Source organism: Seriola dumerili, unplaced genomic scaffold (assembly GCF_002260705.1).
Source record: "Seriola dumerili isolate Sdu_G_001 unplaced genomic scaffold, Sdu_1.0 BDQW01000002.1, whole genome shotgun sequence".
Lineage (NCBI taxonomy): Eukaryota > Metazoa > Chordata > Actinopteri > Carangiformes > Carangidae > Seriola > Seriola dumerili.
Window position 1 is genome coordinate 777,843 of NW_019174257.1, and position 111,717 is coordinate 889,559.

Sequence of the window (111,717 nt, forward strand, 5' to 3'; positions counted from 1 at the left end):
TCAACTGTACCTGTTACAAAATCACATCACCTCATTCTTACTTGAGCATTACCATCAGTTTGTGTTGTTATTTTCTATAAAATAAATGGAGTATCCGTGGTACTTCAAATAAACACATGTGAAGACTTTTTATTACTTTTTTTTGCAAATTAACAGGTGGTGCCAAAGCCAAACGAAGGGCAGCTACAACAAATTATCATTGTAATCTCCACAATAATACTGGTTGTCACCCTGGCCCATATCATTTTCTGTTATAGACTAACCTCGGCCCCCCATCTCAGAAAGGAAAGTTGATGTGGCCCCCACTGAAAAAAGTTTGGGGACCGCTGCTTTAGGTGGTCCTCACATCTTCAAAGTTCTGTTTAGGGGTTAAGATTTTTAGGATTTATAGAAATTAGGTCGATGCTAAGTTTAGGGTAAGTTCTGGGGTTAAAAAAGTGCAAAAAAATGGTTTGTACCTCCAAGTCTATTGGTTGATACTTTAATTGGGTTTTCAGTTTCCAAGCCCAATGGAATGGAAAGAAAACAAAGAATCTTGCACACTGTACATCCCTGTCCATGATCTCCCCTTAAAGTACACAGTGTGTACACACTTAATAAAAGTCTCCATTACTTGCACTCACTTTATGAAGTGAGTGCAAGTAATGGACAGTGTGCAGGATTGTTTGAGTTGTTTTAAAGTCAAGAGTTTACACCTGTCACTAATACTTCTGCAAAAATAATCCAGAACATAAATAGAAGTTTTTGTATGGATTAAACAAATGAGATACAACATGTTAATTAAAGACCTTTACAGGTGGTGGAAGGTTGCTTTCACCTTTGGACAGAGCCAAGCTAACTGTTTCCAATCCTTATGCTAATTTGCTACTGAGTCAAACGTCATATTTGCATATGATTGTATATGTAAGAACGGTATTGATCTTCTCATCAAGTCTCTCTGCAAGAAAGCAAATAAACATATAGTGTTTCCCAAAATGTCAGCATATTCCTCCAAGTACAATTTGCTCACAGCACTTCTGTACTTGCAGGACTAAAGACAGCTAAACTTAGGATGAGGGCTAAAGATTGCACTCAGTCAATGAGAGAAAGTATATTATATGTTTATATGTCTTTATATGTACAGTATGTTTTAATATTTTTGCCTACTTGCTTATTTGCTGTGCATGAATACGTCGTTCTAAACATGATTCACATATAGTGGATTGAGCCACTCATCACAGCCACAGTGGATATTGACCAGATCACATCACTCAGCTCAGCGTCACTCCCTTCAAAACCATATTAGCCAACAATATAATATAGTATGACTCAGTGAGTAATGACTAGTTGTAATAGCACATGACACCATGATCAGACATCATTACATATAATTCCTGTTAATGTCTGTTAATCAGATACAGTAGAGCTCATTAGATGTAATGAGACACTCCCTCCACATCAGCACATTAACCTGGAGGTTGTTCAGTCTGGCTACTTTCCTTCTGCTCACTATAGCACACATGATGTTTTGATTTAAAGCCTATGTGTGCCTGTAGGTGCTGTTATAATATCATTATTGGTAATGACCCAACCACTAGAGGCCTGAAATATCTGTAATACGATAACCAACACACACATACTTATAACCTTTTTCCTCAGCCGTTGATTAAAATTCATCCTGTTTCTATTTTTAATCACCTAAATGGATGGGCAAACCTTAAGAAAACAACAATAGACAGCGATCAACAATAGAAACACACTCATTCTATTTACTGGGTTTTTCAAAATCAGCAGTAGGCCAGTCAGTCAGTCAGGAAGCTGCTGAATGGAGCAGAACAATAGGAGCAAAGAGGCCACACCTGGCCCAGACACCTGGTGAGCTGCACAGCAGCAGCACATACACGCCACAATTGGACATTTGCGTGTGATTGTCCTTGTCACCAACAAGCACAGGAAACACAGTATTTCCCTTTCTAGTAATAGAGGAGCGAATGATTAGGGGTGAGAAAGCAGCCAAATAATCATTAATGTAACTATGCACTGAAGTACTGAAAAGTTATATAAATGTTATGTAATATAAATAGGGGTAGGGCAAGTTAGGGCTGCAACTAAATGTATAACAATACAAAAAAAGCCTTTTACAGTTTCCAAAAGTCCAATTGGATGTCTTCAAATATCTTGCTTTGTCCGATCAGCAGTTCAAAACCCAAAACTATTCAGTTTGGAGTGATATGAAACAGAGAAAAGCAGCAAATCTTTACATTGGAGAAGTTAAAACCAGACAATATTTGATGTTTACTTAAAAAATTACAAAAAACATTTACCAATTATCAAAATGGTTGCCAATCAATCCTATGTCCATCAACTAAACGATTAATCAACTAATCAAAATGGTTCTAGTTGATTTTGATGTATCTACTGTATAAATTCATCAGGAGAGACTGAGTATGATGGCAACAGCAGGTCTCCATAGCCATTTGTTGACAGAAAATATTTACAGCTATACATTGAGACACTCCTCTGTTCCTCTAATCCACTTCACATTGACAACTCCTCCCCTTCTGCAGTAGTTTTTGTCTAGATATAGCTATTTTTATAACCTGTGTTGCTACATTTCATTTCATCCACTCTTGGATTACTGTTTTAGTAAAATACTAAAATAGTACCACGGACACACTCAAAGGGTCAGATTTGGTGCTTGTTCCTGTTGCAGTATTGTACTGTACTGGATTCTATTTCAATTAATCAATCAGTTAATGAAGTAGTTTATCATTCAAACAATTTCTAGACTGAGCTCAGGTCATGCGAGTATGTGTGTGTTGGTGGTATTGTCATATGTGTGCTGTCCATGGTGCTGAAATTTCCCATACATCCTCTTTTGCACAGAGAAACTAAGGGCGAAACCCTGAAGAGACTGTGACTGTTTAAGGACCTGTAAAGTTGTGTACACTTGTGGAAATATGACAAAACTGAATACAGTTTGGGGGAAATAAACAGCTTATAAAAAATATTTCTTTGTTTGTTGACCAAATGGAACAGTTTTCCTACCTTTTTTTATTTAACTCCTACATGACTCCTTTGATGAGTGTGTGTGTATATTTCACAGCTTACCTGCTTCATTTTCGCCATGAAGCAGAAAAGGATATGGCCATTCAATGATTTTCTTGGCGTACTTCCTGACCACGTTGTCCTCGCCAAGGATGAAGAGGGACCTGTTGACGGTGAAGCAGTTCTCCCTGACCGGGATGGGGTTGTACAAGGCCATGGTGCGGGCACGCTGCGCTTTGGTCTGCTTGAAGGCTGGGGAGATACCACCTGTGGACACAGCCGCCCCATCGCGGTTCCGGTTGCGCTCGGACCCTCCATCCCCTGAGCTCAACAAACCCGGGACGTCGTCTCCAAACCGGGCCATTCTGTCAAAAGCAAACCACACGGGAGGGGAGACAGGGTGAGATGGGGGAGGAAAAGGAGGTTATATTCTCCTAGAAAGCAGGTTGCGGTGCCGCGCTCGGTGTGACCGCAGCGGAGTGGCGAGATCCGGAACAGTTTCAGTCCATCGCCACTTCTATATTAGCAAAAACACCGCTTTCAATGTCCTCAAACTTCACAATCCGATCAAAACATTTACAGATTTTTGTCCAGACGGTTCAGAGGGGAGCTCTGTCAAAGCAGCACGTTGATCTCCCTTACCAAGTGCGCTCTGCGTAAAAAAAGGAAACAAATCCAAAAAGTAATTCTATTGCGCCTCATTTAACGAATCCGTCGTCTTAGAGGAAGCGGTGAAAACTGATTCATTTTGCAGCGTTTTATCCATCCAAACACTACGAAGAGAGAATAGAAAAGCTGCAACAGGTCAGGTCGTCAGCCATCCTCAGTCCCCTGAGCGAAAACGAGAGCAGGTTGATTCATGGATTTTTAAATAAACTAGCAACAGTCCACTGACTAATTCAGTGCACATCACTCCTGTCTCCTCTCTCCTCTTCTCTGTTGACCACCTACCACAAGAGCACTATCCTACTGCGTGTGTAAGAGCACGACGGGGTTGAAAAAAGGAAAACAACTTTGGCATTTTCCACAACATTTTCCCCTCCGAAACAACGCGAACAAAACCACGCGTCACACAGAGGAAAAGGCAACCCTCAATCCATCTTGTCTGCAGTGGGATAGTGAAGGATGCATCTCCCCTTCTCCCCCGCACTGTATGAGCAGGAGGACAGAAGACAACAGTGTCTCCTATAATGCGACAAGATCAATACACCTCTCCTAACCTCTGTCCAACCCTACCCATGCAGTTTAAGATACGCAGATCTGGTTAACAAACCGTGTGAACAGAAAACAAGGGAAAATGAAAAAGCAGAGCCATGCATGGAATCAATAAAGTCACAATGTAATGGAAACAAACAATGGAAATTATGTAAACCAACTATATTTAACATTAGACAGCCTGTAAATCTGTTATTCCAACTATTAATACGCAATGAGTTTGTGCTTTTTTGCGTAAAATTCTTGCAAACTCAGGTTTATGTGGCTGCTAAACTGGCAACAATTTGATGATGGGCCACGCTGTAATATTCTGCTTTGACTTGTGTTGTTCACCTTGCATGGTCACGCCTCAGGGCGAGCAAACTGAATGCTGGTCACGTATTAGATCGAGAGGGGAGTAAACACCTGTTGTGAAACACCGGGCGCCAGCAAGACACTCAGGAGGACGGCAGTAAGCATCTCTGGCTAATTACAGGGTTCAGAACCTACTATTGCAAGGCATGATAGTGAGGGGGAGTCATGCTGCTGTGCACCGACTGGAAGTGATCATATCTACTCTCATGAGGATGTGGGGTTTTTACAATGAAGAAGTCGCGGGTGGGGGGCAGGGACCGATGCATGCTATCAGATATGAGAAACATGACTATACAGGAAGCAATAATAATTATGGTGATGTTATTTTCTTACTGTAAACAGTTCTCAAACAATTGATTCTACAAACAAATATCATCTTCTATTCAAAGCCTATATTTTATTTCTCTGTGTCATGCACCTCCGCTGTTGTTAAGTAAACTATTAAAAACACAGAGGTTATAGATCCACTTGTCACATACTTGCTGCACACATACTATAAACACTGTATGTATGACCCTGCATACAGTCAAATGCAGCACATACATAGACACACACATACTCAGGCACACAGTCTGTTCTGTTCAGTTTTCATCTTGAATCTAATGTGGAAATTTGTTTAGTTGTTTAATCTTAAATAAATTAAAATGTTAACGAGGGACGTATTGTAAATATATACTGTACATCTGTTGCATTACTTCTCCCTATATGTAACAATGTTTATCGTGTTTAAATTTTAAATAATCAATGAGTCACACCTTTGCACTGGATGACATTAGCACATACACTGTCCAGCTGTAAATACTCACTAGAAGACTAAATGTATATTCATGCAAATGTTTTAAATGAGGCAAAGGACCTCTACACAAAAAGCCACCAACCTAAAAGATATGAGGCAAAATGCAAAGAATTCCCAAAGAACAGCAAGCTGAGAGAGTCTCTGTAAAGTAAAATTCACCAGCTACTATCATATAATTCTTTAAACTGAGATAGTAAAGTGATATTCAAGGAAACCGAAGACAAAAGAAGAACCACAGGAGAGAATTAACTACGATGCTGACACTGATGGGTATTCAGTGATGGTGGTATGACGAAGGCAGTGATCAATGGTGTGTGGCCTCTTACTCATTAGTGCTTCAACACATTATGGGCATTAAAAATAGAACACATAACAGACAGAAATCTGACGTCTTCTCATTATACATGGTGAGAAGAGACGTACAAATTTTCAGTCTCCTCCAGTTAAAAGGGAAAAAAACTGCTGTAGAAAAGTCACGTTTCACTTGCTTAGTGTTATTTCAGTCTCAGCTACTCTATGTGTGATAGAAATGTTACTTTTTCCTCTGCGCAGAAGTAAGCAAGTGATACCATTACATTATTTTCTGCCAGGACGAGAGCGTGCAGCAGCAGTCGCAGCTTTCTTGGCTGAGAGGTGAGGGGTGAATTATGGTAATTAGGTGTTAGCAACAGGGATGATAAGGGTGGAAGGATGGTGGTTCTTTCCAGTAAAAAAGCAGAGAGCGAACAGTTAAGAGTCCCATTGTTGTAGACAATGCTTTGAGTCAGTAGTTTTTTCTATGATAAAAAAAAAACAACACATTTTTGAATTAAAGTACTAGTGATATTGCTGAAGGACTGTTAATCCAATATGAGTGTGTTTGTGTAAGGAATCTTACGTAATCACTCCTGCTTTGAATAGAGCACAGTCAAACCAAAAAAAAGTTTACACCACTGGCCCTGAGGTTAGTTGGTACCACTTTCTAATAAGGCACCTTAAGATCTTATGAGTTGTAACTAATGACTTTAGTTGTTTTGTATGAATGTTCATATGGATGTTTAGTTCTGACAGGTCTGCTATCCAAAAAGAAATAAAACATCTTTTTCAAGGAGGTGAAAAAGTCTAAAGAAACCCTGAAATATCCTATTGCAAAAGCCAAAAATCCTATAAATCCTTTGGACCAGTTGCTGTTTTAAAAACAGCAGATTATGTATAGCCAAATTCCAATGAAAAATAAAGTTATAGGTGGTTAACATTGCTGAAGAACTGGCATCTTATTTGACATCTTAGACTTGGTGCAAATGTTGGAAAATGTTCTCTTAGCTGTAAGAGATGTATAGCTTGCGGAAATCTAGCCAAGGAACGTAGGGTTACCAAGGTTACCTGCTGTCATGACAGCAGGTTGACAGTCCCTGCTCTGGTAATAGGACTTAGTGCCACAGGACTGATGTGGGAACATAGATTTCAATTCAAAAATAGAATGTGTTAATGGAAATACCTGACAGGTCTGTATCTGAAACCTGGTCATTATCATCCTCTTTGCTTAACAGTCTACTTACCCTGAGGAAAAAAATACCCACATGTGAGTAAATTGCATGTGTTTACTTTACAGTTTTGGTTGTTATGTATGAAGATTTGAACAGTTTTAATCCTCAGCTGCCAACATACTTCCACCAAGCTCCTGGGTTGAATCCACATGGCTTTCTCACAGCTCATTCCACTTTTCTGTGAGAGCTTCAACTACTTTCATGCTATAGAGCTGTGTTTCAACCATTTCTGTCCACATAAACCTGGAAATAAATGACAACAAACCAATGGTTACGAAGCCTACACCTATTCCTCAAAAACTACACTAAATGTCAGATTACAAAGTTTATATAAAACATTGTAGCTCAGTATTACATGGTCTGATAAAAATATCAGTTTGAGAAACTACTATTTTATGACAACTTCAGTTTCATGACATGACGCGACAATTCAGCAAGAATGACAAGACCATACACAGAAGTGCAAGACACATAACAGATTATAAATATAACTCTAATAATACTCAATAAATATAACAGAATTAATACTAAATGATGGACTTCAGGTATCCATTCGTCAATCATTGACTAAATAACACGAAGTGTTATTAGAATAGTGTAAGTGCTGGCAGCTACTGTAGTGAGTAAAATAGAGAAGACACATTATTTGCACAGTGCTGTGAGACAGGCAGGCAAGCAGACGGAGAGAGACGTCAGATAAGGAATCTGTGTGTCTGTCTGAGATAGACATGTCAACACATTTTCATCAGTGCTGAGAACATGCTTGTTGACCCCCATGGGAGGGGCTTTAATTGTGCAGGTATATAAGAGCAGATCAAAACACACTGAAGCGGTGCGATCCTAACAAGTCAACAGATCAACAAGTTCCATAATTGTTTAAGAATGTTTATTTTATCACTTTCATTTCTTTTATCCCATTATCCCTCCATTATAGGGGAGATCACACACTGACACACTGTATTTGCATGTATTTTTTTTTCTGTCATTCCAGTTCTAGTCTACATTCAACCTAGTTTGGGAGGTTTGAACACGTAGAGGGATCCTGGGTAGTGTAGTGTATTCAATGCTTCGCAATCCATAAGTATGATGGCTTTTATTATGCACAACCATCATATTTACGGAATTGTTTTAAACTTCGGATTTGAGGAGATAAAGTTTGCTTGAAAGTTTTTGTGACTCTAACCTAACCATCACTGCCACAATTGTTTCTATAGCAACAAGGCATCCTCGAAGAAATGATGTTGTCAAGCTTGCACATACTGCCAAAAAAGGCCGGCAGCAAATTGGTCTTATACATATTTGCTTCAACAACTGTCCTTAAAAACACACAAGAGTACAACCTCAGAACAACTTCACGGGAATCAGGTTACAGGAAAACACCAGGTTTACTAAATCTTTTGTGACTCATTCCAGAAAACAGGCTGGAGGCTCCATTTGAATGTCATCTGAGGTTCAATGCCTCAGACAAATAATGGGGATAGCCTGTTGATTGTAAATCTGCTGGATTTACTCACTTAACCTCATATAGTTTGCAATGAATGGTTTTGCATTTCCACCTCTCAGGGGAAGGTGCAAGTCCAGCAGGTGTGGTGAAAAGGGAAGGTTGCGGTGGGTTCAATGAACATCAAATTCAACTTCAATTTGAGGATTAATGACCACAGAGCCATAACTCCCTGTCTGCTCTTTGTTTTGTGTTCTAACACAGTCAGATATTGTGTTCATTTATTATGAGCTACTGCTCTCTCCCTCTCAGTGCAGGTCTCTGAAGAATACTGGTTGATTAAATTTTTTCTTCCCCACCACAGGCTTCTCTCATACCTGTGTAAATTTGAACCTGCTCTTCAGAGGCAAAGATTTCAACACACAAAACACAGAACAGAATAAGCAGCTATGTACACGTATATTTTTCTCCCGTTATTTGCATGATGTTCACCATGACACATATGAAATAACAGGAGGGATAGAACCTGCTAATCAAACTGCTAAACTTTGTGTTGGTGCCTGGCCACACAATGTACCAAAAATGAGCTGCAAAAAGGTGTGAAAATTCTGACCTGAAACTGTACTCAAAAACATAATTTCTATTAATTCAATGCAGTTGGAAAGATACCATCATGTTTGGACTGAAATAAAGTCTGTTTTGTATAATATTTCATAGATAAGACTGGTGGAGAAAACAGAACTGCACCAGCACAAAAACAATCTGTTCACACAGTCTGTTGGCACAGCTGATGTATGTAACTAATTGATATGGATGAAAACATAAACATACTGGCAAATGTAATGACACAATTTTTGAAATTGAGGGACTACTTTACTTGTATCCGATGGAAATGTGCATGGTGCACGGTTGGAGACGTGGATGAACATGTGTTTGAAGCCACTGCTACAACTGTTTTGAGACAATGATATACAATTTTGAAATAATGAACTTCGACAGACTTTCACTACAAAAAATTTACTATTTTGGGTATTATTCACCTATAACATCTACTTAACGCACAGTCAGTATGTGACAAAATTCATGCTCTCGTTAACTATCTGGTATATTGGGTGATGCTCAAACCTACAAAAAAAACATATTAAACCTATCAAGTTCCCCAAAAATAACCGCTGTGCTGGGTCAGTGTGCCATCGGCCTGAGCCCAGATTTCTGCATGACACAGAAAAGCTCAGGGCAAACACAGAAGGACAGACAGACGACAAAGCCAGACCTATTGATGTGGCGAGATGAAGGGGCCGGGAGATTGGACTATATTTAGCTTCATTGAGATGGTAATGGTTGGAACATGAGAGGACTTTTGAGTGCGTTTGTGTGTGTTTGTGTGTGTCTGGATGCGTGTTAGTGATGAGCTGTACAAGCTCAACCACCATTTGAATTTCAGGTCTTTACATTGAGAAAGTGTTTTTGATCATAGAAACAGGACTAATTACAAGTGGGTTTGGCAGAATCAATAGTCATCTCTCTGTAATAACAGCATGGAAATAGCAGCACTGTTGATTTCTTTCCTGGCCTTGATCAGCACTCGAAGGAAATTTGATGAAACACATTTACCCTGCGGCACGATTTCTCTGTCTATATCTCTTTCTCTCTCTCTCTCATCCTCTATCTCTCCAGCTGTCTTACTCTCTCTCTCTCTCTCTCTCTCTCTCTCTCTCTATACCAACCCAGATTTCTGCTTTCCACTGTTGTCTTCCTCCCACTTGTTTCCTAGCAACTGAACTGACATGCCCCCTATTCTCAGCCCTGTGAATCTGTCGCTGTAACCCCAGATTTCACGGAATAACCTATATAAATCATCGTTCCCCAAGGGGAGCTGAGTTATGGTCGTTGTCTCCAGGCAAACGACTCTGTCCAAAAGCATGTTGTTAACCTGGTTTCCACCATATTGCAAGTTTAGAGTGGTCAAAGCAACAGTTGGGCAGTGAAAGATCTGCTGCAGTCATCAACCAGATAACAAAACAAACATAAACACTGACATTTACACAGTTGACTGAGATGCCCAATTAACCTAAGAAACTTGATTTAAAAAAAAAAAAAAAAAGAGCTAAGGATTTCGTGACATTAGGTGGAGATGATTGTTTTCAGTAAATTTCCACAGCAAGCACTTATTGACTTGAAGAGGATTAACCTCACACTGATCTGATGTGTGTGAGAAATTCATTCACACAGGCTTTACACAGATTTTTGAAACCCATGAAAGTTAAGCAGAAGATGATAAACACTTCAATACACTCTTTGGCAGCACACTGCACATGTTAAGGTGGGTATATTAGTATTCAATAAAATCTAATAATTAGATTAATCTAATGATCTAATAATTGTGGAGTGGAAAAAGCATTTCGATCATGACACAATTAAACTCTCCAAACAAAACTCAACTAATGATAGTTTCTAAAAACCCAATTTATGATTTTAATCATTCAAATTACAATTTATATGGTCATATATGAGAGTTTGGCTTTTAGTAAATTCTCAACTCATCATAAATTAAAATATAAACCTGTTTTACTACTGTTTACAAATAATCCTAATGTAAAACAACCATCTAATGTTGTCTAATGTTTGTCCTGTCTGGAGAAAAAGCTGATTTTTAAGTGAGTTTTTTTTTTCTTTTACACTTGAATCAAAGCTTGTGCCATCAGGTACTACCAGTTCCTTGAAGCTAAGTGAGACATTAGGTGATATATCACACCACTGATGATGAAACACTGGAAAACATTCTGTCTTAAAAAGGAAAAATTAATTCATGAAAGCATAATAAAACAGTTAATGGAGGAATCAATTGTGCATTGAAAACTGAATGTTATGGCAGTTTTGTCAAGCTGTTTTAAAGTATTTGTCAAGAAAGAGTCTCCATCATGGTGCAGGTGGATAATATTTTGTCTGATGTCTAATATTTAATAATGTGCGAAGATTAGCTTCATATGTCCATATAACAACATTACTGTCACACTGTGCTATTATTCTAAAATGTGCCTCATTTGTGGGCAATAATATCCTGGGAGATTATCTCCATCTAGTGGAAAATAGAGGTACTATATTATTTAATGGGAGATAAAATCAATCAATTTCAATGTGTTTAGATAATTTCTCAGAAACTCCAGAATTGACTAATTTACACCTATAGGCCTATATCAATAGAGTAATGCTTCATTTAAGTCAAACAAATAAAGACTTAGTATAGGGATTCATCTAACAACTGATGCTGTTGCAGACATGTATTGTCTCCCCAACTGAAATAAAAGAAAACTTTCTGATCACCTATTTTCCTTTAATCTTTCAACATCATGGCATCTTTTCACATCAAAGTTTTGCATGGTTGTAGAAATGTGGAAGCATTTTACTTTATTCAGCCACATTAGACAGTGCAAGCCTTTTCAGTCAAATGAATTCATGTAAAGGCCCAGAAGAAGAAAAACCATAAAATATAACTTGCTTGTACATTGGAAATAACACATTTAGGGGCTTTGGATAACTCTATATATACAGAACATGAATGTCCTGGGTTTGAGACATTTCTTCAAAAACATGGTGCAAAACCAAAAGGAAAAAAAGCATTAAATCCAGACCATGGAAATCGATCATAATATATAATGAAAATAAAGCAGGTGGTGGGCTAATCAAAAAAAGCCATGAATAAGGTATTCTGCAGTGACTGCTTGGTGCCGCAGCCATTTACTTTTAAAATTAAACCATCCATTAGTCCATATATCTACCTGGCTCAAAATTACAGTGAATGAGAAGAGTGTTAATAATCAAACTGGCAGCCCAACAGATCAATATTGTCAACAGACGGCTGTAAATTTACTCCAGTGGTGTGCAAGGGCTGGCTAGTCATAAGTAGATGGCTGGTAGGCTGGTGGATGGCAGGGTACCCCTGAGGCCTGAGAATGCCAGGTGGTATGCAGTGTGCATGAAAAAGAAAGGGAAAGGAAAGAAAGTGAACGTAGAGAAGATGTGAGAGTCGGGTGAAAAGGTTTGGAACCTCTGGATTTACCCCAAATTCCCCATCCTGACCGTTTCACATCTATGATCAAATTAATATGAATATTAATGAATATGAGGTAACTCAGTAACTGTTCATATTTTCCTCTCGTCCTTAGTGAAAGGCTGGATCTGTGTTCAGCCCTGGCATAGAGCCATGGGTAATAAGCCCCAAAACACATAAGAACAACAAAAGCTTACCACAAAGGCCCAGACCAGGTTCTCAGTGAAATAATTTTGTGTGTATTTGTGACTTTATTCAGATTACTAAGGCTGCCCCAGCAGCTGCAGATTGGATATGCTTGATTTTTTGCCCTACGGCAGTATTTCCCACGTCATTACCTAATGGATTACTTAAGTGGCAGCTGCTCTGATCTGGAAAGCATACTGTGAAGACAAGCTCAACTGAAGCTGCAGTGAAAAGTGTGGATTATGAATGCCCTCTGGTGGGCTCAACAACGCTAATTTAACTCACACAGGATCAAATCATACTTTGGCTTCAGATTAAAAAGACAGAAAAATGATTCATCAGTTCTCTGTGTATTTGCAGTCTCAGCCTACACTTCTTTTTGTCAGTGTTTCAACATGCAAGGGGGAATCCGGTGTCAGGTGGACTTAGCCAAATTAAACCAAGAGCTTTAAAACTATGAGAGGTGTCACTTTCTGGCTCTGATTGTGCCTCTGCATGAATAATTCTCAAGAAAATCTATTCTAATTATTCCTCTTCTCCATGAATACCATCAGCTGGATTTTGATGTCTCTTTGAACATATTTACCCATTAATTTCAAATGACATCTCAACCACAGACAAATCATTTCTTCACGGGCTAAGCGCCATATACTTGTCTCATGAATGCATGCATGAGCCTGTTTGTGCAGTAAGCAGTTCTCAGCAGCTCCACTAGAGGTCACAGACATGGCGCTGAAGTCTCAGTTTGCTGCTATGTTGGAAATTGATGAGGACTCACTTTGCTTACCCAGCACCCTTCTCCCCATTTGTCAGGACTGCTCCCTCCTGGAGCAACATAAGTCTCACAGCTGCAACAATTGCACTCCCTCTGTTTTTTGGGGGAAATGGATGTGATAAATGTCTCCCACACACACTTCAGGCGTGTCTCTGGCTTGTTTCCCTGCATATCAGCCTCAAACAACTATCCAACCCATTGCTGAATTGTAATCTCAAAATAGGTGCCAAAAAAGGCAATTTAGGTATAGCCAAGTCTCCCTGCTAAGCCAATTACGCTTGAAAGCATCAGTGGCTGAAAGAAATCCTGTTTCACTACAAAGGTATTATTTGCTCCAATAAGCTAACGGTATTGAACTCTCAGAGCACAGCACAATCATCTTTGATATTTAAATCTGAAGCTTTGAATAAACGGATGGAGAGTGAATTCGAGGTCTATGACAGGGCGGACATTCATCGTCCTCAGGGTGTCAGGTCTTTAATGTCCAAATAAGCACATGACAGCTATAATTTCAGCATGTATACACACAAGACATACACACACAGCTATAAAAGTACATGAACTATTAAAGCTTTGCTCTCAAATGGCGAAATCAGCCAGAAAACAGCTCAAAGGTATAATAGGAAGAAGTATGGAGAGCTGTTATTACATTTCAGTGGATATATTAACACTAAATCCTGCCATAAAAGTAATATTCATAATGGCTTTGCCAAAGCAACACTTAAATCTTACAATTTTTTTTTTAACATAGAAATTAATGTTTCTGGAATAGATCATTTGACTGGATTTCTCATTTACAAACTGACATTTTTCAACATGACAATAAACAGGGACATTCAAGACCCAAGTCACCTCCTTCCTCATGTTAGCTGAAAGCCTGTTCCTGTTTTAAAAAGGGTGGGTTAAATGTGTCACTTCTCTAGCCAAACATCATTACAGTAGAGTGTTTTATTTATCTGTGTGCAAGCACATACGCTGGTGGAACAGGTTGACAGGTCATATTGCTTCCTGTGCTGAATGGTTTCATATCACAGGGCAGTGTGGGAGGTCAACATAAAGTGTTGCTTTTTTCTCAGCAGAACCTGTACAGCAAATAAGCTGCTCAGAAGAGCATTGTAAATGTATCCCTTCTTCAAACAAGCTTCTTTGTGAGACAAAATGCAAGTACATCAGCGAAGATCATTATTGAACAATTTATATAATTTGTTTACCTATGTGGTTTACTGAACCTGGCCAGAGCTCATTTTTACTCCTTTGGCAGCTTTCCGTTTTATTTTCCAGAAGCACAGACGACACAACTAGACCTTTTAACACACATATCCTTCAAGAATGAAAACATAAACTGATAACTCCATTGGAAATTTCCATCCAGCACAGAGCCTGACACCTTATTTTAAGATATTGCTCGTAGCAAGTGAGTTGTCAGCATCAATGGTCTTTAATTATTAAACACATAATAAATGTTGCTCTGTGCAAGTGCCTGCAAACCATATACATTTGGGCTCAGAGCTGCACATCATGTGGGGTGTGTGTGTGTGTGTGTGTATGTGTGTGTGTGTGTGTGTGTATGTGTGTGTGTGTGTGTGTGTATGTGTGTGTGTGTGTGTGTGTATGTGTGTGTGTGTGTGTGTGTATGTGTGTGTGTGTGTGTGTGTATGTGTGTGTGTGTGTGTGTGTATGTGTGTGTGTGTGTGTGTGTGTGTGCGCGCGCGCCCATCTGAATGCGAATGTGCAATAGTAAATGAGAGGGCATGCTGCCGTCATGTGTTGTTGCATGGGAGAACCAGAGGCCATATTTTCCCTCGGGAGACGCAGCTGGTGTCAGTAAAGCAGGGCATGAGCCCAGAGATGCATGGTAGCATCATCTAAGGCTGTAATAGTGAAAGAATGGGGAAGATGGGAATGAGGACACTTAGATAATATTCTGTGGTGAGAGACAATACAGGCTGTCTGATGATGTTACTCTCTGAACTAACATCACTTTAGAATTTAATCATGGAGGTTTGCCATGAAATTTGGCACAGGCATTAACGTTCTCCCCAGGATAAAATTTAATAACTTTGATTATCTTTTATCATGTTACCTCGCTAAATTAAAATGGTGAACATGGTAAATATCGTACCTGCTGAACATCAGTATGTTAATATTGTTATTGCAAGCCTGTAGCATGGTGATTTTAACAATTAGCTTCAAGCACTGCTGTGTTTGAGTACAGCCCCACCTCACAGAGCTGCTAGCATGGCTGTACACCTCTAATCTTGTTTTCTGTATTATTTTCTAGTTTCCGCCTTCATGGTGACAATAGAGATTGACAGGAGCTTGGGGAAAGAGATAACATGCAACAAAGGTCTCTAGTCATTTTTAAAGTAATTTCATCACTCTTTCCAGTGTCTTTCATCATCACAAGCAAAAAGGACTATGCAAGAATAACTATGCAATAATCAGAGCAATAAAATATTAATTTAATTAATTAAGGGCTTTATAAAAACTGTCACAAATAAGAGAGCAACGGGAGGGCAAACAGACAGAATCAATCAAAAAAGTTAATACCACTTCACTCTGTAGCTGTCTCTATCCTCTTTGTTGCACTTCTAAATGCTTTCCCATCCCCTCACTACCTTCATTTTACATCCCAGAGCAACATTTAGTCAAACTTGGGAACCATCATCTACTGACAGATCACACATCTCAGAAACTCATGATCTCTCTCCATCTCTGTGATGGTCATCAACAGTGTCAGTTTGCAACATTTTGCCATCCAAACACAGGAAGATGGAGAGAGAGAGAGAAAGAGAGAGAGAGAGAGAGAGAGGGAGAGGGAGACAGAGAGAGAGCAAAGAAGAACCAAAACATGGAGGGTGAGTGAGAGAATGAATACAGCATTATTGAATTTATCACTTAATGAGAAGCTCTCCAACCTAAGCACAGCAAATACAAATACATCCTTGTCATAAAACAAATATGCCGACTTGAATTAAATGAAAACATTATCATAGAGAGTGTGAGTGAACAAACATTTCTACAATTTTCCTTCATGCACAGTGTCTCTAAATAGTGCCGCCCTTCGCCATTCGGCATATTGTTTGACAGACACATGGTTTTGTGGTGTGGAAAATGGCTTTTCAGCATGTCATCATTAATAATTCACTTATGACAAACAGCTCTGACATTTACTCTGCACTGGGTGTCTCTGTCTGACACTGACAGAGAGACAATAATGAAGGAGAAGGAGATTGATACAGGGAGAGACACATACTCCCTCAGCTGAGTACTGATGAAATTAGAAGGGTCAGGCCTAATAAAATGTCAAAGCTTCGGTAGTAAAACATTGATGGAAGAAGCTGTGATGACCTTTACAGAAATTGTACATTGACCTTGAATTGAGCTTAAGTGAGTTACAGTAGCTCTAAGAACAATGAGAGTAAAACAGAACTGAATATGGTATAATATTAACCCAATGCTGTCGAGCCCCTAAAGAACATGTAGTGAAATTGGTATGAATGAGCAAAGAGGTTTCCATGACATTTAGATTCCATGCTTTGCTGTCCAATTATGCCTCTGTTTGAAACATCAATCACACGCTCCCTTGGTTTTCGAGAGAAAAGGGAATGAGAATGTGTGAATGAGCTGCTAGCTACCCGACTAAGTGACAGACTTTGTAAATCCCTTCCCCTTCCCTCCTGAATTTCCGTCTGACTTGCAGCTCAACATGCTGAAAACAAGCCGATGTAGGTCCTCTGAGGGCAGCAGAGTGCAGAGCTAATGGTTTGTTGGCAGACAAACAGTGAGAGAAGAAGGTAGATTGCAACCAGAGGTGGTTTCACTGTTTCCCTGACTAGATTAATGCTTCTCATAGAACACTTGAATTTTATCAAAGATACAGAAAAATATAAAAGCAACAAATTGTATGGATCAAACTGTGCAGATATTTTTTCTTTGAAAATAATAACACCTCAGCCAGGGGAAGTTGACACGAAATTATAGCTTTTGTATAAAGCTGTGTCGTGCTGCGTCTGTACTGGATAAAAACTTTTCTCATGAAAAAATAAAGAAACAAAGAAAAAAACAGGACAGATAACAGGTTGATTTTTATTTTTCTTGGATCACTTACACTGCTTACCTGAAACAGGTAATATTAAACCGTATTCTGCACGGTACAGACATAGCCAAATCAATGTTCATCCCGAACAAGCAAGTATCTTAGCAGGTTTATAATATTATAGGGGCAATATCTATCTAATGAGACAAACATGAATCTACAGCTAGACTAGTAGCTCTCTGAGGCTGTACTTTGAGGTAAATGCTAATTCAGCAAGATTCATCCTCTGATGACCACAAATATATGTGCATACAATTCAGTGTCAGTCCATCTAATAGTGTACAGTGGACCATGTACCAAGTGGTACTGACGGAAATACTGACCAACAGACAAACATTTGCATCCCTAGAGCAATGCCCCTAGCATGGCTAAAAACAAGTAATTTGGTTATGGCCTTGCTGCACTCAGAATGCTTCATGCTGATTTCAAAGCAAAAAAACTTGTACCCAAATGCAAAGAATCTCCTTGTTCTTTGTATTGATGGATAAATAATTTAAGCTTATACTTGGTGTGTGAAGAATCAAAACACTGACAGTACAGTAAACTGGCAATTTTCCAACAGCAGCTGTGAGCAATGAACTCGAGTGGATGCTTTATGGATAACCAGAGGCACAGCCAGTGTGTCCCAATCAGGTAGTGATCAGAAGAAATGAGGATCACACACAGTGTGTCCAAGTCTGTAGACATCCCTGCCGAGAATAGAACCAACACGAACGGGATGCACAACCCTGCACAGATAACCACTGATAACACAAAGCACGTACACAGATACACACACACACACACACACACACACACACACACACACACACACACACACACACACACACACACACACACACAAAGTGGATACAGCAATGATGTTGTGGTGGTGTCCTAATCTTTCGTCTATAACCACTGAGGCCTGCAGTATTTCCAGAATACATCAACTGTAAAGTATTACATGAATTGTTGATTTGACATCCCTCAGTTTGTCTTCAGTGAGCACATTTCTATAAACGTGCATGTGTGTGTTGCCTGCATGGCAGCCAAGGAACCATGACAACACACCAATATGTCAGGTCAAGAAATAAATTTCAGTGAAATTGAATGTGAAATTTCTCTGAAATTCAAAAGTTAGTGCAGTGTAGTGAGTCTGGAGACAAACATGAGCATATGAATGATTCAACTGTGGTGTCATATTTTCTCTCAAAACCTAAACACAGCTCTTACGTGAAGAAGACAAATCTGAGCACAGAAACAACAAAGTAGTTCCTGCTTTAACTGGCAGAAATCAGTTGTTCTTGTTTCTATATTGAAAAGATTCATATTGAAAATGGTTTAATGATGGTCCTGCAGGTGGTTACACCTCACATCAAGGACTCAGACTACTGCCAAATTACAGTTAAAGAAACTAAAAACAGACTGCATTTTCCCCCTTTAGACTCACTTTCTGCATCATCAATATCATTAGGATATACAGTCTGAGTTTACAGACTTTGTACTTTTCCCAGTGCTTTTAGAACAACTTTTAAACAAGAGCTTGAACAAACCTTTGTTTGTAAGGGGAGAAAAAAAAAGCCATTTACTCTTTTCTGAAATCTCATTTAATAATGACATGAAGATCCTTTAGTAATTACTGTCCAATTCAATTGGCTAGAGACTGAAGAGCTGCTCATCACTGCACTCAGCCACTTCAGTCTCCTCCCTTTACTGTAAATGTGTGCTGGCAGAGCTGAGGAGTGTGTGAAAGCCCTCAGACAGAAGAAGAAGACAGATGACAAACACAAATGGAAATCAAAGCAAATCAAGGAACTAATTCAAGACTCCACATTAGGCCTACTCCCAGTACACACACAAAATGTCACAAAATGGCAATTAGTTGTTCCCAGAATTCATTGTGAATCAACCTGTGGTAAACTCTCATTCAAAGCTGGAAACTGGCCTTGAGCTTATGTGGAGGTAATCTTGCCACTTTTTCAGAAATCTGCTCTGGCTCAATTTCCAGCTTCATCTTAATGACTCATGGATTAGCATATGCTGCCACTAGTTTAACAACTTTAACTGCCTTGAATCTCTGGGTGGCAACATTTCTAATTACCCACTACTACCACACAGCTACTAGCTCGTCTTTTACTGGGTCTCTCTTTACTTCAATGAGACCATTCTGAAACTTCTGACTTCTGTGCTGCAACACCTAACATGATGCGACGAGTTGAAGACCCTGCTCTGATGCCAAGGATCTGTCTCGAGCAGTGGCTGAAAGTAACAACAGTACACATTCTGGAGGACAAAAGTAGATTTTTAAGATACTTGATGAGTTATTGAGTGTTGAGACCAACTTGATATTTCTACTTCACTATATTTCATTGAGAAATATTGTACTTTTTACTCCACTACATTTATCTGAAACCTATAGTGTCTTACTTTTAAAGAAACTAGTAACTAGTTTCTTTAAAACTCCTATGAGTTTAAAATATGATTAAGTGTGTAATCCTTGGCAATTGTATTCAATGTACAACTATCCCATGTAACAAAAGGCAATAAAAAGTTGATGACAAAAAAAAAAAAAGATTGGTTTAAAAATACAATGCATTTTTAAGGATTAAACTAATTGTCCGCATTTTTTTGGTTTGTGACCCTATACAAAAAAGTGTTTAGTTGCCCCCCTTGTAAAATTTCAGATGTGTAAGAATTATTAGTAGTTCCCCATTAACAGTGATTTTCCCTCTAAACTTCCCTTCTTCGAGGCACAAAGACATAAAATTATTCAATATTTTACAAGAAAGTCAAGGCTGTATGGGAAAATATTGTAAAACCCTTAGCACTTAATTTAAAAATCTAGTGCAGATAGTGTCAAAAGACACCAAATATTGTACGTCAGGAAAAAGAAGTGAAATGTGTATAAAACTATGCACAAACTCTCTTAAACATTTCCAACTGAATCTGTGCAACCCGGTGCAACCATAAAAATCATGGTGTCTGGGTTTGAACATTTCACACATTGTATGGCATCATTCTCTCTTCTTTTTATGCCATGTTTTCTCTAAGAAATGGAAACACAAACACAAAAACACACACAGCACCAAGGTCAAACACAGACCAAAACATTTTAGTGCTCTCCTCTATTTGTGACCAACATCCAAACCTGTTGCTACTCCTGTTCCTGCTGAAATGTCAGATTGATTCAGTCTGATTACTGTCATTAGCGCCATGTTAATGCCAACTACTAAGTACTGTTATTTCATCAAGCACTTCCGAAAGGATGTCTTTATCCAGACCGCCATGTGTCAAGTGCAAAAAATGTGCACACGCACGCGCGCACACACACACACGCGCGCACACGCGCGCACACACACACACACACACACACACACACACACACACACACACACACACACACACGTATCTGCAAATACACTGACAAACATATAGAATACTAACCACCCCCTGCTAAAAGCAGAACAGGATGCCAGAATTAGAGACTTAATTGATTCATTTACAAAGCAGTGTTTGCTGTTTCAACATGTCTTTCAAGTAGAGCTCTGTATGTGACATGCAAATCTTTCAGAAGATCCCCAATGAAAGCACATAAAAAACTAGACTAAAGACAAAGTCAGAGCCTCATAGAGGCTGCATTGCTCATTACCATCCACAATACAAAAGGTTCAGATGGAAAAAAGAACACACTGATGATTTTGTGTGGGGCCTATAAATGCACAGTCTGACCTCAGAATGGCACCAAAAAACTAAAACTAAAACCTCTAGGGTGCATGAATACACTCATCAAATGAATGGCAGTCAAACAACAGTACTATATTGGATTATACAGTATCTTATGTGCAAGTAGAAATTTCAGTGTGGGGCACAGGGTAACTAAAGTCGAGAGTTCATCCTCTGTGAAACACGGATATCCAAAGCAAATTTCACATGCAACACTGATTACTTGGACCAAATGGGTGAGCTAAAGTGATGTTATGTAGTGGCTAAATTGGACATCTGTTTGGAGTATGAAAGCATTTTTCATGGAAATATGTGAAATTTGGCTGAATGATGACACAAGAGTAAATTCAATTTCTAATATATCAAAAATATTCATGACAATCTGGCCATTGCTTTTCAATATATCTCTTTATGAAAAAAGAAGTATGCTAATTTTGACCTGATGGTGGGTCAGTGGATCATTGCAGTTTTACGAATAGTTCTCTGGGGACGACAAATATCCAACTCAAATTTCATGGAAATCTGACTCGAAGATATTGCAATATGTTGCTAGACCAACAAGACCAACTAGGACAAATTGAGTGATTGACCCAATGATATACCCAAGCTTGGGCTCTGCTGACAGCTGGGGATAAACTCACATGAGCTTTCTTTTCCACATAATATTGCTCCCGCTTTGTATGAATTCAAACAAATTTCCTTTGAAAAACAAAAGCAGGTGCACACTTTGGCTGAGGTGCAACATCTCATTTTCCATCCTCCTGTCAGGTGGCTGTGGATTTGCCACTAAGTGGCCCTGAGAGGTGGATGTTCATGCCTGACTCCCTTTGGTCATTGTTCTCTCGGCAGCAGTAGTGTAGATCTGTCATGTAGTATTATAATAATTATATTAGGCAGGGTAGAGAATAATTATCTAGACCATGACAGAGCATCTCAAAAGGCCAGGTGATCAAGTAATAGACCACATCCAGTACTGTCACGTGAAGGTCCCATATTTTACACTTTTCTGGTTTTATGTGAACTTTTGATCTCCATAAGAAAATACATTTGTGGGTTTAAATACCAAAAATCATCTCAATATAGTTTTACATCTCCTCTCTCTGCTTCTCTCTGGAGCTCTAGCAAGAACAGGGTGTTTTGAGCCTGTCTCTGAGCCTGTCTTCTGGTTGTTTTCTGAGTGATGCATGGCCAGGTCAACCACAGGTAACAGATTGTAGCCTATTACTGTAGTTTGGTAAAACTCAGCAGTAAATACAAACAGCAATGGTCAGTCAGCAATGAAATTAGCCGAACAGACTAAAATGCTCTGGTATTTCAGAAAAAGTCAACTTTAGCCACTTTAGCCCGGTCTCTAATTTTACTGTCCTTGCATGTTTTATTGGCTTTGTGACAGCCAATGATTGTACAGTTTTTCTTCAACATTTGTATGTCTTGTAGCTAGCTATCTCAGCGATGGAATGACAGCTTAGTGTCGTGATGTTAATAAAGTAAAAATAAATAAATAAATAAAAAAGAGGTTGGACGGTGGGTCTGGGTGACCATGCTGGGGGCATGGCTGAGGGCAGTGACTGTGTAATCCTGATAACTTGTTTTAAGGCAGTTTCTGGATATGGGCTGTGTGAATTTCTCTGTGGGTCGAGCGCTTTGATACTTGCAAATTATATAACACCAAGATCTGCTCTATAATCAAAACATTTTTACAATATGGAACTTTTAAAAACAAAGAATCTAACTTTGTGTACCACATAGGCTTAGTCCTACCCACAGCGGCCTGGGTACGGCCCACATGCCATCCCCTCTCTCTCTCCCTGCCTTTCCTGTCTCTCTCGCTGTAGCTATCCGAATAAACGCAAAAAATGCCCGAACAAATAACTTTGCCGACGCCCTTCGATGGACACAGGACATTTTAGAGCTGAGCTGCCTAACATCTGCCTGACTTTTTTCTCTGATACTTAAATCCTTCAACTGGTTAAAATATATAGTTGAAAACGACCAAGGTGTAAAAAGTGTAAGTGACTTAAAACTAGAAAAAAGTCAATTTTGAGCTTCTGGCAGGCAACCACAACGCCAACGCATGCACACAGGGGATATGATGTCAATGACAGGCGACCAAATGACACGGAGCATTACCATGATTAAAATCACATATTTCTATAGGTTTGAGAATTGCTGGAAACATTTTGGATAATGTACACAACTCTAGGTCTAGAGGTCTACTCATTTTTAGGCATTTTAATGTGGAAAGGATACATATTTTAACTTTAAATATCAAATAAAAAGCAGGAAAAGTTCTCATTCAAATTACTTTTATTTTTAATCTATATTTTTTGTCTCTTCCCGATTGTACATCATTTATCTCATCACCACCTCGCATCTACCCTCCCACTCTCTCTCTCTCTGCCATCACACTCACACAGTCTCTGTCTCTTTAGCCATAGACATAGCTCAGCATGGGATGTGGCATCCTGTACCTGTGGTGAGGAAAGGGGTGTGGGCACAGAGGGTGCCCACACCACTAGAGGTGAAGCCCCAGCTTCAGCAGGGAAACAGAGGGGGGCGTCACTGCTATAATCAGCTAGAATTTTCACAGCGCCGCAGGGCAGGAAACCAGTAAAAACACACACACAGACACGTGGTATGAGCATGTGCATGAGTATATTGTAAACACACACACAAACACACACTCTCTCATAAATAAAATATATACTAGTACTATACTGGTATACTGGTACTGCTTTGAACTTTCACCTTTGTCTACCAAAATTTAATCAGTTCATCTTGAGTCCAAGAGAATGTTTGTGCCAAATTTGAAGGGATTCAAAAGGGAGGAGTTCTGAGATATTGCATTCACAAGGCCAAAACCGTGTTATGTGAGATCCCTGTGACCTTGACCTTTGACCACCAAAATATAATCAGTTCATCCTTGAATCCAAATGGACATTTGTGTCAAATTTGAAGAAATTCCCTCAAGGCATTACTGAGATATTTCATTCACGAGAAAGCAATGGACAGACGGACGGGCAACCCGAAAACCTATTGCCTCCAGCCCTGGCTGTCGCCGATGCAGAGGCATAAAAAAGGCTTTTGTGTCAGACTATTTCTTGTCTGGAAGCAGTAACTTCCTGGAATCTTGCTCACAGCCAAGATATAGTTTATACACTTTGGTTTTTGTACAGATCTAAGACACAAAATATGACATGTTAATTAGTGAGTTTTAAAGGTGCTGGCAAGCAGATTTTGTTATTGTTATACAGAGCCAGGCAACTTTTCCCAATTTCTAATCTTCATGCTAAGCTAACTGCCTGCTGGCTGTATCATCCCATCTAATGAGTCTTTCCAACAGAAAGCAAATAAGCGTATTTCCCAAAATACCAAACTATGCTTTCAAGCCTGAAATCATACCCACTACACACTGATGTGAACATACACAAACACATGCACTGAATATTTCTGATGAGCTTTACAAGTCTAATTCCTGTCAACACATACTGCATATCTTTGATGTTTGACATTACTAATGAGAAAACGTGTGAAAATTTTTTTTGTATTTCTTGCATCTCCTTTTCTTATTGTACCCTAAAGAGAGAAATCTGAAGGCAGGTGTTAACACTAGTTTTCAATCTACTTTTACTGAGAATTAATCTATACTTTTAACTGAATACTGAAGAAAATCTACCATATCACAATATATATACACTACAGTAGATTAGAAGCACGAGTCAGGGTCCTGTATTTATTTAACATTCATACTCACTCCCACTCCTTGCGTCGTGCCTGTGGTGTGCTGTGTATCTTATGAGCTTGGTGGGCTTTGACAATGTCCCTCTGCTCAATCAGGCCACCCCTTCGTCTCTTGATCACATTGGGACTGACCGCCAAATCTCCATCCACCCCCAGCATTCCTCCTCCGACTTCGAAAGTCGAGGCCACATCAAGAGAGAGGCCCAGACGGTTTGGGTGCAGAGGGGGAGCATGGCCAGACATGTGTGGGAGGTAGAGCGTATCGTAGCTGGTTGACAGGCTTTGGGGCTCCAGGAGAGAGTGGGACTCAGAATATATGCTGGACCCTCTGGCCAGTCCTGCACGATGCTTCTGCCAGCTCTCACAGTCCACTGGGGATGGGTGGAGGATGTGGTGCCTGGGAGTGCTGCTACCACACATAGCCCCCATGCCCAGAGGCAGACCCCCCACTGGACACTCTGGCCCTTGTGGGGCTCTAGGTAGCCCCAAAGCATTGTGGTCCCCTGTCAGAGACTGAGAGCTGACCGAACAGGAGCCCAGTTCCAGCATGGTGGGAAGGCTACCTGGGATCTCAGCATAGTGCTGCAAGAAGGAAAGGGAGCAGAGAGGAAATGGAAAAAAAGGGGGGAAAAGTGAGACACATAATATTAATGTGAAAACATTAATTTACATCAAATATTCACAAATCAGTTCATTTTCCTGGAACCTTTATTCAGTGTGATTGGGAGTTTCACTTTAACAGAGGCTGTACAGACTAAGGATATAAACAAATATGAATACATAATTGGGATATGGACAGATAATGTGCTCAGCATTTGACTCAACAGTACACAGATAATTGATGAGCTTAAGTTGAGGACTGTCTCAAAAGAGCATACAAAAGAGCTTTTCAGATTTTCAGTAATTTTTACTTTGGACACTTCAGTCCAACTTTACTTTAATATCAATTATAAATAATGCTTTCTTTTTTGATTAATTTAGGTACATTGTTAAAATATTTAGTTGCAAATTTTGTATAGTATATTTTGTGGGCAGCTACATTGTAACATACACATATAAGGGGTGTAATGGCAGAAAAGGAAGTAGAAAACAATATCCAGTAGCAGCCCCCTGCTGAGTTCTAATAGCAATCTGTTTACAGACTCAAATACAGATATTTTTGTGAAATTTAAAGACACAGATACACACCAACATCCAAGCAGAGACTAAATGGGTGTTGGATTATAGTTACATCAGTCAAAAGCCCGAAGAGACCCAGCTTCTCTGTAACTTCTGTTATTCAGTTTACCCTCTGAGACAAATGGCCAACGGCCCAATTATGGCATTCACTCACCAAAGTCAGTTTAAAATATTTCCAGCCTTCTGAGCATCCTAACTGATCTGTTAAGCCGTAACACAGCCCTCAAAACAAATAATCATAAAATACTGCCAATAATGTGCTTAATGGTGCAATTAGGAAGAGGGGAAAACGTCAGGAGAGTAATTTTATCAACCCAGATTTTCCTTTATCTGGTAGGAACACTGAAGACTAGTTTGGTTTGGATATGTGCTGAGGAAGACATCTGCAAAATACATCTTATTATATGCTCTGAAGCCTCTCTGTTTCTGCTGCTCCTGCCCTAGCTCTCACCATTTCAGTTAGCCAAAGTCTTACAGTCCATCCTAGGTGAAAAGTCTAACTTGTGCAGTGACGATATTGAGAAGTAAAAGAAGATGTTTGGTTTTACAGATCTGATAAGATGAAAGGAGGAAAAGCTATTTTGCTGTCTTACAATCCATCAGATTGCTTAAGCACCCTGAGAGCCAGTTATTAGACAGCTGTCAATAAGTGGACACACTGCTATGAATGAGGCACAAATGGTCAGAAACACACTAGAGCTGATGATGGTATCACTGCACCTCCTGGATTTCGAGAGGTCTCCACTGACACCTCCAGATATCAAACTTTTTGAGCAAATTTAATGAACACACTCCTTGATTTGCTGAAATGTTGGGTCTATTGAAGAGGATGAAGCCCCGGGAATGACTAGAATCCTCCCGATGAGAGGAAGCAGCAGAATAAAAGCTGATATGATAAAATGTTCTTTTTGGACTTTGTTTTAATAGGACACCAAAAAAATCTACAGAAATTTGATTTACTGAATTCATGAGGCAGAGAGTGACATATTTATTTAGAATAAAACAAATTAACAAATGTGGCAAAAATAAATAGATTAATCCTAAAACAATAATCTTTTCCTATGACTGGCTCAACTCATTAGAGCTAATGGAAGTGAGCCAACTAAAATGCAGCTGTGATTGTTGAATTATGAAGTTGAAATGTGATTTACCAAATTCCACATTAAAGCCTCCCCTGTACTTCATTGGTTTGGCAACTTTACTGTTTTATGACCACTCTTTTCATCGTCTAACTTTAAGCAAAAAGCTCCAATGTACTGTATGTTAGCAGCTCAGCACCAAACAGCAAACAGTCCAAGTTAGCAGCTAGCTGGTGAACTTATAGGCAGCTAAGGGGCCAAATATTTCTCTCTGGAGTTGGTTGAGACAAAAAACAGAGTGAATAGTGGACTTACATTTGTAAGGTGACCAAGAACAAAACTCCAATGCCTGCTAATGTTGTCAGTTGCCCTGTTAACTGCTTCATTCACCACAAAAACATCACAGTGTGGCCATCTTTTTTCAATCGAAAGTAGCTAACGCCTACTTGAAAAGTCGCTACATATCGCTAGATGACGCAATACGCCAATTAGCAAATTCGTGACGTCATCGCGTGGTATTTGCATTTAACCTAGAGTCAGCCGTTAACAACCCATGAATTATAGGTTTCTCTCTCACTCTCTGTGCTTACATGTACAGTATTTTAATACCGCCGAGTTTCCAATAAAGCTGTTCTCATTTATATGTTTTTCTGTTTCTGTTGTGAGACAATGCAACATGTCACTGAAACGCGGCCCATTAAGTTACTCACCTCAAAGCCACATCCAAGCTGCTGCTCTGCTCTGCTAAAATCCTGAATTTATAACCGCGACGTCGTCTGACAAAATCACTATGGACATAAGTTAAAAATAACGGCTGTGCTGTGGTTTCGGCTATATTTACTTGTACAATGATCAATAACAAAGAAAGTTAGGCGCAACAGAATAGTTTCTTACTCTTTTGATTTTGTGGTTAGGTAAAACTCTAGATTTGTTCTTGGTTCTTGTAACCTGACAAGACACAGTGCACAGCTGTCTGAATGAGCTGCTCCGCCTCTCTAAACAAACTAAAGTGCCTTTAGCCCGTGGCACAGTGCTGCCGCCTCTCCAAGTTTTGTCCAAAAAGTGGCAAGATGGCAATATTTGTAGTAAGGCGTTTTTGGGTAGTTTTTCTTTTTTTTTTGTTGTTTTGTTTTTAAAGTTGGCAACACTGAGCAACAATTTCAAAAGGCAACAAAATGTGTACTATTTACAGATTGATGTGCTGCCCCCAAGTGGCCAAAAAATAAATTAATACAAGTTTAACTGGACAAAATTCAAAATGGAAAAAAAAAAAGATTTATTTACAAAAATAATATATTTGCTGTTACATTTTCTGGTTGCTTTACAATGCAGTCAAACTTTATAATTAGAAGTGCAATATTCCATAAAATCTTCATCATCTGTCATGCCAGTGAAGCTTTCAGTTCCAAATCTCATTCTGCAGGGAAATAGCATACTTCGAGGCTTTTTCCAAGCTATTTTTTAGTGCTAATTTCATATGCTCATATGCATAATAACTAGAGACACACAAAAAATGAGACAGTCTGACATTGTTTACAACAACAGAAAGTTAACATGTTCACTGCTTAGATCGCTGCCACACTGCTGCAAGAAGACCATTTCTGACTACTCTACCTCTCTGACATTTTCATTATAATACATGTAACTCAGAGGAATTGATGAAGAAACAAATTAATTCAGGTAGTTGAAGAAAAACATTGTTGGCCACTGATAATTATTGATGTTTCTACAGTTTCTGAATGATATGGTACCCATTACCTCTGACACATTAAATGTCTTAGTCTCTGGGGGGTTAATGATCTATAATGACAACGCTGCAGTGTTGGAACCCTGAGAGCAATGGGACCATAGGTAAAGTGGCTTTAATTGTGGCTTCTTAATGAATATAAGCTGAGCTTCAAACAGAGACAGAAAACACCCAGTGCTGCCAAGTCCTGTCTTCTTCCTTCTCTCTCCTAGCTTTACTGAGTGCTCCAAAATGATGTGCATCGAGTGAGACCCATTCGGAGAAGGCCAGTGAAATATATGGACATGAATATATCTGTATTTGTCCATACAACTGTGCATTGTGTGGTTCCTGGCAGGAGAAGCTCTGTCTGAGAAATGGCAGGAGAATATGAATTGGTCTGGTGCCCACTCAATCCATTTTGAAAATTATGTTTTCAAACTGCCTGCATAGGAATGCCAACACAATTAGTTGATATACTGTGATATTTGAGTTCATACAGTTGGATCAAGACATAGCTATACATAAAGGAAAATACAACAAAGACAACTCACCCAGAAATATGCCATATTTTTGATCAATAGAATTGAAGTAGGCTGGTACAAACATTTAAACACCAAAACCTATTTGCCAGTCTTGAAAGGTAGAAGAAGTGCATGTTAGAAAGATATGGATAGTAAAGGGTTAAAGGACAATTTAGCCTCTTCCAGAGGATGAAAACTACTAAAATGGACACAGACAATGATGTTGGCAAGACAATATATATCAATAAACACAGATTTTATATCACCATAAGAACAAGGTTATTTTTTAAGTCACTCCAGTTCTTGTCAGCAAACAATGAGTGCACTTTGTTCATCCATGGCGCATTTATGTAAAGGCCATTTAGACTGTGTTTATCTATGCATACATAACCCACAGTATATTCACTATTTAGGCTGCACTTAAGTTCCTTGTTTATGGTCATCTGCAAGTGAAATCGATACAGTGAGATTTTAAAAATGTGATGTCTTTTCTCTTCACATTCAATATTCAGTTTGGGTCACAGTTTAAAGGAAAAGTTCAACATTTTAGGAAATTTGCTTAATCATTTTCTTACCAAAAGTTACATCAGAAGACTGATACCATTCTCATATCTGTATCGTGAATGTGACACCACAGCCAACCACAAAGCTCTAAAAGTCACCCACACTGCAGTGCACAGACTAAAACATCAAATTGCGGCGGTTTTGCCTCCTCACAATTATCAAAACCATACTGCTAAGAAGTGGTTGGATTAAAATTCTCGCAATTAGCTTAGAGATGTTGGTTGTAGATTAGGGTTTTGTCACTGAGCTTTCAGGCTTCCATTATGTCATATCACAAACATCTGATGTGTAGCTCACAGCTGTGTGGTGACTTCTCATTATAGAGTGAGATGAATCAAGCCAAAAGAATCTTGAGAAGAGTCTTGATGAAAACCGAGTCACTATAGTAGAGGGGCCAAACTGTTCTTATGCTCTTTGTTGGACAGCCAGGTGTCTGCAAGGTTACTAATAAGGAGTGAAGAAGAGGCTCAGACAGGCGAGGAACCCTCTCACACCTGCTGCCCCCATCGGCCCACACAACTGCCTGATTGCACATTATCTTTCACCACATCCTCCCCTCAGCGTGGATGTCAACCCAGTGAGTGGCCAAGCATGTGTCAGGAAGTGTTATGTCACCTGAACCTACTCTAATGGGCAATGAGTTTGAAAAGGAAATCAGCTGTAAAAATTTCAGCAAGCTGAAAATAACCATCTTGTTTGTGGTGAGGTGCAGTAGATTGATAAGACATTTTCAGGACAGCTTTACGAGTGTAAAGAGGGAATCAAGGAAATAAATTTCATGCATTGGAATCACAAAGATCTGGCCTGATAATAGCTAGATTGATCAAATAGGAGTCTTTTTTTCTGGTTACCAATAATATTTCCTATTCTAAATATGCTTCTTCATCATACAGACGTTATGGAAGAATATGCCAATATGATGGCAGGTTAAAACAGATATTACAAAGAAAGGTTCTCATGGACTACATGAGAAACTTCTCTGCGATGCATCTAGAGTCAGAATAGGAACATACGGCAAGACCAAGAGTTATTGGAGAGTTATTATCACGATGCAATGGGAACAGACAGCACTGATAAAATATTCAATATTCTCTACACACATATGACTCAACTATGTCAAAGTTCATCATTTTTGGCACCACTGTGTGCTTTGGGTTGTGTTATAGTTTTGTTTGCCTTGTACAAACAGAATAACAAAGGAATTGGTCCTTTGTTATTGAATAGACAGTTCAATCCAGAATAAGGAACACTGACACTTATAAATACTGTCATAGTCTGGGACATACAGTATATAAAAGTGTTGATATCCTCTCAGTGAGAGGTCTAATTTTCTGGAGCTCAGCTAGCCTCTAACTATGAGCAGTGACTCTCTGAAATACAGCGACTGCATATTACTGTTCTGTCTGTTACACAGTGCACTGGGCAGTGCCAACATCTGATATATTAAATTTACAACTTTCTGTTACTCACTGTGGAGCATTTGAGTGGTCAAACGGAGGCAGCAAATATGCAAATTTAGCGTGTGATAGATAAGATGTGCTGTACATTACACTTTTGTGGATATAGCATCAAAGATCAGGAAAGAGAGAAAAAAGTAAACAAGGGAATGGGGAAAAAATGTCCACGTAAGAAGAAAAAAGCATCATGATAAAATCCTTATATTCTACACAGGCCACACTGGAATATATTAAATCAAACTAAATCACATTTAGTTCCTCTTCTCTTTCAAAATGTATGCTGCTAATTCACACTTTATGTTTACCCATTGAGTATTTAGAAAAGGGCATCCCCCACTGAGACAATAGTAAGTGATGAAGGACACAAAGATAATAACTAAATCAGCAAATCATTTCCACTGCACCTTGCCACAGTCAATTCCACGCACAGCCATGTCCCTCTGCTCCTATTGTTATCTCTATATTACAACTACATCCTCTCTATCTGGAATATATTTAATGATTTTTTTTTTTTTTGTGACAAAACCTAAACAATCTCTGAGCAGTTGTTCTGTAGACACATACTATGCATGTTTGGCTCATCCTGCATGTACACTGTGAAAGTTTCTTTCTCATTCTCTCTTTTTGACAGAATTTTATCTGAAATGTTCATATACACAGAACCGTATATTTCATATTTTTATTTCATGCTTCCTTTTCTTCTTTTTAAATTAGTGTCATTATGTTTGTTCTCTATCATTTTGTGTACCCTGCATACACGCTACACACATATTTCCATACTTTTCATTTGCGTATCCATACTTAATAATTATTACTCCCAGTGTACTATATTGTGCTGTATTTGCCTTTTATTTAATGCATTGATTCACTTTAATGTTATTTTAATTCCACAATTCTTTGCTGTATCCTACTACATTGATATTTTATGCTGCAACAATAACAGTGTATGTCCTAGATTTTGCTTTGTATTGGATGTGTATAACCGAGTGCTCAATTGGACCTAATATAGATTATCAAACAATACAGTATAATTTAAAATTCATGGTATTTATGTGTTTGTCAACTTCGGAGAGAGTCATTCTCACTTTAGCAGAAAAACCAACGCTCTTGACTCTTAAACAACTTGTCATGTTTCTGCTTTGTGCTCATTTTCTTCAATAATTCATGAGACAGTCTGACATTTTTTCTTTAACTGCATCCAGGTATGACATGTAGGCTTCACTTCTCAAAGCGATCCTACTGCTGTGATGACCTTCCAGGAAAGACTATTACACATCCACTGACACATCAGATCAGTAATGATCAACGATACTAATGGGAACACCACACTGCTGTGGTCCAATCATTGGAAATGAAGCAGCCTCATGGGGAAGGGCCGGATGGTGAGGAACTGTCATATGACACATTCCATCAGCCCTGTGATGTAATTGGACAATTGCAATTGTAATAAAACAAAATGACAAAAGTGTTTATTTTTGCACCCTGTACTAAGCAGGGGAAAAATACTGCCATAAAAAAAAGCATCATTCATTCTAAGAGTTTTGTTGTTTAGGTCCTGGACTCTGTGTCAGAATATTGGACTATTTTTCAAATAAGAAATTTTCCAGTACTTTGAGGGAGCAAGGAGGTGAAAATGCACTGTACAGATGTCCCACATGTGAAATATTTTATAAAATGTAAACGATGTTTAGATGTTTGGTGAGCAGAGAGGCCAAGAAAGATATTTGACTTAAATCGTCTTTGTCAGTGCAACCACTATGAGAAAACCCAGTGCTCTAAGACTTGTAAAATGACCTAGTATATTTTGGTTGCTGTACAGCAACGCAGCACCATTGAACTGCACAATGATTTGAACTTGATGGCTTCCTGTGCCATTAGAAATGAATCATATTTTACAGTTTGCAGCTGACAGTGTGACATTAAGTAGTAGTTTGTTTCTCCAAACCAGACTCTGTGTGTGTATGTTTGTCCAAGAGCTGGAAAGAGGCCTAAGAGCTTATGTTGCAGTGTGAGACATGGCACATATACTGTATTTACCTGTCACTAAAATGACAAGACAAAAGATTCTGTACGCTGTCCAGATGCAAATATGTGTACCACCACACTATAATATTTATACACTAGACCTTGTGTTTACATGCCTTCCACCATTATACAAAATAAAGCAGATCTAGCACTGGTCTGAATTGGCTCTTTCAAAGGTTTGCATGACAAGCATACTGATATATGCTATAGGCCTATATGAAAACATGCTTCACTGCACATTTTAATAATTTTTGTTGCCTTTATGTTTTTTGGTTTGACAGGCAGTCTCACTTCTGTGCAGGGTAAATTGAATAATATATTGATATAAATTACAGATAACTCAATTTAATATGGTTCTACCTCAAAAGTAATTGAATTCTGAGGAAAAGTATTCAATCATTTAAAAAAATGCTTTTAGAACTAAATGTATATACAATTACATTATAGCATTCCATCCATATATATATATATACTGTATATATGTATGTATATAAGTGTGTGTGTGTGTGTGTGTGTGTGTGTGTGTGTGTGTGTGTGTGTGTGTGTGTGTGATATTAGGAAGAATCTCTTGCACATAAACATTATTGCTGTGCATTCAGTTTACAAAAAGGAACAAATAGCAGAACAGTTGTTTTAGCTGCTCTGAGACAGTAATAAAAGAAATAACAGCACTGTCCACAGTGGGATGAACTGAAATCTCTGTAATGAAATGTTTACCTGTATATGAATTTATCACCTGAAACATACACCCCTCTCTGCTGAAACGGAGGCTTAACTTATCCTGATGTACAATATGAGCAGATGATCAATCCTGTCTGCTTAATGTCCATGATGGAGGAATCTGTTTTGCTTTGCCTTTGCCTAAAGTATGTCCGTAAACTATCTTGGAAGAATTCAATTGGTTGGCTGCTTAACTGGTACAAAAGGTTTCAGTATGATTTAGATACAGTACAGTATGTTGGACATAGATACGATACAGTATGTTGTCAGTGCTACTTTGGGATTGTCTAAAATTCGGGCACATTGTTTTGTCCTGGGTGACAAGCCACATTAATGGAGCACAGTTAAGATGAAGCAAACTACGAAAAGTATGCAGCAACGGGTATAAGTGGTTGGAGGAACTAACACTGAACAGGGAGGTTTGATCCCAGCTACAGCCATGTAGTCTGTCAAAGCAGTACAAAGGGCAAGGCCTGCTCACTTTTTCTAGATATTAGCAGCCATTGAATGGTGAAAAACAATTCCAGTGCATGAAATGTCTAATTTATACCATTTCTTTCTTTTTTTTTAACTTATTACACTGACTTTGTCCTTGGTGAATTGATGTTTTATCAGTCCAAGTTTCCAGTCTAAGGTTCCACTTCAACCAGTGATTACATCAGGCATTTTATACTGCAGCACCCTAAGATCATGAAGCATGATCAACTTTGTAAATGATGAATCACAATTAATCTGTATCTGACTGTAACTGTGGTAGGTGGTCCAGCAAACATACAGCCTGTTTTCCATAAGAATTAGTTCAAGAGGTAGAGTCAGGGTCGGCTTTGTGCTGAACAGAGGCACTAATTTATACACCATGAAAAGCAATTTACACCCTTTCCAAGGAGAGTGGTGTTATTCAATCAGGACAATCAGTGCACTTGACAAGAGAAAATTAACAAAAGACAATAACAGGAAAATATAGCCAAACTAGACTGAGGGTGGTAAGTGACAAGTGTTAATGTGATGAAATAATTAACCAGACACTCCAGAGAAGCAGGATTGATCCAAGTAATGGTCCATTTGCCCTAATACAAAAAAAGATAATTTGATAAATTTTAGCACAAAGCTGAGCACACTACCCATTAACCCACTGAAGAATAACTGGGCATTGTGGGAAATTAAACGACTGCAATTTTAAAGCAGCATTTCAGGAAAAGGAGAGATGTAAAGTGATGAAGTCAGCTCGTAACAAAGAGTTTGCCTCCAGCATCTTGTCATCTAACACAAACAGTGATTGCTCAAACTGCCTCTTCCTTTATTGTCCAACTCTCAGGATTTGAGAAAACAGGCTGTTGTGCTTGTTCTGATGGATTAGCTATCTAAATACATCACAACAGGCCTCAAACTCAGTTCATTTTTCAAGAAGATAACAAAAAAAGAGGAAAAAATGATAGAGGTAAACAACCAAGTTCATAGATAGATGATACAAGCAAGTATTGACATTTTAGCATCTAAAACCCCATCAATAACTTGTCAGACATGCACTTTCTTTCCATTTACTGCAGTGAGTGTAGTCTTGATTTTCTCATCTTAATTAATTCCTTCCTTCTTAAGGTAAGACAACACTTGAAATTGTGTCATGATCTAGTATAGGCCCACTTAGTAATTAGAAAACCTAATTCAAGTCTCTCTCCATGTGGCCCTTATGCTGACACCTGCTCTGTCACTCACTCTCCAACACTCTGAATATGAAAATTTGAATCTTCTTGTGCCACTATGACTCTAATGACTCACTCTCCTAGTCCTCTCATCCTGTTGCAGTGCTCTGTCGTAGTCGTATACGTTGCTAATTTGGTCATGTTTTGGAGGCCAATTAAGTATGCAACAAGCCAAGGTGAGTGGAGTTGAAAAACAGCCTCCTCTCACCACCAAACATTTAGGGGAAAAAAACATGTATGTCTTAGACAGAGGGGAGTCTTATTTTAACTGCAAAAAAGTAACATAAATACGTTTAGAGCATCAAACATGCAGGCTGTTATATTTCAAGTCACACAAAGGCTTCAAAAACCTGCACTTGTCTATCGCACTGATCAGTATCTTGAATGAAGACTGAAGGAAGACTCCTCATTCTGGCTTTCTGCACCCTGCTCCTCTGGGTGGCACACAAACATAACCTCTGCCAAAAGGCTTCAGCTGTCGGATGGAAGATAAGCTCAATACAGACGGGAAACTGCAGTGGTTTTTTTTTAACTAACACCTGTTTGAAAACATACATTGCGTAGGATTCCTTACCTGAAAAGAGAGAGCTCCTTTCCATTTCGCTCACCTTTCCACAGAAAAAGAAAATGTGGCAGCAGACAAGACCACGTCTGCCGTACTATCCCCTGCCAGTTCTGAGAGAGAGAGAGAGAGAGAGAGAGAGAGAGAGATGACTGGACCAGGTTATTAACGAGGGGGAATCGGGGGATTTGGAGCAGTTCCTAGTTACACCACGTTTTATTGAAAAGACACACACACGCACGCACACAAAATACAATAAAAGACGCTGCTGTATGACATATTCGAGATCGTAGCCTAATTAAATCTCATGTAACTATTTGTTCAGTTCCACATGAATGAATATGAAGCCAGACAGTAGGCTATACAGGTAACCTACTTGTTGCCTTCTGCATGGTCAAACAAGCTGCCACAATTCAAAAGGCTGGATCTCTATCTTCGTGGTCATAACAGGCTGCGCTGCAGTTTATACATTTATGACTCACTTGTAACCGTGAGCACACACGCTATCATCAAACTATTTCGACCATTTTTACAATGTGCACTCCATTTGTTACCATAGGGACCAACAAAAGAGAGTCCTCACTCTACCAACAATAAAATCAGTCGAATGAAGAAAAAAAAAGCAATAGCCTATCTTGTGGGTTTTATATATAACTTTAATGAACTGGACTGGGTTAGTGGGCTAAGGTATTGTTTTGAATGAGTGGAGCTTTCAGGGTGATGCGATGCAGCACAGCTTGGGTGTGTGCGCCCATCAATAAGCGTGTCTCTGTGTGTGATACGTGCTCGGGCCCCTGGGTGTCAGTAAACGCACATAAACTGGATTGATAAAGCAACTTTGGCTTTGTCTGCTCTGACCAATAGGCCTATAGTTTGAACATTTAAAAAAAGAAGATACTCACAATAAACTAAATTCTTATTTCAGACCATGCAAAACCAGCTATTCTTGCAAATATATGCAGCACCTTCACCTTTTTTTTATGATAACCATAAAAATTGTTGTGAAAGTGATTATAACTATTCATTAATTAATAAAAAAATTGTATTGATTTGTATTGATTTGTAGTGATTTGTGTGTGTGTGTGTGTGTGTGTGTGTGTGCGCGCGCGCGCGCGTGTGTCTGCCTGCCTTCCTGCCTGCGCGGGGGGGTGCTGTCCCAACGTTTGACGTGATCCAACTCTCGCGATATCTCGGTCTCTCAGTTACCTACCCGTCTTGGATACTCCAGTTTCACCGCTGAGAAACATCAACATAGTAACCCGGGAAAGGCAACCTCAGAGGCGGGTAGCGACATTTCTCTCCAGGAATCTCACAGCTGACCTGGATATTTGATTTCCTGGACTATCGCCGAGACGACAATAATGGGTGCATGTCGCTACAAAAAGTTGCTAGCTTAGTTGGCACAACTGTGAGCTAACATTGGTTTGCTAACGTTAGCTGGCTAACGCTAACGTTAGCAAACAGACAGCTGAACGAAACTGAAGAAGTCCGGAGAAGTTAGGATTGTCTTATCATGAGGATGCCAGCATGAATGTGGACACCTAAACACCTCGGATCGTTTCCTTAAAGGTATTTGTTATGTCTCGTCAAAGCGGCGTTTAGCCAAGTTAACATAAACTCTCGAGTTGGCGGCTCCGACTACACCCTGGACCAAAGACATTTCGAAATAAGTCATCTTAAAGTCAGATTTTAAAGTAAGTTGGAGACGTGATCGTTGGGCGTACAATGATTGTACTATAAAACGAAACGTGGTTGTTAAAAAGTTGAGGTTGTTTAAATAATATTTAGGTCTTTGCAAGAGAGTAATATCCTGGTTGTTAGTTCAGACCCGAAAGTAGATTAACGATGGATTGTAGTGCGGGTAATTCCTGGTGTTTAAGTGGTAGCCTTTAACATGGGTCATTTCTCTTGGACAATGCGAGTTCGATAGCCATTAGTTGCTGTTTCATTTGGTAATGTCATAGATTAATCTATTCATTACTAACAGCGCCAACGACAGAATAGCTCTTGTACACATCCAAATGTACCACCAGTGTGAACCCACTTATTTCAGACTCTCGGTTTTTTACACAATAATATGAAAAATATGAAGTAACTGAATAAGAGCATAACTCCTCAGCGAACTATCCGGGGACAATACGGTAATGCCAGGTAGATAATAAGTTATAAAAAAACAACTTATTAAGATGAAGTGAAGTTGATTCCAGTTAAAATCAATACAACCCATGTAAAGTCAAAGATGGCCCATTATTTCTTCATCGCGCGACTCCTGGAGTGGTGCTAAGCAGCCGTTTGCACAGTGGTGACTTCAGTGGTCAGAAGCTATAATGCAACAGTGTATGCTCCTTCATTAGTGTTTTTGTAATGTGGCGTCTACCCATAAGTGGCAGCACAGAGCTTTGCTGCTGAGCAGCGCTGTAGCCGGTGGGCAAAGAAGAAATTATGCGCCATCTTGGATTTTATAAGGGCTGTATTTGCTGTAATGAAAATCACCCTCACTCCATCGGGAAAATGACGTTTTTCTCAATTAAAGCTCGCCCAACATAATCCTTTCTTCCCCTGATTTGTTTCTGACAGGCCCACCCCCATCCCGACGAGTTTGTAATTTCAATATACTTTTGTTAAAGAAATTTATGAAGACTAAATGCTTGAATTGGGTGGCTTCACTGTGACAACAACACAGGACTGGTATAGAGTACCACAGTCCTGATAAAGCCTGCAGCTTGTAGGCTCTTTGGTTGTGAATCGTCTGTGAACGAAGGCTAACATCGACAGAAAATTTGTCTTACAAACGTAATTTACTAACACTGAGTTAGCCTTGAACAGAGAAGTGTCTCATGTAATGCTGGCGTGTGCACTCTTCAGGTCAAGTCATAACGTCAGCTGATTTCGATAGTCAAGATGACAACCTGACAACGTTAGTTCCTTGTATAAATATACCAACATTACATATCGTTTAACGGCTCGTCATTTTATTTGTTTTTTCTTCTACCTTGGATTCAGATAACAGGAAAGACAAAAGCTATTGTCTACAATTTCATTCACACTGTTTGCATTGTTGATTAGAGCGTATAAACACGGTCACCGGTCTATGTCCATATGTTAATAGAGAGAGCTGTTACTAAGAAAATTCCGTTGATGCAGAAACAGTATTCTTCTTCCTGTTTGCTCTTAGTGACGTGGTCACCTCAAGGCTGTGTCATGTGATTGTTATGAGTAATAGGTTTGACTTCTGAAGAACTTATGAAGAACTGCTTATGACTGAAGGAGTGTTAAATAGATTATCGTTATATAGATCTGTGATTTAAGTAACTAATGAAGCAGCAAAATTGTCAACAAATTGATACCATATTTTCTCAGAAAGAGTGTTACGTAATCAGGACAAAATTATTAAACATCGTTTTGCAGTTGACTTGATGAGAGTAGTAACTATGTAGGACCAGACCCCTGTGCTCTAGCATTACAGGTGTTTTAAGTAAACATCACAAGGCTGACATGACACACTTCAGTTCTGCTTCACTCATGGAAATCTGCTGCTGCAGAACCTGTTTTAAATGGTAGGGTGACATTAATCTGCTGTCAGCAGACTGTCATAATAGAGACAGATGATATGCAAGGAATTAACTATCCGAAGTATTTTGTATTTTTTTTCATTTTAATACTTGTTTGGAAATACTTGATGCTTTTTGTTTCTGTTTGTTATTCCTTGTGTTTGGTTCACGTAACATTTTTTGTTTTATCTGACTGATTGCTGAGATGTCACTGCCTTTATCTGCAGATTGTGCATATGGTATAAAATATAATCGTACAAGAGTATATCCTTTTAATGACTTTTTGTGTTGATGTCATTCATAGGCCTTCACCATTGCTGTGTATTAATTTTTATTATTTGCCTGTCTAACCTTGGATACAGGTGAATGGGAGAGATGAGGAGCAGCAGGAGGACAGAGGTGTCTCTCAAAAGCTCTGCTCAGCAACTTACCGATCACAATATCGGCACAGGTAGTGTTTATTCTCCATTGGTATAATGTTCTCACTTTATTTGAAATTCATAATTTAAATTTGTCATATGTGTTGTTTACATAGCAAGATTTTCTCTCTCACATGTTATAATGATTTTTTTTACCATCTCCTCTTTGTCAGAGCTGACAACTGCATGGAAAAGTTTGGCTCAGTCCAAAGCTGCTGTAAGTGCACCTGGAGCAGTGTTTTGCTGAGTGACTCTGTTTGTCAGCCATTCAGAAAGAATTGCCATTTCATAGAGCAGATGAAATACAGTCTGGAATATCTAATACTGATGAAAATGACTCCCTTTCATGCTCACATAATCCAATGAGTCTGACATGTAATTTCTATATGTAGTTGCGGCATATAGAAAACCGTTTAGAGGCAGTTCCAGGGACAGGGGTTATCCTGGACTCAGTCATGGACCCCCACAAGGAGAAATCGTCCAGGGCGGTCCGCTGCAGGGGTGAGTTAATCCAAAATGTAAAGCTGCATTTTACAAAATGGCATTATATTAGTTAAAGTCTATGTTATATCGACTACTATTTTACTTTGTTCTCTCTGTCATCAGATGGGCAACAAGCTGATGACAATGGAGGGTCTTCAAAGCGCAGGGGGCGTAGTCAGCAGAGTCCAGAAAAGAGCAGCTCACGCAGCCCACTGAGAAACACTACCCAGGACAGCAACGTCCGCAGGAACAACAGTGTGGAGTTCAGGGAACCGCTGGCCTCATACAGGTACAAATACTGCACTAAAACTTATTTATGAAATATCCTTAGTCACCTCTCTGGGTAGATTGCTGTAGTTGGATAGACTGTCATACTAAGGACTGGATATCTGTGGTTGGGGTTTTGAGTACTAACCATATCACACTGGTAATATTCTCTTTTTCCAAATCTTCTATGAAAACAAAACAAAAGGCATAAAGCTTTTACTGAACATGCTAAAGCAATGCTACTAATATTACTATTTTAATATAATGAAAACAGTACCAGTCTAGTTACTCTGTATTGTGTGTGTGTGTGTGTGTGTGTGTGTGTCTGTGTGTGTGTGTGTGTGTGTGTGTGTGTGTGTGTGTTCTCTAGCGTGACAACTGTATAAGACAGTGTTTATTGCCCACCTGGCCTGTGACATTTTCATTGTGATTATTGCGTCAGCCCATTGTTTAAACATGATACACCAGAAAAGGTCTTTCACCTAAATAACAGTCAGTCCCCAATGCTCTTTGATCTTCAAGAGCTCTATTCAGATCCCATATGTTCTTGACATCTCCTCTGAATGACTTATTGCTAAACAGCTTACAGATACTTCAGTAGCTCAAGGCTCCATTGTTTGCAGGAATACTGCAAAACCTTAAAGTATTGACCCTAGTATTGTCACTCAGTGTAACAGGATTACTTTATTCAAATGTTACATTTACAGTAAATTATGTAAATTGCGAATGTAATCTCTAACAATATCAGTATTTGAATTTCAAAAGCACAAAAGTATTTGAAAGGACGTGTCTGAAGTTTTTGTTTATGTTTTACTTTTACCAGCAAATATACACAGATATCCATGATATTCAGATCACTTTTTGGATGTTATTGTACATCGAGAGCCACTGGTAATATTAATCTACCGTCTTGTTAGTCATTGAGGCCAGTGTAATATTTGTATTACTATAATTTAAAAATTCAACAATTTTATTTCATTAGTCATAAATTTTAAATGTTTTTCATCATTAAACTAAAGTGACATCTTGAGTGAATGTGGCACTCCCTCCTTCTGTACCCTTTGACCACCCATAAATGTGTTCACTCAGTAAATTAAGAGTAAATCTTGATCCTCTTCCTGATCCCATGTAATCTGGTTTGTGTCCAGAGAGGCTACCCCTCCACCACATCCATCCTCTCAGCTGGATGCCTACAGCCTGCAGTCAGTGCCAGGGTCTTCGTACCCATCGTCTCCACTTCCCTCAGATCCTCTGCTCAGCCAGCTGGTCTACCAGAGGGACACCAGGGACAAGCAGACAGACAGAGACCTGGACAGCACACACTCCTCGGCTCTGGAGGGCACAGAGGTCCGCTACCTCAATGACCAGCCAGCCCTGGACACCATGAGGACCATTGGAAATCAATCATATCTCACAGGTGTAAGAGCCAATTTAAGGGAGGGGGCCGAGGAGGAAAGAACTCCCAAAGCACAACCTGGTATGGACAGCCAAGATTCAAGCCCATGGCTAGCTCCAGCCCCAGGCTCCTTACGCCGCGGGGAGAGCACTCCTTCCACCAGCCCTGGCTCAGCCTCCCAGCGCTTGGAGAATCTAAGGCGACATCAGCCTGATGATAAACTGGAGAAGCTCAAAGAGCGTATTCGAAGGCAGAGACAACATCTGGAGGAGGCTGCAGAGAGAGAGAAGCTGATGGGTTTTCTGGAACAGCCTATTACGGCAGCTGTGGGGAGTAACAATGCTGGTACCAACAACATGCCCACAGCCAAAGTACGGAAAGTTGCAGCTGCGCCACCTGCTCCTATTTACAAAGGTATTTTGAGAATAAGATTTGTGCCACACTTTTATCTTTTTCACTTGTTTGAAAAAATTATATCTAAAACGATAGCTTAGTGTTTTGTGAATACAGATTAGAGCCATTTAGTAGTAAACAGGATGCTGAAGCTTGAATATTCAAACCTTTTACCCTCAGGTTTCAACAGTACTGAGACAAAGATCCGGACACCTGACGGGAAAGTTTGGAAAGAGGAGGAGTTTCATAACCTCAGCAGAGAAATATACAGAGACCTGTCACGTCAGTTTGCTGGTAAGCACAAAGCACAAATTTTTTCTTCTCATTACTATCATTCCTCATTTATAGAATTATCTGTTATGGTCAGGATGTCAAAGTTGTTTTTTTTTTTTTTAACCTGAACTTATAACAACAATTCTAAAAATTGCAATTCAGATTGTGGATTGTGATTGTGAGTTTTAAAAGTAGTGATATGATTTTTTTATGATTGCCCACCCTTAGGCACAGGGTTTTTTTCAACCAAGTGACAACTTTTATTTTGAATAATAACTGTTCGTCAGTTTGTGTTGCTTTGTGGCTCATTCTCTGCATGTGTTGTCTTTGTACAGAGAGCACCAGATCCAGGCATCAGCAGCAGAGGGAACAGAGAGCAGACAGGTCCAAAGAGAGGAGGCCTCCCAAACCAGTCAGGAAGGTCCACAGAGCTACCCCTGCCTCCGACCTAAATGCAAAACCAGGTATAATAATCCTCTTTTATGTGTGAAGGCCAATCCGCCCTCTGATCTATTTTTAATTAGTGACAGTAGGAAAGCTAAGCATGTGGAACAGTCTGACAGGTTTTTGTTGCGGGTCAGTGAATATGCTCCAAAAGCAAGAACCTCACGTGTTGAAGCATCTCTGTGAGCAGAACATTTTTCTCAACTGGCTTTGCTACAATAATGTTTGTGACCTTTTAATGAGTTAGTTGTATTTCTTATCTACCTTTTATTTATAGATGGATTATAGATTAGAAATTTGGTGGATACTTTACCCTGCACAAATGCTCTTACTGATTTAAGTTCAGTAATGATTTGGATCATCTCTTTGCTTTGTCTTTTGATGAATGTAAATACATTAAGTGTAAGACAGTTTCTTGCTGTTTCTTGTAATGATGGGTATGAGTACACAAGTACTCGTTGTTGATGTCATTATTCGAGTAGCACCTGCTCACGTGTTGTTTTTGGTTCATTAGTTCAACTCAGGTAGCATTACATGCATCATGGCAGCCGTGACTAGAGAAAGTGATGTTGGGAAATACTTTGATAAAAAAAAAAAAGACGACAATAACGTGCAGTTCAAGATATGTGGCGTTAAACTTGCATATCATGTTCTCCGACAGTCAAACAGTAGGCGTGGTCGGGGAGGTCCGTGTCCGTCTGGAAACACAAAGTTAACATTCCGCTTGTGTTTCCAGTCGGACAGGGATCTTCCGTATTTTGTACTCGTTTATAAGGTAATGAGAGTACTCGAATATTGAGATTGCCCATCCCTAGTTTCTTATCGCTGTTTCAACTTTGTTTACATGCAAGATAAACATCAAATAATCCAAATATAAATTCTTTAATTTTAATCCAATTTAGTTAATGTCATAAATGCCTCAAAGAGACAGCAAAGATTGCTGTTTGGGCTACGGTATTCAATGTGTTCTTTCCATGTACACATTGTTCCATACCAGGCCTATGTGTGTTCCAGTACATGAGTTAGAGCCATTGCTGGCTTGTGAGGCTGTGTTAAGACTCTAATCCCTGAAGAAATGTCCAGTATGTATGACATGCAGTTTGTGACAAGCACGTAGCATACAGACACCTACACAGAAGACTCTTTGCTACATACTGTGGTAATGTGGGTGTAGCATGTAAACACACACATGTAAACATGATAACTATTTGTCTTGACCTCCGTCTGTGTTGACCTGGACATAAAGAAAGCCATTTGTTTGGTATATAATGGTATTGGTATGTTGTGATAACCCCAATGAATGATTAAGACTCCTTACAAAAAATGTTGAAATATACAGTGCAAAAAAAGATGAAATCTGCATATCCTGAAACTGACAGCAAAATACCAAGTATTCTAGTTCTTTTTCACAGTGTCCCTGGTGTCTTCTTGTGTTCCTTCCAACTTATGTATTGCCTCTCAAGTTTGGCTGGTCTCTGTTTCATGCTGGCAAAGTACTATAAATAGCCTTCTGAAATCTGTGGCCAGGTTCAGTTGGCTCATCCACCCGGTACAAACAGCTGCTTGCTTAGTGGATGTACAGCTTCATTACCGGGAACTGCTCTTTGGTGTAATACAGCCAGAGTGAAAAGTGCTCTAGAGAGTAAAGTAAAGGCTAATTACTGTTTTCAAAATGGTACTTTCAAATGCTCTGAGCACCACAAATGTCATTCTACTTACGCTCATTGTAGTAGCATAAAGCAGAGATTAACAGGAAAGCTGTGTGAAATAAAAGCAAATATATCTGCCAGATTGTTATTAGGGGCAAGTAAGTAAAGTAAACAGAGTCTGAGACTTAGTTTTCATTTTATTAGGTTTGTGTTAAGTGACCATTTTAAATTAATCTTAATGAAGCTATGCAACTCATCTATCAAATACTTTTCTTGTATCTCTTCTGTTTCTGTTTATTTATGTACAAATGAGTATGCTCCAGTTGGGGTATGTCTGTCTACTTATCTGCAGTGTATGCTAGCACATGCACTGATAACATCAAAGGTGTTAAATTTATGTTTCTCTGCAGCGATTAGCCCTGCATCGTGGCGGGATGGCCAGAAGCTTGTAAAGATGGTACTGGGTCCAGTTCCCAAGCTGCCCCGGGAGGAGGACAGGCCCCATCCAGTTGACGGACTGAGCAGAACAGGTGGGACCTGGTGACCTAAGCTCTTAACCTTATAGGCATGCCATGACATCCCTGTCTATATTGCTATGTTAGCCCATTTCATTATACCAACAGCTGACTCGGCTTACCTATAACCCATTTATCTCTGCTGTAACCATTTGTCCAATCGTCTTCTTGCAGTAGAAAGAAAGTAAAAAGAACATAGACAGCAAAGGTGATTAGCTTTCTACTAACGTTTTAAGACCTGCTTGAAACATTTCAGCTTGACGTCAGAAATGTCCTTTCTGCATTATTTATGTCCAGTGGCGTGTAGGACAAGACTTAATCACTGAGGTGTAAATTAGGTTTTACTCTTGACTGCTTGATCTCCCCCCTCCCCCTTCTTTCAGACATCTTGTGTCCTCATTTTACACAAACCTGTTTTCTCATATTGCTATTGATCTTTAACATTAAACATACATTTCTGCACTGGGTGTAGGTATCTGTAATGGAGTTTATCTGTGTAATTGGAAGAAATAGTAAAATAAATTATCCCTAGTTTCATTTAGGGTTTTCACATGTCTGAGACTCACAGTTAGACTGACAACAGTGTCAGCCAAAGAAATATCAATAAATAAAGAGTCTATGGCTGCTGCTGTACTCACACATTCATAAATTTTATTTATACGCTCTCCCATATACACACACACACACACTATCACTATCAGTATCTACCTCTGTCTTTGCTAGCTGCATCTGTACTGGGCACCATTGACCGGAAGGAATAGAGATTGACTGGCTGTTCTGGTTGGATGCACAATCAGACATGGCCTAATTTCCAGAGGTTGGTCCCAGTGCAGGCGGCATGTACTCTGGGGGATGGCAGAGTGGGGCAGGGCAGTGCAATGAGCCTCGCTACAGCCATGTTCTAAAAAAAACACTGTCTGGATTAGAATGTAAAATCTAGATGGGAATTTTCTGTTTGGCCCAGATTAGAGTTGCCATGGCAAGCATGCCCCCCAAAGCTCTGTCTGGGTCTAGTGCTGTAGTTTTTAGTTAGTTTTTTTTAATTTGCTGCACTTACATGTTGGAGCATCCAGTGTTTTTTGAGCTGTGATGAACCGGTTTATTTCAGACATTGATCATAGACAAACAGCAGAGCAGTTCATTGAATTGAGTTAAAAATGTAAAAACTAGTCACTTAGTATTGAAGCTTTTTAGCAGCATGCTCTGTTATGTGTGTAGGTTCGTTTCCATTATCAAGTTGATTAACATTTACCAACTTTAACATTTTGCCTTTCTGTAAATGTCCACCAGCTTCCCGTCAACGCTCCAGTTCAGACCCACGCTCACAATCAAACCGACGATCTCGTCCTAACAGCACAGAAAGGCCTCACAGTGGTTCTAAAAGCCACTCCACAACCACATCTTCCCACTTGTCTGCAGCTCAGGACAAGGTGCCAGTGGGTGTAAGTGCAGACCTGTTGTCAGCAGACATTCAGGGGATTCTTGATGACCTTCAGCTGGAGTGTAAAGCAGCTGAGAGGGAGGAGAGGGCTCGACAAAGGTCCCGGGGTGGTATCAGTGGAAAGAGAGGAAGAGGGGGATCAGGGTCACGAACAAGGACGCCAGTGTCTGCTTGGGGAACTACTGTGACTACAGGTGCTTCCTCAAGAGGATGCCGCAGCGCCAGCCCCACTACACACAGACCAGAGGCTGCCAACATGGCTGACGCAGGGTGCAAAAAGCGACACTATGACGCAGATACCGTTCGCCAGTACATTGTGCGGCAACAAGAGGAGAGAAAAAGGCGTCAGGCAGAGGAGAAGAGGTCACTGAGGGAGGAGACGGAGAGGAGAAACCAGAGACTGCAGGAGCTCTACAAGAAGCAAAGAGAAGTTGCTAAAATAGTGGCCATTCCCAGCGAGGCACCTGTTGCCCCTGTGCAAAAGCGACTACAGGAGACCTACAACAAACTGCTGCTGGAGGAGACCCGGCTGGGCGAGGAGGCCACACAGATACACTCTGCTGCTGCTTCTAGTCAAATGGTATTGTATACACACGTGTAACATGGTCACCTTATTAATGCATGAAAGCTGTATCGGGTAGAATGATTAACTTATTGAAATTAGTTAATGAACTTGTCACATGTGTAAGAAAAAAAATTATATTTATTTTTTTTATGTATGTTAACATGTTCTTCCACAGAGACCAATGTACCAGCCTTCTGGAGAGTCAGACAAAGAGAACAAAAGACTAGATGCACCACAGAGCCCTTCGAGCAGTGATAGGTCTTTGAATGATCAGCCACCTCCTCCATTATCCAGGTACACACATGCACACACATACTCACAAAACTACCTACTTTACTCACTAACTCCAGAATAATGACCTCCCCTACACTCAGTTTATCTACACTGATAAAACACAAACAACTCTCTGCAAGTACTCACAGTCTTCTATCTCTTGGAAAAAATGTTTGTGTGGAATCACCTGACTGTATCAAATAGAGAAACTGTTTGTTCTCAGACCCCTTGCAATTGCCCCAGAAGCCTTTTTTCTCTGCATTTTAGGGGAGGTTTAAACGAAAACACTAACATTTAAAGTCACTGCTTTAATTTTAATGTGTGAACAGAACATCTTAAGTAACTTACTAGAAATAAAGACAATGGTGTACAATGATTTTACATGTGGAACACTAGAGCAGGATCATTGTTCTCTGTACCATTAACAGTTACATTAAGATGTTTTTCCAGGGGAATACAGACTCAAATGTCAAGGAAAAATGTTTTTTACAGTATACTTGCAAACATTATGTGTATGCAAAATGAAAGTTCTTTTGGTTGCATTCGTCAGTAGCAAATGAAATGAAAACACCTATCTTATTTTGATCATTGATTTGAAACAAGCTGTTTATATCATTTTCTCTGTCCTTTTAACTTCTCCATTCTTTATTTCTCTCACTGTTGCAGGAATGATCTGGATGTCGGAGTTGCATCTTTTCTTCAGCCTGACCGTCTGAGTCCCTCTGTTCGACCTACACCTGGCCCTAGCAGCAGTATGCTAGCTCCTTTTGGCGACCATCTTCTCTCTCAGCTTCTCAGGCTGGAGACAGCAGTGGCCGCTGGCAACATGAAGAACACCCAGCGGCCAGCTACAGCACCTGCCAACAGGTCACATTCCAAGATGTCCCGCATCGAGGCCCTCAAGGCCACAGCTGCATCCCTCTCCAGCCGTATAGAGAGTGAGGCACGGAAGCTTGCTGGGGAAGGGATGAACTATGGTACAGCAACTTCAATGGACGTGGATACTATTTTGGCTCCTCGGCCCTCTACGGCTAATCTTGACGATAGATGCTGGGCACAAACAGCTGCCATGGAAAATGATGATGTGGCATCAAGGGTCCAGAGGATTTTGACTAGCACTGGTCACAGTTCATATGATAGTAAAGCTCTTCCAGGAGCAGGCAACCTGCACACCCTCAGGGGACAGAAAGAAACGAGTGGTACACACACCAATTTGATCAATCTGCAAACAATTTCTAGTGAAGCAACAGGGCCCATTCTCAACAGTTATACACAAGAAAGGAGGAAATTAGTCAGTGGCTTGGAGAAGGTAGATATAATGGATAAAATGGCACAAGGGAGAGGCTATGACAGGGAGGGGAATCAGACAGATCTCCATGACTCAAGTGCCGGTTCTATCAGTGAGGGTCCCCTATTGAGTGAAGGGAGTTTTTCAGAGGATGAGGCAAGCCCTCCTCATCCCTCCTGCAATCGTGTACCAAGACCAGCAAATCGCCTGGAGGGAGCGGACTACTGTGCCAGTGAAAGAAGGGATTACCAGCGGCTGTCTGAGTTCCAGAGGGAGGCAGCAAGGTGCTCAGCCCTCAGCTCCCCATTTGCTCAGCATGGCAGCAGCAAAGCAGCCTGGGAAGAGCTGAATAAAGGAAGCCCTTTAAGCGTAATCAACATTTTCACTAAGAACCTTCACAGCCATGTTCAAGGTTAGTTTACATATGAGCACCTTTACCTTCGGAGGAAAATATGTCAGAGTCATGTAATACATGTGGGTGATGAGGCAAAATGTGTGTGTTGTCTGACAAAATCCTCAGTGTCAGTGGATTTCTGAGCAGCTGAGGAGGTCATTTTTCTTCTTCTTGTAATGTTAATTGTAGTTTGTGGCCAACACAGCAAAAAGTGAGAAAGTTGTAGTTACTTTGTAGCCCACTTATTCATAGATGCAAGGTTTGTTGTATTAAACTGTAGTGGCCATACTAACAAAAGGTACAAGATGCTGACTTTCAGTCTAGACAGTATCATAAATATTTATACTCTGTTTTGTTTCCTCCTTGTTTTGTAGTGAATGAGAGGAACTCTCCCTCTGCCCATTCTTGGCACTCTGGAAATGGCCCCGGAGACGCAGTCTATGAAGATGACTTTGTGTCATCACATAGCAGCAGAGCCACTGGCCAACTGAGGAGAGGCTCCAATTCACCCAGGTAAAAGAAAATAAAAATCACATGTTTTAGAGTGACCACTAGATGGCATCCATGTCACATAGATTGAAAGCTCATGTAACCCTTTAAGACAGCAGTCTTCCTTTGTTTTCACGAGCTTACATATTTTCCCTAGACGGCTTTTTAGAATTAAGATAATCAGTACAAACATGAGACGTACTGTATCTATGTGTTTATTTTTTGTGTTGTATGAAAGATCCTGAATTTGATCTAAAAATGATTTGATCATACCTCTCTCCCCTCTGTCAGTGTTACCAATCACTTTGAAGAGCTGATGAGGAGGTCTCCCTATGAGAAAAGTACAGGAGGCGTCAGTTCCCACCATTCATCCTTTCACTCATCTGTTCATTCACCACATCTTTCCTCTGGTTCACCGTCAGGCTCCTCACCCCTCTCTAAGCACTCTACAAGAAAAAGAGGTGAGAATCAATATTTTTGCATAACTGTTCTCATGAACGCGAAATCTCGTTAACACCTTGAGGGAATGTCTTCAGATTTGACACAAACATTTACTTGTACTCAAAAGGTCAAGGTCAAAATGGCCTCACAAAATACGGTTTTGACCTTGTGCACGTAATATCTCGGGAACTCCTCAAGGGATTCCCTTCAAATTTGGCATAAATGTCCATTTGGACTCAAGAATGAACTCATTACAATTTGGTGGTAAAAGGTCACGGTGACCTCACAAAACATGTATTTGGCCATAACTGACAAATTCATACGCTAATTATGATACAATTTAGCAGGATAAGACGATGAAGTGATGACATTTTATATCCATATGGTCAAAGGTCAACTTCACTGTGACATCATAATGTTCTGCAAAAACACTGCTGGCCATTATTCAATGCTGTAACTCAGGAAGGGGAGATTGTGACCATATTTCCTGCAACTTGGCTGATTGGTGGAGGCATACAACCACGAGGCAGTAATTCTAGTTTTAATTAAAAAGGAAATAAATGAAATTGTCGCTGTGTGGTCATATGCTGCGTTTTTGCAGTTACAAATCCCTCTGCTGCACAGTATAACAATATAACTCCATCCCTCTGCAGGCACAGCATCAGACCAGAGTGATGCCACCCTGGTGGAAGAGCATAGGAGCTCCTGCTCACCCCCCTCAGAGGCATTATCCTCTAATTCCAGGAAGAGAGGTTCAGACAAAAGCTCTGCCCACAGCCAGGCCAAGAGTGTCCACTCCAGTGACACTTTAGGAGAAACGTCAGTGCAATCTCACCAAAGGTAATGACCCTCGGGAGTCTACATCAAAGAAAGGGGTTGTTATTTTTGGATTAGTTGAGTGGTGTAAGAGTTGAAGACAAAAAAACATTTACAACTGCAAGGTTCCTCTGAGTGTTTTTCAGTAAAGAGCATGTCTAAGGTATCAAACTGAATCGTATGTACAGTGATATCAGATATGAATGGATGCTGAGTGGTGTTCCTTCAAATTTGAATAACCCACTCATCCACTTGTCTCTGGTTTTCAGTAACTTTCAGTGCGACACTTCTTTGTGGGAATAGATAGGTGGTGCTATTGGCTTACTTTGGCATATTTTTATGGTGGCCTGCATATGGTCAGCTTCAGCTGTATCTTTTAGGGTAATTTTATAGCATGATTGTATATCTTAATTTCCTGTTGCTTTTTAATGTATTATATTTTGCGATAAATTAAAATAAACTTCAGTTTTCCTTTGGATACACATTAATATGTTTAAAGTAACATTGAAATGAACTTTTAAAGAGACACTAAGCACACTGTTTCTTTCACACAGTATTTCCAATCTAAACTAAAATGGAATTTTAAAATCTATGTGCACTCAGGGATGAATGGGATCTTTTCAGCCTTTGGTCATCTCAGTCGTTGCTGTTCCAACCTCTCAAAAACTTCCACTGGGTATTTACTGTAATTACCCAAAGGTTAATTTATCTGGGCATGACCAATTGCTAAATTACACTAAGAGAGCCCAAGTTGAGGCTGCCAGTCTAAACAGTCTTGTGGCTTGCTGTTCTTTTGAGGGCCTGAGGGTTTAAGCAGCCGTGCAGTGCCCAGCAACAGGAGGAGGCTGCAATTCGACCCAAGACAGAAAACAGTGGTTATTTTGTTTTGGGGGCCCGCAGGGTGGTTGGTCGGGTCAGCCAGCTTCTCCGCAGCTTGGGCCTGCTGCCATAGGAAAGGAGAGCGCTTTTTTTTTTTTCTTTTAATCTCAGTGCCGAGTAGTAACATTTGAGCCCTCTAATGGTACTCTGAAGCTCAGGTGGCAGATTCCTGCCATTCTGTGGAGCCTCTGTCTGTTAAAGGCGAAACATTCAGACAGGATTGTGTCCGTATCAGCATTTACATAGCATCTTTTTGTTTTGCTTTGGTAGTGACTTAAAATGAGTTAAAGCAATAAGAAAAAAAATATTTCTTTAGGGACAGCACATGCATAACTATAGGTGTCAGCGAGTCCTTTAGGCTTCTGACGGATTGCATTCATATCTGTTTAAGATCATGGTAATATATTATTACTATTATTATCAATATTACAATTTTTAATTGAATGTGATCGTTATCATTGGGGAAGAAAGGTGCCACTGTCTGCTACTGTTAATGGAGAAGTAAGAGTGTATCATGATCTCGTTAGACATTGCCTTGGCCTCTGATCATCTCTGAGCAGCACAATATAGCCATTCATAGTCTGGGCCTCTCACAGCAGGGTTATGCTGCCTCATTCAGTCCAAGGGTTTGCAGGGCCATGGGGCCCCTCTTTCTTTATCATTTGCTCAACCTGCATCACTGTTTGAAATGGTCAATCCACTGTAGCGCTTGCAACTTGTCGTTGAGCTGTGCATGATTTAAAAACCTATTTTAAAACTGTGTCCTACAATTGGTGTATGTTACACCAGGTACCATTTACCATTTTTTACATATCAAATGTCAGCTTTTCACATTTCAGCTTTGTCAGTCAGTACTGTATAATGCTTTAATCTTAATATGCTTCTGTCTATCTATATCTATCTATGTGTTACATTTACCTCTGACATCTGTATAACCCCCCCAAACCCGTGAACTGAACCCCTTCAACCTCAATAATAAAAGCATACCCACTTTAAAAGAGATCTTATTTAGTTCAAACTTAAAACCACAGTGATAATCAACATTTCATTACTTTTTATTTGTATTTCTAGTTTGGGACTGGATGGTAAGAGGTCTTCAGCGGCCAGGCCCAAACACGCTTCTCCTTCATGTTCTTCAGACCCTGGTTCTCCTCCAGGAGCAGACTCTTCCAGTGAGCCTGTAAGAGGTGGCTCTCTGGGGGCAAATAACATGAACACAGGCACCACAGCTCGCAGTGGTAGAGTAGAGACCAGGACCACAGGTAAATAATACTCACATCAATATAATAACAGATATTATGTGACACAGAACAGTACTGTGAAAAAAGAATTGGAAGAGACTGTTAAATTAACACAAAAAAGATCTGCCTGGTTGCTCGGATGCTTATCTAACTTAACTAGGCATACTCTCTCTCCACCCTCCCCGTCTCCCAGGTGAACTACAGTATTCACCTGCTGTCCTGCAGCAGCGTATGGCAGCAGAGCTCCAGTACCTGGAGTCTGTTGAAGAGTCAGTCCGACAACTGGATGACATGGAGAGGGTGATGGGTGTGTCCATGGCTCAGCAGGAGAGCGCGTCATTGGCCCAAATGCTCAAGGTAAAGGTTTTTTGCTGACAATAGTAATAATGATGTACAATTTTTGTAGCAGTAGTAGTAGTAGGAACTTCACCTGGACAATAAAGATGCTCTGCTGTGTATTTAGTTGTGTAACTGCTAACAGTTGTAAATATTACTCTATTTACCTTAGTAATGGTGAAAACAACATATTAACCATCTAGACTAAATACATAATGTGAGACAACCAGGGCTATACTGTATTTCTCACTGGCAGAAATTTACTTTGAGACCCCACAGTATAGAAGCCTTTATATAATGAACCTCATCAATGTAAATATACTTCAGTAATTTTGTTTATTAGGAACTTGATCTAATTGTTGTTGCTGAATAACATTTACATGATAAACACTTTTAAGAGCTTTTTTGGCCTCTATAAATTTCAGTGACTTACTGCCTCACTGTAATGAGTCTGTATTGATGTACTTATCGAACTGCTTTGTGAACTTTGACACTGCAGGCCAAGCAGCAGCGCCATGAGCGTGACCTCTATGAACTGAAGATCAAGGCTGAAAGAGAAGCCCTGGAGACAAAGCTACAGCTGGAGGAAAACCGACAGAGAGTGGCCAGGGTACAACCACGCAGATCACACACACTTAACCAGCTACTTTACTCTCAGTAACAATGTGCAGTTTACGTGTATTTATAGATGACCTATGCAGTGTCTGTTTCCTCACCTTTTGATTTCCAAGCTATGGTTGCTTCTGTTTTTCTGTATGCATGATATGTGTCTATGGTTTTCTCCAGGCTCATATAGACCTGCAGGAAAGTTTGGCAGTGACTCAAAGAGAGACTTTGGAAGGCCTCCAGGAGGCAACTACTAAGATGATGAGTCAACAGGCTGAGGCAGCACGGTACACAGCCGACACTGCCCGACACATCAAGGAGGTTAGCAATCACTGCCTTCCATTCTGCCTGGAAAACAGCCTGTGTCTTCATTTTGTAACAAAAGCTGATTGATTGTTGAGTTACAGTAAAGAAATAACAATAAATGCAAAAAAGGAAAGCGTAATATCCAATGTAAGCCTCACCAAATCAAATACTTGATCTGTGTATAATCCCATCTGTCAGATGACAGACTTGGCGCGGTCGCAGATAGCAGGAGCTTTGGTTGTCCCCCCTGTTGCCACTGATTCTTCCATGTTGGACCAGCGGGAAGAACAGGAGAGCTCTTATACGAGGCAACAGCATGATCAGGCTGACTCTGACAGGTAAAGTAAAAACACATCTCTTTTGAAAGATCCCACTTTTTGAGCAATACATACTGTTTGTCCTTGTGAATGGTTTTTAACATCTCATTTTTGTTATGACCCATGTGTGTTATGATACACAGCTTGTATTCCTAAATTGATGACAAAGTGGCCTTCTATTATCACTCTATGTGTTTTAGCTTAAGTTAGTACTTGACCTAAATATATCAAGTGTCCTCTCCGTGCTCTCTTACAGCTTCCACAGTGAGGTGTCGAGCAGGAGGGCCAGGCCAGAGGAACCTCTGTCTTCGCTGAACAGCCTCAGTCACTCTGACTCTCTGTCCTTCAGAAGACCCAACCTCAGGTACCAGTCAGGCCTCTCATGTAGCTCCAATTTCATTGTTCAGATTTGGGGAAGAGAAAGCAAAAGAGACACTAAATCTGTCTTTTTCTTCTTTCTACAGTGGAGCAGACTCTAGCAGCCTCCACAGCCCGTCGCATGTCTCCTCAGACCAGAGAGATCGGACAGAAAAAGAGGGAGAAGAGGGGAAATGGAGGAAGGGGGGAGCTGAGGGGAGGACAGAGAGGGAAGCAGGCAACAGCTCCATAGAGGAGGAAGTTCCTACAGCAGCAAATGACTCCCTCTGCAGTGACAGCATCCCTTCTGTAGTGGATGAGAAAGGTACTGAATGGTCATCAAGGCCCTGAGTTTAAATAGTTGACATGTGCTTTCTTCGTGTATATACGCTCCAGTACTTGAATCGTATTTATTCAACAGTAAGTGCGCACTGAAACAGAGTTATCGCCACTAGAACTAGAGAAAATGTGAAAACCTTATTGTCGTCATTTAATCCGTACTAAAGCCCAAACTTACTCACCACATACTCTATATGGCACCTGAAAAAAACTTAAAATTACCTAGACAGTGAGTGTCATTGAAAACTTAGTCTTCACTGAGCTTATGTTAATTGTGGTCCCCCAGGAGACAGTACGTCAGTGGCGACAGAGTACTCTCTCAAGTTTGATGAGTCCATGACAGAGGACGAGATAGAGGAGCGATCATTCCGCTCTCTGCTGCCGTCTGAAGCACACCGCCGCGGAACTATGGAGAAAAAGTCCCGCAACCACGACGAATCAGAGGATGATGGTGCCAGTCACAACACAACATTGGTTTCAGGGTCACACAATATCTTTAAGGTGAGAAGGCAGTGTGGTCCTACAAACATTTAACAGCTGACAGTATGATTTATCCCCTGAAATGTGTGATTGTTATTTTTTTCCTTCTCACCCCCTTTAATCTATTTTTCCCTTTGACTTGTCCCTTGCGTTGCATCTAAACTTTTTCACCTTTGTTCTCCTGCAGTCTCAAGATGCAAACATGGCGTTCTCTGGTGGACAGGACAGCTTTTCCCAGTTCACCATGGACATGGTGCGTCAATACATGAAGGACGAGGAAGTAAGACTGCAGCATCAGAGCTCTCTCCTGCGTCTTCGGCAGAAGGCTCTCAAAGAGAAGACGAGAACTGAGCTGGCCTGGCTAGAGCACCAGAAAAAGAGACTGAGGGACAAGGGAGAGGATGACAAAATGCCACCAATCAGGAAGAAGCAGAGGGGCCTTCTGATGAAACTACAGCAGGAGCAGGTATCTTGGAGTGGAAACATAAATACATTAAGTGACACTTAAGTTTTGGGGTATAGTTTGATCTTAACCATTACTAACTAACCAACTTTCTCTCCCACTATTCTCACGCTCCCAGGCTGAGATCAAACGACTTCAGGAGGCCAACAAAGCAGCAAGGAAGGAAAGGCAGCTGTTGCTGAAGCAGCAGGAGGAGATTGAGCGGATGAGAAACTCTACACTCAGACTGAAGGAGCGTCTCAAGTGTGCGGGGGGTGAAACACCACCACCTGTAAGTAATGCATTCACTAACCACCTCCAGAAACTATACAGAGGAGGTTTCAATCCACCATTGCTTGTGATGCAGAATTTGAATCTTATTTAAATTACTTAAGAAAACACACATTTAACTGGAGAACATGCTGCCATGTTCATCTTAAGGCCTTTTTTAATTGGCTTTACTAGTTATTTGCTTGTTTGTGAGTGTGTCTGTTTATACATCCTGCAGGAGACTCCTGTGTCAGAAACACCAGTGTCAGAGGCAGCCTCCCCCAACATAAGACTTGCTGTTGATAACCGCAGCCCCTCTCCTTCGCTCTCTATCTCTGGAAGCGAGACTAGCAGCATCATGCAGAAGCTTAAGAAGATGCGCACTCAAATGGATGAGAAGTAAAGACTTTCATTTCATTTTTCATATATTCATTGACAGTTTTGCCAGCAAAATATCAAACGTCATGCTTCCTTATCTGTTTTTAGTAGCACTTTCTGCAGGAGTGTCCTGCTGCCATTCATCCCCCTTGTGTTTTGCTTATTTCATTCATTTCATTTTATTTTATTTTATACAAATAATTTGAATACCAATGTTTTGTTCACCTTTTTAGTTTTTATTTTATTTTTAGCCACTGATCACAACCAGGGGCCAAACACAGAGTATGTGCTGAAACAGACTTTGTTCTTAACTATTTCCTTACATAACACTGCTATACACTGCACACTTGGCCTATAGCCTTAGCATATCCAGGGTTGAATTAAAATTAGTAGTTATCAGTTTAGATATGTTCAATAGCTGAAAAGCTCTGTATTAAGTGCTGCACTGTGCTGTTTAAAAATTCATTCTACCATGATCAAAAAGGTCAGACATTTTCAAATTCTATACAAAGTGTCTTTACATTAAGAAGCAACTAATCTAACTAACAGTCATATCGGTGCATGCCCTCTTTGCTTGCTGTCTAAAGTGCTGTGAATGTGTGGATGTGAAAATAAGCATGCTCCATGTTCTTCTCCCTCTAGACTAGACAAGCATCCACACTCTCTACTACAATACTCCCTGTAACTTTTTCAGCCTATAACAGTAATTTTATAGGAGGATCTGTACTAAAAGTTATCTAATGCACTCTTAAACAAATGTCATAAAGCAAGCGCATCAGGCAAAATTTAAGTTCTAAATAAATGTAACTATTTAATCTTAATATTGAAACTTTAAGTTACAGAGGCATTATTATTTTCTAGATAAGACCAATTTAAAGTGTGCACGCCATCGTTTTTATTGCCTCAACCTCCTCATGTGTTGACCAGTTACTGTACATGCTTGGAGTTCCTGTAGCGCCTCCGAGGTTTTAGACACGGCTAACGGCTTTGGTCAGGTGATTGTTAGAGCCTTTCATGACCGGGTCGCTCCAACAAATAGGTTAATTGTTCTGGGGTTTAGGATTTATAAGTTAATAAATCACAGGCCAATCTTCAATACCATGGTAGCATTTCAGCAATTTTTAGGTCTAGTTTTGTTTTAATTTATACTGGCAATGCAATTAGCAACATAATTTTGATTTGCTTCTGTTCATTTTTATACAGAAGTTTAAAATCACCAGAGTTAGCTGCAAAATTAAGTAATTAACAGGATATAATCAAACATAAAACATATTAACTTACTGTTTATTTATGTCTGATCATGTATTTACTAGCTTGCTTGCTTGCCATGATCCTTTTTTAATAAACTATCAAGTGCCTCTTCCCTTCCCTCTGTCATTGTCTGTCAACACTTGTGTTGTTGATCCAAGCTAAACACACTAACAAAGTTAGAATCGCCATCTAAAGCTGTAACTGTTACCTCACACTTAAATTTGTTTAAGAATCAAGGTTACTGTAGAATCTGTCATTTAAGCCCCTCCATAAGCAGGTGCAGCAGTGATCATACCCCACCCTCCCCATACTTGATGCCCACACACTAGTTTAAATGTTCGTCTTCTCCCAAAACTGTCATTTAAAAGTCACCATTTTCTAACAGAAGCCTCACAGACTGACACCTTCGGTGCAATAAAACCACATTTGCTCATATCGCTCTTCTCTCTCCCTTTCTCTCTACTTGTCTTTTCCCCCCTTGTCTGTTGTGTTGTTAATTCCCCCCTCCACCTACATTATGATTCTGTGTGTGTGTGGGTGTGTGTGTGTATGTGTGTGTGTGTGTTGTACCTGTCTTTACCTGCGTTTGTGTGACACTTTTGACTTTGTCTGTTGCGTGCTTGTATGTTGTAGACACTGCTCTCCTGTCCACTACTTCCTCTCTGTGTTCACGGCCCACCACTGGGCCTCCCTCAGTGTCTGTCTTCCCAACCTCCACCCTAAATTCCAGCTCTTTATCTACAACCAGTTGGTCAGGTACTGTATAGTGATCTCTACCTCTTCCTCAGCACCTCCACCTAGCTCTGCCCTGCCTCACCTCCCACCCCATGGAACATGCTTGTGTTCATCCACTGGCACGGGGACCCTTTGTGGGTGGGATGGTGAATGATGAGTGATTGGACGTGTTAGTTTGATTGGGTTTTCTGTGAGGTTTCAAGAAGTTTTTAACTTCCAGGATGGACTTTGTGGTGGGAAGATTTTGAGTGAAAGTTTGAAAAGTGCCCAAGGAAAGCTGCTTGACTGAAATAAGCTAATCCTTTGACAACTTCACTTTCAATTTGAAATATTTTTTATGCTAATTTTCACTATTTGTGTTGCCAGTGATGTAAATAATGCAATGTTACCACTGTAGGTATTAAAGCATAATGGTTGAGTGTAAAACAATAAAAAATTCAGATAAATAGAGATAAAAAAAAAGAAGGTCAAAGGTTATGTTTATTTAAGGGGAGCCTTCCTTGTTGGATGGAAATCTCAGACTCGAAACTGGGATTTCACTAATTTCTGCGGTGTTTAATTTGTGACTCTTCCCCCCTTTATTTCTTGCCTCTTGGAATAAATGATAAATGAGTTGCAGTGCATCTCCCCTCTCCTCCTGTGGCTGCTGGCTGGTTATTGTTATTGATATAAAATGTTTTCAGATTAAATCACACTATGACTTGGAAGTAACAGACCAGAGATGGAGTGGTCTATCTCTTTAATGAGCTCAGTAAATCTTAACTAGCTCTCTTTATTAGGTAACTGTTGCTTAGGATGGGATAATAAGTACAGATGGCCATTGCCTTTAATACAGTTTGGGAATGCACTAAAAGAACTCCCCACTCTGACTCTTCAGTATCTGGCCTGTCATCAGTATACATTAGGTCAAGAGAAAGGCCTCTAAATTAGATTAAGGCTAAATAATACTGCACTGTAATGGCACCCATAGCTGTGGGAGACCCCATTACAACAGATATACCTGACTGCACTTTGTTTTGATAGGCATCTGCAGATATATGTACAGTATGTATATATAAGTGACCCAGTGTAAGTTGAATTTTTCTGCCTTTGCAAAACAACAGAACCCTTGTGTTTTAGTCTCATTGTCTCAAAGAGACACTCATACAGATGTAACAGTCCATGGGTTTTTTCGATCTCCTGTAACTGCTTAATATGTTTGGGGTGTGTGTGTGCGTGTGTGTGTGTGTGGCTGCAACCAATCAATGTTGAACTGCTGGGTTCCAGTCTGCTGCATGAATCTGACATTTTCACTATAATTTTCCAACTCTTCTTTTCTCCTGGTTGACCTGTCTTTGTTTTTTTTTTTTTTTTGTCTTAAATTTAATGGGTGCTTGTACACTTCAATATTTGGATGATTATTCTAGGCATGGATTGGGTGTGTATGTGTGTGTTTGCTTCTCTGAGTGTTGGACAGATGTTTGAGGTGAGTTTGCTGTGAAAACTAGATGTCAAGGTGATTTGGGTCTGCTTGCTTCTGCGAGGCCATGTTAACCATCCCTTATGCTAAATGTCAACTTCTCTTCTCTCCCTCATCACTGTCACCTTATCTTTTCCCTCCCCACCCATCTTCTTCCTGCCTCTCTTCATCTTCTTTTCTCCTCACCATTATCTACAATCTCCCTTTTTAATCTTTCCTCTATTCCTTTTCTCATTTCTCCTTTCTTTTTTTCCCTTCATCTTTACCGTTACGTTCCCCAGGTTCCTGACCAAGCGGGAGCAGCAGCTGATGCAGAGGCGTCGCCATGCTGAGGAACTGCTGCAGTGGAAACAGCGGCTGGACCAGGAGGAGGCAGAGGTCCGTAGGATGGAGAAAGAGGCCCTGGCTGTCTGGGACCGGCAGACGCCTCGGGACAAGGATCATGACGTGTCAGAGAGTCAGAAAAACGAGATCTCTGACATTAGCCCAAGTCATCATCAAAGCTCAGAGCCCAGAACTGACAGTGAGAAAGGTGAAGTGACCGGTTTCTTTCATTTTTTAGGTGTATGGCAAGCTGTTGCAAGGTTTAAAATAAAATAATATATATATATAACAAGGAATTGAGTTTCGAAATGCAATGTAGGATACATCCTGTGGTTTGGGGAGACAATTAATATTTATGTGTTTAAACTTTTAGACTATGTCAGTGAGGGTGACTGCTCCTCAGCAACACCTGAGTCCAGTATACACACAGAGGGATTGGGGTCCCAGCAACCAGGAAGCCTCTCCTCACCACAACCTGTGTCAGTCCCTGAAACACCTTTGGCCTCCGTCCAGAGCAGCCCTGCAAATTACACCCAAGACTTCGCTTCAGCTTCACCATCATCGAGCGGACAAGTATGTATAAATGTGATGATCTTTCCTTTTTGTATTTCAGTCTTTAATCCCATCTGTTTGATAGTAGATGAGTTCATTTTGAGTGTAAATATAGCTACAAACTACAAGTTTTATAGTCTTTCAATGATCTATTGAAAACAAACAAAGCTTTACATTGTGTGAGAGACATACAGTAGGGTAACTGCCCATTTGTTAGTTTACTGGGCTTCTAAAATATTAATCCAGACACACCTCTATCCATCCATTTGACTGTTGTCATATCCTGAAGTAATATTCCCTTCTCTTCCCCTCCTCCCCCTGTTTAGTCTGCACAGTCTTCTATATTCAAAGGCAGCCACAGCCCTGCTGCCTCTCCTTCAGATGGCAGCAGCAAAACCAAGATGCAGCTTCGCTCCTCCTCCCGGACCAGTAACCAGGCCCGCACTCAGCCAACTGAACCTATGGCCACGCAGACTGGTGAGTAAGCCGATGGCTCAACACACACAATCTTAACATATCATGTTTTTGGAGGTATAATAGTTCCTGATAGTTTTCAGAGAAGATAGAGGGAGTAAAGAAGAGAGAGTTGACATAATGCAGCTATATTGCTGGCACCATGTAGTCAGACATAATGTGATGCTGCCAGGAATACATTATGCAAGCACTTCCCTGATACCGAACCTGCTTAGCTGTGTGATAGAAGGAGAGAACACTTTGCATTGCACTTAGTTATCACACAAGTAAAGGCAGTTTTGCTGGCCTAGAATTGTAGCTGAATGTTTCATTCATTTTAGGCCACTGTTTAAACCTTTAATCTTTGTAATACTATTTGTTCATTGTCTGCTAACCAAAGCTACATGCACAAAAATGAACTTCACACATTCTTGGTAAAGAATATGTACACTAATCCCCAAAGAACTGTGTTGGAACTGAGTTTGAGTGGGTACAAAGTTGGATTACCCATTGCTAATCAGAGGTCTGGCACTGGTTTCACATTCTAACTGTGATTTATCATCTAAATTTTCCTTCAGAACCCATTTCAGACCAGAGTGACATAGAGTCTCGTATCAAGGCCCTGAAGGAAGAACTCAGAAAACGAAAGTTTATGGCCTACCAGCTGAAGAAAGAACAGAGGAAGAGGCATAAGGAGCGCCTGAAGGCAAAGGAGGCCAGCCTGTTGAAGCAGCTGGAGGTAAATGTGTGTGTTTTGGCTTAGTGGTGGCTGTTTTTTTTTTTGTTTTTTTTTTTTAGATGTTTAAACTTCATTGTCTGATTACATGTTTGTGTATTTGTGTATGTGATTATTCATCCATGTATAATTACATTTATGATTGATATTCTCTCCTTTTTATTTTCAGACCTATAACAACTTCATTGAGAAAACTAAGGCAGAACTGAACAAGGAACCAGACTCAACACTTGATACACAGTCCGAGATCAAGGATTCCACATCAGTCGCAGATCAGTCCAGTATTAAGCCACCTACTCACAGGTACCAAAATCAGCTGCTGTCCATATTCTGGTGCTTGCCCATCTTTTACTATAATATGAATTAAATAAGATCAGTTTATAAAGATCCCTCTTTCTTAGGTCTGAAACCAGTCAAGTCTATGACTCTGAAAGGACACGAATTGATGCTTCTTTGGACCATAGTGAGTGATTCATATAAATATATCATACTATCATACTAATATATAATTATACACAAATAACTAATACATCATAACGGCATTGTTACAATAATAATGTGACTCTCTCCTATTATGTTAGATGCCCTTCCTCAAGTTGATCATAGTAGATCCACCTCGGTGCCTGAAGAATTATCTGATGAAGACCCACCAACTGTCACTCCGACCCCAGTGTATGGCAGCCCAGAGTGTCCAACCTCAGGACTGAGGAGCCAGCAGTCCACAGTGGATCTCTTAAGACCCTCCTCCAAGGAAACAAACACACTGATTATTGAGTCAGTGGATGAGAACATTGTGTCTGATCAAAGATCTGAAATTCAGGAAGAGCTGGAGGTGGAAGTGAGCTCCAGGTTGGATCAATACACTGAACGTCTCCTCAAACTAGAAACGGAAGACAGACCAGACTCCTTGGAGAAGCTGTTAACATCTAAACATGTTTCCTCTTCTGTGAGTGGAGAACATCAATATTCTCCTTCTGAAGCAGAGGATGTGGGAAAACCTACAACCCAGTCACATTCAGCTCCACCACATCCAAGCTACAGCTCATCAACAAGTGATCCCTCTGGCTTCCCTGACTCAGTCACCTTCCCTTCAAAGAAGGAGGCACCCATAAAGGATGCTGAAGCCCCTTCTCCCTTGGCAGATGGTTATCATGATGACTTTGAGTCATCACTTGATTCGTCACCCAGGGAGCAGCATCATAGTTCCAAGCCTGACTCTCAAATCTCAGGTTCCCCGATTGAAATCAAAGGTTCAGGAATGGACTCCCCTAGCAGAGCCTCATCATATGACAGCCAAGATGAGGAGGTAGAGGAGGAAATAGCTGAGGAGCTGAGTCACCATTCTGGCACAAGTGAACCTAGCCAACAATCTGGAAGACTGCTAGATCTCCATAAGCAGACAGAAGAAGACTCCAAACATGACGATAAGAGCATGAATTTCAGCCACTCACCACCCATCTCTCCTTTGCAGACAACTCTCTCTCCTGTTATCGATGAAATGCAAAGTTTTAACATTGGAGATCGGGTTCTTGTCGGCAGTGTTCAGCCTGGCACTCTGAGATTCAAAGGTCCAACCAGCTTTGCCAATGGCTTCTGGGCTGGTGTGGAGTTAGATAAGTCTGAAGGGAGCAACAATGGTACTTATGATGGAGTGGTATACTTTGAATGTGATGAGCGCCACGGTATCTTTGCTCCTCCAGACAAAATCACACACCTCCCAGATAAGTTTGAGATCTACACAGACACCACAGAGGATGAGGACTCATTCTTTGATGATCTGTCAGATAAAGGTGGGAATAAACATAAAACAGATGAGGACAAAAACAATCAAAAACAAGGAAATATTGAGAGTAAAAGTGAACAAACATCTCAGAAGGACATTGGGTCTGAAGATAAAAAGGTTACAGATGATACTCTTCACAAGAACCAGACCTCACTGAAGGCCAGATCCCACCTCAATTCACAGCATCACGAAGAATCTAAGCATCCCATTTCTAATGGCAACAGTCGGGACATAATATTGGAATTTGACGATGCACCAACCACTCTCCTCATCTCTGACATGGACAAGATTGGCCTGGGGAAACAGAGTCAGAAGGAGATTACAACCTTTGTTGAGAGAGAAGATATGGACTCACAACACCAGTTTCCTCCTGCAGATCTTAGCACAGATATCAGGGATGTTAAAGAGGAAAAGAAGGACACAGATTTACTGGACACATTTGCAGACAAGCTCTTCAAAAACTTTGTGAAAGACACTGTGAAGCAGTTTGCCGAAATTAAAAAGGCTAAAGAGCAGAAGATAGAAGCTGCCAACCAGATGAATGGAGACTTGTTTGGTGAAAATGTTGAAGAGGAGTGGCTCTCTTCAGTGGAACAAAAAGATGGTCTACCTTTCTTCCTACCCGTAGAGAAAGAGGAGCTGTCTTCTCCAGAGCTGTGTAACCGACCGGTGAGTGTGTATTTCTGATTGTTCATTAACGTGCCAATAAAAGAAGGTTTTACAGGAAAATAGCATTTTATCTCCATGTGTTTGGTAATTTAAATTTGAATAGAAATGTCAGTAAGAAAAAATTCTTCAAGTGTGATAATGCTGGACTGTTATGTGATTGAGCTGTGTTGATAATGTTGATAATCAAGTTAGTGACAAACAGCACTCGATGATTTGACCTAGAGGACCCTTTTTTTCGGGCTGTGTTCATCCAAAGTCCAACTTTATGTTGACAGACGTTATTGGATTTGTTGCTCTTTGCTGTCTGAAACATTAGTAGAAAGAATATTCTTTAAGACTAGATCAAATGTGTAAAATCATGATTCATAATGGGTCATGGTGCAGTTAGATTAGAATTTTTTTTAATGTTTTAATCTAAGCTTTAAAGAGAGTATGAAAATATTTTTTTCCCTGTATTTCGTTCGTACCAGGAGAGTCCAGTTCTGGGGGCCAGCGGTCAAGAGGAGCTCGCCAAGCGACTAGCAGAGCTGGAACTGAGCCGTGAACTGCTGGATGAGCTGGGTGACGATCAGGACTGGTTTGATGAGGACTTTGGCCTCAGCTCCCGTAGGGAACAGCAGAGGCTTAAACAGAAACAAAGAGAGGAAGAGGAAGAGGTGAGGCTGGGAGGAGGAGGAGGGCCGGGGAGGTCTGGCTCATCAGCTGGAGCTCCTATGGGGGGGCTGGTCTCATCACCAGGTGGAGAACAACAGGTAAAGACTCCACCTAGACCTGAGCTACCTCTTCCCCTGCCTCCTAAACTACCTGAGCAGCCCGCCATGGTTGTGCCCCACTCGGCCACAGAGGTGGAGAAGATGGTCCACGCTGCTACTCAGGAGATCTGGGAGAGTTATGGTCTGGGGAAAGAGGGAGCAGTGACGCTTGCACATTTGCCAAACCCCAAACCTTCACAAGAGTACCTGGGTAAAGAAGCCAACAGCCAGGACCAGGAGGCCCTCTCCATTTGCAGCTACAGAAAGGTGAAAAAAGAATTTGCAAAACATCAAAAAAGAAGTCTATGTAGAAAAAACAACCACACAGTTAGCTAGATACATGTTTATTTTTTATTTTAAAACTGCAATCTACATAACAGAACAGCAAGACACACACTTGGCTTACTTCTCATTCCCCTACCAATCATGCTTGTGAAAATCAGCACACAACTGTCCTGCTTCAGTAGCATTAAGCCAAACGCAGCTGGACTCGCAGTATAATCTTGAAGACAGCACTTAATCTAAATGGGTCCACTGAGGTTAAATGCCAGGCGAGTTCCCATTATTCAGCAGATTCCTCTCGGATGAGCATCTTAATGTTCTTAACACTACACAGATGCTTCAGTTGCCTTTGGCTTACAACTGTGACATATCCCTGTGCTTGTACTTCAGATTCGGACATTGTCTCAGTTGGTCAGATGCTTTGCTTTGAATCCAAATAATGCAAATGCTCTTGAGCAGTAATTATTGCTGACATTTTGACATGTTATCTCATGCATTTACAGTATGTTCACCTAACATGGCATTATGAAACCGGAGAATCCTGTCCAGTTTTATTTAATATGACATGTTTTAGCAGTCAGCACAATCAGAGGGTCAGTGGTTCGATCCCCGGCTCCTCCAGTCCACACTATATTGGGCAAGATACTGAACCCCGATTTTCCCCCGATGTACCATCTGTAAATGAGTGAGTGTGATAGAGATGCACTGTGTATATAGGAAGCACTGTATGAATGTGTATGTGAATAGGTGAATATGACTAGTAGTGTAAAGCGCTTTGAACGGTCGTTAAGACTAGAAAAGTGCTTTATAAATGCAGTCCATTTACCATTTATTTACTCTCTGTTGTTCTATAGGGTGTGTATGACCTGACATGGGAGATCATTCAGGAGATCTATGCTGAAGATCCCAACATTGATCAGCCTCAGTGGGTCAAAGCACGGCGAGTCAAGGCCTCCATCTTTCACAGAGTAAAGACACCAGGAGACATCACCAAAATCCAGGTACAGTACTCCAGGACAATCACCACCAACAAACTGTAACAGACACTCACAACAGCCAGATACCCAACTTCTTACTTAATCATCCTATATTTTACGATATTATTGTTTTATTGTTATTGGTTGTTTTCTTTACCTGAGTGACTAGCCCTGGTTAGCAGAGAATTTTATGGAGTGCAGTTTTACAGGCCACTATGGTCATGTGATGACTTACGTTATTTTCTTACATTGTTGACCAGGAATTCATCGCAGCAGAAGTCCTGAAATTGTACGGTCTGACAAACAATCATAGCCAGAAGACTGACTGGCAGAAGATGCTCAAGTTTGGCAGAAAGAAACGGGACAGAGTCGATCACATACTGGTAGGTCCCAAAATTAAATGTGTGGGTTATTTTGTACATGATTTTAAAGCGCAGCAGTTTTATATGGGGGAATAAAATTTTACATCACCAGGACAGAACACTTAATAAATGGTAGGCGCTTGTAATGCACTTGTTCAAGATCACTATCATGGGTCAAGTTTAATACAGATACATTACATTTGTACTTCTCTCTTTAAATGTGAAAGTAATGTGTGACAACACATGGATACATTTCAACTGAGGATTATTTAGTTTTTCATGCTCAGATCAGTTTGTATGAAGTAGAACTTTATCCAGCTTAAACACTTGTCACCAGTAGTTCACTCCAACTAGTAAGTGAGTATCAACATAAGTTGCTCAGCCTCGAAACTAATTGCCCGAGGGATGTTTGCATAAAACTGAAAGTTGACATTGAAACTTTCAGTTGTGACATGTTTCCACTTTACTCACTGCAGTGTGAACAACCGATGTTAGTAGCTGTGCTATAGAGGTGAACCCTGTTTGTCTTTCAGGTTCAGGAACTCCATGAGGAGGAGGCCCAGTGGGTCAACTACGACGAGGATGAGCTGTTTGTCAAGATGCAGCTGGCAGACAGCATCTTCGATGCGTTGCTGAAGGACACCACAAATGTGCTGACGCTGATCTATGACAAGAGGGCCAAAAGAGACACCCTCTCCTGACACTGTTCCTGCTTGGATTTTAAACTACAACCTCTAGCTCAATCCCAGTCTGTCCTCACCCCAGTGAGCTTCAGCCAACCTACCGCTGCTCGGTCTTCCACCAGCTGATGTGCCAACAGCAACCCTCAGATGCCTTCAATCCCAGCATTACCTCTCAACTCTCAACTCCTCCTAATTTCTGTGACATTATTTTGCTGAATTTGCTTCAGCTAACTGTAGTGGTTATACAATTTATTTTACACACAAAACGCCTCTTGAGCAATCCTTAAACCTTAACACCATCTAGTCTCAGTTCTCACCTCCTGGACTGGTCCTTTTGTAAATGCCAGTTGGAGAATGAGCAGATGTTTTGATAAGATGGACTGTGCCATTTGTTAGCATTTTAAGTCCATTAATGCTGCTAAGATGATTGTTTCACTAAAATATAAAATCCACCTGGAACAAAGGTAGGTTCTCATATTTTGTTTTGGATCTTAAATATATATTTGGATTCAAAACTTGTAATATAATAGCAGAAAAGAATGCACAGTGTAGTCTGTGATTTGACAGTGACGCATTGTTGATTTGACTGTAATCCAGCACATTGAAATTAAATAGGGACTATGAGGACAACTTTTAGCTTTAATTTGTGATTTTTTTATGCCCATATTGGGTGAAAAGTGTAGGAATTATCGCCTTTTATACATACACCTCCATTTTAAAGGACTGTGAGCTTGCCTTAAATCAAAAATGTTTACAGACTTTTCTTTGTCAGTCTGGTCTTCAGCGAGTATAACATGCTCAGTTGGACTGAGGTCAATTGGCTGTGACGGTCAAGTACATTCGACTGTGTGGCCCTAAAAACTGCTTGTATGTTTTGACTGTCCTTAGCATGATTGTCCGGCCGCATTGCCTTTAATTTGGGGGAAAATGTGTATTTAAAAAAAAAACCAACACTGTTCACACAATAAGGGGATGAACACCCTCCTCTGAACTCCCTTAGAGCTGAGAGTCAGCACTTCATAATCATAGTTGAATTTAAGATCCAGTGTGCTGGAGGACATCTAAAACATTGAAATTGTGTCACTCGTAAAATACTTTCAGACCGCACTGTGTTGGAACATCACTGAGTTCAGATATTGTATGAAACATTTTGCCTCCTTAATTATATTATTTATTGTGTGAAAATGTTTAATTAGAGGAGAAAGGAACATTGAGAATTGTAAATGATCTTGTCAACATATAGATAAAAGATAATTTTTACGTTGTGTAAAGAAAATTTAATGGAATATTGTAAAAGCACAAACAGAAATGTGAATGTGAATATGGCAATACATTATGTAGGAGGAGGTTTAAAGAATGCTATTGAAACCAGAAAAAGAACCTGGGGAAATCTTTTTTTAGTATTTAAAAGCTGTAGCGTTATGGATGAATTGAAACTGTATGATTTTGTTGTGGCCACAACTGTCTGTTTGGTCAACACAATCTTGTGTCCCACTTCTGCACTATATGTTAATATTTTGAAGCACTATGTACCATTGTTTACGTTTAAAAAAAAAAAAAAAAAATCTCATACAGCTACTAAGGGAAATACAATGTTTTTTGTTTTCTCTGTCAGCAGCTCTGGGTTTTTTTTTGTTTTGTTTTGTTTTGTTCTGTTAGCCACATTGTGGAACGTATCCATCAGTGTCACTCTCAAAAAATCAAGATAGTTTAATGTGCATGCTGGCATTTTTAAGGTTTCATTTGTTTGTGTGAGCACACTACATATTCAAAACACACTTTAATATATAGTATGCAAGTGGGACACAAAAGACTGGCAGTTGGCTTGACTTGATATTTTTAGTATCACATTATAGGACAGTACTGAAATGCTGGATTTGAGCCTTACTTATTCAACAGTCCATTTACTTTCAATGACCTGAGGAGACACCTTTGGCTGTCTTGTTTGGTCATCAGTTATCCTGGAGCACGTTTCTGTAGCTGAACATTGTGGAGCAACCCAAACAAAACATTTAGCCGTGTAGCAGCATGACTCGATGCTCCAGTTGTTGCTGTGAAACATTTGGCTTTACAGTAGTCAACAAGTTCAAAGCAGCCATCAGAATGTAGCCAGACAGCAGAGGTAGTCTCCCTTAATGTTCAGTTTAAGTGCCTCTTTATGTTAGTTGTAACAAACTTTGTTGATTTCTCAGCATCCTTTGGACCTATTTTCTTTGAATGTCTCTTTTCAACTGCTGTATACTACCATTTTGTAAACGATCCTTGAATGACTGCTCTTCCTTCTAACCGGTTTACCAATACTTCAGTTTCTGCCTTATAGATCTTTCTCTATCAGCATGGTGTAGTAGACAAAGTTTTTTACACTTTGTCATTTTCCTGTGCCTCAGCCTGAGGAAATGTTTGTAATGCTAACAGAAACGCTGATTCACTCAAAAGGTTACCTGCTCCTTTACCATGTCACCCCCATATCTGTGCATATAGACACAGTTGAGTCATTTTATTGATAAACTGTATCAGGAACTAGTTTGTGGACACTCCACACAGACGTAACGGCTCCAGCCCACAGGCTGCACAGAGTGAGTCATTGAGCTGATGACACTCAGCACGTAGGACTGTATCCAAGGGCTTATTTTGGTCCTCTCTGTCAGCGCTGCTTTGATCCAACAAACTGTGTACAAACTCATTGTAGCATGTGTGATATTGTTCATCCTCACTGACTGACTGTTTGGAGCTAAAGTGACCTTAAACTGAGTACTTAATGTTTTTTTTTTTTTTCTACCGTCAATGTTTTAATAGTTACTAAGGTGTAAGTTCAAGCTGTAAATTATATAATGTAGAAAAAGACCAAAAACATTTGATACCGATTTCTCCATGCTGTATGACTTGTATGTCCAGTCTGTAGGCATATGTAACTGTAATGGTGACTTGATTAGCCCCTTAGAAAGATGTTCTGCAAGGCTTTATTGTAAACCCTCTAGGATTGTCCTCTTGACTTGATTGTATGTGGGAGGAAGTTAAGTTCTCCTCTGTAACTATGCAGTACTTGGTCTTATGCATTGTTTTATATGTATGGACCAAACAGCTTAGACTTCTGCTGTTAGTCTATAGAATAAATAAATCTTCAAGAAGCTTGAAGCTGTTTGGCGTAGGGTGGAGTTGCTTTCCTTCACTTGGAGACAGAGCAACTTTATCTTTTAATAACATGTGTAGTCTGATCCTATTAACCGAATTAAAACGTAGGCACAAAAGATTTGATCATCAAATTAACCCAGTCAGGCTATATTTCCCGCTTCATCTTTTGAAATGTTTATGAATATTTATAATAATGTTCTGTGAGTGTACGCTAAGTGCACTTGAAGATGTGTACAATTCTTTTATGGGTGTAAATATACTGTCTTTCCAATCTTGACCCGCTGTTACTGTAACCTGAACGATTGTTGTAAAATAAACACTGTTTACTTTGCAAATATGTACATAGTATATATTTGTTAACTAAATGAACTTTGAAATTGTAAATAAAGCTTTCATTGTTTCTAAAGGAACATGCTGTCTGGTAATGTGTTCTGGTTTTAATAGTATGCAAAAGTAATTACCATATAGTGTATTTACAGTAATGATAGCAGGTCAGAGTGTCTCGTCCTCTCCTCACACTAATTGTTAGGTATGTGACTTAAACCATGTTGAGGTGTGTCAGCTAGTTTTCTCATAATTTTAACATCAGGGTAAAATGTTTAAATGTGGGTGGAGGACAGAGTCAAACTGTGTCAGCTCACATTAAGGCATAACACTCACTGTTCCCCAATGTTTGAAAATAGAAAACATTAGGATACATCAGGATCATCAGATCATTTTAATTCAAGAATAAGGGCTAAAAACACTTACGGTTCATGGTGCTGGCAACAGTTTGTTTGCATCAAAAATGTGTTGTTAGCCTTATATGTTTTTCAAGAAAGATCAACTAAGAAACAAAATGACTTATTTTTCATGTACCAGGGAAAATCTTTAATTATATGAAGTTAACTGTAATTTACATGGCCAAAAAAGATTTGGACATTAATTTTTTCAATGCAATGAAATGAGCTTTCATTTTGAAATAAAATCATATAAGGACCACTTAATCTTATACCTGCTGTTTCAGTGACCAAAGAAACATAACAAAAAAGGGTGATTGGGCTCTTAGAAACTTTCTATGTAATGGAAGCAGAGACTAATAGCTTTTATTTTGACGTGTGTGTGTGAGTGTGTGCGCGCGCGCGCGTGCGTGCGTGTGTGTCAAAATAAAAGCTATTAGTTTCTGCTTCTATTGCATAGAAAGTTTCTTTTTCAATTAGATGTATTTATCTATTTGTTTGTTTGTTTGTTGTCAATGTAGTTACCGAGGTGAAGAATAGACTTTCACATTTAAGTCAAGGGAATATTAATATAGTCAATAATAGTGATTTCCTGTATGACAGTCGTGTAGTAAGAAAAAAAAAAAAAAAGAAAAAAGAAAAAAAAAACCGACCTGCCTATTCCTGGCACGTCACTTTGTATCGCCTTCATTTCATCATTCATATGCACATCAGAGAAGTTCAAAGGGAGAAATGCATGTCGGTGAAGAAGAGGGTGTCTTACTTTGTTATGATTGGTGTTTTTTTAGGGAATTAGTAGCTCCACAGGGGGAGGACCCATGAAGCCTGCAACACACAGAGGGAGAAAAAGTTGTGTCAAGTTTTGTGACACTGAGGTGGAAACTTGCTGCGTTCAGACCAGCGGCTAACACCAGCACCACCTCCACCAGCAGCAGCAGCGGCGGCAGCAGCAGCGGCAGCAGCAGCAGCTCGGACGGGGAAGATGGCGCGCCGCTGCGGCCGTGCCACGTCTCGGTTTACTTTATATAGCAGAGAAATAGCAACACTTGCCGTTTGGTTATGTTTTTGTCTACTTTTACCCTCCGCCGTGGAGGCCGGACTGTACACCGCCTCTGACCAGATTGTCCAGCTAACCCCGGGAAATGTAGAGTCGGTTTTGTTGAACTCCACAGCAGCGACAGTTGTGGAGTTTTACGCTTCGTGGTGCGGACACTGCATCGCCTTTTCTCCGGTTTACAAAAGTCTGGCCAGAGACCTTAAAGGTTGGTACACGGGCCTTGAGCAGGTCACGTAGCTGCAGCTAGCTGGAAGTTAATTTAAAGTTTTAGTCCAGTATAATCACTCATAAGCGGTAATCATGTTTTACATTGCATTGTTTGTAAACAATTTTAAGTTTTGCACCTCTGATAAGCCATTCAAAAGTCTCACAGTTCAACATTTTAGGACTAATAATAGACTATAGCTCATTGGTGTATAACTGTAAAGTTACCAAAGTTACATAGCCCTGCAGTTTTTATGATATCCATGCAAACAGTGAGAGCACCAAGCTGCTGTCTGTATCTGTTAATTAGAGCATGTGATCTAATGAAAGTGTTTTTATAATGCTCAGCACTGTACCTCTCCATCACGTCCGAGTTTTGTTTCTGCAACTCATGTGCCAAATGAAATATCACAGAACCATGAGAATCATTATAATTAGGATGACAGTCAAGGGCAAAGTTTCTGATGATGGCCCTCTGCCATCATCAGAGACACAGCCATGGGGTATTTCAGTCTCACACACACAGTCAACAATGGCAACTGACAGCTTGGCATGCAAATCAAATGCCTGGCCCTGGAGCTGGGGGAGTGAGGAGAGCTGAAATTTTATGGGACTGTAAGTGAAAGAAGGTACATATGCAGATGATAACAGTGGCTTTGTGTGAACCTTGAGCTTGTGTATGAGTATCAGCAACAATTAACTTCTTGATGGGGCGTAAAGGCTCTTCAGAAACACTATATGTGATCAGTTGGTTACCTTCATTCACAAATAAATAGCAAAGTAAACATGGGGAAGTGATGAAGCACCTCCTGAATAATTATATATATTAAAAAACAGTTCATTAAATACACATTCAGGATTTTTCTTAACAATACTGGTGTACAGACCTCTTATGTATTGAAATACTCAAGTGTGTGTTGGCACCAGGACAACACACGACCCCATCCAGTGTTAAACTGCACAGGGTGCAGCAGACAGTACACTAAATATTTACTGTGGCTCTCTCTCCCTTTATTTGATGTCTGTTCTTCAGAGTGGAAGCCAGCTGTGGACCTGGCAGCAGTGGACTGCGCTGCAGAGGAGAACAGGAAGGTCTGCATCAGCTACAGCATCAGAGGGTATCCTACCCTAAAGGTATCGTACAGTGCAGCTATATGAACTCTATACTCTATACACATACTGTGTCAAATCGTATCAAACATCTTTATTGGCATGAATGCTGATGTTGCATTATTGCCAAAGCTCAGTTACATATTGTTCAATCTTAGACATTAACAAGAAAGCAAAATGAAGTAGATAAAACCCATCCATCTTATTGTCTCACTTAGTTCCATATTTTTCAAAAACATGGATATGTTTGATTTTGGTCTGCATGTTATGCAGAGTGTTCATGTACAAGAATGTGTGGGAACAAAAAGTCTATTTGCGTGTAGGTTATAATGGTCAAGTCAGAAGTTAAACTGTTCAGTCCTGGTTGGCCAGTACAAACTCAATTACACTACTTCATGTATGTGTGTTTTGCTAACTAGACGATAGGTTCTTGAATTGATTTTGCTTATCACTGAGCTTTCTAGGGCTGGTTAATTGATCAATTGATTAATTGCAAAAAAGTGTTGGCTTTGAAACTTTGTTATCAGTTGAACAGAATTTTTTGGATGTAGTTTATGTAAATTGTGCCAAAATATTCTTTTCCAGGCTTTTGTCATTCAATAAATTCAAAATCAGTAAGATCGACTTTGCAAACTAGTTATTATTAGGGCTTACTCTCTTTGTATTTGTTGTAATTTTGTGTTATTGTTATTTGTTATTGTGTTTTGTGAGTTTACGTGTCATTCTTGAATTTTCAGATTAGAATTTTGACAGATACTGTCGATGCAACGGTGTGTTGTCAGTAGAGTTCACTTTTGCATGATCAGTTGTCACACTGGAAAAAACGCCCACTAGTTTCCAACATGTGTATGTGTAGCTAGTCTGACTGATCAGCAGTAGTATGTGTTAAGGTCTCTGCTTTCTCTGTCATCCAGTGAAAGCCAGTAAAACAAAGAGCCCCTTCTGTTTGAACTCACAATGGAGCTTTAACATCTGCGACTCATTTTAACCAGGAAGGATTTAGAGGTCAAGGCAGGCAGAGGGGAAGGCGGTGCCCCCACCAAACATTACACAACATCACTTTGCTTCTCTCATGGTCGTGTGAGGCCCGTCTGAGCCGGTCTCACTTCCCTCTCTCTCTCTCTCTCACTCTCTCTCTCTCTCTGCTTCCTTCCTAACCCAAAACCTCTCTCTTCTTTCACTTCACAGTTCTTCCATGCCTACTCCAAGGCTGGCTCTGCAGGAAAGCCTTTCAGAGGTACGCGGAAGCAATTCAAGGAGCCGCCAGTTATTTGACTCCACCTTAAATTATGTTTCACAGAGAACGTGCACTTCCACAGGCGTCATGTCAGAGCAGGAAAGTACATACTGATCATTTTCTTATCAGACACGTAGTTGAACTGCTATTTATTATTAGGCCTAGGTCGACTCCAGCATGTAACTGTGCACCATTAATTTCACATTTAAGTAACATTGCCCTAACCCTGGGAGTAGTTTGTATACATGCTCAGGCAGTCATGGATATGTTTCATTGAATGATAATCCAAAATGAGAACAAACAGCAAAATATAATGACCTTTGACCTCCAGATTTTCCCCGTGATGTTCGAGGTTTACGTCACAAGATCATAGACCAACTAGAAACCCACTCGGAGCCCTGGCCCCCTGCCTGCCCTCCACTGGAGCCCACCAGGTAAAGACACAGACACAACTTCAGTAAGATGATAGATGATTTTTATTATCATTATTATTATTATTATTATTATTATTATTGTTATTTTACTCAATAAATACAAGTCTGTTAGTCTGAACGTGTCTGTCTATTTTAAGTTCAAAGTCCTTTATTAGAGCCTGAGGGACCAGCATGTTTCCACTAGGAAGGTCATCACTGCTAGACCACCCGGCTTTGCCCACATACGTCATCAGATGCATAAACTGCATACATACAGTTTATTATGATGATGGTGCTGGAAAAGGAAGCAGGAAGCCAAGTTAATTTCTCTTTTTTTTAGCTTTAAATGGAAAGTATCATTGCTTCTTTTACAATCATGAAGTTTTCTTGTTTTTTTCCTCTGTATATAATGAAAAAAGGTTGACCTCTTATTGAGCCCTTGTTTCACAACAGAGATTCCTAACTGCAACTTCTCCTCTCTTTTCTCAACCAAAATAACAATTGTGAAGTAGAAAAAAAAACATAGGTAAAAGCAGATATCAGGCTGGAGAACATCTTGGTTTCAATGTTTTTAAGTGTAAAGATAGAGGACAGAGCCAGAGTGACTTAAAATATCTAAATGAAATAATCCCATCCCAATTTTTAAGAAGTATGTCCATAAAATTCTGCACTAACTTAATTCTTCCTTTGGATCTCTACTGGACCAACAGGTGATCCACTTAAGCTCTAGTGGTGATGTTTGGAACCAAAGGTGTGTGTGGGATTCAAGTTAGAGTATGTGTTACTCATTTAATGTGTTTTGTCTGCTCCTCTCTCCAGTGAAGCAGAGCTTGACAGCTTCTTTGAGACAAACAATGTTCAACACCTGGCCCTGATCTTTGAAGAAGCTCAATCCTACGTTGGCCGAGAGGTAACAGCTTGAGTTTCCATGAGCCTGAGCTGTGTGTGTCAGACGTCTCTAGATTTTTTAGATTATGTCTTTTTGGGCAGCACAAGATATGTGATTTTTTTTTTTTTTTAAACGGAAAAAAGTTGCCAGTCATCTGTGTATCACTATGTAACTATTGCGAAACGCTGTTGTGACTGACCTTGCAACATAATCCGGAGGGAGGTGGTGAAATCTGCTGGGACAGTGTTTGATTGGAAAGAAAACCTTTTTGATGGCAAATAATTGAACATTACTAACACAAATAATATACAACATCAGAATATTGAAATATAACAGTCAAATGTGTGTGTGTGTGTGTGTGTGTGTGTGTGTGTGTGTGTGTGTGTGTGTGTTCCTCAGCTAACCCTGGACCTGTTACAGTTTGAGAACATTGCAGTGCGGAGGGTACTGAACACTGAGGAGGGTCTGGTGACCAAACTGGGAGTGACAGAGTTCCCATCCTGTTACCTTTATTATCCTGGAGGCAACTTCACCAGACTCAAAGTGTGAGTATCTGTGCATCTGTGTTTTTATCCTTGAAACACATGCTGTATATATTTTAATCCTGAAAAGCTTTCACTCACACCCACCTGTTCAATAAACTTTTTCCATTTACTTTTATAAACACTTATTGTCTGGTAGGTCTTCCCCTGCTGGAAGATGGCGATACATTTTCATTGCAGGTATCAGTTGTTACAGCAGTTAATACAAGTAACAGTTGTTCATATGGACAAACTACAAGAACGAGATAGGATAGTTCTCACTAACTCTTCACTACAGAATATAAAGTCACACAGGTGTAGAGGGCTCTCTACATTAAGGAGGAGTGTATAAAATAACTGCTAAACTGTGGGAAGTACTCACCATAGTTATGTCTTGCTTGTTCAGCCTTATTATTATTATTAATATGACACACTTTTTCTTGCAAATGTATAACATCCCCCAAAAAATCATATAAAAATTGTGTTAATTTGTCTTTATTGATCAAAATTAGTTTGCAACAAAGTGATGGTTCCTTTTATTTTGAAGGACCTATATACTAATGGTGCACCCGCACAGGTGTTGTCAATTTGACTAATTAGACGTCCTCTGAATTGTCTGGGTGTGTACAGACTGCGCTTGATTGACATCTTGTTCTACCTGTTATTGTTGTACCTGGCACGAGCAGTTTGGTGATGTCACATGATTTCAAAGTAGCGCTCTACAACATCGACCTGGAAGGAGGCCTAATCAGCCAGAAGGGGAAAACACCTGCAAGGGTGTGCAGGGCTTTTAGTGTTACAGCGTTCTGTGTTTTTAAACACAACCATGAAAAGGAAGTTCAAGGCCATTGTTGCAGAGAATTATGCTATGTGCTCCTCCAAAATAACATTTGTGAATGGCAAGACAGAATTTGAAAAGTTTTTCCCTTGTTCTTTGCACTAACAATGAGGGCTATGTCAGCACAGGTGCAGACTCATTGTCTAAAGGCTTTGTTGTGCACTTCCTTTCCTCACCAACTGGTGTGGAACAGCCCTTAAAACGACCAACCTACTTTATAAACACACAAATGAAAGGAGGCCAGATAGGAGCCAAACTGTGATAATGATATTAATATTAGTGCATCATAATTAATCTTTACTTAAGAATCTCAAGTATTGGCTGTTGTTATCTGTGGTGTACATGATAGTGCACTGGTACAAATGTCAAGAAAAACAGTGTGGTTACTGTTCTGCTCTTCGCTGCAAACACCAGTTGACACACAATTGTTCATTGTCTGTAATGCTGCATTTGCAAATTCCACACAAAGCTTTAACTACTGACCTAAAGATAAGACAACACCTGATATTGAACTGAACCAATTCACCTGAACAAATATTTCCCTATTTTTATTGGAAACATTTACAATAGAGACAGTCGTGCAGGTTGAACCAAGAAGCTAAAGAGAGTTTCAATTTAGATTGAGGAACTAACATTTTTAAAAGCAAGTGGGTGGATGAGATTAGGACGTGTGAGGGGAACATGAGCTGAGCTGCTTTTATATATATATATATATATATATATAGATATTGGCCATATCATAAAATTAGATATTTGTCTCTTCCTGATGCTGGAATATGAACGTTTAACAGGACATGATTAATTTATAGTGGCTTCCAATATCTAACAGCTGCAAAAAAAGAGGTCAGTGGGTAGTCCNCTACCTGAGTAAATGTCCACCACTGGTCATGTCCTCCCAGCCTATATTAATGTCCTGTGTGGCTTTTTAAATGTCATATTATTGAATCTTTGTTGAAAATAGCTGCTGGACTCAACATCTGGATGATATGTATGGTTTAAGGGACAAATTAAAAGGGCCATTACAACTTATTAAAACTGTGAAAACCACACTTCAATGTACTCCTCAAAAAAGCCTCAATTTTTAAATTAAGAGGAAAATTGAGAGCTATATATATATATATATATTTTTTTTTTTATGTTCTGTACCAGGTATCTCGAACTTTTTACAGTAAATTCATCTTAGCTTGATGTGAGACACACAAACACCAAGTTTACTCCCCTTCGGTTCCTATTGTTCCACACACAACAACTTTGCTTCCTCCTGAAAAGCTTTGTCGTGTGCTCATTATCTGAACCCTATTCATGAGAATACTTTTAAACATCTGGCCTCTTAATGGGATCAGAGCATCAAAATTGCTCCCATTATTCACTATCATAAAGCGGCGCTGATCATTCCTCACCCTGCAAATTCATCTGCTGTTTCTGCCTCTTTGTTTGGCTGTTTCAATAACTTGGCATGCAAAGAAGACTCTTTTTAGTTGACAAATGCAAAAAGGAAATGATTTATTGCCGATTTATTTATTCACCCTCCATCTCTCCCCTTCCAACCCCCCTCATCTCCATCACTGTACAGAGGGGAGGTTTTTTAATTTCTTGCATGAAAACAATGCCATTGCTTTTCTGGCTTCACCTGCCAAACAAGCCCCAGCCGCACACGGCGACAGATGGCCTCCCATCATCACTGAATGTCTGATTGATCCTGGGAGAGCAGAGTGTGCAGTGCATACGTGTGTGTGTGTGTGTGTGTGTGTGTGTGTGTGTGTGTGTGTGTGTGTGTGTGTGTGCGTACGGGCATGTGTGTGCATGCGTGTGCATGTGTGTGTGTGTGTGAGAGAAAGAGAGAGAGCATGCAGGGGCGTCTCACATCCGTCATGCATGTAATGTGTGCTGGTCCCAGGTGAATGCATTCCCTCCCAGCCCACCCTGATGCCTGCCTGCCCGCCGGCCCTGGGGATTGCTGGATGAATGGCTCTCCCTTCACATCTGTACACTCCCACCAGACACGCAGGTGTAATTGAGTCCCGGGCTGGTGTGAGTGAGCGTGGGCGCGGAGTATCCATCGTCCTTATTACCATCCTGTTGCAGTTTTACAATGCTCTCTCTCTCCCTTTCCCCCTCTCTCTTTCTCTCGCTGTCTGTGACGAGGGGAGAAAGCAAATGAGAGAAGGATGTGAGGGGTGGAGAGAGAGAGAGAGAGAGAGAGAGAGAGAGAGAGAGAGAGAGAGAGAGAACATTAATGGCTGTGGTTCTAGTTGCAGGGGTTATCACATGGCTAAATGATCAGCGATCTCTCTCTCTCTCTCTCTCTCTCTCTCTCTCAATTCCATGCTGCCCTGGCACCATCTGCTCAGTATTTAAAATGCATTCCCGTAAGTGTGTAAAATATATGGCCACAAAAAATACAGGTCATAAAACACTTTTTATGGAAGTGGACTGCTGAAACAAAAGGTTGAAAATAAATAAAAAACTGTGCATTTTGTTTGAGGTTCCCTGCAGGATTGGAACCTTCCACACTTAATATTGCCACAAGTGTATGGACACCTGAACATTACACCCATGTGTGAATGCTGAATATCTCATTCCAAAACCATGAGCATTGTGATGCTGCTTTAACAGTCCCCACTCCTCTGGGAAGGTTTTCTGCAAGATTTTGGAATCTGGCTGCAGCAGTTTTCTCCCATTCAGCCACAAGTGCATGACTGATGTCAGTCACTGATGTCGGGCTTCATCCTTAAGGTGTTGGATGGGCTTAAGGTCAGGGCTCTGTGCAAGGTCTTCCACTTCAAACTCGACAAACTGATTTTCAATGGACCTTGTTTTGTTCATGAATTGTCCCATTGAAACAGGAAAGGGTTTCCCAAACAGTTGCACACTAGTGTCTGAATATAAGTTTAATGCTTTAACATTCAGACTTTCCTCAGCTGAAACCAAGGAGTCTGGCCTCAATGAGGAATACAAAAAAAAGTATATCCATGTACTTTTGGCCATATATAACATGGGTCTCACCTGTACCTCTCTCCCGCAGGAAGGTTGAGGCTCGTACGTTCTACTCTTACGCCCTCCAGAGGCTGCGGGGGGTGGTGCGGTCAGGAAAGCCTCCACCAGTCACCACAGATGGCCTCACCAACAGCACAGAGGACCCCTGGAGACCCTTCAACAGGTATGAACAAGACACACCACGCTGAACTATCTCTGTTTGCTCATTGTTATGTTTATATATATGTAATTGTGTGTGATTGTGTCTCCAGATCCAGGGTGTATATGGCAGACCTCGAGTCAACACTGCACTACTCCCTACGTATGGAGGTGGCTGCTCACACCGTCATCAAAGGAGAAGCCCTGATTGCTCTGAAGAAGTACATCGCTGTCCTGGCTGAGGTGACGTTAGCAGCGAGAGCACTGCGCACACACATACAGTACACACAAAACGTGTAAACCAAATGATTATAAAGCTCATTGTTTGGGTTATGAGTATAAAAACAGGTGGAAAACAAATTCATTAATACAGCGTGGGTGAGAAATCGCATCTGCAGAGCAAACGTCAAACATTAACAATATTTTTTAGTCTCATATGGAGGCACTCCGGTGCATAACAAGCAGCTCGTTTACATTTCTTCCCCATTTCTCTCTTCACTGTTTGTCATTAGAAACACTGCCCTTGTCACCAAAGGATAATGTTTACTGTGGTGGTCAAGAAAGACAACAGCTTTTGGATGCATAGGAAACTAAAGAGAAAATAAATTTAAACCAATCTGCACACAAAAAAAAATGTTAAGCCTTGAAGTTGATGCAACTGTGTTCATATTGCAACGTTCACATACAACAGAAGTGTAGTTACAGCAGGTTGCCACTAGGTGGAGAGTGAGCTAGCAGGATATTTGTTCATACTGTAGGTAGTTGATATTCAGCCAGGGCTCCCTCTTCATAACATGTTGTTTTATTCCTTTAGTATCCATTAGATTGTTCTGCAAATTTAAGCAAATTCATTGTTTTGGCAAGTGCACTGTTGTTTTAAACCACACACACTCACATTTAGACACATTACTGAAAGCAGAAGTGGATGCCATTGACTGGGGCAGCAGCACAAAGACTCTCCTGGGTATTGTTGACCCTCTTGATGTGGGCTCCCAGTGGGATTGAAGCGTGGCTGCCACCCACTCGCCGCCCACAAAGATGCATTCAGTTTACTTAGCAAACCTCGCTGGGATACCCCAACCACTACTCCACCTCCTCCTTCTTCTCTCTCCTCATGCTGTATCCCTGCTTTTGATTGCACACAAGCATTTCTGTAAATACTTGTGACCGTGCCAATCCTCAGCGGTTCACCGAAACACCCTCCCTCCCCCTGGTTCTTGCCTCCTCCATCTCTTCTGCCTTTTTTCCATTCTCTTTTCAATATCGTCCTCCCTTACTTTATTTCCCAATTTGTTTCTCCCTTCTTTCTCCACCCCCTAGTTTCCACTTACAAAGATGCAATTGATTTTCACATTTTTCTAGGATTCAATATTTGTTTGATTATTCACCCTTTATCAACATCTAATAATGTCTTTCTCTCTTATTTCTCACTTTCCTCCATCTTTTTTCGTTACTGATAACATTGTCTCCCTCTTTTCCTCCTTTCTCACTGAAGTGTGCCACCCAGGCAAACATGTTGTGATGATGAGGCCTGACCTGCTAGCCCTGTCCCTATTGGCTACGCACCAGGCTGTCTCACTGCCCTGGTCTGCCACCAATCTCTCTGATTATATCTCACTCTCTAGGGAGGCGTTGTATCAAGCTAGTGTGTATCCAAGCATGTGTGTGTATGAGGGGCGCGTGTGTGCGACACAGCACTGTGGCCTCCCATTAGCTTCAGTTTGTTTAGTCAATAGCGGCAGGTCCCAGTGGTATTTTTAGCCTGTCCCCCTACCAGAATGGACCAGCCTGGCTCAGCAGGGCTTTGTGTAGCTGAGGAGGCCGTCATTTTGTTGCAGCTGACTGCGACTTGTGACAGTCCTTATTGATGTTTGACTGAGCACACAAAGAGCAACAAAGCGGCTCAATCCTTTCTGTCAGTCAGCTTGTTAGGAGCAGTTAATGTAAGATGAGCAAGTGGTTTGTGAAACAGGGTGGAAAAAATTTGGCTGATACTTGTTAGGAAATGCTTATGAGTCCAGTTTCATATACAATTTGGTGTAATATAAATTATTCTTTATGACACATTTTTACATTTAGCTTTTACATGATGCAATTTATGGGCTAGATATCAGGGGATGAAATGTATTTCTAGGTGAATGCTCAACTTCTTTGGCTCTTTTTTTTCATTTATTTTTAAATGAGTGTTGATTGGTTGTGGAAATTACCTCACTGCTAAACTGTCCTGTCTTGTTAATTACTAACACAATATGTTAAAATGTGACACCTGAACTCCCTGCATGAGTCATGTGATTAGATTAGAGTGAAAGTGACTCACGATGTTTTGACCACAGTGTGGGTGTCACCGCTCACACATTTACTCAACCATGACATACTTTTTAATATTAACCAAACAGAACAATTAGTGGAAAGTGCATTTGCATGCATTAGGGTGTGTCTTTGCTATGGTGATGCATGCTTACAGGGCTGCAGCTAATGATTATTCTCACTAGAGATTAATCTGACAATTATTTTCTTGATTAATTGTTTTGTCTATAAAAAAAAATTCTGAAAGATGCCCATTACAATTTCTTGGAATCCAATATGACGTATTCAAATTTTTGTCTATCAGTCTGAAAACCAAAGATATTCAGTTTACTGTGATGAAAGCCAGGAAAAAGCCAAATACCCAAATTTGATAAGCTAAATCCTTTTTAATGTTTGACATTTTTTCTTTGAAATGACTTTAATATCAAAATAGCTGCCTGTAAATTTCCGGTCAATTGTCAAATTATTTAAGCTCTACATGTATGTTTAGTGCATCTTGAGGACATGCAAATTCTCTGTAAATTAATATTTATATGTCCCCGTTGTGTATTCATCTTCGTACCCTGGCCTAAAAAATTAATCCCTGTTCTGTCCAAGAATTTTAATTCCAAGATTTGCTTGTGTCTTTGCCTTCCATAATCATCCCACCGTTGCATCTCCTTATGCATCTCAATTCAAACACGTAAACATGAGGGTTGTTTTTTTTTTTTTATCCCCACCCTGTCACAATATTACTAGATTTACTGTCTTGTCAGGCTGAAGCCGGATTTATGAATTCTCGACATGTATATGAGGATTAAAAAAGTGGATCTTGGGAAGCATGAGAGCATTACAGAGAGGTTTTTAAGGATTACACCTCTATCCTGCTTTTCTTAAAAGAAGCCCTTCAGCCCAGAGGGGCAGGGGAATAAGACAAAGAATTAAAGGATGGGGGGGGGGTTGGTCTAAATGGACAATCTCATGCCAAGGCTCAGGACTTGATTTACAAAAAGGCCTTTTATAACAAAGATGAAACTAGATAAAATCAGCTGTCTGTTTAATTATGGATCATAAAACTGCTTTAATAAGCAATTCTCAAAGAATGAGTTGAGTCATTTGGCTGTTCAGTTGCACTTTCCCCTCAGAGACCGTTGAAAACAAGTAAATTTGTGCTGGTAAATATGAGGTTTTCCTGGTTTCCACTCTGTGGCACGTGTTTGCAGCATCCCCCTCACGCCTCCCTGGGTGGATTGAAGTTGGATTATTACCAAGGGGCTTCACCCCTGTCTCCGTCCCCAAGCCTGGCCTGGTGTGCCCTGTTGTGGCCAACAGATGCGTCCCTCTCGGGACCCTCACCACAAGGAGCTTGTGGTTTCTCAAGTGCTGCTGATACTAATCGGATCATGGATGACATATTGCCGGGGTGAAGGGGATTGTCATGGTCCAACTGGGATTGGGGGCAGGAGGGGTACAGGGTTAGTGTGTGTGTGTGTGTGTGTGTGTGTGTGTGTGTGTGTGTGTGTGTGTGTGTGTGTGTGTGTGTGTGTGTGTGTGTGTGAGAGAGAGAGAAGTGGATGTATAGTAGAAGAGGTAAAATGTATTTTTTCTCAAATAAATTCTAGTTGATCATTAGTGATCAGTGGAGTTTGGTTTTCAATTTTTAGCCAATAATGAGTGTCATTTTGTTGGCTGTGTCAGATGACATGCTTTTGAATACCACAAAGTTTTATGTTTCAATAGGTTTGCACTTGGTCTTATACCGTAACTGTGATGGCTGATGCAGATGGAGATGTCTAAAAAAACACTGCATCATTAGTGCCTTTCTTGATTATTACTAAACCCTAAATGGATTCTGTACCAGTTTTTAGAGACAAGAACAAATGACTTCATCTTAAATATAGATAACATGCAATAATTATTTTTGACATTAAATTTTCATGCATTATTTCCTCGGAAAATCTGTTAAATTAAATTCTGATTGTAATACTGTTGCTTGAAAGGATTCAGTACTGTCGTGGTTTTTGGCACATAAAGCAACATTCTGTCATTTTTTAACAGCTAATACCTGATGTAGATATGGTGACTAATGTGCTGTGTACCACGGATAGTCATGACCAGGGAAGTGGAGAGGGAGGTTAAAAAAACAGGAACAGGAATCAGTGTAAAAGAAAACAGATGGTGTGCCAATGATAATACATTTTAAAAGTTGAACCTGTTTTAGTTTTTAGGTGATCACCAGACCCAGAGAGCTCATGAATAGTGTTGCTTTGGTGATGCTGGGCTAAGTCCATTAGCGGGAAACACCTGTGTTTTCTCTTCTGGTTAAATTCATATCACTCCTTAATGAGCTTTTCTGACTGGTTGGTGCTCAGACCCCAGATCCAAACCTAAACCTATTATATCACTCTCCCAGCAGTGAGCAGCAGACATCACAAGCCTTTGCACAAGCTTTTGTCTGTTCTTTACATCCCACCTTTAAGTATTAAGTGTGTGTGTGTGTGTGTGTGTGTGTGTGTGTGTGTGTGTGTGTGCGTGCGTGCGTGCGTGCGTGCGTGCGTGCGTGCGTGCGTGCGTGCGTGCGTGCGTGTGTGTGTGTGAAATGTATGGAATCTTAAATCCTAGATTTAATGTAATTTTTTGACTCATTCAGCAGCCGAACACACTCATGGGTTTCTTTCTACAATGGAAATGAAACATTGTTTGGAAAGTTTGTCCCCACATTGTTGCAGACGTTCCCACCAATGTGTTGCACTCAAACCAGCTCCATGAGGTTTAAGTCTGGAGTCTGTTACTTGCCTATTCCTCACCATCCTGACATGCAGTACTACTTCCTGCAGTACAGTATTACAGCAGTATTAATGCATCAGAGGGTGTAGTAACACAGCAACATGTGAGTAAGATGTAGGGGGAGATCTAGCATCGGTAAAATTAAAAATCGTCACTGTTGAAACAGAATGAAAATCCATAATAGTACATAATCAATGATCAATAGGACAGGGATCCACGGCCTTGTCAACTGTTAGCTGGTCCCAATAATGTGTGTGTGTGTGTGTGTGTGTGTGTGTGTGTGTGGTGGCAAAGTAGTTTTCATCTCTTGTTGTATTCATTTGTAATGACCAGTACGCTTGTGATTGATTGTGATTCTTAGTTATGTAAGGCAGCTGCTTATTGTCACTTTAAAAACCATGCATCTCAAAACCGTCAACTTCTCATGAGATAGGAAATAGTTTTTTTTAAGGATTTATGTAGGTTGGAAAGTAGATCAATTTTCTAAATCCAGAATAAAAAAACGACAAAATCTTTGTGTTTTTCTGAAAAATACAAAATCTCCAAAGTTGGAGGTGTATAGTATTCACTGGACAGCAATGATATGTAACCTCTGAACACACAAAACATATTTAACTTTTCAACAGAGAAAAGCACAAAAGACAGTTTTCTGCAGGTTGAGTAGATAGTAGTAGAAAGGTAAAAATTGCTGCAAGGAGTCAAGAGCGGACGCAGGACAGAGCAGTACTGTCTTGGCCTTGGACAAGAAGGTTTAAGCAAATCACTGGGGGTCTAGCTAAGTGGTCAGGGTGTAACACACAGATCCTGTTAGGGGGCGATGAATAGACGGCTGAGCTGTGGACTAAGAGGCATATGTGTCAGTGTCTGCAGGTGTTTTTAGTTGAACAGATGGAGGAGGCCAAATGTTAGATGACACTAGCTCTCTCTGTCTTCTGCTTTTTCTGTTTTCCTCAGATGCACCACAACTATGTTGAATTTCAAAGTTATCATTTTCCTCATTCTGTCCTGAAAGGGAGTTAAAGATTAGGAGCAAGAAAACTAAAGTTACCATGGAAGTGGGCCTGTTGTTTAAGTTTTGGAAAACGCTTGATCCTTTTATTGTGTCTATTTCTTGGAAACAGGACCATTATCATAAACTGTTCCACACAGAGGCTTAGTGTAAAGATAGGTAGCACATTTAGCTGAAATTTATCAAAGTGCTCCTCTCTCTTAATGTCAGTGCACTCAAGACATCATCTGTGTCTTTTGTCAGTGTTGTATGTGTAAAGACACGTTTGTCTTTGTCTGTCTTCACTCTGTCATCACTGGTCTCAAACACACATCAGCTGGATTTCCTCTGCAAGTTACAGTATCAAGTTTCCTCCCAGCTGTGGTTGTTACCATGGTAATGCTAGTTTGAAAAGAAGTAAATACACAACAGGACAAAGCCCGAGTAGAGGGTGGCTAAGTGGTTGTTAGTGGTTTAGGAAATGGATCTTAATGAAGGAAAAGGCTTAAGGCAAACTGTTGTCACATTTAGTGAGATTCTCTAAATGTGCTGAGAAGGAAAAACACTCCCAAGCACAACTTTTGTGAAGCACATAGACTCTGTGCACAACATTTTTGAAGGTTGAACTGGCATTTTATGTGTATTAAGATGTTGGTATGCAATTGGCAAAGTGAGCAATTTAAAGGGCTTTAACCTTAATATTAGCACATGGAACACAACACGGTCGTAAAGCTTTTACTGTATTTGTAAAAGCTATAAGACAAACTGTTTGTTAGATTTTATAAACTATACATACCAGGAAAAGTTCAGCAAAGCTCTTGGCAACCATAAAATGGTAATGTAAAGTGTGTAAGGATGAAAACTATATTTATATTTCAGTCAATAGCATTTCATCAGTGACAGTGCACAGGACTTCTGGTTCCTTCTTATTAAACTACACACACACCTACAGCTAAATGATTAGTAGATTAATCAATTCCTCAATCAACAGACTTGAACCCTCAACAATTTTGGTAATTCTCTTTGTACACATTTGTTGGACCATAATCAAGTTAACATTTGTTTCCGTTGTGCTCTGCTGTTCTACATCTGCAGTACTTTCCGGGCCGTCCTGTGGTGATGAACTTGTTGAAGTCTGTAAACTCTTGGCTTCAGAACCAGATTGGCGGTGAGATTTCCTATGATGCGTTTAAAGAGATACTGGATAACTCAGCACAGGTAAGTGAAGACGGAGCCGTACAGACAACTATCAGATATTTTGACAATATACATCCTTGTTGCAATGAACTTGGGGCTTCTTGTTTGTTCTTGTCAAAATTATTCATAGTACTCTTTTTTGTCTGTTCCCTGTTTGGTATGCATTGGTTTCAGAAGTGGTCTGTCCATTAGGTACTGCATTGAGGAAATGCATTCAAATCGAGAAAGAGAACAGACTTTTGTAAGCCTAAGCAGGCAGTCATCTAAGGAAGAGAGACAAGAGAGTTCTAGACAGATAAGCAGCTGTAGGGAGAACAGAGGACAGGTGATCACAAAATGCACCCAGACTGATGTGAGGACGTCCGTCTGAGAGTAACCTCGTCGAGCTACAAGGTCACTTGTCAGTCTGGTCACTATATCAGTTCAAAACCACGTCAGAGGCGCCAAAGTGACGCCTATTCTGTCAAAGAAATGTCAAAAACACACAGTACTAGTACATAAGGACATATTTTTCCGAAGATAAATATCTAGGTATTTCAATATGTACTTTGTCCTTGTGGCAGTGCCAGCACATACAGCTGAAAATCTATGTGCTGTTGTCTTTGGAATGAAGCCTGCATGCCTCCAGTACGCAGCCCCTTGCAAATTGAAAGAGTCACTTACTTACATCATTAGCTTTTAGCAGGCAAATCAATGGATCAATGAATCAATGGGAAGGTATGAATAGACTTCGCCTCAGAGGAAATGGACTCTGTATGCACACACGCACACACACACACCAAATCTTTACTATTGACATGTGAGTAACCCTGTCAATCACACCAGCAATGGCAACACAGTGCGGTGAGAGAAACGACTTTATGTCAGAGAAAATATGTCGTTGGATTCAACTGAGGCTCATGGTTAGAGATCTGGATAGCTTCTGTTCATTAGTGAGGGCTGAGCCATTAACCTGAGATTGACTTCTCATTGATCAAGAAAACTACACTGAGCAGCTTTCATTAAGTTGAACAGGTTAAGAGATGCTGGGGAAGCTCTACTTTTTAGAGGATCTCTGGAATTGTGTCTAATTCAAAACATCAAGCTTTTCTTACTGTGAACAAATCCCATGAAAAGACCAAAACCAACGATGCATTGGCCTGTCTCTCAGTACTTTCCAACGTATTAAAAATGTACTGGACAATGTATAATGGACAAACAGCTGAAATAGTTAGATGAAAATAATGGATTCATAGTAAAAGTAACATTAAATAGCTAAATGTAATGGACAAAGCAACCAAACCAACATAAACACTGACAGTAATAATGTCTGCTTTTATATAGTTACTGGAGTTAAATAACATTCTGTTTAAAGACTATCCAAATGAACAGATCTGGAACATGACGGGTGGATGAATTGACGGGGTACTTGATTTCACCTGACAGGGCTGTGGGGCTGTGTTTGGAAACATCTGTACTACACGTTAAAATAAAAGAACATGTCGTGTGTTTTTAATAGTTTATGGACAACAATGCAGGTCTGTAAGACAAGTGAATGAGCTACATCAGGCTCTGTTACACAGGCAGTAGCTGTTAGCAGGATCAATTCATAACTGGTTTTGGTCTTTTTGTGGGATTTGTTGACAGTAAGAAAAATATAAAATATCACCAGCTTTATGCTTTTAAGCTTTTTCCTTTGTTTGTTTCTTCCCACTCATCCATAGTTTGTGTTTGTCTGTTTGTTTTAACTCTCTCTCAGTCTCCAGACACCGCTTTGCCTGAAGGAGTGAGGTGGGTGGGCTGTCAGGGTTCACAACCCCACTTCAGACGTTACCCTTGTGGGGTGTGGACTCTCTTCCATGTTCTCACTGTCCAGGCCACGAATGCTGAAGAATCAGGTACACGCACACGCACACACACACACACACACACACACACACACACACACACACACACACACACACACACACACACACACACACACACACACACACACTGAGTTTGTAATGGTGCTGTGAATGAAAAGGCCATTGAGAGTTCACAAAGACTGGGGTCAACTGAGGATGAGGGGCTTTGTGAGGTTTTGTAAACAAATTAGCCCAAGAATGTTTGGTGGGCTTCACACTGACCTGATTTAACATCACACAGAGAAAAGACTGATTCACACACATGCACAGAAACACAGACATGTATCTTGATCATGTTTTGACCAGAATTTACTGAGTTTTTTCTCTGTGTTTTGTCATTCGGTCTGAGCTAAAATTGAGCCTAATTGTGACTGTGTGAAAAGAGATTATGTTAGATTAGTGGAATGTGAGTGGTTAATAAAACAGGCAGATGACCGGAGGCTCCACTCCTGGCAGGGATGTTAATCTCCCTTCAATGGACACACACACACACACCCACACATACACAGATTAATCCCATGGTTTACGTACCGTCATGTGACCTGCAGATGGACTGGCCAAAAGGGGTGTCCATCTGGCCCCCCACAGACCACCATCTTAGTGGGTGGGTACACACACATACAGGACAGTACTGACCATAACATAGAACTCAATTCATCCATGTACAAACGCTGCCTAGATTATTAAAGGAGTAAATACATTAGTAAAGGTTTGAACACGCCCAACACAAGATCATCCTTATTTTCATAAGAAACACACGCACACACACACACATACACACACACACACACACACACACACTCACTTCCAGACACACTCCCAGACACACTTCCACTGTTCATCTGAAGGTCCTACTAAGCCAAGAACAAAAGCAAACGGCTCTTGGAAAATATGTTTGTGGACTGTTGAGGTCCTGAGACAACAGTCTGCCCACCATTCACACAGAGGGTTAACTGTATATAATCTCCAGATTGGGTTATCCCATTGGAATAGATTATTCATCTCAATATGGGGTTAACCCAGCTCTCTGTGACTCCTGGCCCATATAACCGTGGGAATCCAGGAGGCTGTGGACCCACACTGCCATTAGTGAGCTCTCAGACTGTAGTACAGGTTTACAGTACGTTTTAATGTCTGGCAACAACAAGCTTTACAAGGGCAGGTGATTGTGCTTTACATACATGACTGATTGTTGCAATGAGGTAATCTGTGAGTTCGCATATTTACATTTACTTGTGTGTTTCTGGACAAGAATCATCAGCTTGCAACAACTTTTTGTTTGGAATAAAAAATAACTGTCTGTAGCAATAACCTCAGTATTTTTATTGCACATTACCCAAGACACTGCCTCCTAATACAGGGATTTTGTGTATATTTGAGTCTATGTTTATTTATTTATTCAATTGTCTATATTAGTAACAAAACTAGGACAAGGAACAAAGTTTGTCCTTGAAGTAGTTTTAGGAAGGCACTTGTGATATTGTTTAATTGCAACACACACTGCATATTTCTCATTTTAATGAGACATCCAGTAACTGTTATTATGTCTTGTTATTCCCCTCCAGATCCTCAGGAGGTGCTGTATGCAATGAGAAAGTACGTCCACAGCTTCTTCGGCTGCAGGCTGTGTGCCGAGCACTTTGAGAACATGGCGAGGGAAAGTATGATGGATGTGGACACGTTGTCGTCAGCTGTCTTTTGGCTGTGGTCCTCACACAATCGCGTCAACAACAGACTAGCAGGTAGGGGTCAGCAAGGTCATGTCACATGCAGTAGTTTGCAAAATTCTTCTTTACATTATTCAAATTACAGCCGTGCTACATGTTTTTTTGAAGAAGTTTTCTTTAAATTAAATGAAAGTTGCATCACATCCTTCCCTTTTTCCACACTCCTCTCCTGTGTCTACCCCTCCACACCATGGGACCATAAACATTACCTTACTCAATTGTAGGGAAGATTTTAACTTCCAGTTTCTCCTCACGGTCAGTTAGTCCTCCTAATACGACTAAGAGGGTGAGGGGAGGAGGAAGGATGGATCCTCAGATCAGACACCAGCTGTCACCCCGTCTTAGCCCTTCAAGTATCATCTGTTCCTACTTCACCCATTTTCTCCTTCCCCACCCCCCACACCCCCTCTGCCATCTTCCATCCTTCTATCACCCTTACTTTGATTTTCTCCCACACTCTGCTGCACCTCCACTATCGCCTCCTGCGCTTGGAGCTTCCCTGCAGTCCTGTAGCCCTAACTCCACCCCTCTGCTCCACGGCAGGATTCGCATCTTCAAGAAATCTGGGGCTTTCTATCCAGGTCATGTGATTCAAACTCGGCATAATCAACCGATTTAGTAACTTTTGATAGGTCATGAGAGAGACTGAGATTACTGTCCCTGCATTTCTGATTCTTTCTCTCATCCCCATTCCAGACATCTGTCTTTTCTCACTCTGTGTAGAAGTTTGCAAAGTTTTCTTTCGTCTCGTCTTTGACCATGCTGTATCAGCATTTTACACTTCTTCACATCAGTCTTGAGAGTGCTAAACGGCCCCTGAGCGTCCCTCCTCCCTTGTTTGTGTTCATATGATTTTATTAGGCGCAGGGCTGTCATTAACAGCCCACTTTGTTAAATCACTGTCTTTTGTTTGTGTTGACTGCCCCCTCTTCTCTCTCAGGGACAGCTTGTGTCCTGAACAGCAGGGACCAGGAGGGCACCCGTCCCTGCGTGTGTCTGCTCCCCAGACACTTAAACACTATTCAGCTTTCCCCCGTTCATCCATCCGTCTTCTCTCTCTTCCTCTATCCCTGTGTCCGTCTTTCTCTCTTCCCACTCACTATCCCCTGGGACTCATATCCTCCGCTTGACAAGTAATAGCACAGCATCCTCACAGGATGGGTCCCCCAGGAGCCACCCCTCTTTGCCCACACACACACACAAACACTCACGCACAATTCCCAAGGTATTGTGTGACAGCAGGTGGCAAACACCATGACACAAGGCACACACGCTCCCCTCCTCTTTTCCTGCCCCTCCCCAAACACACGCAGCCTTTCCAAGCCTGGGTCAAGTTGTGGCGTGTGGCAGGGGGAGTTAGTGATGGTGGAGGGCGAGCTGGGGTCCACAGGGGATAAGTCGGGTGAATCAGAGGGAGAGGGAGGAGCTGAGGGTTTGGCTGTGTTTGTAGCAATGAGTGGCAGCATCTCCCTGAGGAGAGCACACTCCATCCTTCCATCCACTCAACCCCTCCTCTCCCTTTTGCCTAAAGTGGAGCTCTTTAGCAGGCCTCCCCGCCCCTCCTTTCAGGAGCAGCCATGCATGAAAGAGCAGCTATTTGTAAAGCGGCTGAACAATTAATTTAGTTGGCAACAAAGAGGCCTCAGGGCCCTCGGCCTCCTTGCAGCGGCAGAATTAAGACTGGTGGCAGCTCAGTCCTGTTGCTGCTTGTCAACAGGCTGAGACTGATTCACATTTCTACAGACAGAACAGCACTGGCTGCCTCTAGAGTCTAGACCCTGTGTTCATGTGCAGCACTGCCTACAGATTTTGAGATTTTTTTTTTATGGAGAATAGACACACCATCTTGGTATTAATTAGGGCTGAATATTTCCTATACTAGTGCTTGTAGAGTATCTAAGTCAAAGTACCAATACCATAAGTTTATTTTTTTTAAATCAACCTTACTTCTTTTCTGTTAGAAACTGTTAGAAGTTCTATAAACACAAATATCTGTTCCTTTATGTTCTGTTGTGCTACGGCTATGAAATAGATAATCCTTAAAAGGAGAGAAAAAGGTTGGTTAGGCAAATGTTTCATCCTTAAAAAAAATATTTTGGTAGCTTGCAAATTTCAGTATGTGGACAGCCTCTCCTTTTTTTCTTTGTGTCTTTGTTTTTGTCCTGCCCCTGTACAACTGGGGTTGGACATGCACAGTGTCCTCATTGTTTACTTCAGATAAGTTACCATCGCACATTAAAATAATAGGTAACCACCACATTTTTAAAAAGAAGGTGAAATTTTGGCATATTTATTTTTGTGTTTTTGACTTGTGTGAGTTTGATTGTATAGGTATTTATTGTTATGGTCTGTTGGTAGTATGATGTCACCTAGTGATCTTGACTCCAGCATCTTTGCTATATTTTACATCAAGGAGCATAATGGAATTGAGTGCTGGACTTAACTGTGTCATCCATGAAATTTTAAAAAGACTAACTAAAAGTAAACAAAATCAGTAGTCTGACCAGGATTTTAATACCAGTTTCCATCACTTGGCAGTTTTAGATTATATGGAATGGTTTTGTATTGGTTATTCAAATGAGCGTAAAATGTCTGACATCAGCTGCAGTCCCCAGCAGCCATGATGGCTCTATGTGCTGCACAGTGTAGGTGATCCTCTCTTACAGAATTAGTGCTGAGGAAGCTAGTTTGATGTGCTGAACAATACATATTTATACTTGATGAATATGTATGTGCGGTGGTGATGACATCTCTGTGACAGGCCATTGTGGCAATCTCAATATGGCTGGTATGGCTAAAGTCACCCTGGCCGCAAACGTGGCAAGCTGATTAGAATAAGGAAAGGGATGTGAGGCATCTGGGGTGGGTGGATGTGTGTGGGTGGGTGGATGTGTGCGCTCACCTGCTGAAATGTATAAAAGCCCACGCACACACCCACAGGCAGCAGCCCATCCAGGACACAGTAAAATTGATGTATCCTTTATGTAAAGTACTGTATGCAGAGTACATACACACATGCATATGACTGAGATTAATCTTGAGCGACGGAGAGAAGGAGAAGGAGGAGGAGGAGGAGGGAGCCGGGATGGAGGTGGTGGAGGATGTAAATTGACAGTGCTGTAAAGTGACAGACCTGCTGCTGCTCTCCTTTTTCCTCCCTCTCTCTCTCTCTCTCTCTCTCTCTCTCTTTACATACATACAAACACACACATACACACAATGGCCTGTTGGTGACAACAAGCAATTTATTACCAGATGCTGGTGTGTGTGTGTGTGTGTGTGTGTGTGTGTGTGTGTGTGTGTGTGTGTGTGCGCGCGTGTGTGCGTGTGTGTGTGCGTGTGTGGGCATTTGTACAGTGTGGGTCTATCTAAGCTTGCATATGAGCCTGTAAATATATTTTTTGTCATGGGTGCAGGGTGTGTGTGTGTGTGTGTGTGTGTGTGTGTGTGTGTGTGTGTGTGTGTGTGTGTTGTGTGGTGTGTGTGTGTGTGTGTGTGTGTGTGTGTGTGTGTGTGAGATGAGGGGAGTTGGTGGGCAGCGGCTACATAAAAGAAAACATGTTAAAGGAGAAAGTTTCTAATTCATTAGAAGGGCAGATGCCCTCTGAGGTTTCTGTTGCTCTCATGTTCAATTTGGAGATTGGACTTTGCTTTCAAAGGGGTGTGAAGGGACAAGACAGGTGGTCCAGACCACTGGGGTCTGCTGCCTGAAAATAGTGTGTGTGCATGTGTGTGTGTGTAGGGAAGCTGTCCACTTTGGCCACATCTATTATCTCACCACCCCTCCCACTGGGACATCCCAGAAGCCCATTGATCATTATTAGACCCTGTCATACATTCACACACACACACACACACACACACACACACACACACACACACACACACACACACACACACACACACACACACACACATACACACACACACAAATATCAATCCCTAGATTACATGCACACAAACACAGACAGATGATTTACATATACACACTTAAACACATACGTACACATATGCATATGGGCACTTAGTTTTTACGAGCTCTGTGACAAGATCAAATGGGTTCAACACAGATTGCATCCAGTCTTCAGAGCACTTAAATATCCTCAAGTCAACGCACCAGCAAGGAGAATAAAAGAAACAACAACAATAGATGAAGCAGCTGACTGGACGCTTGGAGCTGTGAGGTCACTGCATCTGGACTGAATCCTGATCTATCCAACATTTTCTGACCTTGTGTATCATCTAATATAAGTTAGTGAAGTGCTCGTTAGTTTGTTACTGTGAGAAAGACTGACAGAGCTGTAGTAGTGAAACAATAGGCCTGTTTTGATCCTCTACCATGTAAAAAAAAAAAAACTTTTAAGTTTTCCAAGTCTAACTTCTGCATTCAAAAACAATCTCTATAAGACTAGTATCAATTGCTTACAGTTATAATTCAAATGTTGTATTGAGTCCATATGGTGTTGCAACTCGCTCTATTTAATATCAGGAGTGTTATATACAGTAAACAGTATATTTAGGAAGTTTCATGTATAGCAATGCATCATATCTGAATTTATCGTATGTTTAACATTCTGTAACAGAATGAAAATATATATAAAAATATTTTCCTCAGTGTAGTAGAATAGAGGTATATTGTATCACAAAATGGAATAATAACTAACACTGCCTGTATAATTCGTTTGTACTTAGTTGTTTGTTCATCTCTGCGCAACACCTTTTTAAGGAGGAGGATTAAAAAGGCATGAGCCAGTAATACATGCCAGTAGGTTTAATTCTGTGGCTCTCACAATACTGGATTTTTAAATTTCAATGATCCAGCAACCCTTCCATGGTCACAATTGATCCTTTTTTTTTCCACCTATATTGCCATCTTCTGCCAGCACTGAAGAGGTCACAACTCTGCAGTACAGTACAGTACAGTACAGTACAGTACAGTAGCCCTGTTTCTGTGTTTATCTCTCCAGGTGCTTTGAGTGAAGACCCCAACTTCCCGAAGATCCAGTGGCCTTCACCAGAAATGTGTCCGGCCTGCCATATGGTGAAGGCCAACGGGGATCACCAGTGGAACAAGGACCAGGCTCTCTCCTTCCTCCTGTCCTACTTCTCCTCCAGCAGCATCCTCAAAGGTATTGGGCTCATGCCACAGCTTTCTGAAAAGCTCATATCTCATAAATTCAAGGATTTTAACTACAAACTTTCCTTCTGCCTCCCTGTTAACAGTCTAGAGCTCAATAGCAAACCGGATTGATCACGAACTCCACCTGTGTCATTCCTCTTCAGACATTTTTTATCAAGTAGCTTGCTTCATATACAGATGACAATGATTCAGTTGTTGCTTAGTTAACAATTATAATGCCAAAGGAAATATGTGTTTTAAAAAAAGAGCATAAAGTAAAATATTGTAAGATATTGTGTGGGTGTAAAAATAATCTAATTTCATGCTCTAATGTACCGTAATGATGTAATATAACGAGTTCTATAAAATCTATTATCTAAATCGTATTGAATCTTCTCTAAATGTGAGGTATTAATATATTGTCTTGCCACTGTTTAATGGTGGGGACAGTAGTTTTTCTTCTACATTCTTTGCTGTGATGGGTGAATAGCAAAGAAAGAGTTTCCGAGCTAAAGTAAGATTCACTGTTGATTCAGATGACCTCAGGGTGATTATTAAAGTATCCGATTCTAGATGAGATGTGATGGCTTTAAAATTAATATGTCTGTATTGTTCTTTTCTTCTCACTGTCAAGACTATCTCGAAGACGAAGGCCAGATCCTGGCAAAGCAGAGGGAGAAACACACCAGCCAGCAGCTAGCATTAGAAGCTCAGAAACATATAGAAAGGAAAGCCAGGGAGGCCTTGGACTTAATGACTCATCCTCTAACATCACAACCCACTGTGGAAGAAGAGGAGGAAGAAGAGGAGGAGGGTGAGGAGCCACAGGATGAAGCAATGGCAGATGAAGAAGAGGAAGGTGGGGAGGGAGCAGCAGCAGCAGATGAGATTGGCGGTAAGACATCTGAGCCGAGTCCCTGGGCCAAACCTGAGATGGAGGTCGGCCGAAGTCGGCGGCAGGCCCACAGAAAGCCGAGCATCGTGGGGATGAGGATGCGAGATGTGCAGGAGGACATCGTGGACCTGGACTCATTTGTCAACCAGCACTACAAGGCCAAGGCGCTGCAGGTGGCTGCCTCCAGCCGGGTCAGACCACGCACCCTGCAGAGGAAGGTGGAGCAGGAGTCCGGGCCTGTGTTCGGGCTCGGCATGGAGCTGGACGGGGGGCTTGGGATGGTGGGCCTGCAGCCTATGGAGGCAGACTTAGAGCTGGACGTGGCGCAGCAGACAAAGCGACTGCAAAAGCGAGAACTGACAGGCCAGAACTTCGGGGAGGAGTTGAGGCGCGGGGGACGCTGGATGTCTATGCTGAACATCGGATTCTCCAAAGTAGACATCAGCCTGTGTGTCATTCTTTATTTCATGTCCACTATGTGTCTTCTCGCCATGTACATGTTCTTTAAAAACCGTCTCAAGCTGCGGCGGGTTAAAATATCCTTGCCCTGAACCAAAGAGTATTCAAATTTGACCTGAGTCAGAGCAACGATTAACATTCGTTAAGTTCATGTAGGCTGAGGTTGGGGTTAGTGTAAGGGGATGTGTCAAGATTATCACCATCTTAAGTGGTCCACTTAACTTTTGCCTACAGCTAAAGGAGGCGAGAACATGTTTTATTCCGAACATTGTGGATGGTGTGATGTCTAACTGGAAAGAATGAGAAGAGGAAATTTGCAGATAAACTTCAAAATCTTTGAAAATCAGGGCAGTGGTGTAACTTTGCACTTAATCCGGCCTCCAGAGCTGTTCAGGCAGCACCTCCACTGTGGAAAATCTCTTCATATGGATATATATTTCTACAAGTGGGTTTCTGTTTGGGGTTTGTGCTTGAGTTAAGTATAAACAATTGTGCTTTTGATTCTGTTTGACCACTTATGAAGGATAGAATTAAACCCAATATGAGATTAATTAAGTTTTTTTTTTTTAATTATTTGTATGACATTAATGCAACTAATTTTTTTGTTGCTTTACTGAAGTTATGAAAACCTCCTACTACTTCCCTGTGTACTACGACCAAAAAATTAAGTTTCAGTATCAATTTGTATATATTTACATGTACATAATATTTGAATCAATTCAACTAAATAACTGAATAGGTGATTCTTCAGTGATTTCAAAAATAATGAGTTCGGTTGTATCTTAAATTAATTAATAACTGTCTTTTCCCTCCAATCTGTCACTGGGATTTTTGTGTTATTTGTTCATTTCTTTTAGTTTTTTTAAATAATAAGATGGCAAAAAGGAAACAGCCCCATTCTGTAAATTCTTTGTGGGATCTTTAAGAACTGTTGCGGGACTGCAGCTCATCTCTGAATACTGTGACTGGACCAGCAGCTCCACAGTAACTTTCTCCAGAGAAGAGCCGATTCGCCTGTTGTTCTGCAGATCCTTTGAGTTGGTCTACATTACACTGAGCGTTATATCACATCTCTGAATATTACATCACACTGCTGAGCCTACATAACAGCTACTCCGGTTGCTTATGAAGTGCTGTGGAGCGAGACATATGTTCACACTGGACAAGGTTTTAGAATAAGCAGGATTTGTTTTTGGCCGCTGTCCGCGATGTAAAGCTTCTGCTGATCATCTCAAAAACACTGTGTTTTTCTGTTTGCTTCTTCGCTTCTGTCTGAATCAATAAAATTATTTTTGATAAGGACTCGCTTTTTCAATACTCTGATCAGTCATTGAAAACTTAAATTTGGTGACGTAAGCCATCACTTTAAATGCATTTTTACCAATTAACTGGAATTTACAAAGAGGGGTTAAACCTCTGTAACATCTGTATTGTCCCAAGATTTCAAAATATTTTTACAGAACCTTGCAGAATCGAGAATAACAAGTTCCTGCTTGTTTTTTGTTTTGACCAAGACCGCCAGGATATGAGACAAGCAGGAGCGGGTGTTGCATGTATAATGGGGGGGTTAAAGCATCCAAGGTTGAAGGAAAAAGCCTGTTGCCATCTGCTGTGCAGCGCAAGCTAAATCCTAACAATTTCATTGGGATTATAGCAAGTGAGTAATCCAGCTTTCCTTTAGGACTAGAGGGGAGAGATTACCCTTGAGGATTAGCTCCCTGCAGATAATAAACTTTATTAAAACGCAATCTGCTTTCGTGGGGCTTCTTCCCTCCTCACACACTTGGAGGTGGGCTCCGCTGGGGGTGGCGCAGCAGTGGACCCTCAGAGAGGGAGCAGTGTGTGTGAGGGATAAACGGATGGATGGATGGATGGATGAATGGATGGAGGATGCGGGTTTGATGTCGCCCGGATTACAGCAGTCCCATCTGAAAGACAACCGATGCTTGATCTTGAGCTTTGTGTTTTCTGGAACATTGGCTTGAATCCCCTTGAATCCTGCCCCTTTAACCTCACCCCCCATCCTGTCTCACACACCCAGACACACACTCACATACTAACACACACACACATGCGTGTATATACTTTCATCCCAAACCCCACTCCATATCTTTATCCAAACCACGTTTTCAACATCAGCAGTATGACAGCGTTTGATGGTGGACTACTTGAGTTAAGGCAGTCAGTTCCTCCAACAACAGACACACACACACACACACACACACACACAACACAAAAAGTTGATTGATAGCCTTACATTAAAGCAGAGGAGCATCAAGGCTGAGCAGCTGTGGTTGTGTGACTTAATCAAACTCTCAGATACTTTGAATGAGACCCTCAATGACACATTATGATTTCCAGAATGGATTGAGAAAAGCACAGTTTGTCACACACAGAAGTCTTCTGCATGTTATTTATTCCTTTTTCAAACATTATCCAATATATCATAAGACAAATTTTAATATCAGGGTAGGTTTTTTTTTTTTTTAGTTTGGAAAGTGCCACACTAAAGGAGGAATTATGTGCCTTTCTCAAACTTTTTGTGTGGTTGTTGGCTATTTGTTTTGTCACATCTGGCATCTGCTGTTCTTTGTTTACCTTTGCTGAAATTCATATTTCTTTCTTAAATCCATATTGTCTTATGTTTTAAGTACTTTTCTCCCACACATCTGATCTGTTAATCTGTTTAAATGTTTACCTGTGTTTGTTATTGGATTGGAGTCAGCAATGCTCCGTGCTCCTTACTCGACAGAAGCCCTTCATCAGGTGCCTTGAGCCTCAGAGAGCTGCAAGTGTTTTGCTGGTTCAGACTAATGATGGTTAATGAGGAAGTTGGCAGCAATGTAGTATCTGTGTGCGGCTTTGCCAAGGCCGAGGTGAGCGGTTCACACTGAGGACAGAGGCTTCGAATCTAAATCAGGAGACATTCGCAGGTGTTTGTGCTCTTAATGTGTCTGAATTCAGAGGCAGAATCAATCAGTTTTATTTTTATCAGGTTTACAAGCACAAGAGATTTAATTTGAGGGGTGTTCCTGCAGATTATTGAAATGTAGAGCAGCAGAAAGCCAGTTAAGAAGTTATCAGTGAAACTCGTCAGATTGGGGACTAAAGCAAAAAAAATGATCATGAAGTGATTTAGTAAGGTTTTGGATCACTCCTCTGCCCTCAGGATTCACATGGGTGCACAGCTATGCATCAAGCTAAACACACTACCAGTAAAGTTTGATGACACAGTTGGCCTATAAAGTTTTCATTGGATATTGACAGTAATTGCAAATTATAAAAAGGTAAAATACTATAAACAAGAGTAAGACCGGCAGTACTGTAAAACTGTCAAACTACTCACATGGCCTCTCACGCCGGGAGCAGACAGAAGGAAGAGACAGACTGAAGAAAAAACGATGCCACTGCCCGACAGTAACTTAAAGGTGGTAAATGTTAAAAATAGAGTAGAGTATGTCTGTAGAGTATCTATAGATAACGCTCCAACAAGGGCATTTGTCGAGTAGATAAAAGACGTTTGTCAATGTTTGCTCGGTCACAGATCTGACAAAATGTTGGATATTCCTGCAGGAAGTCACCACAGCTTTTCCCCTTTTCACTTATTTGTTTTTGTACAAATTAAACAAACAAAATATAACTAATGTGTTAATTAGTGAGCTTTAGAAGTGTATATAGGATTTTTTTTTTTTATGGACAGTAACCTTTGGATAGTACCAGATTAGCTGTTTATCAGTGTCCTGTCTTTATGCTAAGCTACCCTAAGCTAGTTGCCTCCTGGCTGCAGCTTGATATCTAACAGACAGACATGACGGTGGTATCTGTCCTCTTATCTAACTCTCAGTGGGAAAGTAAACAGGCATATTTCTCATATTGTTAAATGCAACCTAGCAAAAGAACACTGACTATAAACAACTTAACAGCTTCACTGCTCCTAAATGTAGATTTTACAAGTCTCTGCACTCTGCTGGAGGATGGACGTCTCTTTTCCAAAACATATCCCACCATTTGGTGTCGCGGCGGTGGAGAGCGTTGTTTAACAGGTCACTCCAAAATCTCTCATGTGTGTTCAGTTGTAATAAGACTCACATCACTTTCATCCTCCTCAAACCATTCAGTGACTCAGTGTCTGGTGGTTATTTTGGATCCCCATTAGTTGTTACCTTGACAACAAAGACTCTTCCAAATAATGTTTGAAATGTTTGTACTTCATACAATAAATACACCATTTACAGCCAACCCAATGAAAGGACATCATTTCAAAAGTACAACATACAAGCAGATACAATAATTATAAGTACAATAAAAACAAACAAAACACTTCATCTCAACTCAGCTGCACATTGACACTGCAAAGAAACTCTAAGAACGTCATCTGTCTGTCTGTCTGTGACAAAGAGGGTTTCAGGTTTCTGCTCTTGTTTTAGTTGTCTGCATTATTGGAGCTGCAGATTGCAGTCTTACAGTTAGTGTTTACAGCTCATGCTTTTGTCAGTTGGTAGTCCGTAACAATGAGGTTTGAAGCTAAACTTTTATGGTTAAGAGGTCATTAAAGTGCTCAGACAAGTCATGACAACTGCAGTGCAAACTCTATTTGCTGATGAGGATCAAGTGATATGACGGAAAGCTCAGGAACAGCTAATAAACGGACTATAAGGGATTGTTTTGTTTCCCTGCTAAGCATGTGTTTCCCACTGCTTAACTGCCTTCAGCAAGAAACATTGCCTGTTTACAGAAGTCGTCCGGTTTGTCATCACTCCTCCAGATATGAGCCATTTCTGCTGCTGATTACTTCTTTCAAAACTTTTTTTTTTTTTTTTTTGTATGTGTTGATTGTTGTTGAAAATAAATGTTGTGCACTGAGACGCTGTTGTGTTATGAAAGCACAGACTGAAGGGTAAAAACCTCACCTTGCTGCCCTGTTGTTGTCTTCCATAAATTAGACAATGTAGGGTTTTATAGTCGCTCCTCTCCTGTATGCTCTCTGCCTCGATGTTTATTACCCCTCCGGTATTGATATTAAAATGCAGGAGGGCCTTGATGCATTTTTCTGTCATCTCTCTTTCTGACTTTAATAATACTATAAAGCTTCCTGCTGTGGACAGAGGGAGGGGGAAAGGGGGGGTGAATAAATTATGAAAAAAAGGTTAATATACGGTATTGGAATATATCACATCCAAACTAAGCCAGGTCCCCTTTCGGTTTTAAACATTCAGCCTTTTAGAGGCAGGAGTCAAGTAGGGTCAGCTCCATCTCATTTTACTGCCGCGGCCCCTCCCCCTCGCATGTGGACGCTCATCTGCTGACCTCCCAAACATCTCATCTCACAATCAGCGTGTTGGGCTGCTGTTTGTACCAAGAGGAACAGGCGGACATTGTAGCCGACTGTAAGTCCTCGCAGTTCATCTGTGCCCAGTGGAGAGCAAGGCAGGAGTGTGAACAGCAGGGGGGTCAATCGATAACCTCCTTCTATCAACTGCATTTAGGCCTTGATACAGATGCTCAACTGCACTATTTTAATTTCAACACAACGCTGGCCTTTCCTTCTCCTTCCTGCCGTGTTCTGTTCTACTTTGTTCTGTTCTGTTCTGTTCTGCTCTATTCTGTTGTGTCTTGTACTATTCTATTCTGTTCTGTTCTACTTTGCTCTGTTCTTTTCTTTCATGTTATGCTCTGTTTTGTTATATTGTTCTGTTCTACTCTGTTCTATTCTGTTGTGTTGTGTTGTGTTCTGTTCTATTCTGTTCTACTTTGCTCTGTTCTTTTCTGCTCTGTTGTGTTCTGTGCCGTTTTGCTCTGCTCTGTTCAGTTCTGTTGTGTTCTGTTGTGTTCTGTTCAGTTCTGTTGTGTTCTGTTGTGTTCTGTTGTGTTCTGGTTCTGTGCTGTTTTGCTCTGCTCTGTTCTCTTCTGTTCTCTTCTGTTCTGGTGTCACTCCCCCTCCTCCTCTTGAGTTAGTGTATATGGCTTACAGGAAGTGTTTGGGTAATGAACCTGGAGAAGATCCAACACTTGTCAGTCACATTGTTTTAATTCACTCAGCTGACACTGCTCCTGTCACTGAACTGGGAAGATTCACTCCTTGCTTCACATGGAAATCCTGAGGCAATGAAAAGGGCTTTGAAAAGCTTTTATTTAATGCCATTTGTTTATAATAAAATAGGTTTTGGGTCATTTGATTTGAATCCTTATCTGAAATGTAAATAGCAAAATATAGAGCGCCTAAACACACTTTAACAACAGTTTATTTTCATTTAATTTCACATTAAAAAATTAAATGGCAGCCAAGTTTTAATTGAACATAACCCAAACTCTGACAATTGTGATAAACTGAATTAGCTGGGCTACACTTTAAAAATCAATCTTTCCTTTGGGAGATTGTCAGGCCCTCAAGTAAATTTGCTTTGCTGAATATATCACATGTTTTGTTTTCACAGGCAATTTTGTCATGGGTCATGGTGCACTTTTTTCAACTTCATTGTCAGGGGGAAGTTCCCCACAAATAAACACCATAACATTTGAACTGGTTCCTATAAGTCTGACCCATTACTTTTCATTAAAACTTTGGGTCCTGTTGCTTATTCAGTCATTCATTAATCTGATCTCCAGGTGTATCAAGGTCAAGTTCATGAGGGTCTGGAGTGTATCCCAGCATGCACTGTGTAACATGCAGACAGGGCAACACCTTGAGCAGGTGCCAGTGAATCTCTGCCAGTCCACAGAATCCTGCAAAAATACTCCCAGAATTTGTCAGTGCACAGCTTCATTTTAGTTTCCTTGCAGCTAAAAATGATAGTTGATAATAATAATAATAATAATAATGATAATATATATATATATATATATATATATACATATTATAATATATATATATTATATTTTAAGCATGGGCAGTGTGTCTTGAAATAAAACACCTCTATCAGGTTATTTGTAAATACAAATCGAAGTCATTTATTAGGAACTCTTGGCTGAACTGTGGTACTAGTTATTTGAGTCAAATGAGCCTATTACCGCCTCGCCCTAGCTCGACAGGGTCAGGTTCAATCAGGGAATTGGAAAATATCATTTCTGACAGGAATAGCTTTCGTTTGTTCAACCAATCTCTTCTACTAATTACCCAAATGGACAGGAGCTGTCAGGAGACAATAACTATTCCCTAATAGAATTTGCCCCCCAAGTGCAATTTAATTTTCTCCTCCGTGCTCTCTCCTAAGGTTTCCCCATTCGCTTTCTGCCTCTCTCCCTCTCTCTGCTCCTGCTCTCGGACCAAATGCTTTGGGACACGGTGCCACTGCTACCTAATGTTGTGTCGGTGGGAAGTGTGGACTGACTGCTGCTGTTTCTCTGCAACCTCTGGTTCATCCTGCTGAAACACACCTCAGCGGCATGGAGGAGAAGAAGGAGAAGAAGAGGAGGAGGAGGAGGAGGAGGAGGTGGAGGAGGAGGAGGAGAGGAGACTGTCTGCCTCAAAATCACCGGCGAGCTGCGGTGATTAGGTAGGTCTGCACGGTGATGTTATATATCCATCTTTCAAAGACAGAGGGAATTTGCAGTTTTCTAAAACACGCATCTCCTCTTAACTTAGTTTGTTTGTCTTTGTTTTTATTTGTCACATCATTTTTCAGTGCTGTTTTCCAGCCAGTTGCACACAAAAATAACGTGGGATTCACGTCAGTCTTGCAGCGTTATTACCGTGTGTGAGGTTCATTTTGCTCCTGTGCTTGTGTGATATTTTATTTTGTTTGTAAAACTGGAAACAATGTGCAAAAGGTCCATGCATAAATCCTGTATTTACACACATAAAACTTTTTTTTTTAAATAAATCTAATAATTTCAGAGTTTGATGTTTTGACTCATTAACTGCAGTGTTACAGTGTGTGTGTGTGTGTGTGTGTGTGTGTGTGTGTGTGTGTGTGTGTGTGTGTGTGTGTGTGTGTGTGTGTCTGTGTGTAAGTGTGTGCATGGGTGACACACACCTGTATTTATCCTTCATATCATCCTGCTCTCCTGGGTGGATGGATGTGATTCTGTGTTTTTTTCCTGCTCAGTAAGATGGATCTGTGAATCGCAGATGTCAATGAACTCGTCCACTGAAATATTAGATCTAATTAGAGGTGGCTGGGTCAACGGCGGTGGCAGAGGAGTCGCCCTCTGCTTGAGTTATTGCTCGAGCTGCTTCCTCCTCCTCTCATCTCTTTTTTCTTTTTCTTTTTTTCTTACAGTGGCACCTTAGACAAATATCAGTCATCTCGCCTCTCTCAGTGCGTTATTATCATTTTCTGATCATTCATTTCAAGTGCATTGTTTCATAATCAAAAACAATTGTGTTATTGTTCAATTCTATCTCAACCCGGAGAGCAGGCCTGGCTGTAAACACTTGGATTCCCATTGTGTTAATATTAAAATATATATATACATATTTTTTCATTTTTTTGAAATCAATTATCAATTATTTCATCCTTCAGATATTTTCTGGCATCGTCCGCCGTAGGAATATTTCCTGAAAATATCAAAGTTGATCCAGATGCGGATTATTCTGCCTTTCATTCATGTCATCCCAGCATTTCTGTGCCATCTCATTTAACGTTGAAACCGCATCATTTAGTGTCCCACTAAACCAGATGTGCGCGCTCACATCATTTCTCTTCCTGCATTTTGCATCCGTCAATTATTCTAATTGTGTTGCCCTTTGCTGACAAGTTAAGAGCATTTTTATCTGCTGTGTTTTCCAGGGCAGCTAAAGGGTCCCGATACCAACAATCAGAGTAATTGAATAGCTGAATAAATTCAATGATCTTGAGGGGAAAAGTGTATAATGAAAATAAAGTAAGACCAGATGATTCCCTTGCCACACGTGCACGGCATGGATGGATGGATGAATGGATGGATGGATTGATGGACGGATGGATGGACGGATGGATGGATGGATGGACGGGACACCTGGCCTGGAGATTGGAGCTTTGAATGGGTTGGATAAAATTCCTGTAATATCCCAGCCTGTTTTTTTTTTTTTTTAATCTGCTTGATGTGTGTTTTCATTTTAGTAAATTACATTTGAAACATTAACCACACAGGCGAACGGCTTACGGGATTGTGGGTCCATATACCGTATGTAAAGGGTGAGCGACAATAGAATAACAGTCGATGGTTTGAAAAAGACAATACGGGGAAAAGGAACGAGGATAAACCAGCATAATGTACCACAGAAGATGTGGCTGTGTTGCCTAAAATTAATCGGACACACGCAATCTTTTTAATTTAATTTCCCAAAGCAGAGTAAAGCTTAATAACCGAGTTTCAAGCCAAGTTCATTTTCCCAATTTCCGTCTGATTTGCTGTTATTTTTTTTAATTGCTAATTAAATTGTACATACACACGTATTTATTTTTTATTTTTATTTGGTGAGAATTTTCTCCAATGCAAATGTTTTTTTTCCTTCAATTTTCTGCTATTTGCCAGAAAATCTAAAGTCTCTGCTATTGATATCATTAATATCATTATTATTATTATTTATATTATTATTATTAGTCTATTATTATAGCATTTAATTCATACACTGACAATTAGAACATTTAAACAGCTAAAAAATGATATCATGATTAACTGGAATACAATTAAATATGTTTGAAATAAACCACTTTTTCTTTGCTTGAATTGAAGTCAGTGGCTGTCCTGTAGTTAACCGCGTATCCAGATGTGTGTAAGCAGATGTGGTATGTGTTGTGGGCTGGAGACATTCACCTGGGACCTGCACACGGACTCACTGTTGATGGAAACAACCTGCGTTGGTTTGGTTTGGAGGCGGACCGGCGGGAAAGCGCCACTGTGTGCTGCTTTTCTTTCCACGCTTGAAGTAAATTGAAAGCGAAGATTGAGTTCATCTAGCTTGAACTAGCAGTCCTCCGGGGGGAATATCTTATCCGGGAGAGCAGTGTCAGACGATGGGGTTTGAAATGAACAGTGTCAGGAGGACTGCGCCCAGACTCCTAATCCTACCTGTCACTGAGCAGGATCCAGCTGCATGGGCGCTGCCACGCTGCCGGGCTGAAGTGCATGCAGCTCGTACAGGTGAAGGTGTTGTGCATTTGACTCTGACATGTGTCCAGCCATATCTCCTCACTGGTGTGGTTTCACTTTTGCTCTTGTAGCTGTTTGTGACAAAGCAGTTGGCGTCTTTCTGGGTAAACAGATATCTAAACTGATATAGGAGATGTTTTCAGGGGGAAACTATATGAATGAATACTGAATGAAAAGTTTTCTTTCATGTTGACAGCTTCCCTATATAGAGGCTACATGCACCTTCTACATTTACCACGCAGCCTACACCATCCTGTATATAGCCTTCTAGCCCCAGTGGGGGAAAAAAAAACGAAGAAAGATGCATTTAATTCAGTGAAATAGTTCAGTATCACCATCCCACCTGCTGAGCATCCATTAAGCTCCCATCTACAGTCGCTTTTTGTCTGGTGTGTGTGTTGAAGAGGAATTTAAGGATATAAACTGAGTAGCAGTGAAGTCTGCTCATCCCTTCCCTGGTGCCTTAATTTCTAAGAAGATAAATAAAAGTGAAATGAAACTGTTCCTTATTTTCCTGGCTGTATGGGACCCCTCTTCCTCTCCAGAGGGACCCCTGCTGGCCCGGGGCCCCTCCGGAGAGCCACTGCAGTGAGCTATTTATGGTCTCCACAGGAACAAGGTCCCGCCTCTCCGGAGACATTTTCATATACCGTGTTAGACGCCTCTCCTCCTCTCCTTTCTCCTCCTCGCTCGTACACCTATAGGAGGATGCTTTCCGTCCTGGGGGGCCTCCTCTTCCTGCGCTCCGATTGGCCTCCTGGTGAGCCTCTGCCGCGGTGACGTCAGGCCCCGCCGCCCCTGCAGCGCTGAATGGACCCAGCAGCCTTTCTGATCCACTCCAAAACAGCTCGGCACGGCGCGGCACGGACATCTTCCCGGGAATAGAGAAATAACAGGGATAGAGGCTTGACGGGACAGCGAGGGAGATCGCCCTGCAGAGCGGAGAGAGGCCTCAACACCATCATCATCATCTTCATAGCCTACTTTTTTTTTCTCCACAAGACAGGACGGGGGAGTGCGCCCACCGTGTTGCGGGTGTATGTGCGTGCATTTGTCTCCCGGTTTGGATCACGATGATGCAAAGTGCGGCGGTCCTACAGACAGAGAGTCCTGTAAAGAGTTTACCGGAGATCCTCGGAGTGCCACTGCAACGTAAGACATTTTTTTTTTTTTAACCGTCCTGTTTCTGTCGATGATTAGTCTGGAGAGCGGTTTGGCGAGTGCAGCCTGTGCTGCTGCAGGAGCAGGGTTTAGTTAACTCGGCCGAGGATGAGGAGAGGAGAGGAGACTGAACCTCTCAGCCGTAGATTGTCACGTACAGGCCAATGATGTGTCATGCTGTTATGTCTCTGCGTGCCAAAAAGACGATACTTGCAAAGAGATGATACTTGTCTCCTCATGACCACAAAGCCCGCATGTCCAATTAATCTGTGCAGCCTCACAGGTCTGGGCTGTATTCTGCAAAAGGCTGCAACATCTCACTATAGTGCCAAGGATGGCTCTTTGGTGATTCACTATATCCTGAGAAAAAAACAACAACAAACTATTAGATTATTATAGTTATGATTTAATTCTCTAGTTCGGCCTCAAACTTTGCTGCATCCTCCGTCAGGTTGTTGGTTTCACAGCGAGCTTCCCAGGCAGCTGTTAATTTGTAAAGGAGCCTGCATGGTCAAGGGGATCAGACGCAGTTGTCATCACCCATCAGACAAATACACCCTGACTTTGACTGACACTCATCACTGAGTCAAACAATATCTGGTGTACTTTATTATTCGTTTTTGTCTCTGAGGTAAGGCCTCGGTATGACTTAGTGTTTAATGTTAATTACAAGCAGAACATTGGTTAGTGCCATTATTTATTGGGACTAAATATTTATAGCAATTATTTCAGTTATTTATCAGCATCTTGTAGCTGTTTTTTTTTTTTTTTTTACCTTCCAGCATCAAAGGCGAGAATTATCTTACATCTGTTCGTCCCGGCGTGTTAATCTGTACCAGGCCTTTTATAATCTGATCGAGCAACCAAGAGAGAAGTGCAATCAGATACATTTCTGCTCTGACCTAATTATTTATAGGCGAGTTAGCGAAATGTACAGATGGACCGAGTGTAACAGGCTGCACCTCCCCAAAAAATAATCCACAACAAAATGGGATAATACTATGAGATAATTACTCCGCTGCTTCTTGGTTTCAAAACTCTGATAATGAAAGAGTTCCTTCATGTAGCTCTTAATATTGAGGGTCAATTCTGACATAATTGGCCTCCAAATAATAATAATAATAATAATAATAACAATAATAATAANTCCCCAAAAAATAATCCACAACAAAATGGGATAATACTATGAGATAATTACTCCGCTGCTTCTTGGTTTCAAAACTCTGATAATGAAAGAGTTCCTTCATGTAGCTCTTAATATTGAGGGTCAATTCTGACATAATTGGCCTCCAAATAATAATAATAATAATAATAATAACAATAATAATAATAATAATAATAATAATAATAATAATAATAATAATAATA

At 40.5% G+C, this 111,717-nt stretch overlaps 4 protein-coding genes across 4 annotated transcripts in view; 3 read left to right on the forward strand and 1 right to left on the reverse strand.

Moving 5' to 3' along the window:
• Window positions 1–3,079: 3,079 nt before the first annotated feature.
• Window positions 3,080–3,391, reverse strand: LOC111232408 (voltage-dependent R-type calcium channel subunit alpha-1E-like). The gene has a single exon (XM_022759951.1). It carries the CDS (start codon window positions 3,389–3,391, stop codon window positions 3,080–3,082), a length of 312 nt encoding a protein of 103 aa, XP_022615672.1.
• A 36,984-nt stretch (window positions 3,392–40,375) lies between these two features.
• Window positions 40,376–71,650, forward strand: cep350 (centrosomal protein 350). The gene is made up of 41 exons (XM_022760270.1): window positions 40,376–40,451; window positions 40,593–40,636; window positions 40,812–40,920; window positions 41,026–41,191; window positions 42,318–42,586; window positions 42,680–42,979; window positions 43,139–43,248; window positions 43,569–43,695; window positions 45,735–45,854; window positions 47,130–47,390; window positions 47,475–47,860; window positions 48,021–48,139; window positions 48,785–49,427; window positions 49,485–49,818; window positions 50,175–50,313; window positions 50,581–50,630; window positions 51,384–51,570; window positions 53,497–53,687; window positions 53,860–54,023; window positions 54,502–54,612; window positions 54,789–54,929; window positions 55,113–55,252; window positions 55,488–55,595; window positions 55,834–55,913; window positions 56,214–56,401; window positions 56,595–56,873; window positions 56,989–57,141; window positions 57,361–57,518; window positions 59,382–59,504; window positions 61,224–61,465; window positions 61,640–61,839; window positions 62,145–62,295; window positions 62,850–63,010; window positions 63,177–63,310; window positions 63,409–63,470; window positions 63,589–65,459; window positions 65,930–66,131; window positions 66,207–66,478; window positions 67,348–67,494; window positions 67,731–67,853; window positions 68,366–71,650. Exons 1-41 carry the CDS (start codon window positions 40,376–40,378, stop codon window positions 68,531–68,533), a joined length of 9,009 nt encoding a protein of 3,002 aa, XP_022615991.1. The 3' UTR covers window positions 68,534–71,650.
• Window positions 71,651–73,105: 1,455 nt separating this feature from the next.
• On the forward strand, window positions 73,106–100,410 carry qsox1 (quiescin sulfhydryl oxidase 1). Its single transcript, XM_022739070.1, has 13 exons — window positions 73,106–73,628; window positions 74,661–74,761; window positions 75,926–75,974; window positions 76,306–76,408; window positions 77,207–77,297; window positions 77,676–77,821; window positions 81,661–81,795; window positions 81,884–82,013; window positions 88,927–89,049; window positions 90,767–90,905; window positions 92,480–92,656; window positions 97,609–97,770; window positions 98,395–100,410. Exons 1-13 carry the CDS (start codon window positions 73,349–73,351, stop codon window positions 99,204–99,206), a joined length of 2,448 nt encoding a protein of 815 aa, XP_022594791.1. The 5' UTR covers window positions 73,106–73,348; the 3' UTR covers window positions 99,207–100,410.
• Window positions 100,411–110,207: 9,797 nt separating this feature from the next.
• The window catches only part of lhx4 (LIM homeobox 4), an 18,467-nt gene continuing 16,957 nt past the window's right edge, over window positions 110,208–111,717 (forward strand). Inside the window, exon 1 of the mRNA XM_022738455.1 lies at window positions 110,208–110,340. Within this exon, the coding sequence (XP_022594176.1) occupies window positions 110,262–110,340 (79 nt within the window). The 5' untranslated portion in view covers window positions 110,208–110,261. The remainder of the gene's footprint in view (window positions 110,341–111,717) is intronic.

Excerpts from the sequence above, each read along its gene's own strand:
- LOC111232408 (XM_022759951.1), bottom strand. The coding sequence starts at position 3,391 with ATGGCCCGGTTTGGAGACGACGTCCCGGGTTTGTTGAGCTCAGGGGAT.
- cep350 (XM_022760270.1), top strand. The coding sequence starts at position 40,376 with ATGAGGAGCAGCAGGAGGACAGAGGTGTCTCTCAAAAGCTCTGCTCAG. Across the intron at positions 54,930-55,112 it reads CTGCCCGACACATCAAGGAG|ATGACAGACTTGGCGCGGTC; the intron begins GTTAGCAATCAC and ends CCCATCTGTCAG. Across the intron at positions 56,874-56,988 it reads TGAAACTACAGCAGGAGCAG|GCTGAGATCAAACGACTTCA; the intron begins GTATCTTGGAGT and ends TCACGCTCCCAG.
- qsox1 (XM_022739070.1), top strand. The coding sequence starts at position 73,349 with ATGGCGCGCCGCTGCGGCCGTGCCACGTCTCGGTTTACTTTATATAGC. Across the intron at positions 77,298-77,675 it reads AATCCTACGTTGGCCGAGAG|CTAACCCTGGACCTGTTACA; the intron begins GTAACAGCTTGA and ends TGTGTTCCTCAG. Across the intron at positions 81,796-81,883 it reads CCCTGGAGACCCTTCAACAG|ATCCAGGGTGTATATGGCAG; the intron begins GTATGAACAAGA and ends TTGTGTCTCCAG.